General features: G+C 41.0%; 1 protein-coding gene, 1 long non-coding RNA gene and 1 pseudogene across 3 annotated transcripts; 2 read left to right on the forward strand and 1 right to left on the reverse strand.

The window, feature by feature from the left end:
- Nucleotides 1-14,169: 14,169 nt before the first annotated feature.
- zgc:136971 (S9 family peptidase) lies at nucleotides 14,170-60,597 on the forward strand. Of its 2 annotated transcripts, XM_034171767.1 has the most exons (21): nucleotides 14,170-14,462; nucleotides 29,012-29,147; nucleotides 29,421-29,496; nucleotides 29,563-29,638; nucleotides 30,121-30,236; nucleotides 30,523-30,657; nucleotides 37,739-37,830; nucleotides 39,038-39,075; nucleotides 39,163-39,284; nucleotides 39,348-39,408; nucleotides 42,823-42,917; nucleotides 43,160-43,211; nucleotides 43,573-43,611; nucleotides 44,719-44,813; nucleotides 44,941-45,073; nucleotides 46,083-46,166; nucleotides 48,026-48,106; nucleotides 48,632-48,720; nucleotides 48,823-49,016; nucleotides 59,920-60,022; nucleotides 60,406-60,597. In XM_034171767.1, exons 1-21 carry the CDS (start codon nucleotides 14,345-14,347, stop codon nucleotides 60,580-60,582), a joined length of 2,112 nt encoding a protein of 703 aa, XP_034027658.1. In that variant the 5' UTR covers nucleotides 14,170-14,344; the 3' UTR covers nucleotides 60,583-60,597. The 2 variants fall into 2 exon arrangements, with proteins under 2 accessions (XP_034027658.1, XP_034027659.1); XM_034171768.1 differs by lacking the exon at nucleotides 43,573-43,611.
- On the reverse strand, nucleotides 49,023-65,395 carry LOC117511862. The gene is made up of 4 exons (XR_004561104.1): nucleotides 65,385-65,395; nucleotides 62,204-62,207; nucleotides 54,495-54,504; nucleotides 49,023-49,211 (listed from the first exon to the last, which is right to left on the reverse strand). It is a non-coding gene; the product is annotated as an uncharacterized LOC117511862 (long non-coding RNA).
- On the forward strand, nucleotides 64,587-92,645 carry LOC117511861 (annotated as a pseudogene).
- The last annotated feature ends 51,534 nt before the right edge of the window (nucleotides 92,646-144,179 follow it).

Genomic DNA, 144,179 nt, shown 5'->3' on the forward strand with positions numbered 1-144,179 from the left:
AGGTGGAGGCAGCTGCAGAGGTGGGCACTGGAGGAGCAGGTGGTGGAGCAGACACAGTGGCAGTGGGCACTGAAGCAGCAGCAGTGGGTGAAGTGGTGGTGTGCACGTGGGCTGCAGCTGATGCCGTCCTCTTCAGTACATAGGCCTTGAAGACGGCCATGTTGGTGTTGGGCCGGGCCTTTGCCTTCCTCAGGTAGGTGATGAGGGCCTGGGCCTCCTTGCTTGGGTCCTCAAACACCTCCTTCATAGACTTGCCCTTGAAGTCACCAAACTCCACCATGAGACATCCGCTGTCGCCGGTCCTCTGCGCCTCCTGCAGCATGGCCTGTAATATTAAACACTCAAATTTATGATAACTCTAATATTAAACACTCATATTTATAATAACTGTAATATTAGACACTCACATATATGTATAACTATAATATTAGACACTCATATTTATGATAACTAATATTAAACACTCATATTTATAATAACTGTAATATTAGACACTCATATATATTTATAATAACTGTAATACTCATATGTAATACTCAACTGTAACACTCATATTTATAACTGTAATATAAAACACTCATATTTATAACTGTAATATTAGACACTCATTTATAATAACTGTAATACTCATATGTAATACTCAACTGTAACACTCATATTTATAATTGTAATATAAAACACTCATATTTACAATAACTGTAATATTAGACACTCATATTTATAATAACTGTAATATTAAACGCTCATAGTTATGATAACTGTAATAATAAACACTCATATTTATAATAACTGTAATATTACACACTCACATATATTTATAACTGTAATATTAGACACTCATATTTATGATAACTAATATTAAACAGACATAATAACTGTAATATTAGACACATATATATTTATAAAAACTGTAATAGTCATATGTAATACTCAACTGTAACACATATTTATAATTGTAATATAAAACACTCATATTTATAATAACTGTAATATTAGACGCTCATATATTAAGTAAAATCTGTAATATCAAATACTCAGATGTTAAGTAATAACTGTAATATTAGACACTCATTTATAATAACTGTAATACTCATATGTAATACTCAACTGTAACACTCATATTTATGATAATTGTAATATAAAACACTCATATTTACAATAACTAATATTAGACACTCATATTTATAATAACTGTAATATTAAACACTCATAGTTATGATAACTGTAATAATAACGTTTAGACGTAGACTGTGGGGGGGTTCCCATGATGCACTGTTTCTTTCTCTTTTTGCTCCGTATGCATCACTCTGCATTTAATCATTAGTGATCGATCTCTGCCCCCCTTCTCGGCATGTCTTTTTCCTGGTTCTTTCCCTCAGCCCCAACCAGTCTCAGCAGAAGACTGCCCCTCCCTGAGCCTGGTTCTGCTGGAGGTTTCTTCCTGTTAAAAGGGAGTTTTTCCTTCCCACTGTGGCCAAGTGCTTGCTCATAGGGGGTCGTTTTGACCGTTGGGGTTTTTCATAATTATTGTATGGCCTTGCCTTGCAATATGGAGCGCCTTGGGGCAACTGTTTGTTGTGATTTGGCGCTATATAAGAAAAAAGTTGATTGATTGATTGATTGATATTTATAATAACTGTAATATTACACACTCACATATATTTATAACTGTAATATTAGACACTCATATTTATGATAACTAATATTAAACAGACATATTTATAATAACTGTAATATTAGACACTCATATATATTTATAATAACTGTAATACTCATATGTAATAATCAACTGTAACACTCATATTTATAATTGTAATATAAAACACTCATATTTATAATAACTGTAATATTAGACGCTCATATATTAAGTAAAATCTGTAATATCAGATCTTCAGATGTTAAGTAATAACTGTAATATGAGATACTCATATTTTAGAAAACTTGACAACTGAACAATCTTATTTTATTCTGTGTTTTACGTCAGGAATAAAGCGGGATTTAGCGCTGTCTTTGTTGTGGATCCGGTATTTATAATAGCAGCACAATAAAATAGACCAGGGCACATTAACGCGGGTAAAACACCCGTGATACAGGACGTGCTCGTTGTGTAACACACATCTATCTGTTAAAATATCAAGAGCTGGACACTCACCGCTCTCTAAAATCCTCCAGACTGGTGTTAACGAGACGACGACGGCTCCGCACTTTCCTCCCGGACTTTTACAAACTGGAGACGCAGAGTGATTGGTCAAAAGTAAGCCCACCGGCTCTGGGCTCTGGTTGGTCGGCTGGGCTTACTTTGGCTCTACCATCAGGATGCATTAGGCAACTATGATTTAGATCAGTTTAAGCTGAAGTTGATGTCTTCAAGTGTTTTTTCATTCGTTGTGGACCGACTGTGACATCCAGGACTGAGTCCAACAGTAAAGAAGAACTGATGTCTCTCTCACACAGCATCACTCCAGAATCTGCAGTGTGTTTGGACAGAGGAGGAGGAGGACAGAGAATTTGACAAAATGACTACATGTCCTTGCAAATTAGAGCGTGGATACCTGATCCGGGCCCGAAGGGTTGGGTCGGGTTCAGATAAATATTTTGAAATCATAGTCAGGTTGGGTCGGGTTCAGTCACGTTGGCACAAAGACACTGAATATGTTGTGTGTTGGGGGGGTGTGGCTGGACATTTTGGTGTTCTTTTCTTTTCTTTGCTCTCCAGGTGGCATGAAAACTGATTTGTCTGTGGAGAAGGTGCTGGCTGAAGAGTCCTTCACCCTCATCAACATTATGTGTAGCACCTGTGGATGGTGCTCACATGCAACCTTAAAGACTTTCAGCTGAAGCAGATAATTAGATGGCGTTCTGCATTTAAGCCATGTGTGATTCAAGCAGAATTGCCGGGAACTCGACCTTGTGATGTTCGTTTGTGAGACGCTGAGGACCGCGCCTGGGTTTGACACATTGAGCCTGTGAAGCAGGAAGGGTGAGGGACACATGCTGTCAGCACACATCAGAGGTGATTAATTGTTTGACTACTTGTTGATAGTAACTTGGTATTTCGTTACGCAGTATATTTGAATTGTGATGAGAATTGTGCAGCTTGCTTCTCACTGCTGTGGCGTGCGGACAAGTGATCCTCCACCTGTTGTGAGAAGCTGCTCATTTGCATAAAGCTTAAAATACAGACCTGAATGTGTTGCTGATGGTGTGTGTCTTTTGAAGGATATTAGTTGTAACTGCTGACTTACCTCACCTCTTCTATCCTTCGCAGAGAGTCGGTTTGTCGTGTCCACCTGGGGGGTGTTTGGCGGTAACAGTGAGTCCAGAAGCGCCGGGCTTCGATCCTTTTGGGCGCTGTTGGTAAATGATATAATAATTGATCAAGGTATTGATTTATTCTGTCTAACAGAAACCTGGTTACAGCAGGATGAATATGTTAGTTTAAATGAGTCAACACCCCCGAGTCACACTAACTGTCAGAATGCTCGTAGCACGGGCCGGGGTGGAGGATTAGCAGCAATCTTCCATTCCAGCTTATTAATTAATCAAAAACCCAGACAGAGCTTTAATTCATTTGAAAGCTTGTCTCTTAGTCTTGTCCATCCAAATTGGAAGTCCCAAAAACCAGTTTTATTTGTTATTATCTATCGTCCACCTGGTCGTTACTGTGAGTTTCTCTGTGAATTTTCAGACCTTTTGTCTGACTTAGTGCTTAGCTCAGATAAGATAATTATAGTGGGCGATTTTAACATCCACACAGATGCTGAGAATGACAGCCTCAACACTGCATTTAATCTATTATTAGACTCTATTGGCTTTGCTCAAAAAGTAAATGAGTCCACCCACCACTTTAATCATATCTTAGATCTTGTTCTGACTTATGGTATGGAAATAGAAGACTTAACAGTATTCCCTGAAAACTCCCTTCTGTCTGATCATTTTTTAATAACATTTACATTTACCCTGATGGACTACCCTGCAGTGGGGAATAAGTTTCATTACACTAGAAGTCTTTCAGAAAGCGCTGTAACTAGGTTTAAGGAAATGATTCCTTCTTTATGTTCTCTAATGTCATATACCAACACAGAGCAGAGTAGCTACCTAAACTCTGTAAGGGAGTTAGAGTATCTCGTCAATAGTTTTACATCCTCATTGAAGACAACTTTGGATGCTGTAGCTCCTCTGAAAAAGAGAGCTTTAAATCAGAAGTGTCTGACTCCGTGGTATAACTCACAAACTCGTAGCTTAAAGCAGATAACCCGTAAGTTGGAGAGGAAATGGCGTCTCACTAATTTAGAAGATCTTCACTTAGCCTGGAAAAAGAGTTTGTTGCTCTATAAAAAAGCCCTCCGTAAAGCTAGGACATCTTTCTACTCATCACTAATTGAAGAAAATAAGAACAACCAGGTTTCTTTTCAGCACTGTAGCCAGGCTGACAAAGAGTCAGAGCTCTATTGAGCTGAGTATTCCATTAACTTTAACTAGTAATGACTTCATGACTTTCTTTGCTAACAAAATTTTGACTATTAGAGAAAAAATTACTCATAACCATCCCAAAGATGTATCGTTATCTTTGGCTGCTTTCAGTGATGCCGGTATTTGGTTAGACTCTTTCTCTCCGATTGTTCTGTCTGAGTTATTTTCATTAGTTACTTCATCCAAACCATCAACATGTTTATTAGACCCCATTCCTACCAGGCTGCTCAAGGAAGCCCTACCATTATTTAATGCTTCGATCTTAAATATGATCAATCTATCTTTGTTAGTTGGCTATGTACCACAGGCTTTTAAGGTGGCAGTAATTAAACCATTACTTAAAAAGCCATTACTTGACCCAGCTATCTTAGCTAATTATAGGCCAATCTCCAACCTTCCTTTTCTCTCAAAGATTCTTGAGAGGGTAGTTGTAAAACAGCTAACTGATCACCTGCAGAGGAATGGTCTATTTGAAGAGTTTCAGTCAGGTTTTAGAATTCATCATAGTACAGAAACAGCATTAGTGAAGGTTACAAATGATCTTCTTTTGGCTTCGGACAGTGGACTTATCTCTGTGCTTGTTCTGTTGGACCTCAGTGCTGCTTTTGATACTGTTGACCATAAAATTTTATTACAGAGATTAGAGCATGTCATAGGTATTAAAGGCACTGCGCTGCGGTGGTTTGAATCATATTTGTCTAATAGATTACAGTTTGTTCATGTAAATGGGGAATCTTCTTCACAGACTAAAGTTAATTATGGAGTTCCACAAGGTTCTGTGCTAGGACCAATTTTATTCACTTTATACATGCTTCCCTTAGGCAGTATTATTAGACGGTATTGCTTAAATTTTCATTGTTACGCAGATGATACCCAGCTTTATCTATCCATGAAGCCAGAGGACACACACCAATTAGCTAAACTGCAGGATTGTCTTACAGACATAAAGACATGGATGACCTCTAATTTCCTGCTTTTAAACTCAGATAAAACTGAAGTTATTGTACTTGGCCCCACAAATCTTAGAAGCATGGTGGTCTAACCAGATCTTTACTCTGGATGGCATTTCCCTGACCTCTAGTAATACTGTGAGAAATCTTGGAGTCATTTTTGATCAGGATATGTCATTCAAAGCGCATATTAAACAAATATGTAGGACTGCCTTTTTGCATTTACGCAATATCTCTAAAATCAGAAAGGTCTTGTCTCAGAGTGATGCTGAAAAACTAATTCATGCATTTATTTCCTCTAGGCTGGACTATTGTAATTCATTATTATCAGGTTGTCCTAAAAGTTCCCTAAAAAGCCTTCAGTTAATTCAAAATGCTGCAGCTAGAGTACTGACGGGGACTAGCAGGAGAGAGCATATCTCACCCGTGTTGGCCTCTCTTCATTGGCTTCCTGTTAATTCTAGAATAGAATTTAAAATTCTTCTTCTTACTTATAAGGTTTTGAATAATCAGGTCCCATCTTATCTTAGGGACCTCGTAGTACCATATTACCCCATTAGAGCGCTTCGCTCTCAGACTGCAGGCTTACTTGTAGTTCCTAGGGTTTGTAAGAGTAGAATGGGAGGCAGAGCCTTCAGTTTTCAGGCTCCTCTCCTGTGGAACCAGCTCCCAATTCAGATCAGGGAGACAGATACCCTCTCTACTTTTAAGATTAGGCTTAAAACTTTCCTTTTCGCTAAGGCTTATAGTTAGGGCTGGATCAGGTGACCCTGGACTATCCCTTGGTTATGCTGCTTTAGACGTAGACTGTGGGGGGGTTCCCATGATGCACTGTTTCTTTCTCTTTTTGCTCTGTATGCATCACTCTGCATTTAATCATTAGTGATCGATCTCTGCCCCCCTCCACAGCATGTCTTTTTCCTGGTTCTCTCCCTCAGCCCCAACCAGTCCCAGCAGAAGACTGCCCCTCCCTGAGCCTGGTTCTGCTGGAGGTTTCTTCCTGTTAAAAGGGAGTTTTTCCTTCCCACTGTAGCCAAGTGCTTGCTCACAGGGGGTCGTTTTGACCGTTGGGGTTTTTCATAATTATTGTATGGCCTTGCCTTACAATATAAAGCGCCTTGGGGCAACTGTTTGTTGTGATTTGGCGCTATATAAAAAAAAAGTTGATTGATTGATTGGAGAGCGTGCCAGCCTTCGCTCCACCAGAATGATGCTGTTTTAGTTTCTACACTTTATTATGCACCAGAGGGTGAAAAAATAAATTGTTTTTGTTATTGGAACTGCTTTCTGGTTATTTTAGCGCTGGGTTCCGTCAGACGCAGGTCCGCTCCTCAACCCGCGTCGACACATAACAGAATATACAGAATGTTTGTGAAACAGTGTCACAGCCCTGCCTCTGGAACCTCAGCTGCTCACAATTAATGACATGTTATTGTTGTTAATAGTATAATTGAACATACTTTTTTGTCTTGGTGGATCACTAATGGGATTTATTTTTGTCTTGTGCAGAATCCTGAAGGGACGACAGATGGCACCATGTTTGCATCATGTGAAGCCGACCTGTTGACCCCAGCATCAATAAAAACTTTTAATATGACCTGTTGTGTATTTTCATCTGGATTCGTCACAGCCGACAGAAACTGTTTTGGAAGACAACGTGTGGAAATACTTTAAGTTCGCCTACAGGCCCAACATCGGGGTAGATGACACTGTCATCTACATACTGCAGTGAGTGCTCACCCACCTGGAGACTGGCGGGAGCGCTGTGAGAGTCATGTTCTTTGATTTCTCCAGCGCTTTTAACACTATCAGACCGGCACAGCTGAGGGGGAAACTGGAGGACGCAGGTGTGGATGGACACCTCGCCGCCTGGACCATCGACTACCTCACTGACCGTCCGCAGAACGTGCGGCTGCGCGGCTCTCAGTCTGAGGTGGTAAGGTGAAGCACTGGGGGCCCCCAGGGCACTGTCCTCTCGCCTTTCCTCTTCACCCTCTACACCTCGGACTTCACCTACAACACGGACAGCTGCCACCTCCAGAAGTTCTCTGATGACTCCGTCATTGTGGGTCCTGTGTCTGAGGGGAACGAGCTGGAGTACCGATCGGTCATCATGGACTTTGTGGACTGGTGTGAGCACAATCACTTGTGTCTCAACACCAGTAAGATGAAGGAGATGGTGATCGACTTCAGGAGGAAACCACCACCTCACTCACCAGTGAACATCCAGGGGGAGGACATAGAGACTGGGTATTCACCTCAACAACAAACTGGACTGGACTCACAACACTGACGCCCTGTACAAAAGAGGCCAGAGTCGCCTCCACCTCCTGAGGAGACTGAGAGCCTTTGGAGTGAGCAGGCCTCTGCTTATGACTCTGTTGTAGCTTCTGCTCTCCTCTCTGCTGTTGTCTGTTGGGCCCTGGGTAGCACAGAGCGGGACAGGAAGAGACTGAACAAGCTGGTCAGGAAGTCCAGCTCTGTCCTGGGCTGTCCTCTGGAGTCTCTGGAGGAGGTGGCTGAGAGGAGGGTGTTAACCAAGCTCAAATGTTATGTGTCGGACGCAGCTCGGAGAACCGACCAGCGTTTGAAGGACCCAGTATGAAATAAGCAGAGCACGGTACAAAGGCTAACTGAATTTAATACATAACAGTGATAATATAATAACAAAAAGGTGCGGTCTGGCGTGGTGCGCTCCCAGCAGCGCTAACGGTCCGGAGCCAGAAGCTGTTTCGGACCCAAGGACCCCGCCGACACCCCCCAGGTGGCCGCAACAACCGAGTCTGTGAAAGAAGGAACCATTATGTGAGTCCACACTCTACACACAGAACACTTAAAGGTGTACAAACAGCAAACACTTCCTGGCTTGATTACTGATCAGCTTCCCAACCTGCAGGCATGGAACATCCAGTTCACAAAACTCCACTGCAGTGGAAGCTGATACATGACTAACAAACAGCTCAATACAATAAGGTGTGAGGGACACCACATTTACTGACTGTATAACTGTTAGTCACAAAATCTAACGTACCTCAGGAAGTGTGCTGACGAGCGTGAAACCTCACCCCCTCCTCTTTCACAGACTGTGCATCAAACCTGGACGTTCTCAGCATCCGCTGCCGATGAGATGGCTCCCGAGACGACGATCTCACCCGTCTGGTCACAAGGTCGAGTCTCTGGCAAATACACACTGTGCACTCCAGTCTTAAATGCCAACATGTTCCAATCCATCCAGATGCACCACAGCTGTGAGTCCTGATGAGTCGCAGGTGATCAGGGTGAGGTCCTGACAGCCTCAGCAACACAGCCACTCAGTCCCAAACGCACGCCACCTGGGAGGAAAACCAAAAGACAGAAACAAACCGGCAGCCAGGCCCCCCCAGCCATATAACATCAAATCCATCATGAACAACTCCTTTCACCCTTTGCACTGGACTGTAGTGGAGCTGAACAGCTCGTTCAGTGACAGACTGAGGCACCCTAAGTGCAAGAAGGAACGATACCACAGGTCGTTCCTCCCTGCTCCTGTCAGACTGTACAATAACACTGTGAAATAACCACATGCAATAATATCATATATATATATATATATAGGTATGTACGTGGGTGTGTACTGTTACAAGTATTATTATTGCTTATCCTTGCACATGCTGTTCGATGAACATTTTCCTCTAACACCCACCTTGTGTGTTTTCTTAAGAGCTGACATAACGTGAATTTCTCCTCTGTGAGATCAATAAAGTATCTATCTGTCTAAATTGTTATTGTGCAAATTGTTTGTGAATAAACAAAGAAAGGTGTTAAAAGCTTGAGAATGTTCCCAATTTATTATTTTTAATATTATTCTTAATTTTTTTCCATGGACTAAATCTGATTGGTTGTTATGGGACACTGCTTTGAATAACTGAAATGTCATATAGATAGAATGACTCTGTGGTCCCAGCAGACACAGGGTGAGAGACAGGGTCCACCCTGGACAGGACACCAATCTGTCACAGGGTGTAAAGTAAAGTAAAGTAAAGAAAAGTCAGCTTTACTGTCCTTCTGCTCTATACAGGGCGTGTAGATGAAGGAAATGTGATTTTATACGTTGCCCAAGTGGAAAAAACACAACGTCCCAACTTCATTGGAATTGGGGTTGTAAAATAAAGTCCTTTCTCAGTAGACATGATCTTCAGATGGTCATTCATGCTTTCATGCTGGTTGTTAGTCTTCTCTTGCACACCTCCAACTTGTGCAAAATGCTGCTGCTCATTTTTTGCAAACACTTCCACAAGTGAGCACATTATGCCAGTACTTTACTCACTCCACTGGCTTACAGTTCATTTTAGAATTGATTTTAAGATTTTAATGTTTCTTTTTAAAGCTATTAATGGTCTTGCACTGTTATGCCATTTATACATTTTACACTGTATCCATCTGAACTTAGTGTTCTCACGTGACAAATTTTCTGTTGTGTCAGAACTCCTCTGGTTTAACAAAACAGCTCTTATTCCACAGCTGACACTTTCTATAACTGTTATACCAACATCTTACTTCCTAAAATGCATTGTTACTGTGTAAGTCGTCTCTCTGTCTGGGCTTCAAGGCCCTCGGTTCCTCCCAACTGCCTTGCTGTTATAACGATGTGCTGCTCAGTCACTTTTCAGCTCCTTTTTTGCCTTTGCACACCTTTTCCTCCAGATCTGCTGAACTCTGTTTTGGAACCTTCAAAATAAAGACAAAACAAACTTCTTTATTATATTTTTACTATTATTATTACTATTATTATTATTTTTCTCTGTGTTTAGATACTGTAATTTTTTTCCACACCACCACCATTCTTCTTGTCTGAAATTTTAACTCTCTGCATTTACAGTACAGGACACTACAGGCGTCAACTTTACTTAGATGTTCTGAGGTCAAAATACAAACACTGGGGTGATCGTGTTTTTGTCATAGCTGAATCCAGACTGTGGAACACGTTGCCTCCTGATTTACACACTTTTTCTGACCTGTCACTTTTTTATGCTCAAGACTTATTTATTTTAAATGGCTTTTATCACCTGGTGGCGCTGTGACATGTTTTGTTTTCAAGTGCCTCTTTAATTTTATTGTGTGTTTGCTTTTATTTTTGTGAATTCTTGTTCCTTGACTTTACTGTAAAAACACTTTGGACACTGTCTGGCTGCTGTAAAGGGCAACAGAAATAAAAGTTGATTGATTTGATAGTAATCTTATCAAACAAACATGTAGGTTGTGATATCAATTTGGGGTAAAGGTGAAGAAAAGGTGAAAATGTGCACAAAAAAAAAAAACAAAAAAAAACAAATACCACACATATTAAGCAGTACAATTAAATTGGGGGGGGGCGGGGGGGTATAGTCATCAAAAACCTTCCGGAATACATCCTTGGACATCAACATCCCAAAATTTATTGGAGGCCTTGAGTGGCCCTCAGACCCCCGACAGACAAAGGTCCACTTTCACCAAAATGGAACCCCACCCCTCCTTTATTGTGTCACTCAAGTTTTCTAATTACGTTATTACTATTATTATTAATAATAATACGTAATAATAATAATAATAATAATAATAATTAAAGTGATGTCGCACTGCCACACATACAGATTTTCCGTAAATTATACAGATTTTTCCAAGTTTCAGAATCATACGGACGTACAAATAAAGTCTTACAGATATTCAGGGTTTGGTCTGCAGCGGGTCTGTAATCAACCGTTTCTGCAGCGCGACTCCACTTTGATGCGTGAGCCATTGAAGCAATGCTTCGATCCACTAGTTCGTTGGTTCTTTGATTCGCTGATCTTCAGAAACGGCAGGTCCGCTTCTTAACCCCTCTCAAAGCCATTAAAATATTGTGAGTCACTTTGTGTGGATTAAAGTCACTAACTGGGACTCTTGTCTTATTGTAGTCAAGAAACGAGAATCGTCCTCCGTTCCGTTGGCACAGCTTCAAACGCTGCGCGGCTCTCTGCCGAGACATAGTCTGGTCAGAATTAATAACTTCAAAACAAATTGCCGCTTTAAATAAAAAGAAATGTCTTTAAAACATTGTAATACAGACAAGAAACTACAATCGACTAAAACGTTTTTTTCCTCCCAAAATGAGACGTGCTGTATTCTTTACAAATTACATCCTGACGTACAGCACAGCTGCAAGAGTTCAGCTCAGATATATGGAAAGACATTCATGCCAATAATGTCTGAAAGGAAATGCTTTTGACAAAAACTACAGATTTTGTTAATTTCTATTTATGTCCAGAGATCAAGGATCCACCATGTAGAGTTTATTATGTCCAGAGTTTAAGGATCCAGTGACCAATTTCATATTTATTTACTTTAAAACTCAAAATGTTGTTCAATTTCAATTCAGTTTCAATTTAACCGGCTTATAAAGCGCCAAATCACAACAAAAGCCGTCTCATGGCACCTCACATAGAAGAGTTCAACATAAAAATGAAAATAAATAAATAAAAATAAAAAATTCAAATACATAATTAAAAACAGAAGTAAAAGAATAAAACAGATAAAAAATAAAAAACTATTCATAAGAAAGAGAATAAAAATAGGCTTTAAGTCTTGACTTAAAAATGTCCACAGACTCTGACTGTCTCACGGTCGCAGGGCACCCGTTCCACAGAGCAGGTGCACAATAAGAAAAAGCTCTCTGACCCGCTGACATAGAAAATCTGTAAAGCCTATTTTTAGTACACAAAAAATTCACAAGGGGTTTCGATAAGGGAATCGATAAGGAATCGGATCGATAAGCGGAATCGATAATGGTATCGATATCAATAAAATCTTATCGATACCCATCCCTAAAAAACACAGGGGCAAAGTCAAGGATCATCGACATGCCAGTCTGCAACATCAGCACTGGCGAGGCGATTTTCGATACACTTGATGAAGTTCTGAGGTATGTTTTATTTTGTTCATTATATTCAATTTATTTTGCATGATTTTATTAATGTACGAGGTCTATTAAACAATAAACCGACCCTTTTATTTTTTTTTTAAACTATATGGATTTGAATGACGTGCGATTCCACCAATCATGCTTGATCCCTCGTGCGCATGCGTGAGTTTTTTCATGCGTGTCGGTGACGTCATTTCCCTGTGGGCAGGCCTTGAGTGAGATGTGGTCCCGCCCTCTCGGCTGAATTCCTTTGTTTCACACGCTGCTCGAGACGGCGCGCGTTTCTTTATCAAATTTTTTTCTGGACCTGTGAGGAATATCCGAGTGGACACTATTCGAGAAATTAAGCTGATTTTTGGTGAAAAGTTTAACGGCTGATGAGAGATTATTGGGTGTTTCTGTCGCTGTAAGGACTTCCCACAGAGCGGGACGTCCTGCAGCGCTTCCAGGCGCCGTCGTCGGCCTGTTTCGACCTGAAAACATCCTAATTTAAGGCTTAATTCACCCAGGACGTCGTGAGAGAACAGAGAAGATTCAGAAGAGGCCGGCATGAGGACTTTATGCGGACATTCCACTGTTTAAGGATATTTTTTAATGAAAGACGAGCGCGCAAATTCGCCGAGTCGTTTCCGTGACGACTCGGCGAATCTGTGTGCGCCGCGACAGGAAAAACACCTCCGTGTTGAAAACCATTTGTAAAATTCAGGCGGCTTTTGATGGCTTTCAACAAGTGAGTAACTGAGAAATTGTTTAACAGCTTGGTCATGTTCCAACTTGCCCGTTAAGGTTTCCAACACGGAGGTGTTTTTCCTGTCGCGACCCCCCGCGGTCGGGTCCGGCCCAACATGCGACTCTGCTCGCACGTTCTTTCATTACAAAATGTCCGAATAAACTTCTCATGCCGACTTCTTCTGAAAGTTCTCTGTTCTCTGACGACTTCCTGGGTCAACAGAGCCTGAAATGTGGAAGTTTTCAACTTGAAACGGCGAGACGTTGCCGCCTCGAAGCGCAGATCGCCGTCAGGCGCCGTGAGCCGTCCTTACGGCGACACTACCAGACCAAAATCTCTCATCAGCCGTTAAAATTTTTACCGAAAACCAGCTGAATTTATCGAATGGTGTCCACTCAGTTGTGCCTTACAGTTTTGAAAAAAATTCGATCAAACAAAGCAGCAGTCTCTGAGCCATTCCTAAACAATGAAAAAACGACGAGAGGGTGGATGACTCCTCACTCAAAGACTGCTCACAGGCGAATGACAGGCGTGAAAAAACTCTTGCATGCACACGAGGTTTCAAGCATGTCTGATATAATCACACGTGATTCAAATCCATATGGTTTTTGAAAAAAATAATAAGGTCGGATACTTTTCTAATAGACCTCGTATTTCCATTAGTGACACACAGTTCTTGTTTCTGTAAAAAAATAACTAAATTTGACACATTCAGTTCTATAAAATTCAGCTTGACGCATGAATACTAGATCTCTATTGTTTGAAATTCAACTGTGGAGGAAATACTAATGATCCTGACTTTAATGCCATTGTGGCAACTCATAATATGTGGACAAAAACCCACTTATTTGATACCGCAATGCGGTTGTGTGTACTGTAATAAAACTGATTTTGGTGCGATTTGGAGGTTATAAGGATTTTGTGTTGATTTTATGTATTTTCTCACTTGGTTATACAGGTGGACCCTCAAAGGGGTTGACATGTATGGACTGCATCCTGAGCAGAACTTTAGTTACATGTAGATTTTTTTTGTTGTTGTTATTATTTACAAAAATCATAATCTTGTGGTCCTCTGCTGACCTCTAGCGGTGATAGCGCTCCACTACACTCCTGCTCTCCGAGCTCAGGTGGTTCGGTCCAATAGATCGGAATGAACTGGGACCAGTGGTTCGGTCCGATCGTGGACACAGCTCGTCGGCCCAGGAGCCGCACACGGTTTGTGTGAGTCGCTGCGGTCAGTCGGTTGTTGGCGGAACTCTGTGTGTCTGCGCGCGGATGGAGGCCGCAGGAATCAGCGGGCTGTTCGTGGAGCTCAGCCGACTGCCGGCGCCTCTGAGTGCGGCTGTGAGCGAGCAGCAGCTCCCGGAGCTCCGGATCTACACCGTCAGAACAGGTTCTGATGATCCCGATGTAACAGTCTAACATCTGCAGCTTGGTTTGGTTTATTTTTCATTAATTAATAATCAAACATCTGTTTAAAAAAACAACAACAAAAAAACAGGTTTAAAGTTAATGTATAAAGTAGAGGAGCACTCAGTGAACACACCTCTGCCAAAGACAAAACAGCGCCCTCTGCAGCTGGATCAGCAACATTATTTGCGGTTAAAAAATAATAAAAATAATAATTTTTGATAATATAATCCACAGAAAATAATTGTTATAGAGCCAGATCCTCTTACAGATCTGCAACAAATCAAAGAGAATAATGGAGCGCCAAGCGACAACACTCTGATGCACTTTAGTCAGTGGCCACTGGAGGCGCTGTGGAGGCTACCATTGGGGTTTATTTTTGTTGATGTGATGGATCATGGAAATATAGACCTGGAATGGATGTCACGTGACAAGCAGCGTGCGCACGCGGCCATTACTAATGGTGGAGAGAGCGCCTTGAGCCAGTTATGGGACCTGTTAAACAGAAGCGAAATGAGAGGAAAAAAGGCAGCCAGTGCTTCGCCATCAACTACACTAAAATGAACTGTACAGTAGTCTTAATGTAGAGTAATTATGTAAAACAAATGTCTATTTTAAAGTCGTTGTGTCGCAATTTAATATCGATATACTGAGACTATAACTCAACGCCATAAGTTCTTTTCTTTAAGCTGCATTCACATGCATACAAATACGGAAACAAAAATGTAAAAAATAAATATATAAATAAATAATAATAATTTTATATATATATATATAAATTTTCCACACTTTACATAAAACATCTTTTTTCTACCCAGGCATGTATGGGTTCATTGGAAAGGGCAATTAAAGGGCTTTAAAACAAGCCTACTTTTATTAAAATTTGTTAACAAATAGCAACAATAGACTGAGAAAAGCAGCACAGTTTGTCATAATTTCCCAAATTTCTGCATATTACACAAAAGGTTTTTTTTTTCACCCACACATGCATGGGTTCGTTGGAAAGAGCTTTTAAAGGGCTTTAAAACAAGCCTCCATTTATTACAATCTGTTAAGAAATAGTGACGCTAGTGTGAAAAAAGCGGTCAGTTTATTATTTATGATCTGCACATTTCCACCCTTAGTAATGGCGGCGCCCTGTGTTTAACGACGCTAATAGATTGAGGCGCGCACGTCCATTCCAGGTCTATATTTCCATGCAATGGATGGCCGTGGTGAATGCTGGGACCTGTGTGACTAATATAATTAAATAATTAAATAAACACTTTCAGCTCTTAAAATAAGTGATTTGGTGTCTGAAAACGGCACCCGGAACAAACACAGAGGGACTTCTTTAAAAACTGTGGTTATTCACATGCAATTAATTCCCCATAAGGAATTAAAGTACTACCAGATGTCTTATGTGGATAAGTTTTTGTCAAATTGTGATGTTTAACTTTGAAATAAACAACGCCAACAGGTCAGATTAAAGAACTTAATTTACTCTGTGTGCTACCAACATGCCTCCTTCAAATGATGTAAACTTCATTTTTGTTCATTTAAAAAAATTTAAATACAGGATCTAACAGCAACTCTTCCGGTTTGCTGTCCGTGGATTTGTTTAGAATGGAAATAGAGACGTTAACAGCGTCTGGTTCAGACAGAAATGTGAACCTCAGTTCAGAAAACTCACACTCTAATGACCAACACGAAGCAACACACATGCAAAGTAAAGAGGAATATTCCAACGACAGCTTTGAGTTCCGAAGAAGCGTCACAGTGCCGTCAATCATCAGATCATCATTTTATGGATGTGGACAGTTTGCACAAACAGTTTGGTTTGTCTGTGGCATTGGGGGCTCATTACATGTTATGATCGTGTTAAGACCGGCCATGTATTAATGTACTTAATTTACTTATCCAAAGTATGAAAGCAGGAAAAGACAAAAAGTTCACTTCTGCAACAGCTGGGGTGATCTTGGCTTCTTTCGTCAACCACATCATGTGGTCTGACCACAGACTGTGTGGGTCTGACCACAGACTGTGTGGGTCTGATCACAGACTGTGTGATTCTGACCACAGACTCTGTGATTCTGACCACAGACTGTGTGGGTCTGACCACAGACTGTGTGGGTCTGACCACAGACTGTATGGGTCTGATCACAGACTGTGTGGGTCTGATCACAGACTGTGTGATTCTGACCACAGACTCTGTGATTCTGACCACAGACTGTGTGGGTCTGACCACAGACTGTGTGGGTCTGACCACAGACTGTGTAATTCTGATCACAGACTGTGTGATTCTGACCACAGACTCTGTGATTCTGACCACAGACTGTGTGGGTCTGACCACAGACTGTGTGGGTCTGACCACAGACTGTGTGGGTCTGATCACAGACTGTGTGATTCTGACCACAGACTGTGTGGGTCTGACCACAGACTGTGTGGGTCTGACCTCAGACTGTGTGGGTCTGACCACAGACTGTGTAATTCTGATCACAGACTGTGTGATTCTGACCACAGACTGTGTGACTCTGACCACAGACTGTGTGGGTCTGACCACAGACTGTGTGATTCTGACCACAGACTGTGTGGTTCTGATTACAGACTGTGTGGGTCTGACCACAGACTGTGTGGTTCTGATCACAGACTGTGTGACTCTGACCACAGACTGTGTGGGTCTGACCACATACTGTGTGATTCTGACCACAGACTGTGTGACTCTGATCACAGACTGTGTGGGTCTGACCACAGACTGTGTGATTCTGACCACAGACTGTGTGATTCTGATCACAGACCGTGTGACTCTGACCACAGACCGTGTGATTCTGACCACAGACCGTGTGACTCTGACCACAAACTGTGATTCTGACCACAGACTGTGTGACTCTGACCACAGACTGTGTGACTCTGACCACAGACTGTGTGATTCTGACCACAGACTGTGTGGGTCTGACCACAGACTGTGTGACTTTGACCACAGACTGTGTGGGTCTGACCACAGACTGTGTGACTCTCATCACAGACTATGTGACTCTGACCACAGACTGTGTGGGTCTGACCACAGACTGTGTGATTCTGATCACAGACTGTGTGACTCTGACCACAGACTGTGTGGGTCTGACCACAGACCGTGTGACTCTGACCACAAACTGTGTGATTCTGACCACAGACCGTGTGACTCTGACCACAGACTGTGTGATTCTGACCACAGACTGTGTGACTCTGATCACAGACTGTGTGGGTCTGATCACAGAATGTGTGGTTCTGATCACAGACTGTGTGACTCTGATCACAGATAGTGTGACTCTGATCACACACTGTGTGATTCTGATCACAGACTGTGTGACTCTGACCACACACTGTGTGATTCTGACCACACACTGTGTGACCCTGACCACACACTGTGTGATTCTGATCACAGACGGTGTGATTCTGACCACACACTGTGTGACTCTGACCACACACTGTGTGACTCTGACCACAAACTGTGTGATTCTGACCACAGACCGTGTGACTCTGACCACAGACGGTGTGATTCTGACCACAGACTGTGTGACTCTGATCACAGACTGTGTGGGTCTGATCACAGACTGTGTGGTTCTGATCACAGACTGTGTGACTCTGATCACACACTGTGTGATTCTGATCACAGACTGTGTGACTCTGACCACACACTGTGATTCTGACCACACACTGTGTGACTCTGACCACACACTGTGTGACTCTGACCACAAACTGTGTGATTCTGACCACAGACGGTGTGACTCTGACCACAGACGGTGTGATTCTGACCACAGACTGTGTGACTCTGATCACACACTGTGTGGGTCTGATCACAGACTGTGTGGTTCTGATCACAGACTGTGTGACTCTGATCACACACTGTGTGACTCTGATCACACACTGTGTGACTCTGACCACACACTGTGTGACTCTGATCACACACTGTGTGATTCTGATCACAGACTGTGTGACTCTGATCACAGACTGTGTGATTCTGACCACACACTGTGTGATTCTGATCACAGACTGTGTGACTCTGATCACAGACTGTGATTCTGAGCACACACTGTGTGATTCTGAGCACACACTGTGTGACTCTGACCACACACTGTGTGATTCTGATCACAGACTGTGTGATTCTGATCACACAGTGTGTGACTCTGACCACACACTGTGTGATTCTGATCACAGACTGTGTGATTCTGATCACACACTGTGTGACTCTGACCACAGACTGTGTGACTCTGACCACACACTGTGTGACTCTGACCACACACTGTGTGACTCTGATCACACACTGTGTGATTCTGATCACACACTGTGTGACTCTGACCACAGACTGTGTGACTCTGATCACAGACTGTGTGACTCTGACCACACACTGTGTGACTCTGATCACACACTGTGTGACTCTGACCACAGACTGTGTGACTCTGACCACAGACTGTGTGACTCTGATCACACACTGTGTGACTCTGATCACACACTGTGTGATTCTGATCACACACTGTGTGACTCTGACCACAGACTGTGTGACTCTGATCACAGACTGTGTGACTCTGATCACAGACTGTGTGACTCTGACCACAGACTGTGTGACTCTGATCACAGACTGTGTGATTCTGATCACACACTGTGTGACTCTGACCACAGACTGTGTGACTCTGATCACACACACTGTGTGACTCTGACCACACACTGTGTGATTCTGATCACAGACTGTGTGATTCTGATCACACACTGTGTGACTCTGACCACAGACTGTGTGATTCTGACCACACACTGTGTGACTCTGACCACACACTGTGTGATTCTGATCACAGACTGTGTGACTCTGACCACAGACTGTGTGACTCTGACCACACACTGTGTGATTCTGATCACAGACTGTGTGACTCTGACCACAGACTGTGTGACTCTGATCACACACTGTGTGATTCTGACCACACACTGTGTGACTCTGATCACAGACTGTGTGACTCTGACCACACACTGTGTGATTCTGACCACAGACTGTGTGACTCTGACCACAGACTGTGTGATTCTGATCACAGACTGTGTGACTCTGACCACACACTGTGTGACTCTGACCACACACTGTGTGATTCTGATCACAGACTGTGTGACTGTGATCACACACTGTGTGATTCTGATCACAGACTGTGTGACTCTGACGGGTTTAAAACAGTCCAATATGGCGGGAGTAAAACGAAGCCTTGGGGGGATTCCGTTGCTATGGGCGTTCTATTGTGTGTCGCCTCTTGGTACTTTATTCTCTTTGACCAAATTTCACTTTTTTCGTGATGCTGCAGGTCCTGAACTACAAACTGCATCAATTTGTGACAGTTTACCTAAAAATTTCCAGATATCAATCAATCAATTTTTTTATATAGCGCCAAATCACAACAAACAGTTGCCCCAAGGCCCTTTATATTGTAAGGCAAGGCCATACAATAATTATGTAAAACCCCAACGGTCAAAACGACCCCCTGTGAGCAAGCACTTGGCTACAGTGGGAAGGAAAAACTCCCTTTTAACAGGACCTCCAGCAGAACCAGGCTCAGGGAGGGGCAGTCCTCTGCTGGGACTGGTTGGGGCTGAGGGAGAGAACCAGGAAAAAGACATGCTGTGGAGGGGAGCAGAGATCGATCACTAATGATTAAATGCAGAGTGGTGCATACAGAGCAAAAAGAGAAAGAAACAGTGCATCATGGGAACCCCCCAGCAGTCTACGTCTATAGCAGCATAACTAAGGGATGGTTCAGGGTCACCTGATCCAGCCCTAACTATAAGCTTTAGCAAAAAGGAAAGTTTTAAGCCTAATCTTAAAAGTAGAGAGGGTGTCTGTCTCCCTGATCTGAATTGGGAGCTGGTTCCACAGGAGAAGAGCCTGAAAGCTGAAGGCTCTGCCTCCCATTCTACTCTTACAAACCCTAGGAACTACAAGTAAGCCTGCAGTCTGAGAGCGAAGCGCTCTATTGGGGTGATATGGTACTACGAGGTCCCTAAGATAAGATGGGACCTGATTATTCAAAACCTTATAAGTAAGAAGAAGAATTTTAAATTCTATTCTAGAATTAACAGGAAGCCAATGAAGAGAGGCCAATATGGGTGAGATATGCTCTCTCCTTCTAGTCCCCGTTAGTACTCTAGCTGCAGCATTTTGAATTAACTGAAGGCTTTTTAGGGAACTTTTAGGACAACCTGATAATAATGAATTACAATAGTCCAGCCTAGAGGAAATAAATGCATGAATTAGTTTTTCAGCATCACTCTGAGACAAGACCTTTCGGATTTTAGAGATATTGCGTAAATGCAAAAAAGCAGTCCTACATATTTGTTTAATATGCGCTTTGAATGACATATCCTGATCAAAAATGACTCCAAGATTTCTCACAGTATTACTAGAGGTCAGGGTAATGCCATCCACAGTAAGGATCTGGTTAGACACCATGTTTCTAAGATTTGTGGGGCCAAGTATAATAACTTCAGTTTTATCTGAGTTTAAAAGCAGGAAATTAGAGGTCATCCATGTCTTTATGTCTGTAAGACAATCCTGCAGTTTAGCTAATTGGTGTGTGTCCTCTGGCTTCATGGATAGATAAAGCTGGGTATCATCTGCGTAACAATGAAAATTTAAGCAATACCGTCTAATAATACTGCCTAAGGGAAGCATGTATAAAGTGAATAAAATTGGTCCTAGCACAGAACCTTGTGGAACTCCATAATTAACTTTAGTCTGTGAAGAAGATTCCCCATTTACATGAACATAAGTAATTGTGATGTTTAACTTTGAAATAAACAACGCCAACAGGTCAGATTAAAGAACTTAATTTACTCTGTGTGCTACCAACATGCCTCCTTCAAATGATGTAAACTTCATTTTTGTTCATTTAAAAAAATTTAAATACAGGATCTAACAGCAACTCTTCCGGTTTGCTGTCCGTGGATTTGTTTAGAATGGAAATAGAGACGTTAACAGCGTCTGGTTCAGACAGAAATGTGAACCTCAGTTCAGAAAACTCACACTCTAATGACCAACACGAAGCAACACACATGCAAAGTAAAGAGGAATATTCCAACGACAGCTTTGAGTTCCGAAGAAGCGTCACAGTGCCGTCAATCATCAGATCATCATTTTATGGATGTGGACAGTTTGCACAAACAGTTTGGTTTGTCTGTGGCATTGGGGGCTCATTACATGTTATGATCGTGTTAAGACCGGCCATGTATTAATGTACTTAATTTACTTATCCAAAGTATGAAAGCAGGAAAAGACAAAAAGTTCACTTCTGCAACAGCTGGGGTGATCTTGGCTTCTTTCGTCAACCACATCATGTGGTCTGACCACAGACTGTGTGGGTCTGACCACAGACTGTGTGGGTCTGATCACAGACTGTGTGATTCTGACCACAGACTCTGTGATTCTGACCACAGACTGTGTGGGTCTGACCACAGACTGTGTGGGTCTGACCACAGACTGTATGGGTCTGATCACAGACTGTGTGGGTCTGATCACAGACTGTGTGATTCTGACCACAGACTCTGTGATTCTGACCACAGACTGTGTGGGTCTGACCACAGACTGTGTGGGTCTGACCACAGACTGTGTAATTCTGATCACAGACTGTGTGATTCTGACCACAGACTCTGTGATTCTGACCACAGACTGTGTGGGTCTGACCACAGACTGTGTGGGTCTGACCACAGACTGTGTGGGTCTGATCACAGACTGTGTGATTCTGACCACAGACTGTGTGGGTCTGACCACAGACTGTGTGGGTCTGACCTCAGACTGTGTGGGTCTGACCACAGACTGTGTAATTCTGATCACAGACTGTGTGATTCTGACCACAGACTGTGTGACTCTGACCACAGACTGTGTGACTCTGACCACAGACTGTGTGGGTCTGACCACAGACTGTGTGATTCTGACCACAGACTGTGTGGTTCTGATTACAGACTGTGTGGGTCTGACCACAGACTGTGTGGTTCTGATCACAGACTGTGTGACTCTGACCACAGACTGTGTGGGTCTGACCACATACTGTGTGATTCTGACCACAGACTGTGTGACTCTGATCACAGACTATGTGACTCTGATCACAGACTGTGTGGGTCTGACCACAGACTGTGTGATTCTGACCACAGACTGTGTGATTCTGATCACAGACCGTGTGATTCTGACCACAGACCGTGTGATTCTGACCACAGACCGTGTGACTCTGACCACAAACTGTGTTTCTGACCACAGACTGTGTGACTCTGACCACAGACTGTGTGACTCTGACCACAGACTGTGTGGGTCTGACCACAGACTGTGTGACTTTGACCACAGACTGTGTGGGTCTGACCACAGACTGTGTGACTCTCATCACAGACTATGTGACTCTGACCACAGACTGTGTGGGTCTGACCACAGACTGTGTGATTCTGATCACAGACTGTGTGACTCTGACCACAGACTGTGTGGGTCTGACCACAGACCGTGTGACTCTGACCACAAACTGTGTGATTCTGACCACAGACCGTGTGACTCTGACCACAGACTGTGTGATTCTGACCACAGACTGTGTGACTCTGATCACAGACTGTGTGGGTCTGATCACAGAATGTGTGGTTCTGATCACAGACTGTGTGACTCTGATCACAGATAGTGTGACTCTGATCACACACTGTGTGATTCTGATCACAGACTGTGTGACTCTGACCACACACTGTGTGATTCTGACCACACACTGTGTGACCCTGACCACACACTGTGTGATTCTGATCACAGACGGTGTGATTCTGACCACACACTGTGTGACTCTGACCACACACTGTGTGACTCTGACCACAAACTGTGTGATTCTGACCACAGACCGTGTGACTCTGACCACAGACGGTGTGATTCTGACCACAGACTGTGTGACTCTGATCACAGACTGTGTGGGTCTGATCACAGACTGTGTGGTTCTGATCACAGACTGTGTGACTCTGATCACACACTGTGTGATTCTGATCACAGACTGTGTGACTCTGACCACACACTGTGATTCTGACCACACACTGTGTGACTCTGACCACACACTGTCAGACAACATGAACACAGAAAAGAAATTATACTATAGATGACTGGAAATTACGTGGAGACGTGGGGAGGTGATGGTCTCGTGATTAAAGTGTTCGGATTGAGACCAGAGGATTCTTGGTTCAAATCCCAGCCTGACTGGAAAATCGCTAAGGGCCCTTGGCCAAGGTCCTTAATCCCCTAGTTGCTTCCGGTGTGTAGTGAGAACCTTGTATGGCAGCACCCTGACATTGGGGTGAATGTGAGGCATTATTGTAAAGCGCTTTGAGCATCTGATGCAGGTGGAAAAGCGCTATATAAATGCAGTCCATTTACCATTTAGACATGCAGGGACAGTTTATTCATTACGCTGTTAAATGGATTAATCATGAAACTGGAAAAATGTTTGTGTGTATGTGTGTGTGTGTGTGTGTGTGTGTGAGGCCGACAGCTGTCACTTTAAAAAGGTGAGGCGCGTCTCCGCTGACAGTGTGACATTCACAACTTACACACTCGTTTATTGAAAAATACTGAACGCAGGAAGCCTGTTAAGGAGCTCTGCAGCTCACCATAAAGCAAAAAAGAGAAGATAATAATAATAATAATAGTAATAATAATAATAATAAAAACATATTTGAATGTGCACATGCCCAAAAGTGGCCACGCTGGTTTACGTTTAGATCAATTACACAAACACACTATTTACACAGCAAGCAGCAGTTATCGTGCACCGTGTAAGCCTGATGCGCATTTGCGCATCACATATGATTTGAATATATGTGCGGTCAATAGCTTTGATTACATTGAAACCGGCTTTTGAAACCTGCGTTTGACACAGCTGGTGGCTCGGATCAAGGTTGACTGGCACACTCCTGACCAATCGGCCAGCTCACGCTGGAATGCCCCTGTTGCCGGGAACCCCAGCGTGGTCAGTAGAGCCCGATTGATATGGATTTTTTGAGGCCGATGCCGATAACGATACTTGGATGAAGAAAATGCCGATAATCGATAAATCGGCTGATTTGCCGATAGCCGATAAATCAGCCGAGTCAGTTAGGGGGCTATTCAATGGGCCAACTAGTAAGATATCACTCCTGAAAATGATCTTTACCATATCACGTGAGGTAAATCTGCCCTACGATTGGCTTTTGCAAAACCATGTGATGGAGAACCAATTCTGATTGGACACTCACATTGCGCACGTCATCACACAGCTTCTTTGAGAAGTACCAAGATGGCCGACGGTGGATCGAAAGTCCGTGGAGTTAACTTTTGAGCAAAAAAAAAAAAAAAAGTAAGTTTCTATCTCATATCATTGAAAAGCTATTTACAATTTAGTAAAGCTTGGTCCCAGCCGTCGTATACGACGGCGTCGGCCCCAGAGGGTTAATGGCAAATGGCAGTAATTCCCAGAACCCTTCCGGACGATCAGTGAATCTGAATATTTCAACCTCTTAGCAGTAAACAAAAGTTTTTCATGCTAGAAATAAGGTCTACACAACGTGGGCTTAATAAAAAGCGTGACCGACGCAATGAAGCACACTTGACACATTACTACATAAACTGAGTTAATCAAACTGAGTTGAACTGAAACAGGAGAAATGTGGGGTGAATGTAATCGCAAAGTTATTATAAACAACATCCTTATAAACTTACTTGTATGCTTTTGTCAGCCGATCAGTGCAGTGTGACAGCGAACTACGGGGGCCGGTGATGAACACATTTAAGCAGGGGTGTAAGCAGCTCTCAGTTGAATGGAGTCAGAGCTCCATCTACTGGACAAATGGTGCAAGGACATTTTACATTGCCCACACAAACATTATTTCAGTAACTGTTCTGTTTATGAGAAATTATCAGTGTTCTATCTGCAAAATTTCAGCCGATAGTGAGTACTTTGAAAAGGGCTTATATCGGCCGATAATATCTGCTGGCCGATATAACTGTCGGGCTCTAGTGGTCAGCACCTGTCTGGGTACAGACAATCGCCTGGCTCCTCATCGGAATTGCGCTCTGGGCCGGCCGCAGTTCTGTGCACAACTCCAGTAACTGTGGCCTTGGAAAATGAAATCAGTTTACGAGCTAATTATTGTCATTTGCAAGTAAATCCCCGTATTCCCTGAATGCACGCTCACGTCAGATTGCACCATCTGGTCATCAGGTCCTCTGATGCTAACGCAGCCACTGTTTGCACTTTGCGCATGCTTTTATAATTATATATATATATATATATATATATATATATATATATATATATATATATATATATATATATGTATATACGAGGTCTGTGAGAAAAGTATTGTACCTTTTTATTTTTTTCAAAAAATATATGGATTCATGTATTTTTACGTCAGCCAAGCTTGAACCTTCGTGTGCATGCGTGAGTTTTTCCATGCCTGTCCGTTCGTCCGTCATTCGCCTGTGGGCAGGCTTTGAGTGAGCACTGCTCCACCCCTCTCGTCGTTTCATTGCGAGGAAATGGCGGAATGATTTGGGCTTTTTTTCCATCAGAATTTTTTTAGAAACTGTTAGAGACAAGCAGCTGGAAACCATTCGAAAAATTTATCTGGCTTTCAGTGAAAATTTTACGGGCTTCATAGAGAATAAGGACTGTTACTACAGCTTTAAGGATGCCCCACAATGGCGCACGGCGCGCCGCGCTCCGAGCCGCCATTGAGAGGCAGAAAACACCACATCATTTCTAAATGGATCGCTGTGTGGAGCCGGGACCGTTGTGAGCAATTTCTCTGGTTATCACAAGAGCTGGACATCAGCCATTTTCTGGCAGATTTCACTTTTAATAAGAGATTTTGTCATGGAAAGCCGCGCTGAGGCTTCGCGCGTCAGGACCGATTCGCTGATCGAGCGAGACAAAGGAACACCTCCGTTTCGGAGTGCCAGGGGACAAGTTGGTACATGCCTATCTCGGCTTTCAATGCTTACCAGCCCAGTGAGTATAAAGCCTCGGTCCCACCGAATAATGAAGGCTGAAGAAGGAGCCACGCATGGGTGTGGGGTGATTATTTGAAGAATGACCCACGTTTTCATCTTAACACGTATCCACTATGAAGGTGCCACTATGTGCCTCTCTGTACCCCGCATGTGCCGCGTAGCAGCCTCTAGTGAGCCACGACCACCTGTCATTATAGCCTCGAATGGCTCGCATCAGCCACACTAAGCCACGTAGTGCCATGATAGCGCCATGATAACGCCATGTTGGCGCACGTCTAGGCATGAGTTTGGTCCAAACCTCCAGCTCTCCCACACCTGGTCCCTTTAAAGTGTGGGTTTTCAATTCACAGATTCACAGCAGCATTTAAAGATGTCCCTTCTTTTTTTTTTCTTTTTTTTTACACAGTCCAAAAATAGACACTCCATCACAGTTCCGCAGTTGTGCGCTGTGCACCATGCTGCAGTCCACCTGTAATGCACCAGACTAGCTAGACCCGAACCACGGGTTCCTGGAGAGCCGCCTCTGTGCGCCTTGCTGGCTCCGCGGCTCTCTGTTTTTTTTTTTTTTTTTGCGGCTTTAAACACACAAAACTTTATGTTTGTCCATTTATTTCTGCAAAATCACTCTTTTGCGCGCGCGCTGCTCCTGTCCTTTCATGGACAGCCGCCTCTCTGCTTCCGTTCCATCCGTGGCTTGCTGGCTTTATTTTTTCCCTGGCTTTAAGCACAATCATTTTTACAATGTGAATCCACTTTAACTTTGTGTTCGTCTGTTTATTTCTGCAAAAGCGCTCTTTTGCGCGCGGTGCCGTTCTGCATATAGAATGAGGTGGCCGTTTTATTATATACACCTGTGGATCATTTTCAACATATATATTTCTTTATTTCTTCTGCAGCTTACAAGTCACCATGATACAACTTTTAACTTTCTGTTGTGTCTTCAAAATCGCTCTTTTGCGCGTTCTCCACCTGTGTTGCTGCACAGCTCCTGCTCTTAGCTGCTCCACTGGAGTTATTATCTTCCACGGCTTTAAACACACATCCACTTTCACACAGTCACCCAAATTTTAACTTTGTGTTCGTCCAATATTGACTGAAATATCACTCTTTTGTGAGCTGGCATTCTGCCTAAATGCTCGTTTGAAGCGTGATGAGGAGTCACTACTGCCTCAGTGCCTCAGTGCGCACACACAGCGGAGCTCATGTGATACATTAATTCCAGAAGTGATTACAGGTATTTTCGGCATCCAAGATTTGACAGAAAATGATTAATCCGCTACAAAATAATTATTTTATATAGAGTCCAGCGCACAGAGCAGGTGGAATTTGGTGCGCAAAGAGGAGACCCGCTCCAAAAATAGCCTCTCGGGTCCTGCCTCAGTGCGCACACACAGTGATCCATTAACAAGATATTAAATCAGCATACTTTTACATACAACAGACATCAACATACAGACATACTTTATAGCAAGGAACTGTTTTATCAAGCTATAAAAAACATTAAAAATAATTACCTTAAGCTGTTCAAAATGCATCCCACATGGAGCAGGAAAGAGAGGAAAAAAGTGTCCAGATGAAACAGTCCTCTGTGATGCCAGAAGTGATTAGAAGTGTTTTCAACATCCAAGGTTTGGCAGAAAATGATTAATCCACTACAAAATATATAGAGTCCAGCGCACAGAGCAGGTGCAATTGTGTGCGTAAGAGGAGGAGCCGCTCCAAAAATAGCCTCTCAGGTCCTGCGAAGGTGCCAGGCGCACGGATAGTGGACTTTTAGCAGACTCGTAAGCACCACGCAAATGCCTCTAAGCCGTCGCAGTAACTTGTACACAAACTGCGCCACGCTGTTGTTGCTAAATTTTGAACATCTTGAAATTAGAGCCACGCTCAGAGAGGAGCCTCGTTAACTGAAGATAATGCCTCTAAGAGCCACTCTGAGCCACTATAATGCCACGATAGCTCACGAAACAAAAAAACAGGGTGCGTGGCTCCTTCGTCACTCCTTCTTCACTCGGTGGGACCGAGGCTTAAGAGAAATTGTGGAGAGCTGGGCATGTCCCAACTTGTCCTGACTGGTAGAGGTCCTGACCCCGACCTGTCAGTCACTGTGTGGACTTGGAATGAAAGCGTTTCTTCCTGTGCACTGTAACCTTGGTCACTGTTGGCCTATGGGCTGCATGTGCAAATCTGAAATATTCCAGAATTTAATGCAGACCATATCAGAATTCTAGTACTGTGCAAGACTTCTGGAAGTGTGCGATGCTGCTGTGTCAAAGCAGAAGGATTGTTTCAATTTCCAAACTTTTTTTTTTTTTTTTTTGCACTTTTCAGAAAAATTGAATCCCACGCCCTTCAAAATAAAATAATTTGCGAGGCTGCTCAGCAGCAGAGTCAGCAGGTCTAGAGCCTCAGTCCAGCACCAGGAGCATGTGGTGCCCTTCCAGAACTGATGGCCAGTTTTGGGAGTGCAAAAATTCTGATCCGAGTGTGTCACGGTTCGGATATTACACTGAACAGTGACATTTTTGGACGTTGACTTTCAGAGTGGAGTCAGACGGACGCGGTTCGAGCTTCTAGGATTCGCTACTCACAGCAGTGGACTTTGATGGCGGACAGCAACGACCACCAGAACATCAAGACGGTCCTTGGACCAGAACCCTGCGTGCCGGTGTGTGGAGAGTGAGTACGCACACACACACATGATGCACGTGTGGAAAGTTTAGTGCATCATGTTGGACAAGAGACTAAATATCAGTGTGCTGTTCATTATATGATGCACAAAGAACAACTGAATTCTGTTCTGAAATACTGAATTAACATATTTGATATTAATCATATTTGAAAATAACTGCACAGGAAATATTATTCATCGGCCAAGCAGCAGATGCTAAAAGCCACTTTTCTCTTTAGAGTTTGACTGAAACCGAAGTTAAATTTCATGCTTCTCGTTAGGTTGCTGAGCCGATTCTCCCCCGTCCGAGGCCTGAGGGCCGTCGTCAGGGAAACTGGAGGTCATCAGCTGCTTGAGGTGAGGAAGAGAGACTGCAACATCCTGTGTTCAGCTGTTGTGACTGTGTCATTTTTTTGGTTTTAGGTCTGGGATCAACACGGCCTCAGCAAATGTCTGAACCTGACGATTGTCAACAAACACGGCGGCGTGTATGATGACGGTGAGAGGCCTGCTTCCTGATTTCTTTTTTTTTGTTGGTTTGTACAAATGTGACACAAGTGATCGTTCTGAGTGTTTTTGTTTGCATCCCTGAAAACTTTAGCTTGTTTTAATGATGTCTGGCCAGATGAAGAACACCCTACAGGCACACGCGCGTGGGACAAACAGTCTGCAGACTTACCACATTTTGTAAACCATGTTTATGTCATTGGTTGTTTGTGTGCAGGCACAGTGCTGTTCTGTATGTGTATGTTGTGTATGGGGTTGCATGTGTGCAAACGCACAGATGCAACCCCATACAGTTGCGTATTTACACACATGCTTTTCTTGTGTTTACACACAGCGACGTGTGCAAATGCTCAACTGCGTGCAAACACATGCCTTTGTGCATTTGTAACCGCATGTGCAAATGCACAACCACGTGTGCAAACACATGCCGTTGTGCACTTGCATGCATGCACATGTTGTTGTCTGTGTTTGTAGCACACTTTGGCTGTCTGTCGTGGTCGGACTGTGAGACCAAACTACTGTATGTCGCTGAGAAGACCAGAAGCAAATCAGTGGCAGAAATGCATGATGGGAATGCCACCTGTCGAAAGGTTTTACACACACACACACACACACACACACACACACACACACACACACACACACACACACACACACACACACACACACACACACACACACACACACACACACACACACACACACACACACACACACACACCTGTGTTCTCCTTTTAGTGGCTCTGACCTGTAATATAAACATAGTCAGTCCGCTCATGACTATTAGTATGTGTTTGTACTTCAGACTGACCACTGAGGATCCATCATTTGTTTATTTTTGTTTTTATTTTTACTTATGTGCCTTTCCTTGTTCAGGACAGAAGTGCATACTGGGAGGACTGGGGCGAAGCTTTTACCAGTAAGAGCCATCCGGTACTTTGTGCTGTGAATCTGCAAAGTGGCAGCGTGGACGTGCTGCAGGGCGTCCCAGCAGACGTTTCACCTGGACAGGTGAGGATTCAGTGTTCATAAAAAAAAAAAAAAAAAAATCTAATTTCAAAAGTTTATATGAGCGAAGCGTCGTGAAGCTCACTCATGGTACGGGGCGTCCTAAACAGGAAGTGCCAAAATTCAAATCCACAGTAAAACAGGAAATGTTCAAATGTCAAACACTTCTTGGATTGACAGACGAGATCCCATGGAATCTCGCGGGAACTCAGTGGCAAGTTCACAGTCAAACAGGAAGTGCCAATTTATCAGTCACAGTGAAACAGGAAATGTTGAACACTTCCTGGCATGGGTGGAGCTAAAGCAGAGACTGGGGTTTCACTGGAAATCAGATTGGACACAGATAATTGACATGTCACGGCACCACATGTCTGGTTGAAATCAAATCAAATCAAATCAATTTTATTTATATAGCGCCAAATCACAACAAACAGTTGCCCCAAGGCGCTTTATATTGTAAGGCAAGGCCATACAATAATTACGTAAAAACCCCAACTGTCAAAACGACCCCCTGTGAGCAAGCACTTGGCGACAGTGGGAAGGAAAAACTCCCTTTTAACAGGAAGAAACCTCCAGCAGAACCAGGCTCAGGGAGGGGCAGTCCTCTGCTGGGACTGGTTGGGGCTGAAGGAGAGAAGCAGGAAAAAGACATGCTGTGGAGGGGAGCAGAGATCAATCACTAATGATTAAATGCAGAGTGGTGCATACAGAGCAAAAAGAGAAAGAAACACTCAGTGCATCATGGGAACCCCCCAGCAGTCTACGTCTATAGCAGCATAACTAAGGGATGGTTCAGGGTCACCTGATCCAGCCCTAACTATAAGCTTTAGCAAAAAGGAAAGTTTTAAGCCTAATCTTAAAAGTAGAGAGGGTGTCTGTCTCCCTGATCTGAATTGGGAGCTGGTTCCACAGGAGAGGAGCCTGAAAGCTGAAGGCTCTGCCTCCCATTCTACTCTTACAAACCCTAGGAACTACAAGTAAGCCTGCAGTCTGAGAGCGAAGTGCTCTATTGGGGTGATATGGTACTATGAGGTCCCTAAGATAAGATGGGACCTGATTATTCAAAACCTTATAAGTAAGAAGAATTTTAAATTCTATTCTAGAATTAACAGGAAGCCAATGAAGAGAGGCCAATATGGGTGAGATATGCTCTCTCCTTCTAGTCCCTGTTAGTACTCTAGCTGCAGCATTTTGAATTAACTGAAGGCTTTTCAGGGAACTTTTAGGACAACCTGATAATAATGAATTACAATAGTCCAGCCTAGAGGAAATAAATGCATGAATTAGTTTTTCAGCATCACTCTGAGACAAGACCTTTCTAATTTTAGAGATATTGCGTAAATGCTAAAAAGCAGTCCTACATATTTGTTTAATATGCGCATTGAATGACATATCCTGATCAAAAATGACTCCAAGATTTCTCACAGTATTACTAGAGGTCAGGGTAATGCCATCCAGAGTAAGGATCTGGTTAGACACCATGTTTCTAAGATTTGTGGGGCCAAGTACAATAACTTCAGTTTTATCTGAGTTTAAAAGCAGGAAATTAGAGGTCATCCATGTCTTTATGTCTGTAAGACAATCCTGCAGTTTAGCTAATTGGTGTGTGTCCTCTGGCTTCATGGATAGATAAAGCTGGGTATCATCTGCGTAACAATGAAAATTTAAGCAATGCCGTCTAATAATACTGCCTAAGGGAAGCATGTATAAAGTGAATAAAATTGGTCCTAGCACAGAACCTTGTGGAACTCCATAATTAACCTTAGTCTGTGAAGAAGATTCCCCATTTACATGAACACATTGTAATCTATTAGATAAATATGATTCAAACCACCGCAGCGCAGTGCCTTTAATACCTATGGCATGCTCTAATCTCTGTAATAAAATTTTATGGTCAACAGTATCAAAAGCAGCACTGAGGTCTAACAGAACAAGCACAGAGATGAGTCCACTGTCTGAGGCCATAAGAAGATCATTTGTAACCTTCACTAATGCTGTTTCTGTACTATGATGAATTCTAAAACCTGACTGAAACTCTTCAAATAGACCATTCCTCTGCAGATGATCAGTTAGCTGTTTTACACCCTTTCAAGAATTTTTGAGAGAAAAGGAAGGTTGGAGATTGGCCTATAATTAGCTAAGATAGCTGGGTCAAGTGATGGCTTTTTAAGTAATGGTTTAATTACTGCCACCTTAAAAGCCTGTGGTACATAGCCAACTAATAAAGATAGATTGATCATATTTAAGATTGAAGCATTAATTAATGGTAGGGCTTCCTTGAGCAGCCTGGTAGGAATGGGGTCTAATAGACATGTTGATGGTTTGGAGGAAGTAACTAATGAAAATAACTCAGACAGAACAATCGGAGAGAAAGAGTCTAACCAAATACCGGCATCACTGAAAGCAGCCAAAGATAACGATACGTCTTTGGGATGGTTATGAGTAATTTTTTCTCTAATAGTTAAAATTTTATTAGCAAAGAAAGTCATGAAGTCATTACTAGTTAAAGTTAAAGGAATACTCGGCTCAATAGAGCTCTGACTCTTTGTCAGCCTGGCTACAGTGCTGAAAAGAAACCTGGGGTTGTTCTTATTTTCTTCAATTAGTGATGAGTTGTAAGATGTCCTAGCTTTACGGAGGGCTTTTTTATAGAGCAACAGACTCTTTTTCCAGGCTAAGTGAAGATCTAAATTAGTGAGACGCCATTTCCTCTCCAACTTACGGGTTATCTGCTTTAAGCTGCGAGTTTGTGAGTTATACCACGGAGTCAGGCACTTCTGATTTAAAGCTCTCTTTTTCAGAGGAGCTACAGCATCCAAAGTTGTCTTCAATGAGGATGTAAAACTATTGGAATGGAAGATTGCTGCTAATCCTCCGCCCCGGCCCGTGCTACGAGCGTTCTGGCAGTTAGTGTGACTCGGGGGTGTTGACTCATTTAAACTAACATATTCATCCTGCTGTAACCAGGTTTCTGTAAGGTAGAATAAATCAATATGTTGATCAATTATTTTTTCATTTACTAACAGGGACTTAGAAGAGAGAGACCTAATGTTTAATAGACCACATTTAACTGTTTTAGTCTGTGGTGCAGTTGAAGGTGCTATATTATTTTTTCTTTTTGAATTTTTATGCTTAAATAGATTTTTGCTGGTTATTGGTGGTCTGGGAGCAGGCACCGTCTCTACGGGGATGGGGTAATGAGGGGATGGCAGGGGGAGAGAAGCTGCAGAGAGGTGTGTAAGACTACAACTCTGCTTCCTGGTCCCAACCCTGAATAGTCATGGTTTGGAGGATTTAAGAAAATTGGCCAGATTTCTAGAAATGAGAGCTGCTCCATCCAAAGTGGGATGGATGCCGTCTCTCCTAACAAGACCAGGTTTTCCTCAGAAGCTTTGCCAATTATCTATGAAGCCCACCTCATTTTTTGGACACCACTCAGACAGCCAGCAATTCAAGGAGAACATGCGGCTAAACATGTCACTGAAAGAGCTGCATTTTCAAATCAGTGAGTCACATTGATGGCTTGGTGGCTCCTGTCCAGTAGTGTGTGCTGTGTACCAGAAATGGTTATAATCCACTTTGGTTGAAGAAGAAAAATGTTTGCTTCAGATTTGAACTGAACACTTCATTTGAACTATGGAATTCTAATCACACCAAACTTATACTGGTGAGTAAACGACCGTATTTTATGCCAGAAATGAGGCCCAGGTTGTTAAAAGCAGCATTTCTCCTTTAATTTGGGTGGCCTTATATACACAAGTTTAAACTAAGAGACAGCAGCTGGTTCATGCTCTCTTGGCTTATTAGTGCAGCAGATAATTGAAACAATCCTTCAAATGGTGATACAAGCATCAAATTCAGCACAAATACAGCTGGAGCTAAATTAATGGAGCAACCTTAACTTTTGACCCCTGTACAAACTGAAACTGACATTGTCACCATTCTTGCTGCTTTTACCTAATAACTCCATAACATTCAGTCACAGATAGTCCAAGCTATACCTTTTTTGGAATCTTTATGATCCTGCAACTAATGTGGTGTAGTGTTCTATATGATTGGAGCATCTTTTAATTTTGATCCCTGTGTAATTCTTCAGTTGACCTGACTGCCTCTTGAAAACTCAAGTGACCAATCAGTTTTTTCAAAACAATTCATGTCTATGGATTATTTGTGTCTAATTTGATGTTTGTATCACCATTGGCAGGATTCCACTCTAAATATTCTCTTATCTGCTGCACTGTATATGAGATATACGAGGGCTGTCAGTAAAGTATAGGTCCTTTTTATTTTTTTCAAAAACTATATGGATTTCATTCATATGTTTTTACGTCAGACATGCTTGAACCCTCGTGCGCATGCGTGAGTTTTTCCACACCTGTCGTTGACGTCATTCGCCTGTGAGCACTCCTTGTGGGAGGAGTCGTCCAGCCCCTCGTCGGAATTCCTTTGTCTGAGAAGTTGCTGAAAATTAAGCTGGTTTTCATTAAAAAAATCTCCTTTAACAGTGGAATATCCAGATAAAATGCTGAAACCGACTTCTTCTGAAATTTCTCTGTTCTCTCACGACATCCTGGATCAATAGAGCCTGAAATGTGGAGGTTTTCAGCTTGAAACAGGCTGACGACGGCGCCTGAGAGCGCTGCGCGACGTCTTACTCCGTGAGAAGTCCTTAAAGTGACAGTATCACCTCAAAATCTCTCATCAGCCGTTAAAATTTTCACCGAAAACCAGCTTAATTTTTCAAACCGTGTCCACTTCGATGTGCCTCACAGGTTTAGAAAAAATTTTGATCAAACAAAGCGCCAGTCTCTCAGCAACTTCTCATACAAAGGAATTCCGATGAGGGGCTGGACGACTCCTCCCACAAGGAGTGCTCACAGGCGAATGACGTCACCGACAGGTGTGGAAAAACTCATGCATGCACACGAGGGTTCAAGCATGTCTGACGTAAAAAACATATGAATGAAATCCATATAGTTTTTGAAAAAAATAAAAAGGACCTATACTTTATGGACAGACCTCGTAAGATGCTGCTCCTCAGTGTTTCTCAGTTGCCCTCAAAAGTATTGGCACACTTGGTATTTCACACATTTTAATTTGTTTATTCCATTTCAAATATATATTTTTTTCTAAAATTATCTTCATTAACTCAAACTGAAAGCAAATCTCTACAACTTGACATAAATAAATATATATATATATAAGTATAAAATCCAGCTTCCTGATGAAGTGGTGTTGAGGAGGATTTTCTTAAAAAGAAGACATGAAAGTTCAGCTACAATTTGACAGAAAGTACATTTGAGATGAAAGCCTAGATTTGATGTTTTGGTGAAAGAAACTTTGACATTTCTTCATAATTGATGTAAATAAAGTCCAAGACATAGTCAGTGACTTGGAAATGTTCATGTTTCCATCCCCTGACTTGTCTAAAGAAAACTGGCAATAAAACTGATTATTATTTACAGGTTTTATCAAGTTTTAGAGATTTTCTTTCAGTTTGAGTTTGAGGAAGATAATTTTAGAAATTTTTCTTCTTGTTTTTTTTTGTATTTCTTGAATTTAAAATGGCATAAACAAATTAAAATGTGTGAAATTCCAAGTGTTCCAATACTTCTGGAGGGCACAGTATCCTGACCTTATGATGAGTGCAAAATGAGTGTGGTATTATTACTGTTTTAAGAATGTTTACTTTTCACTGTTGCTGCAGTTTGTGTCACATCATAGTCATATCCTATATCATATTGATATGACAATTCAGTAAGGTATATCTTCTATTATACATTCCAAATCTAAGGTGGAACTCTACTAGTGTTTAATAAGGTACACCTAAATATCTTTGAGAGAGAGAGAGAGAGAGAGAGAGAGAAGAGCCACTTAGGTGTCTGGTCTTGAGAACCAAGGATGGTCAGTTTTATCTCATGGGAACTCTCCCTACCCACCCAAGCGGCTCAAGAATATGGACAACATGTATATAACTGACATTTATGTCAGTTATATACATGTTGGGGGGGTCGTTATACATTACATTATATACATGCACAGGGGGTCGTTATATACAACGACCCCCTGTGCTTGCTCACAGGGTGTCGTTTTGACCGTTGGGGTTTTACATAGTTATTGTATGGCCTTGCCTTACAATATAAGGCGCCTTGGGGCAACTGTTTGTTGTGATTTGGCGCTATATAAAAAAAAAATAGATTGATTGATTGATTGATTTACATGACAATTTATATGACAATATTGAGATACGAAAATGTGGCCATATTGTACTGACCTACTGTCAGCTAGCTAAAAACTTTGAGGGAAAGCCCCCACAGAAGCTGAAAGGTTTTTGCCATGCTAATGCTCCCCTGAAGCATTTACTCAAAATAAAGTCTGAAGAACCTAAATGACATGGTGACATGCTGACAAGCTTCGCTCGTTCATGTCTGTGACATATGCATATTAAAATTGAATAATTATAGTTTCAAATAAAAAAATAATGTGCGCTGTACGCTAAGAGGCTGTTCCATATTTACAAGGGCATCATTTTAGAAAATGCAACATAAAGAAGCCTGAATTATTCTTTTTTTAAAAATTTGATGTCAGATGTGTAAAAGCTGAATGGTGCACAGACTTTCTGGCAGCTCTGTAATTCAGTTTGGACCCCTTGTGGATCAAAGATGGTGGCACAGTTGTGCTTCATTTCAGTGTTTCACTTTTGGACACAATTATTGAAATGTCAAAGCCACACAGAATCAAATATCACAGGAGCTGATAACTCCTGCAGAGCTGTCACAGGTGTCTTGGTGGCTTCCCTCACATCATGGTCGAATGCTAAAATGCTGCACTGCATTAAAATCTCTGTATAGAGGGAAAAAATCAATCTTTTTTTCCAAAAAGATATGAATGTTTGCTGGTCCTTATTGTTTTTCTGAAGGATTGTTGCACTCGCTCCCGTCCGTACCGGCTCCAGACTTGGGTCGGCGGTTGTGCCTCCTTCTGTTTCTGACAGTCCACTGTGGAACTTCTTCTCTGTTATCAAACAGCCACAGCAGCAGAAGATGTGAATTTAAAAGAGGAACATATTGTGGTTTTCCTTCAGGCTCTCTGGGCTCCTGGTGCTCGCTCGGTGCTGTTCGTCGGTTGGTACCATGAACCGTTCAGACTGGGACTCAAGTTTTGCTCCAATCGCAGGTTAGAAAAATGATTTGCTTTGTGGAAATATGAAAAGAATTTTTGACAACCCTGGAGCAGCAGCAGTCATCTTACCTTTTCAGGAGAAGGCCCTCGGTTTGAGTCTCCATGTGGACCTGGAGTCATGTCAAGATCCACTGTGGTGACCCCAAGTTAAAAAAAAAAAAAACAGGAGCTGCCGAAAGAATTGTGCATAATTGTGTGTTTACACATTTAATCCACTCAAGTGAGATTTTATGCTACTACTTAGCTCCGCCCATTATATAGAATCCTCACCCATCGTTGTTAGCCCGTGAGTCACAGCAGTCACATGATTGTTTCCAAAACATACAAACATAATGACAGCCAATCACATACTTCTGTCATCCCACTAACATTCCAGGTGATGATGTGTCCAAAAACAATCCGACTTAATAACATTCTGCTGTACGGAATAAACACTATTCCAAAAATATCACAATTAGTTTGTAGTTGGCTGTGGGAGAAGATGTGGGTAGTGCTGGAGTTGCAAAACTCTGAGAATTTTCAAAGTTGGAAACTTTCCATGGGGAGTAATGGGAATAAACTGGAAATTTGTAAAATTGCAGGTTAGCCGACAGGGAACTTCTGTGTAGTTGAAAGAAAGAAAAAAAAATAGCACATTTTGCAGCATAATCTTGGTTAAAACATCTAGATTTCATGCAAGTTAATCTGAATTGGTAGCCTGCTTTGGGAATTCCTCCGTCACCTGCACAGATCATTTCCAGAATCCTGGATTACTGCATCTGAGCCCCAGGATGACATCCAGTCTTATCAGTTCTGATGATATTACTGAGGTTAATATATCTGATCAAAGATAATCAGGTTTAATGAGCAAAGTCTGAATCAAAGGTATTTGTTTAGTACCAAGTTAGCCGGTAAACTAGATAAACAATCTATTAAATTTGTACTCATAAATAAATAGTAATTGTGATTATTATTTTTTTTAGATGATTGAATGTCTACTCTTACAAGCACCTTCCTTGGCACAGAGAGCAGCGTGACACCCCGATAGCTGTTACGATAATGACCCTGACTTTGCAGATGATGTTGTGATCTTTGTGGAATCAGTGGATACTCTGATTGCAGCATTTGAGAAGCTGAGTGAGGAATCAGAGTGTCTGGGTTGAAGCTTGTCCTGGTTGCTCTTTGCTCTTATGCTAAATGTCCACGTTAAACTGTGTCTTAGGTCGACGTTGTTCAAGCTTGGCCTTGACGGACGCTGTGGTGAGTGCATCGCCTTCATCTGTGTTATGAACTGAATGTTCTGCTGCACTCCTCTGATGGGGTTTTATCCTCGTCGCTCCAAATCAGAGCGTCTGTCAGAGGAAAATGTGTCGGTATGCTGTCCCAGGATCAGTCCGGACGGGGCTACACTGGTCTATCTGCAGGGTGGCGTGTTTGGGCCGCACAGCCAATGCCTCAGCCTGCAGCAGGTACATGCTTGTGGAATTCTTCACACCTGTTTGTCTTATTACTGACTCTTTGTTCCTCCACAGATGGATCTAAGGAGCGGAAAGACATCCACGCTGCTGGACGTTGTCCACAGACCGTGCACCGGTACGTCCGTTACGCAGGCAGCCATAAATGTGAAAATGAACTTCAAACTAGTTTATCAATAGGATGTCAAAAATTGTCTACAATTTAGACAAAAAATGAAAAATAAATCAGGGCCTGAAATCGGGTGTAATTGGTGTTAACAAGTAGAGTTGATCATTGTGAGCAGTCGGAACCATTTTAAATAAGTTTTTTAAAATATGACATCAGGATAAATCATCATCCTAAACAAGTGAATAATCTGATTGAATTGGTGCAGATTGTGCATTCATCTTTCCCTCAATCCTGACTAGTCTCCCAGTTCTTGCTGCTGAAAAACATCCCCACAGCATGCTGCTGCCACCACCATGCTTCACTATAGGGATGATGCCTGGTTTCCTCCAAACATGACGCCTAGCATTCATGCCAAAGAGTTCAATTTTTGTCTCATCAAACCAGAGAATTTTGTTTCTCATGGTCTGAGAGTCCTTCAGGTGCCTTTTGGCAAACTCCAGGTGGGCTGACATGTGCCTTTTACTAAAGAGTGGCTTCTGTCTGGCCACTCTACCATACAGGCCTGATTGGTGGATTGCTGTAGAGATGGTTGTCCTTTTGGAAGGTTCTCCTCTCTCCACAGAGGAATTCTGGAGCTCTGACAGACTGACATCAGGTTCTTGGTCACCTCCCTGACTAAGGCCCTTCTCCCTGATCGCTCAGTTTAGACGGGCGGCCAGCTCTACGAAGAGTCCTGGTGGAGCTGAACTTCTTCCATTTACAGATGATGGAGGTCACTGTGCTCATTGGGACCTTCAAAGCAGCAGAAATATTTTTGTACTCTTCCCCAGAATTATGCCTCAAGACAATCCTGTCTTAGAGGTCTACAGACAATTCCTTTGTGGGATCTGTGAGCCCTTATATGTAGACAGGTGTGTGTCTTTCCAAATCAAGTCCAATCAACTGAATTTACTCCAGTTGGACTCCAGTTAAGCTGTAGAAGCATCTCACAGATGATCAGTGGAAACAGGATGCACTTGAGCTCAATTTTGATCTTCATGGCAAAAGCCGTGAATACTATATGTACATGTGATTTCTTAGGTTTTTTTTATATTTTAAAAGAATTTGCAAAAACCTAAAAAAACTAAACTTTTTTTCACGTTGCCATTGTGGGGTATTGGGTGAAGAATTTTGAGGAAAGAAATTAATTTCATCCATCTTTTAATAAGGCTGTAACATTAAAAAATGTAGAAAAAGTGCAGCACTGTGAATACTTTCTGGATGTACTGTATAAGAGGAAAGTTGCCAAAATGTCATTATAATTTAAAAAGAAATATCTGAACATGATGGTATAATTTACAGTCTGTTTAATATTTCACTTTTTTTAACAGTACACAGCCCACAGTTCTGTAACTGTAAAGTATTGCAGTTTTTGCATTTCATGGGCTTCTGTTGTACCACTACCACCTGTCATCGCCATGCGTGTGTGCCGCTGTCACACTCAGCCGTGGCAGGGTTTTCTGTCATCCTTTTGTTAAAACATATTGAACATCTAGTTTAAGAGACAGCAAGAGTCGATAAACTATTAAACTACGGGACTCAAAAAAGAAAGTAAAAGTATAAACCATAATACACAGAAAGAGTGAGAAATGCAAAAGTTATTTGGCAAATCAATCATTAGATTAAAAAGACAAATGGGCCAAAGATAGAACCTTGGGGTACGCCTCAGTGAACTGTGGTTGTGCTTGACTGATGCTGAATTATTGTTTTGTGCTGTAAACAGTCAATGAGGTATTTCTTAACAGTACCACTTTTTCTGTATCTAGAAAAGGTGGCTGGTAAAATATTTACAGTATCAAAGTATTTTGAAATATCAAGAAATACGAGGTCTATTAGATAAGAAACCGACACTTATTTTTTTTTTAACTATATGGATTTGAATGACGTGCGATTACACCAATCATGCTTGAACCCTCGTGCTCATGCGTGAGTTTTGTCACGCATGTCGGTGACGTCATTTCCCTGTGGGCAGGCCTTGAGTGAGATGTGGTTCAGCCCTCTCGGCTGAATTCCTTTGTTTCACACGCTGCTCGAGACGGCGCGCGTTGCTTTATCAAAATTTTTTCTGGACCTGTGAGGAATATCCGAGTGGACACTATTCGAGAAATTTAGCTGGTTTTCGGTGAAACGTTTAACGGCTGATGAGAGATTATGGGGTGTTTCTGTTGCTGTAAGGACTTCCCACGGAGCGGGACGTCGCGCAGCGCTTCCAGGCGCCGTCGTCGGCCTGTTTCGACCTGAAAACATCCTAATTTAAGGCTCTGTTCACCCAGGATGACGTGAGAGAACAGAGAAGATACAGAAGAGGCCAGCATGAGGACTTTATGCGGACATTTCACTGTTTAAGGACATTTTGTAATGAAAGACGTGCGCGCAAATTTGCCGGGTTGTTTCCGTGACGACTCGGCAAATCTGTGTGCGCCGCGACAGGAAAAACACCTCCGTGTTGAAAACCATTTGTAAAATTCAGGCGGCTTTTGATGGCTTTCAACAAGTGAGTAACTGAGAAATTGTTTAACAGCTTGGGCATGTTCCAACTTACCCGTTAAGGTTTCCAACGGAGGTGTTTTTCCTGTCGCGACCCCCTGCAGTCGGGTCCGGCCCGACATGCGACTCTGCCCGCACGTTCTTTCATTACAAAATGTCCATTAACAATGGAATGTCCGAATAAACTCCTCATGTCGACTTCTTCTGAAAGTTCTCTGTTCTCTGACGACTTACTGGGTCAACAGAGCCTGAAATGTGGAACTTTTCAACTTGAAACGGCGAGACGACGCTGCCTCGAAGCGCAGATCGCCGTCAGGCGCCGTGGGCTGTCCTTAAAGTGACACTACCAGACCAAAATCTCTCATCAGCCGTTAAAATTTTTACCGAAAACCAGCTGAATTTATCAAATGGTGTCCACTCAGTTGTGCCTTACATTTTTTGAAAATTTTTTTATCAAACAAAGCAGCAGTCTCTGAGCCATTCCTAAACAATGAAAAAATGACGAGAGGGTGGGCGACTCCTCACTCAAAGACTGCCCACAGGCGAATGACGTAACTGACAGGCGTGAAAAAACTCTCGCATGCCCACGAAGGTTCAAGCATGTCTGATGTAATCACACATGATTCAAATCCATATGGTTTTTGAAAAAAATAATAAGGTCGGATACTTTTCTAACAGACCTCGTATTTTGTTGCTGAATTCCTTTTAATGCATGTTATTGATACATGTTGTCTTCTTGAACTTGCAAAGTTGAATTTTGTTTTTGAAAAACTTGTTTATTCCATGAAAGAAAGAACTCGATAAAGTTACAACAAAACACAAGAAGTCATTAACAAACAAAGACAATAAAATATTAAACATTTGAAGGTTAAAATGTAATCCGTGTTTGTGATTCAGGTGAGTTTGTCGGTGTGTATGAAGCACTGGCGTCCTGCTGCTGGTCGACAGACGCTCAGCAGCTCGTGTTCAGCAGTGCTTGCAGGAACCGGAAGGTAATGACAGTTATTACCTCATTAGGTGTTTGTGCTTTTTATTTATTGCCCGTGGAGTCGCGACCCTACGTGGGTCACCTGATACGCAAACCAGTTTGTGAGAAAATTACTAGAACTATATATGTATGTAAATACAAATGTGACAGAAGTGTTGAATGAACTTTTTAGGCTTGTTTTTAATTGTTAGATTAGAAAATTAATTTATTGTCTCCCCCCCCCCCCCCCCCCCCCCCCCCCACCAGGATCTGTTTGTGGTTGACAGGCAAACAAAGAAAGTCACCTCCCTCTCTAATAGTAAGAATCCGTTCGCTCCTCCTCATGCACCTCCTCGTTTGTCTCATCTCTCCTCATTGGGGCAACTGTTTGTTGTGATTTGGCGCTATATAAAAAAATTGATTGATTGATTGATTGCCCTGTATTCCTTTTCCTCCTCCGCCTTCTCCTCTCTCTTATCCGCTCCTCTCTCCTCTGCTCCCTCCTCCTTCTCCCTGCTGGTTTCCTCATCCATTGGCTTCCCCTCCCTCTCCTTCTCCTCTCCCACTTCCCCCACTCTCACCATTTCTTCCACTGCCTCTTTTTCCTGTTCCTCCCACTTCTCCGGATCCCCTCACTGATCCCTCTACCCTTCCTCCCCTTTCTCCTCCTCCTCTACCAGCAGCGCCTCCTCTCCATCATCAGGAGCACATGTGTGAAGGTACAATAAATCTTTCATTGTTAAACTTTTTAATTAACATGCATTTATTAAAATTAAATAAACTTTGTCATTGTTTGGTAACTTTACAACAGTGTTGCATTAATTAACATTAGTTAATGTAGTAATAAGCTTGAACTAATACTAAATTAATGTGGTTTGTAAACATTTATTAATGTGTTCATGACAACTAAGGTAATATTTTGTACACTATTTAGTCATTTATAACAATACAGAACACAAACAATTACTACACACATTAATTATCATTAGTTACTGTAGTAATAAGCATTAACTAACACTGAATTAATGTGTTTAATAATAATTTATTAATGGTGTTCATCTTAACTAAGGTAATAATTTATGACATTAATATTTTATAACACTACAGAACACAATTACTACACACATTAATTAATGTTGGTTAATGTAGTAATGAGCATTAACCAACATTAATTAATGTGTTTAGTAATAATTTTTTAATGGTGTTCATCTTAAGTAAGGTAATAATTTATACATTATTTAATAATTAGTAACAATACTAATGATACTGTTTGTGTTCTACTGAACACAGACAATTACTACACACATTAATGTGTTTAATGATCATGTATTAATGATGTTCATGTTAACTAAGGTAATAATTTATAACATTAATATTTTATAACGATATCGAACACAGTTACTACACACATTAATTGTTAGTTAATGTAGTAATAACCATTAACACTGAATTAATGTATTTAGTAATCATTTATTAATGGTATTCATTATTATTCAACTGAGGTAGTAATTTATATATTTAATAACTTGTAATGATACAGAACAGAAATAATTCACACAATAATTAACTATTAGTTAATGTTTGTTATTAAGTCATGTCAGTTATTCCATCTTTTTAAAAAAACTGTTAAAAAATGATGTAAATTTAGTTTGTGAATGTTGTTTGTGTTTTAATATGTACGAGGACGTCACAATAACATGGATATTGTTGCACAGGTGCTAAAACCCGGAAATTAAGTTAAACTTTGTGTAATGTCTGTTTTGCTAGTTAAAGTCATGTGTGTAGCCGTGCCAAAAAGGTTGAACATATTTTCTGTTGTTCTGCAGACGTTTGTGTTCTTTATGGAAGCTGGAAACTGCTGACTGTTCAGAACGACCTGATGGTCGTCTGCTGCTCCAGCCCCAAAGCCCCGCCCACTTTGGTCAGACACATGGCAGGAAATTGCACACAGACAGTTAGCAGCAGCATTTATGAAGAAATAAAATAAGCAGAAGTCATTTTTCTCATTAACTCCTGACTTCTGTCTGTGGTCTTGTGTTTGCGTGCAGCTGGTTGGTTTCCTCCCACCACCAGGTGGAGCTGTAGCCTGGCGAACTCTGCAACCGCCCGCCGTGACCTTTGACTTCCAGTGGACCGTTCTCGATGTTACGCCTCCGCCAGAGGAGGACAACGTGCACTACCGTGAGTGTCGCACACTCAGAGTAATAAATATGGAGTTAATTTCACCACAAAACTTTACAAACAAACAAACAAACACATTGTGGTTCCCAAAAACAAAGTGTACAAATTTTCTGAGTTTTTCTTTATAAATGTGTGGTACTTTGTAACAGGCTCTTGCTTTGTCAAGGCTCAGAATAATTTTCTCCTGTATAGCGATGATGATGTAGATGGTGTGAGCCAATCAGTGCACAACGTTCATATAATCATTTCAGCGTCTCAGTGCTTCATAGATGGTCTTTTTTGAGGGTGGAGTTAGTAAAGGGACGCTGGATGATTGAGACTAATTGTAATTCACCGTTGTCAACAGCAGGTGGTGCTAACACGTTAATTCACCACCTGCATTGTATGAAAATATTCAATCTGCCTATAGTTTTGTGTTGCCTGGTATTTGCCGTAAGTTGTGAACAGAAACACTGCTGATGAACAGCGAGAAAATATATCAATCAATCAATCAATCAATTTTTTTATATAGCACCAAATCACAACAATAGTTGCCCCAAGGCGCTTTATATTGTAAGGCAAGGCCATACAATAATTATGTAAAACCCCAACGGTCAAAACGACCCCCTGTGAGCAAGCACTTGGCTACAGTGGGAAGGAAAAGGACATATGACACCAAATTGCTGACAGCAAATGTTCTTGACAGTTAACTGCAAACATTAGCCACTCACATGGTAAATTGGTAGTTGTGTTGTTGTGTTTTAGCAGTGATATGTTTACTAAATGTTTCTTCTGACACAAGTTTATACGGGACATTTTTGTTATGACAAATTCTAGTTTTTCCGCCTTGGCACTGTTTTGAAACAGTTCGTTATGGACGTACACACAGTTAGCATTAGAGTGTGTGAGCGCCGCACATGGACCTTGTCCAAATCAGATCCATTTCGAACTTTCAAAGAATTGCAAATTCAAAGTCTAAATCTTGACTCGGCTCTAACGTTTTGTGATGCTGTTTTTTGTTGTTTATCAGCTGGCTTGGATTTTGGGGCAGTCCTGGTGAAACCTTCCCATCCCCTCAGCGAAGAAAAGACGCCTCTTGTTGTATTCATTCACGGTCAGTCTTCAGGGTCAGCTTTTTCTCTTATTTTTTATTGAGATTTTTATTATTATAAAGGTACTGCTGTCTGCTTATAAACAGAGGGGAGCGGCAACGGTTTCACAAGGCAGGATTTGCATGCACTAAATGTGCATGCACAGTCAGACCGAGAATGTAAATGGGCCAGAAAAGCTCCGAGCACAGAGGGAGTGTTGCTTCATTCTCTGCACAGGATGCCATTAAAACACAATCTTTCCACAGGAAATAGTCGTTGGATGCTACATTAATGTGTAACATATTATTCATAACACCTTTAAGGTGGGAGAAAATCTTTATTCTTCCTCTAGTCTTTCTTATGCTTTTCTCCCTTTATATAGTGCCCCTTGGGCACATATTGCGGCATTTTGGGAGTACCTTTCACTGCTATGCTGATAATACTCAGTTATACATGCCGATAACTGCTGGTAATCTCGTTCACATAAAATCCTTAGAAGATTGCCTTGCATCAGTGAGAAGTTGGATGTCTGGAAACTTCCTACTTTTAATCTCTGATAAGGCTGAAATGATGGTTCTTGGTCCAGCAAGACATCAGCATCAATTTGACCAGCTAACCTAGGCTCGTGTGTCATACATTACACTGACAAAGTGAGGATCCTTGGGGTAATTTTTGATCCTACATTGTCCTTTGACCTCCACGTTAGAAATATTACGAGGACTGCTTTTTTCCACCTGCGAAATATAGCGAAGATTCCATCCTGTCTGGGTGATACTGAGACCCTGATCCATGCGTTTATCTCTTCTAGATTGGGCTACTGCAATGTTCTATTTTCTGATTTACCACAGTCCAGCATTAGGGCTCTCCAATTGGTTCAAAATGCTGCAGCCAGACTTTTGACATGAAGCAGAAAGTTCAGCCACATTACACCTATTTTCGCATTTTCCTTCACTGGCTTTCTGTCCCAGTGAGATCAGATTTAAGGTTCTGCTACTAGTCTATAAAATTGTTCACGGACTGGCACCTCCCTACCTAGCTGACCTAATTAAACCTTACGTACCGGCCCGGGCTTTGCGTTCTCAGGGTGCAGGACTACTTTCTGTCCCTAAGGTGAATAAGAAGTCTGCGGGTCACAGAGCTTTCTCTTATCGTGCCCCTGTTCTGTGGAATGATCTCCCTGCATCAATAAAACAGTCAGATTCTGTGGAGACTTTCAAGTCCAGACTTAAGACGCACTTATTTTCCCTTTCGTATGACTAGCATACTGGTACAGTTTTGTTTTACGCTTTTTACTCTTTTAATTCATGTTATTAGTAATTGGAGTGGGCCGCAGCCTCAATGTTACCTAAATACTGTGTCTTTTAGTGAAGTTTAGGGCTAGTGGCCGTAGATCACCTTAGTATTTCTTGATTTTTTCTTGTTGTTTAATGCTGACAAATTATACTGTATTTCTTGTCTTTGTGACGCCTGATTCTGTTTTTTCTCTGTTTAAGGTGCAGCTCCATCCAGAGATGGGAGTTGTATTTGTGCTGGCGACCCTCCTGTCCCGTGCACCAACAGCATTTCCTGTATATTCATTTTGTGAATTGTTCTGTGAATTGTTCTGTAATTTATGTTTGTAGCATGGCCCAAGCAGAGGGTCACCCCTTTGAGTCTGGTCTGCTTGAGGTTTCTTCCTCAGAGGGACTTTTTCCTTACCGATGTTGCTCTGGGGGTTGGTAAGGTTAGACCTTACTTGTTTGAAGTGCAGCTCTGTTGTGATTTGACACTATAAATGAAAATAAATTGAAAAAAAATGAAATTGAAATTTGTGTGTTTGCTTTTAATGTTGTTGCATTTTCAAGATGTATTTTTTTTTTGTTTTATTTGTCTGCTGGTTCAGGTGGCCCCCACTCCCATTTTCCTGCAGAGTGGAACACCACAACAGCTGGACTGGCTAAACTCGGCTTTGCCGTCCTCATGGGTGAGTTTTACAGGATCAGAGATCTTGCACCAGACTAATCGGAGCAACGTGTCCCATCGTTGCCGTAATGACACTTTTAATAAATGCTGTAAAACACTTTTGAGTCAGTTGGATCTACAGTGGTTCAGATTAGTCCTGACTCTGAATCCAGCACTTAGTCCAGAGATTTAACTCGTGTCTGACATGTAACAGCGCTTGTTTATACCCTCACATCCACTTCTTTAGGTACACCTCACTAGGACCAGCTTAGACCCACTTTTGCATTCAGACTGTCTTTATTGTTGTTGACATGGATTCAGGCCTCAGACATTTTGCTCCACGCTGATGTTGCAATGTTGTCGTACCGTTACACCACTAGCAGCCTGCTCTACATGTTTAAATTCTGACTTTTTGAACATGGCGAGAGAAAGCCAGATGAATCAGACCAGACAGCAGTCTGTACAAATATTGACGAACTCATAAGTTCATGCTATCAAGTTTTGGGATTTACACATTTAATTATTTACTGGTAATCTGTTTGTCCAGTGAACTACCGTGGATCCACTGGTTTCGGTCAGGACAGTATTTTGTCACTGCTTGGTCACATCGGAAGCCAAGACGTAAAAGACGTGCAGGTATTAAACCACAAATCACCGCAGGATTTTATTTTATTTTTACTAAACTTCTCGTTAATCAGTTTGTAGACTGCTTTAACAGACTGGATTGTTTTTACCCAGAGGGCCGTGCTCACTGTGCTGCAGAGTGATATGACCCTTGACCCCAAATGCTTGGCTGTAATTGGAGGTTCTCACGGTGGTTTCTTGGCCTGCCATCTGGTTGGTCAGTACCCAGACTTCTACAGAGCGTGTGCAGCCCGGAACCCCGTCATCAACGCTGCCACGTTACTGGGAACCAGTGACATCGTGGACTGGTGAGACGCTGCAGTTCCATCCTGATCCGTACACCAATCGGCCAGCTGTCCTGAGACGGGGGACAGTACTGTAGAAACAACATCCAACTCCACCTGTTTCATGTCAGCACTATGACCAGGGCCTGTATCCACGAAGCAGCCTAAGACTAAACATAGCTCCTAGTGATGTTATTCCAAGAAAAATCTTAGATATTTCTTAGAATTTTCCCTTGGTAAGGTGAAAGTTGTCCACAAAGCACCTTAGGTCTTACGAGGGCTCCTAAGGTGCCAAATTGGTAAGAGGAGGGAGGAGGACTTTTAAGAAACCTAAGAGTGTCTTAAGCAGAGAAGACGGCAGAAAAGACAGAGAGGAAGCAGAAATATTCTCCGTATGCCGGATGACAGTGAGTCAGTAACACACTACCGGCTTGATCTATGTAACTGTTTTCTGTTAATTTACTGTCTTAATGTATTTATAAATTGTTTAGGTTGTTGCTTTCATATACACACTGTTATCATCATCATCATTATTATTATTATTGTAATTATTAATATTATTTTCTTTTATTATTACATCTATTTTGTCATTTGATTTTAAATGGACCACAATAGAAATAAGTGTTTTCTTGTGTCATGCATGTATTTTTAACATATTTACAATTATGTAGTCAAAATGAACGTACAAAATAAACTCACACACAAACACACGCTTTTAATATATAGATATTTGGCAAATGATTGATGTTCATTCATACATTTTCAAGATGTGTAACAATTCATTTAATTTTGCTGAGTTTCATCATCATAACAAAGTTATCCTCATGATTACACGTCTTAATGCAGTTCAGGTTGTATGATCGGTTGATTTTACTGTCCATTCATGACTGGAAGGGTGGAGCGCATTTGTTTTTTTTAATTTGTCCTCCCCTTTCTGTGACAACCAATAACAGCTCTTAGAGGACTGCGTCATACCTAGCAAAGGGGTCAACCCTGCCTCCTCACAAAGGTAGGCGTTTCTGTCTACTCCTTACTCAGACTTGCTCTCAGACACCTGCTGGCTCACTCTTTGGCAAAGATTCCTTGCCAGGATATTTTAGGCTAAGTTAGGAGCTCTTTGAGAGGACTTGAGTTACTTCATGGATACGGGCCCTGATGGTTAAATGTGGGACACTTAGTGGGGACAGTCCTGTCACTCTTTGCACCACGTTTTGTGTCTGCACCTCCAGCACTCTTAGCACCACCAATGGGTCAGATATTTAGAGGTTTGTGTGTGCAGCTTGTGAACTCTATGCCTGATTTAAAATATACATCAGGAACTGCACTTCATGACACTAATTTCAGCCACATTCCAGATTTTCTGTCCTGGTGAGTTTCAAATCAAATCAAATCAATTTTCAGGGTCACCTGATCCAGCCCTAACTATAAGCTTTAGCAAAAAGGAAAGTTTTAAGCCTAATCTTAAAAGTAGAGAGGGTGTCTGTCTCCCTGATCTGAATTGGGAGCTGGTTCCAGAGGAGAGGAGCCTGAAAGCTGAAGGCTCTGCCTCCCATTCTACTCTTACAAACCCTAGGAACTACAAGTAAGCCTGCAGTCTGAGAGCGAAGCACTCTGTTGGGGTGATATGGTACTATGAGGTCCCTAAGATAAGATGGGACCTGATTATTCAAAACCTTATAAGTAAGAAGAAGAATTTTAAATTCTATTCTAGAATTAACAGGAAGCCAATGAAGAGAGGCCAGTATGGGTGAGATATGCTCTCTCCTTCTAGTCCCTGTCAGTACTCTAGCTGCAGCATTTTGAATTAACTGAAGGCTTTTCAGGGAACTTTTAGGACAACCTGATAATAATGAATTACAATAGTCCAGCCTAGAGGAAATAAATGCATGAATTAGTTTTTCAGCATCACTCTGAGACAAGACCTTTCTAATTTTAGAGATATTGCGCAAATGCAAAAAAACAGTCCTACATATTTGTTTAATATGCGCATTGAATGACATATCCTGATCAAAAATGACTCAAAGATTTCTCACAGTATTACTAGAGGTCAGGGTAATGCCATCCAGAGTAAGGATCTGGTTAGACACCATGTTTCTCCATTTTGATATAATAATTGATCAACATATTGATTTATTCTGCCTTACAGAAACCTGGTTACAGCAGGATGAATATGTTAGTTTAAATGAGTCAACACCCCCGAGTCACACTAACTGCCAGAATGCTCGTAGCACGGGCCGAGGCGGAGGATTAGCAACAATCTTCCATTCCAGCTTATTAATTAATCAAAAACCCAGACAGAGCTTTAATTCATTTGAAAGCTTGACTCTTAGTCTTGTCCATCCAAATTGGAAGTCCCAAAAACCAGTTTTATTTGTTATTATCTATCATCCACCTGGTCGTTACTGTGAGTTTCTCTGTGAATTTTCAGACCTTTTGTCTGACTTAGTGCTTAGCTCAGATAAGATAATTATAGTGGGCGATTTTAACATTCACACAGATGCTGAGAATGACAGCCTCAACACTGCATTTAATCTATTATTAGACTCAATTGGCTTTGCTCAAAATGTAAATGAGTCCACCCACCACTTTAATCATATCTTAGATCTTGTTCTGACTTATGGTATGGAAATTGAAGACTTAACAGTATTCCCTGAAAACTCCCTTCTGTCTGATCATTTCTTAATAACATTTACATTTACTCTGATGGACTACCCAGCAGTGGGGAATAAGTTTCATTACACTAGAAGTCCTTCAGAAAGCGCTGTACGAGGGCTGTCAATAAAGTAACGGTCCTTTTTATTTTTTTCAAAAACTATATGGATTTCATTCATATGTTTTTACGTCAGACATGCTTGAACCCTCGTGCGCATGCGTGAGTTTTTCCATGCCTGTCGGTGACGTCATTCGCCTGTGAGCACTCCTTGTGGGAGGAGTCGTCCAGCCCCTCGTCGGAATTCCTTTGTCTGAGAAGTTGCTGAGAGACTGGAGCGTTGTTTGATCAAAATTTTTTCTAAACCTGTGAGACACATCGAAGTGGACACGGTTCAAAAAATTAAGCTGGTTTTCAGTGAAAATTTTAACAGCTGATGAGAGATTTTGAGGTGATACTGTCGCTTTAAGGACTTTTCACGGTGCGAGACGTCGTGCAGCGCTCTCAGGCGGCGTCATCAGCCTGTTCAAGCTGAAAACCTCCACATTTCAGGCTCTTGATCCAGGACGTCGTGAGAGAACAGAGAAGTTTCAGAAGAAGTCGGTTTCAGCATTTATCCGGATATTCCACTGTAAAGGAGATTTTTTTAATGAAAGACGTGCGGACGGATCCGCGCGTCGGGACGCAGCCGACGCGGTGCGGCGGCACAGGAAAAAACACCTCCGTGTTGATACCATTTGTAAAATCCAGGCGGCTTTTGATGGCTTTCAGTGGAGTGAGTATATGAGAAATTGTTTAACAGGCAGGACATGTTCCAACTTGTCCTTAAGGCTTTCAACAGAGGTGTTTTTCCTGTGACGGAGCGTCGCGGCGGCTGCGTCCCGACGCGCGGACCCGTCCGCACGTCTCTCATTAAAAAAATCTCCTTTAACAGTGGAATATCCGGATAAAATGCTGAAACCAACTTCTTCTGAAACTTCTTTGTTCTCTCACGACGTCCTGGATCATAGAGCCTGAAATGTGGAGGTTTTCAGCTTGAACAGGCTGATGACGCCGCCTGAGAGCGCTGAGCGACGTCTCGCACCGTGAAAAGTCCTTAAGCGACAGAATCACCTCAAAATCTCTCATCAGCTGTTAAAATTTTCACTGAAAACCAGCTTAATTTTTCGAACCGTGTCCACTTCGATGTGTCTCACAGGTTTAGAAAAAATTTTGATCAAACAACGCGCCACTCTCTCAGCAACTTCTCAGACAAAGGAATTCCGACGAGGGCTGGACGACTCCTCCCACAAGGAGTGCTCACAGGCGAATGACGTCACCGACAGGCGTGGAAAAACTCACGCATGCGCACGAGGGTTCAAGCGTGTCTGACGTAAAAACATATGAATGAAATCCGTATAGTTTTTGAAAAAAATAAAAAGGACCGTAACTTTATTGACAGCCCTCGTAACTAGGTTTAAGGATATGATTCCTTCTTTATGTTCTCTAATGCCATATACCAACACAGTGCAGAGTAGCTACCTAAACTCTGTAAGTGAGATAGAGTATCTCGTCAATAGTTTTACATCCTCATTGAAGACAACTTTGGATGCTGTAGCTCCTCTGAAAAAGAGAGCTTTAAATCAGAAGTGCCTGACTCCGTGTATAACTCACAAACTCGCAGCTTAAAGCAGATAACCCGTAAGTTGGAGAGGAAATGGCGTCTCACTAATTTAGAAGATCTTCACTTAGCCTGGAAAAAGAGTCTGTTGCTCTATAAAAAAGCCCTCCGTAAAGCTAGGACATCTTACTACTCATCACTAATTGAAGAAAATAAGAACAACCCCAGGTTTCTTTTCAGCACTGTAGCCAGGCTGACAAAGAGTCAGAGCTCTATTGAGCCGAGTATTCCTTAACTTTAACTAGTAATGACTTCATGACTTTCTTTGCTAATAAAATTTTAACTATTAGAGAAAAAATTACTCATAACCAACCCAAAGACGTATCGTTATCTTGGCTGCTTTCAGTGATGCCGGTATTTGGTTAGACTCTTTCTCTCCGATGTTCTGTCTGAGTTATTTTCAGTAGTTACTTCCTCCAAACCATCAACATGTCTATTAGACCCCATTCCTACCCAGGCTGCTCAAGGAAGCCCTACCATTAATTAATGCTTCGATCTTAAATATGATCAATCTATCTTATTAGTTGGCTATGTACCACAGGCTTTTAAGGTGGCAGGAATTAAACCATTACTTAAAAAGCCATCACTTGACCCAGCTATCTTAGCTAATTATAGGCCAATCTCCAACCTTCCTTTTCTCTCAAAAATTCTTGAAAGCGTAGTTGTAAAACAGCTAACTGATCATCTGCAGAGGAATGTCTATTTGAAGAGTTTCAGTCTGGTTTTAGAATTCATCATAGTACAGAAACAGCATTAGTGAAGGTTACAAATGATCTTCTTATGGGCCTCAGACAGTGGACTCATCTCTGTGCTTGTTCTGTTAGACCTCAGTGCTGCTTTTGATACTGTTGACCATAAAATTTTATTACAGAGATTAGAGCATGCCATAGGTATTAAAGGCACTGCGCTGCAGTGTTTTGAATCATATTTATCTAATAGATTACAATTTGTTCATGTAAATGGGAAATCTTCTTCACAGACTAAGGTTAATTATGGAGTTCCACAAGGTTCTGTGCTAGGACCAATTTTATTCACTTTATACGTTTCCCTTAGGCAGTATTATTAGACGGCATTGCTTAAATTTTCATTGTTACGCAGATGATACCCAGCTTTATCTATCCATGAAGCCAGAGGACACACACCAATTAGCTAAACTGCAGGATTGTCTTACAGACATAAAGACATGGATGACCTCTAATTTCCTGCTTTTAAACTCAGATAAAACTGAAGTTATTGTACTTGGCCCCACAAATCTTAGAAACATGGGTGTCTAACCAGATCCTTACTCTGGATGGCATTACCTTGACCTCTAGTAATACTGTGAGAAATCTTGGAGTCATTTTTGATCAGGATATGTCAAGGGAGTTTTTCCTTCCCACTGTTGCCAAGTGCTTGCTCACAGGGGGTCGTTTTGACCGTTGGGGTTTTTCCGTAATTATTGTATGGTTTTGCCTTACAATATAAGGCACCTTGGGGCAACTGTTTGTTGTGATTTGGTGCTGTATAAATAAAATTGATTTGATTGATGTTTCTAAGATTTGTGGGGCCAAGTACCAATAACTTCAGTTTTATCTGAGTTTAAAAGCAGGAAATTAGAGGTCATCCATGTCTTTATGTCCTGTAAGACAATCCTGCAGTTTAGCTAATTGGTGTGTGTCCTCTGGCTTCATGGATAGATAAAGCTGGGTATCATCTGCGTAACAATGAAAATTTAAGCAATGCTGTCTAATAATACTGCCTTAGGGAAACATGTATAAAGTGAATAAAATTGGTCCTAGCACAGAACCTTGTGGAACTCATAATTAACTTAGTCTGTGAAGAAGATTCCCATTACATGAACAAATTGTAATCTATTAATAAATATGATTCCAAACCCCACCGCAGCGCTAGTGCCTTTAATACCTATGGCATGTTCTATCTCTGTAATAAAATTTTATGGTCAACAGTATCAAAAGCAGCACTGAGGTCTAACAGAACAAGCACAGAGATGAGTCCACTGTTGAGGCCCTAGAAGATCATTTGTAACCTTAACTATGCTGTTTCTGTACTATGATGAATTCTAAAACCTGACTGAACTCTTCAAATAGACCATTCCTCTGCAGATGATCAGTTAGCTGTTTTACAACTACCCTTTCAAGAATTTTGAGAGAAAAGGAAGGTTGGAGATTGGCCTATAATTAGCTAAGATAGCTGGGTCAAGTGATGGCTTTTTAAGTAATGGTTTAATTACTGCCACCTTCAAAGCCTGTGGTACATAGCCAAACTAATAAAGATAGGTTGATCATATTTAAGATCGAAGCATTAATTAATGGTAGGGCTTCCTTGAGCAGCCTGGTAGGAATGGGGTCTAATAGACATGTTGATGGTTTGGAGGAAGTAACTAATGAAAATAACTCAGACAGAACAATCGGAGAGAAAGAGTCTAACCAAATACCGGCATCACTGAAAGCAGCCAAAGATAACGATATGTGTTTGGGATGGTTATGAGTAATTTTTTCTCTAATAGTTAGAATTTATTAGCAAAGAAAGTCATGAAGTCATTACTAGTTAAAATTAAAGGAATACTCGGCTCAATAGAGCTCTGACTCTTTGTCAGCCTGGCTACAGTGCTGAAAAGAAACCTGGGGTTGTTCTTATTTTCTTCAATTAGTGATGAGTAGTAAGATGTCCTAGCTTTTTTTTATAGAGCAACAGACTCTTTTTCCAGGCTAAGTGAAGATCTTCTAAATTAGTGAGACGCCATTTCCTCTCCAGCTTACGGGTTATCTGCTTTAAGCTGCGAGTTTGTGAGTTTATGCCACGGAGTCAGGCACTTCTGATTTAGGGTTCTCTTTTTCAGAGGAGCTACAGCATCCAAAGTTGTCTTCAATGAGGATGTAAAACTATTGACGAGATACTCTATCTCACTCACAGAGTTTAGGTAACTACTCTGCACTGTGTTGGTATATGGCATTAGAGAACATAAAGAAGGAATCATATCTTAAACCTAGTTACAGCACTTTCTGAAAGACTTCTAGTGTAATGAAACTTATTCCCCACGCTGGGTAGTCCATCAGAGTAAATGTAAATGTTATTAAGAAATGATCAGACAGAAGGGAGTTTTCAGGGAATACTATTAAGTCTTCAATTTCCATACCATAAGTCAGAACAAGATCTAAGATATGATTAAAGTGGTGGGTGTTGGACTCATTTACATTTTGAGCAAAGCCAATGAGTCTAATAATAGATTAAATGCAGTGTTGAGGCTGTCATTCTCAGGCATCTGTGGTGAATGTTAAAATCGCCCACTGTAATTATCTTATCTGAGCTAAGCACTAAGTCAGACAAAAGGTCTGAAAATTCACAGAGAAACTCACAGTACCGACCAGGTGGACGATAGATAATCAAAATATAAACTGGTTTTTGGGACTTCCAATTTGGATGGACAAGACTAAGAGTCAAGCTTTCAAATGAATTAAAGCTCTGTCTGGGTTTGGATTAATTAATAAGCTGGAATGGAAGATTGCTGCTAATCCTCCGCCTCGGCCCGTGTCACGAGCGTTCCTGGCAGTTAGTGTGGACTCGGGGGTGTTGACTCATTTAAACTAACATATTCATCCTGCTGTAACCAGGTTGTCTGTAAGGCAGAATAAATCAATATGTTGATCAATTATTAATCATTTACTAACAGGGACCTTAGAAGAGAGAGACCTAATGTTTAATAGACCACATTTACTGTTTAGTCTGTGGTGCAGTGAAGGTGCTATATTATTTTTTCTTTTTGAATTTTTATGCTTAAATAGATTTTTTGCTGTTATTGGTGGTCTGGGAGCAGGCACCGTCTCTGCGGGGATGGGGTAATGAGGGATGGCAGGGGGAGAAGAACTGCAGAGAGGGTGTGTAAGACTACAACTCTGCTTCTGGTCCCAACCTGGATAGTCACGGTTTGGAGGATTTAAGAAATTGGGACCAGATTTCTAGAAATGAGAGCTGCTCCATCCAAAGTGGGTGGATGCCGTCTCTCCTAACAAGACCAGGTTTTCCCCAGAAGCTTTGCCCATTATCTATGAAGCCCACCCCATTTTTGGACACCACTCAGACAGACAGCAAGTCAGGGAGAACATGCGGCTAAACATGTCACTCCCGGTCCGATTGGGGAGGGGCCCAGAGAAAACTACAGAGTCCGACATTGTTTTTGCAAAGTTACACACCGATTCATTGTTAATTTTAGTGACCTCCGATTGGCGTAATCGGGTGTCATTACTGCTGACGTGAATTACAATCTTACCGAATTTACGCTTAGCCTTAGCCAGCAGTTTCAAATTTCCTTCAATGTCGCCTGCTCTGGCCCCCGGAAGACAGTTGACTATGGTTGCTGGTGTTGCTAACTTCATATTTCCCAAAACAGAGTCGCCAATAACCAGAGTTTGATCCTCGGTGGGTGTGTCGCCGAGTGGGGAAAAACGGTTAGAAATGTGAACGGGTTGGCGGTGTACACGGGGCTTCTGTTTAGGGCTACGCTTCCTCCTCACAGTCACCCAGTCGGCCTGCTTTCCCGGCTGCTCGGGATCTGCTGGAAGGGAACTAACGGCGGCTAAGCTACCTTGGTCCGCACCGACTACAGGGGCCTGGCTAGCTGTAGCTGTAGCTTTTCCACGGTGCAGAGCCGAGTCTCCAATTCGCCGAGCCTGGCCTCCAAAGCTACGAATAAGCTACACTTATTACAAGTACCATTACTGCTAAAGGAGGCCAAGGAATAACTAAACATTTCACACCCAGAGCAGAAAAGTGTGGGAGAGACAGGAGAAGCCGCCATGCTAAACCGGCTAAGGGCTAGTAGCTGCGCTAAGCTAGCGGATTCCTAAAAACACACAAAGTGAATAATGTGTAAATAATTTAGAGGTGATTCAGCAGACGGAGTGCTTTAGTTAAGGCACGTGAAGGTTACACTGTGAAACAAATCGTTAACTAGATCAATCTTAACTATGCAGATTAAACAGCTAACATACAGCAAAACGCCGCTGTGCAGGAAGTGATACAATACCGCAGTGAGAGCCAACCACCAGTAGAGGCAAGCAAGAGCCGAAATGATGGTTCAAAGCTGTGTTTGATGGAAAAGTCTAAATGTTTTTCACAGGGAAGCAGTTTTGTGTAATCTTCCTAAAAGCAGGAAGACTAGAGTCAATCTCCAGTCTGAGCTTCACAATTCTGTCTTTGTGTATGTTTGATGTTCTTCAAAGCGCTTATCAGTCACAGCCAGTTTAAATCTGTGGCGAGGTCACCGGATAGGAAGCGAGGTCACGTGTCAGTAACGCTTTGATGTATGACCCTATTTTGGGGAGCACAAGAAATGTTGGTGTCATTCAAGCTCTAGGGGGCGCTGGTTGGTTGTTCCCTCCACCAGCTGTTGGAAGACAAAGGTTTGGAGATTGTCTGTGTCGGTGTAAACATAACACAAAACAAAAATGACAGATTTCAGTAAAATGTTGCAGACTGTGGTTGTTGGAGTTGATTAAAATGTGGGGATCCAGATTTGGCTTAAAAATGAATTTCATCACTTCAAGGATACAAATTCTTTCTTGAACCTTTGGTGGGTGACAGCAGTAGGATGAGCTGATGAGCAGTTTGTGTTGTTTTTGAACTCGAGGTGGTTTCCAGACATTTTGTGTTGATGATCTCTGGCCCAAAGAAGACTTTAGTGTGTTTTGTGTTGATGTGAATCCACCAAATTTTTACTTTCATCTCTTTTAGTTTTCTCACCTTATGATGTCATAAAGATGTTTAAAGTCAGAGTTCCACCCCCTGCCAGTTGGTGGAGTTAATCACCATTGTGGAGTTTTTCATTTTGGCAGTTTGGGTACCAACAGTGGCGCCCCCATGTGGTGGCTGGGAATAGCTACAGCCACCACCAGATTACTCTGAGCCACCCCTCAGCCACCACATGAGGGCGCATTGTATTTGTGTGGATTTAGGGAATATATTTAAAATCACAACAGTTAATAATGTGAAAACGGTGTTAAAACAAGAGCAACAGCAACATCATCATCATCATCAACAACAACAATAATATATAATAAGAATAAGAAACAGTGGGACAATAACAGTACAGTCTTGTCAAATTTGTCTCAGTCGTATTCTGTCATGAATAGTTGAATAACCCAAATATATTAAGTTAATGTAATTAAAGTGTGATTGCAATAATAAAAAATCAGTGTTTAAATATATGAATATACTGTAAATTCAGTATATCAAATAGTTTTATTTTTTGGTCGGGTATGCCACCCCAAGATTTTGCCTAGCCCCCACTAGCCACCCTTAGAATTTTTTTTTGCTGGCGCCACTGGGTAGTGGTAGTTCACAAATGTTAAACGATGTTGTGTGAATGAGTTAATTAGTGGTTCATTAAGATTTTTACCATATATGCAGATCAAAGCTGTTTCTGAGATGATGAACCAAATGTTGGTGTATAGAAAGAGGAACTCCCATACAGTGAAAGGACTCATGTGGGCGTGGCCTGCAGATTCAGTTCTGTTACTCATATTTTGGTTCAGTTAATGGATTACAATCTGTAACATTTGACCACTCGTTACGGTGAGTGTGAGAATTGTAACTTTTTGTCTGTGTGTGTGCGTCTCCAGGCGTTACAGCAGCGTGGGGTTACAGTTCTCATACGACCAGATTCCCACTGCTGAAGTTTTGGCTGCCATGTTGGAGAAGTCGCCCATTATTCATGCTGCTCAGGTCTCACTCACTCACTCACTCACTCACACTAGATCACCACAGTGTCCCAGGCAAACGATAAGTTTACCGTTGACAAGTGACACTTTTCTATAGAAGGCCTTTACAAAGTACAGTTTAGTGAGGATGACCTTGACCTTTTCACCCCATAGCCAGTAGGCTTCTTGGGGTCATTATACCTAAAGGTCGCACCACGTTTGGTGACAATCAGACAGCCACAAAAGACGTTCTTGTGCTTACACGAGTGATGGAAAACAACACAAATAATATTTTAAAGAACATAAAGAGGCGTAGCTGAGGAATGATGGATGCTCTTGGAGGAGGAGCCTGGTAATGTGACATTACAACCTTTGACCCTGAGACATTGTCACTGTGACTGTGTGCAGATCAGAGCTCCGGTGCTGCTGATGCTCGGAGGCCGAGACAGACGGGTTTCTCCTTATCAGGGTCTGGAGCTCCACAGAGCGCTCAAGAGCAGAGCGTCACCCGTCAGGTGGGCGGGGCATTACATACTCAATCAAATTACAGCTGAACCTATTAGTCCACAGACAAGAAAAAACTAAGAAAATCAATTAGTCATCAAGCAGAACAAAACATTTTTTTAAGGAGAAATAGTCATTTTAACCTGTGCAACAATAAGGAAGATTTTAAACAGGTTTATTATTTGTAGCTTTCACAAAGTGCTAAAAAAAAAACACAACAAAACCCCCCCCCAGCAACAAATCAACACAAAACTAGAGCACCGCGCTCATACGGTGCAAACGTCCAACAACATGAGTTTCCAATTCCACAAATTTTTACCTTGGAAAAAACTTTCAAGGTCAAAGTCCTGTTAGAAGTGGCTTTTCATAAGCTAAAATATAATAAAAAATATAGATCCAAAGGGCTTTTCAATGTTAAACTCAAATATCTGCTAAATCCACAATACGGATCAGATGCAGATCAAACTTAGTCTATTAATTGAGAGTGCAAGTTTGCACCTCACTGTTACAAATGAGAGTGATTGAGGGACTTTTGATTGAAATATGGTGCAAAATGTCAAATGGACTTTTCAATATTAAATTAAAATGTCCACAAAATCCACAATCCAGATCAGGTCTGGATCAAACTTTGTCAGGTGATAGTGAGTGTCAGTCTGCACCTCACTTTCAAATATGAGAGTGATTGGGGCATGTTTAAGATATAATGTAAAATATACATTAAATGGGGTTTTCAGTGTTAAATTTAAATGGCCACAAAATCTGTAATCTGGATCAGATCCGGATCAAACTTTGTCAGTTGATAAAGGACACCATCCTACATAACACTCACAAATATGAAAGAAATTTGATCTTTTTTTGGCAGGGGCAGTGGTGGGCACAGTTCCGCTAATGTTTTCATTATCAGATTAGTTTTTCAGATAACTTTGAAAACCATCATTGGATCAATTATCTTTCAATTAGTTTTGGTCCAGTCATTTTTAGACTGCTAACATATTTTTGCAGACGTGGAAAACAAAGCTTAACAGTTAAAAACGTTTACGAAGTCCATAATCAGTTAAGTTCCTACCTGTTAAATGTTTTGTAGTAGATGCACAGTTCTATTCTCTGCAAACAGAGGAGAGCTGGTTCTAGAAGAAACTGCTCTATCCTCTGCAGGCAAAGGAGAACTGGCCACAGAAAAGAAAAAAAGTAATTTCTTTGACCCCATACCGATACGCTGGCAGTATCACCCAAGTCATCCAGAGGCATATTGTTTTAACTTATGGTTAAATTTTTAACCAAACTAATTTCAGACAAGTTATTTAAATATAAATAAAATATAATAAGTTTTATAAAGTTAAAATATCAGATATATGTTTTAGTTTTAAAGTAATGCACTAATTTTGAAGGTTTTAGTGTGGACATGCTGTGTCGAGAGGTGCATTATGGGTATCCACACGGACAACAGCATTAAACTCTTTGTATATTGTGCCTAAAACTCTTGTGAATATATTCTCTTGGTTTATAGACGTTGTTATTGTGTTTGTATGCATCTTAAATGCAGCAGACACGGATTATCTGGAATTTTGTTTTGGCAAGTTTTCACGGTTTCTACTGCCATCTACTGGCCAGTAGTATTCATGGCAGAATGAGCGTCTGGACGCCAGGAGATGGAAGTGTTTATTTTGGCACCAGTTATATCAGACAGTTATTTAATTAAAACTTGACTTTTTTTTTTTTGTTTTTTTTTTTTTGCAAATGTACGGAGCCCCCCTGGGGGCATGGTGGTTAAATTTTTTTTGGCCCAGATTATTGTGTTCCCTCGCAATACCTTTTGTGTTCCCTTGCAATATTTTTGCGTTCCCACACAATAGTTTTGTGTTCCCTCGGAATAACCTAATATCATATTAAAGCTCATGCCTATCAGAGCACACAGTGAGTGAAGGTGGGGGGGGGATTGAACACATATGCGCGTGCGCACACACAGCAGTCAGCAACAGGATTCATAAGAGGACAGTAAAAATAGAAAAGTAAACATAAATGTTCATAAGGCACACTAACAGGTGTTGCTACTTACTACCACAGTGTATAAATAACTATATTTCATACGGAGTCTTACAGCTGTGCAAGGTGTAGCAACTTACTCCCCATCTGTCGTGAATCCTGTTGCTGTGTGTGTGTGTGTGTGTGCCTTTTGTTTTTCATTTGCCTTGAATTTCTTCTAATAGAGTGCAGTGCGCCCCAGACTCACCTGTGTGCTCTGATAGGCATGAGCTTTAATAGATATTCGGTTATTGCGAGGGAACGCAAAAACTATTGCGAGGGAATGCAATAATCTGGGCCCCAAAAAAATTAACCACCATGTCCCCAGGCGGGCTCCGTACAAATGCCTCTTTTTTTTTTTGCACAAATAAAAAATGGCATATTTTACCAAAGCAAAAGCACATTTTTATATGTAAACACCCAACACACACCTCACTTTAACGTGGTGGTTTTTTACATAGAATGAATGAGTCAACCATCAGTGTTTAGGGGAGGCTCATTTACCCATAATCCCTTTTGTATCCCCTTTTTGAATTAGTGGCATTATTAACATTAAAAGATATATGTTATATTTTAACTTTGTACTAAATGACTAGAATAGACATTAATAGAGTGTATTCTATCGGTATTAATTTTATTTTTAAATCCAAACCATAAGTCAGCACTGCTTGATTTTCCAAGACCTCCGCCTTACAGCAAGGCTGTTACTGAGTAGAGAGTTTGAGCTTTTCTGCAGGAACTTCCAGCAGTGGGCAGGGCACACATAGACAGAAGTGCTGACTCATTGTTTGGGCTGCAGTACCTTTGATGCTACCACTCACCACTTTTAACACCACTTTGATGCAATCGTGGGTTAAAACTCAAAATCAGCTGTTAGTAGTTGCAAGTGTACTGGAGACAATACTAATACAAAACATGCAGTTGTCATGCGGTATGCATTTTCAGAGGCCCTCCGTCCATGCCCAGTCGCCCAAAATGAACGATATTCGCACGGCATTTTGGGCGACTGGGCATGGACGGAGGGACTCAATCAATCAATCAATCAATCAATTTTTTTATATAGCGCCAAATCACAACAAACAGTTGCCCCAAGGCGCTTTTATTGTAAGGCAAGGCCATACAATAATTATGTAAAACCCCAACGGTCAAAACGACCCCCTGTGAGCAAGCACTTGGCTACAGTGGGAAGGAAAAACTCCCTTTTAACAGGAAGAAACCTCCAGCAGAACCAGGCTCAGGGAGGGGCAGTCTTCTGCTGGGACTGGTTGGGGCTGAGGGAGAGAACCAGGAAAAAGACATGCTGTGGAGGGGAGCAGAGATCGATCACTAATGATTAAATGCAGAGTGGTGCATACAGAGCAAAAAGAGAAAGAAACAGTGCATCATGGGAACCCCCCAGCAGTCTACGTCTATAGCAGCATAACTAAGGGATGGTTCAGGGTCACCTGATCCAGCCCTAACTATAAGCTTTAGCAAAAGGAAAGTTTTAAGCCTAATCTTAAAAGTAGAGAGGGTGTCTGTCTCCCTGATCTGAATTGGGAGCTGGTTCCACAGGAGAGGAGCCTGAAAGCTGAAGGCTCTGCCTTCCATTCTACTCTTACAAACCCTAGGAACTACAAGTAAGCCTGCAGTCTGAGAGCGAAGCGCTCTATTGGGGTGATATGGTACTACGAGGTCCCTAAGATAAGATGGGACCTGATTATTCAAAACCTTATAAGTAAGAAGAAGAATTTTAAATTCTATTCTAGAATTAACAGGAAGCCAATGAAGAGAGGCCAATATGGGTGAGATATGCTCTCTCCTTCTAGTCCCCGTCAGTACTCTAGCTGCAGCATTTTGAATTAACTGAAGGCTTTTAGGGAATTTAGGACAACCATGATAATAATGAATTACATAGTCCAGCCTAGAGGAAATAAATGTGTCTGATGTAATCACACATGATTCAAATCCATATGGTTTTTGAAAAAAATAATAAGGTCGGATACTTTTCTAACAGACCTCGTATTTGTTGCTGAATTCCTTTTAATACATGTTATTGATACATGTTGTCTTCTTGAACTTGCAAAGTTGAATTTTGTTTTTGAAAAACTTGTTTATTCCATGAAAGAAAGAACTCGATAAAGTTACAACAAAACACAAGAAGTCATTAACAAACAAAGACAATAAAATATTAAACATTTGAAGGTTAAAATGTAATCCGTGTTTGTGATTCAGGTGAGTTTGTCGGTGTGTATGAAGCACTGGCGTCCTGCTGCTGGTCGACAGACGCTCAGCAGCTCGTGTTCAGCAGTGCTTGCAGGAACCGGAAGGTAATGACAGTTATTACCTCATTAGGTGTTTGTGCTTTTTATTTATTGCCCATGGAGTCGCGACCCTACGTGGGTCACCTGATACGCAAACCAGTTTGTGAGAAAATTACTAGAACTATATATGTATGTAAATACAAATGTGACAGAAGTGTTGAATGAAGTTTTTAGGCTTGTTTTTAATTGTTAGATTAGAAAATTAATTTATTGTCTCCCCCCCCCCCCCCCCCCCCCCCACCAGGATCTGTTTGTGGTTGACAGGCAAACAAAGAAAGTCACCTCCCTCTCTAATAGTAAGAATCCGTTCGCTCCTCCTCATGCACCTCCTCGTTTGTCTCATCTCTCCTCATTGGGGCAACTGTTTGTTGTGATTTGGCGCTATATAAAAAAATTGATTGATTGATTGATTGCCCTGTATTCCTTTTCCTCCTCCGCCTTCTCCTCTCTCTTATCCGCTCCTCTCTCCTCTGCTCCCTCCTCCTTCTCCCTGCTGGTTTCCTCATCCATTGGCTTCCCCTCCCTCTCCTTCTCCTCTCCCACTTCCCCCACTCTCACCATTTCTTCCACTGCCTCTTTTTCCTGTTCCTCCCACTTCTCCGGATCCCCTCACTGATCCCTCTACCCTTCCTCCCCTTTCTCCTCCTCCTCTACCAGCAGCGCCTCCTCTCCATCATCAGGAGCACATGTGTGAAGGTACAATAAATCTTTCATTGTTAAACTTTTTAATTAACATGCATTTATTAAAATTAAATAAACTTTGTCATTGTTTGGTAACTTTACAACAGTGTTGCATTAATTAACATTAGTTAATGTAGTAATAAGCTTGAACTAATACTAAATTAATGTGGTTTGTAAACATTTATTAATGTGTTCATGACAACTAAGGTAATATTTTGTACACTATTTAGTCATTTATAACAATACAGAACACAAACAATTACTACACACATTAATTATCATTAGTTACTGTAGTATAAGCATTAACTAACACTGAATTAATGTGTTTAATAATAATTTATTAATGGTGTTCATCTTAACTAAGGTAATAATTTATGACATTAATATTTTATAACACTACAGAACACAATTACTACACACATTAATTAATGTTGGTTAATGCTCATTACTACATTAACCAACATTAATTAATGTGTTTAGTAATAATTTTTTAATGGTGTTCATCTTAAGTAAGGTAATAATTTATACATTATTTAATAATTAGTAACAATACTAATGATACTGTTTGTGTTCTACTGAACACAGACAATTACTACACACATTAATGTGTTTAATGATCATGTATTAATGATGTTCATGTTAACTAAGGTAATAATTTATAACATTAATATTTTATAACGATATCGAACACAGTTACTACACACATTAATTGTTAGTTAATGTAGTAATAACCATTAACACTGAATTAATGTATTTAGTAATCATTTATTAATGGTATTCATTATATTCAACTGAGGTAGTAATTTATATATTTAATAACTTGTAATGATACAGAACAGAAATAATTCACACAATAATTAACTATTAGTTAATGTTTGTTATTAAGTCATGTCAGTTATTCCATCTTTTTAAAAAAACTGTTAAAAAATGATGTAAATTTAGTTTGTGAATGTTGTTTGTGTTTTAATATGTACGAGGACGTCACAATAACATGGATATTGTTGCACAGGTGCTAAAACCCGGAAAATTTAAACTTTGTGTAATGTCTGTTTTGCTAGTTAAAGTCATGTGTGTAGCCGTGCCAAAAAGGTTGAACATATTTTCTGTTGTTCTGCAGACGTTTGTGTTCTTTATGGAAGCTGGAAACTGCTGACTGTTCAGAACGACCTGATGGTCGTCTGCTGCTCCAGCCCCAAAGCCCCGCCCACTTTGGTCAGACACATGGCAGGAAATTGCACACAGACAGTTAGCAGCAGCATTTATGAAGAAAAAAATAAGCAGAAGTCATTTTTCTCATTAACTCCTGACTTCTGTCTGTGGTCTTGTGTTTGCGTGCAGCTGGTTGGTTTCCTCCCACCACCAGGTGGAGCTGTAGCCTGGCGAACTCTGCAACCGCCCGCCGTGACCTTTGACTTCCAGTGGACCGTTCTCGATGTTACGCTCCGCCAGAGGAGGACAACGTGCACTACCGTGAGTGTCGCACACTCAGAGTATAAATATGGAGTTAATTTCACCACAAAACTTTACAAACAAACAAACAAACACATTGTGGTTCCCAAAAACAAAGTGTACAAATTTTCTGAGTTTTCTTTATAAATGTGTGGTACTTTGTAACAGGCTCTTGCTTTGTCAAGGCTCAGAATAATTTTCTCCTGTATAGCGATGATGATGTAGATGGTGTGAGCCAATCAGTGCACAACGTTCATATAATCATTTCAGCGTCTCAGTGCTTCATAGATGGTCTTTTTTGAGGGTGGAGTTAGTAAAGGGACGCTGGATGATTGAGACTAATTGTAATTCACCGTTGTCAACAGCAGGTGGTGCTAACACGTTAATTCACCACCTGCATTGTATGAAAATATTCAATCTGCCTATAGTTTTGTGTTTGCCTGGTATTTGCCGTAAGTTGTGAACAGAAACACTGCTGATGAACAGCGAGAAAATATATCAATCAATCAATCAATCAATTTTTTTATATAGCACCAAATCACAACAATAGTTGCCCCAAGGCGCTTTATATGTAAGGCAAGGCCATACAATAATTATGTAAAACCCCAACGGTCAAAACGACCCCCTGTGAGCAAGCACTTGGCTACAGTGGGAAGGAAAAGGACATATGACACCAAATTGCTGACAGCAAATGTTCTTGACAGTTAACTGCAAACATTAGCCACTCACATGGTAAATTGGTAGTTGTGTTGTTGTGTTTTAGCAGTGATATGTTTACTAAATGTTTCTTCTGACACAAGTTTATACGGGACATTTTTGTTATGACAAATTCTAGTTTTTCCGCCTTGGCACTGTTTTGAAACAGTTCGTTATGGACGTACACACAGTTAGCATTAGAGTGTGTGAGCGCCGCACATGGACCTTGTCCAAATCAGATCCATTTCGAACTTTCAAAGAATTGCAAATTCAAAGTCTAAATCTTGACTCGGCTCTAACGTTTTGTGATGCTGTTTTTTGTTGTTTATCAGCTGGCTTGGATTTTGGGGCAGTCCTGGTGAAACCTTCCCATCCCCTCAGCGAAGAAAAGACGCCTCTTGTTGTATTCATTCACGGTCAGTCTTCAGGGTCAGCTTTTTCTCTTATTTTTTATTGAGATTTTTATTATTATAAAGGTACTGCTGTCTGCTTATAAACAGAGGGAGCGGCAACGGTTTCACAAGGCAGGATTTGCATGCACTAAATGTGCATGCACAGTCAGACCGAGAATGTAAATGGGCCAGAAAAGCTCCGAGCACAGAGGGAGTGTTGCTTCATTCTCTGCACAGGATGCCATTAAAACACAATCTTTCCACAGGAAATAGTCGTTGGATGCTACATTAATGTGTAACATATTATTCATAACACCTTTAAGGTGGGAGAAAATCTTTATTCTTCCTCTAGTCTTTCTTATGCTTTTCTCCCTTTATATAGTGCCCCTTGGGCACATATTGCGGCATTTTGGGAGTACCTTTCACTGCTATGCTGATAATACTCAGTTATACATGCCGATAACTGCTGGTAATCTCGTTCACATAAAATCCTTAGAAGATTGCCTTGCATCAGTGAGAAGTTGGATGTCTGGAAACTTCCTACTTTTAATCTCTGATAAGGCTGAAATGATGGTTCTTGGTCCAGCAAGACATCAGCATCAATTTGACCAGCTAACCTAGGCTCGTGTGTCATACATTACACTGACAAAGTGAGGATCCTTGGGGTAATTTTTGATCCTACATTGTCCTTTGACCTCCACGTTAGAAATATTACGAGGACTGCTTTTTTCCACCTGCGAAATATAGCGAAGATTCATCCTGTCTGGGTGATACTGAGACCCTGATCCATGCGTTTATCTCTTCTAGATTGGGCTACTGCAATGTTCTATTTTCTGATTTACCACAGTCCAGCATTAGGGCTCTCCAATTGGTTCAAAATGCTGCAGCCAGACTTTTGACATGAAGCAGAAAGTTCAGCCACATTACACCTATTTTCGCATTTTCCTTCACTGGCTTTCTGTCCCAGTGAGATCAGATTTAAGGTTCTGCTACTAGTCTATAAAATTGTTCACGGACTGGCACCTCCCTACCTAGCTGACCTAATTAAACCTTACGTACCGGCCCGGGCTTTGCGTTCTCAGGGTGCAGGACTACTTTCTGTCCCTAAGGTGAATAAGAAGTCTGCGGGTCACAGAGCTTTCTCTTATCGTGCCCCTGTTCTGTGGAATGATCTCCCTGCATCAATAAAACAGTCAGATTCTGTGGAGACTTTCAAGTCCAGACTTAAGACGCACTTATTTTCCCTTTCGTATGACTAGCATACTGGTACAGTTTTGTTTTACGCTTTTTACTCTTTTAATTCATGTTATTAGTAATTGGAGTGGGCCGCAGCCTCAATGTTACCTAAATACTGTGTCTTTTAGTGAAGTTTAGGGCTAGTGGCCGTAGATCACCTTAGTATTTCTTGATTTTTTCTTGTTGTTTAATGCTGACAATTATACTGTATTTCTTGTCTTTGTGACGCCTGATTCTGTTTTTTCTCTGTTTAAGGTGCAGCTCCATCCAGAGATGGAGTTGTATTTGTGCTGGCGACCCTCCTGTCCCGTGCACCAACAGCATTTCCTGTATATTCATTTTGTGAATTGTTCTGTGAATTGTTCTGTAATTTATGTTTGTAGCATGGCCCAAGCAGAGGGTCACCCCTTTGAGTCTGGTCTGCTTGAGGTTTCTTCCTCAGAGGGACTTTTTCCTTACCGATGTTGCTCTGGGGGTTGGTAAGGTTAGACCTTACTTGTTTGAAGTGCAGCTCTGTTGTGATTTGACACTATAAATGAAAATAAATTGAAAAAAAATGAAATTGAAATTTGTGTGTTTGCTTTTAATGTTGTTTGCATTTCAAGATGTATTTTTTTTTGTTTTATTTGTCTGCTGGTTCAGGTGGCCCCCACTCCCATTTTCCTGCAGAGTGGAACACCACAACAGCTGGACTGGCTAAACTCGGCTTTGCCGTCCTCATGGGTGAGTTTTACAGGATCAGAGATCTTGCACCAGACTAATCGGAGCAACGTGTCCCATCGTTGCCGTAATGACACTTTTAATAAATGCTGTAAAACACTTTTGAGTCAGTTGGATCTACAGTGGTTCAGATTAGTCCTGACTCTGAATCCAGCACTTAGTCCAGAGATTTAACTCGTGTCTGACATGTAACAGCGCTTGTTTATACCCTCACATCCACTTCTTTAGGTACACCTCACTAGGACCAGCTTAGACCCACTTTTGCATTCAGACTGTCTTTATTGTTGTTGACATGGATTCAGGCCTCAGACATTTTGCTCCACGCTGATGTTGCAATGTTGTCGTACCGTTACACCACTAGCAGCCTGCTCTACATGTTTAAATTCTGACTTTTTGAACATGGCGAGAGAAAGCCAGATGAATCAGACCAGACAGCAGTCTGTACAAATATTGACGAACTCATAAGTTCATGCTATCAAAGTTTTGGGATTTACACATTTAATTATTTACTGGTAATCTGTTTGTCCAGTGAACTACCGTGGATCCACTGGTTTCGGTCAGGACAGTATTTTGTCACTGCTTGGTCACATCGGAAGCCAAGACGTAAAAGACGTGCAGGTATTAAACCACAAATCACCGCAGGATTTTATTTTATTTTTACTAAACTTCTCGTTAATCAGTTTGTAGACTGCTTTAACAGACTGGATTGTTTTTACCCAGAGGGCCGTGCTCACTGTGCTGCAGAGTGATATGACCCTTGACCCCAAATGCTTGGCTGTAATTGGAGGTTCTCACGGTGGTTTCTTGGCCTGCCATCTGGTTGGTCAGTACCCAGACTTCTACAGAGCGTGTGCAGCCCGGAACCCCGTCATCAACGCTGCCACGTTACTGGGAACCAGTGACATCGTTGGACTGGTGAGACGCTGCAGTTCATCCTGATCCGTACACCAATCGGCCAGCTGTCCTGAGCGGGGGACAGTACTGTAGAAACAACATCCAACTCCACCTGTTTTCATGTCAGCACTATGACCCAGGGCCTGTATCCACGAAGCAGCCTAAGACTAAACATAGCTCCTAGTGATGTTATTCCAAGAAAAATCTTAGATATTTCTTAGAATTTTCCTTGGTAGGTGAAGTTGTTCCACAAAGCCACCTTAGGTCTTACGAGGGCTCTAAGGTGCCAAATTGGTAAGAGGAGGGAGGAGGACTTTTACGAAACCTAAGAGTGTCTTAAGCAGAGAAGACGGCAGAAAAGGACAGGAGAGGAAGCAGCAATATTCTCCGTATGCCGGATGCAGTGAGGCAGTAACACACTACCGGCTTTGCTCTATGTAACTGTTTTCTGTTAATTTACTGTCTTAATGTATGTATAAATTGTTTAGGTTGTTGCTTTCCTATACACACTGTTATCATCATCATCATTATTATTATTGTAATTATTAATATTATTTTCTTTATTATTACATCTATTTTGTCATTTGATTTAAATGGACCACAATAGAAATAAGTGTTTTCTTGTGTCATGCATGTATTTTTAACATATTTACAATTATGTAGTCAAAATGAACGTACAAAATAAACTCACACACAAACACACGCTTTTAATATAGATATTGGCAAATGATTGATGTTCATTCATACATTTTCCAAGATGTGTAACAATTCATTTAATTTTGCTGAGTTTCATCATCATAACAAAGTTATCCTCATGATTACACGTCTTAATGCAGTTCAGGTTGTATGATCGGTTGATTTTACTGTCCATTCATGACTGGAAGGGTGGAGCGCATTTGTTTTTTTTAATTTGTCCTCCCCTTTCTGTGACAACCAATAACAGCTCTTAGAGGACTGCGTCATACCTAGCAAAGGGGTCAACCCTGCCTCCTCACAAAGGTAGGCGTTTCTGTCTACTCCTTACTCAGACTTGCTCTCAGACACCTGCTGGCTCACTCTCTTGGCAAGATTCCTTGCCAGGATATTTTAGGCTAAGTTAGGAGCTCTTTGAGAGGACTTGAGTTACTTCATGGATACGGGCCCTGATGGTTAATGTGGGACACTTAGTGGTGGACAGTCCTGTCCCTCTTTGCACCACGTTTTGTGTCTGCACCTCCAGCACTCTTAGCACCACCAATGGGTCAGATATTTAGAGGTTTGTGTGTGCAGCTTTGTGAACTCTATGCCTGATTTAAAATATACCTCATGAACTGCACTTCATGACACTAATTCAGCCACATTCCAGATTTTCTGTCCTGGTGAGTTTCAAATCAAATCAAATCAATTTCAGGGTCACCTGATCCAGCCCTAACTATAAGCTTTAGCAAAAAGGAAAGTTTAAGCCTAATCTTAAAGTAGAGAGGGTGTCTGTCTCCCTGATCTGAATTGGGAGCTGGTTCCAGAGGAGAGGAGCCTGAAAGCTGAAGGCTCTGCCTCCCATTCTACTCTTACAAACCCTAGGAACTACAAGTAAGCCTGCAGTCTGAGAGCGAAGCACTCTGTTGGGGTGATATGGTACTATGAGGTCCCTAAGATAAGATGGGACCTGATTATTCAAAACCTTATAAGTAAGAAGAAGAATTTTAAATTCTATTCTAGAATTAACAGGAAGCCAATGAAGAGAGGCCAGTATGGGTGAGATATGCTCTCTCCTTCTAGTCCCTGTCAGTACTCTAGCTGCAGCATTTTGAATTAACTGAAGGCTTTTCAGGGAACTTTTAGGACAACCTGATAATAATGAATTACAATAGTCCAGCCTAGAGGAAATAAATGCATGAATTAGTTTTTCAGCATCACTCTGAGACAAGACCTTTCTAATTTTAGAGATATTGCGCAAATGCAAAAAACAGTCCTACATATTTGTTTAATATGCGCATTGAATGACATATCCTGATCAAAAATGACTCAAAGATTTCTCACAGTATTACTAGAGGTCAGGGTAATGCCATCCAGAGTAAGGATCTGGTTAGACACCATGTTTCTCCATTTTGATATAATAATTGATCAACATATTGATTTATTCTGCCTTACAGAAACCTGGTTACAGCAGGATGAATATGTTAGTTTAAATGAGTCAACACCCCCGAGTCACACTAACTGCCAGAATGGCTCGTAGCACGGGCCGAGGCGGAGGATTAGCAACAATCTTCCATTCCCAGCTTATTAATTAATCAAAAACCCAGACAGAGCTTTAATTTCATTTGAAAGCTTGACTCTTAGTCTTGTCCATCCAAATTGAAGTCCCAAAAACCAGTTTTATTTGTTATTATCTATCATCCACCTGGTCGTTACTGTGAGTTTCTCTGTGAATTTTCAGACCTTTTGCTGACTTAGTGCTTTAGCTCAGATAAGATAATTATAGTGGGCGATTTTAACATTCACACAGATGCTGAGAATGACAGCCTCAACACTGCATTTAATCTATTATTAGACTCAATTGGCTTTGCTCAACATGTAAATGAGTCCAACCCACCACTTTAATCATATCTTAGATCTTGTTTCTGACTTATGGTATGGAAATTGAAGACTTAACAGTATTCCCTGAAAACTCCCTTCTGTCTGATCATTTCTTAATAACATTTACATTTACTCTGATGGACTACCCAGCAGTGGGGAATAAGTTTCATTACACTAGAAGTCCTTCAGAAAGCGCTGTACGAGGGCTGTCAATAAAGTAACGGTCCTTTTTATTTTTTTCAAAAACTATATGGATTTCATTCATATGTTTTTACGTCAGACATGCTTGAACCCTCGTGCGCATGCGTGAGTTTTTCCATGCCTGTCGGTGACGTCATTCGCCTGTGAGCACTCCTTGTGGGAGGAGTCGTCCAGCCCCTCGTCGGAATTCCTTTGTCTGAGAAGTTGCTGAGAGACTGGAGCGTTGTTTGATCAAAATTTTTTCTAAACCTGTGAGACACATCGAAGTGGACACGGTTCAAAAAATTAAGCTGGTTTTCAGTGAAAATTTTAACAGCTGATGAGAGATTTTGAGGTGATACTGTCGCTTTAAGGACTTTCACGGTGCGAGACGTCGTGCAGCGCTCTCAGGCGGCGTCATCAGCCTGTTCAAGCTGAAAACCTCCACATTTCAGGCTCTTGATCCAGGACGTCGTGAGAGAACAGAGAAGTTTCAGAAGAAGTCGGTTTCAGCATTTTATCCGGATATTCCACTGTTAAAGGAGATTTTTTTAATGAAAGACGTGCGGACGGATCCGCGCGTCGGGACGCAGCCGACGCGGTGCGGCGGCACAGGAAAAACACCTCCGTGTTGATAACCATTTGTAAAATCCAGGCGGCTTTTGATGGCTTTCAGTGGAGTGAGTATATGAGAAATTGTTTAACAGGCAGGACATGTTCCAACTTGTCCTTAAGGCTTTCAACAGAGGTGTTTTTCCTGTGACGGAGCGTCGCGGCGGCTGCGTCCCGACGCGCGGACCCGTCCGCACGTCTCTCATTAAAAAAATCTCCTTTAACAGTGGAATATCCGGATAAAATGCTGAAACCAACTTCTTCTGAAACTTCTTTGTTCTCTCACGACGTCCTGGATCAATAGAGCCTGAAATGTGGAGGTTTTCAGCTTGAACAGGCTGATGACGCCGCCTGAGAGCGCTGAGCGACGTCTCGCACCGTGAAAAGTCCTTAAAGCGACAGAATCACCTCAAAATCTCTCATCAGCTGTTAAAATTTTCACTGAAAACCAGCTTAATTTTTCGAACCGTGTCCACCTTCGATGTGTCTCACAGGTTTAGAAAAAATTTTGATCAAACAACGCGCCACTCTCTCAGCAACTTCTCAGACAAAGGAATTCCGACGAGGGGCTGGACGACTCCTCCCACAAGGAGTGCTCACAGGCGAATGACGTCACCGACAGGCGTGGAAAAACTCACGCATGCGCACGAGGGTTCAAGCGTGTCTGACGTAAAAAACATATGAATGAATCCGTATAGTTTTTGAAAAAAATAAAAAGGACCGTAACTTTATTGACAGCCCTCGTAACTAGGTTTAAGGATATGATTCCTTCTTTATGTTCTCTAATGCCATATACCAACACAGTGCAGAGTAGCTACCTAAACTCTGTAAGTGAGATAGAGTATCTCGTCAATAGTTTTACATCCTCATTGAAGACAACTTTGGATGCTGTAGCTCCTCTGAAAAAGAGAGCTTTAAATCAGAAGTGCCTGACTCCGTGGTATAACTCACAAACTCGCAGCTTAAAGCAGATAACCCGTAAGTTGGAGAGGAAATGGCGTCTCACTAATTTAGAAGATCTTCACTTAGCCTGGAAAAAGAGTCTGTTGCTCTATAAAAAGCCCTCCGTAAAGCTAGGACATCTTACTACTCATCACTAATTGAAGAAAATAAGAACAACCCCAGGTTTCTTTTCAGCACTGTAGCCAGGCTGACAAAGAGTCAGAGCTCTATTGAGCCGAGTATTCCTTTAACTTTAACTAGTAATGACTTCATGACTTTCTTTGCTAATAAAATTTTAACTATTAGAGAAAAAATTACTCATAACCAACCCAAAGACGTATCGTTATCTTTGGCTGCTTTCAGTGATGCCGGTATTTGGTTAGACTCTTTCTCTCCGATTGTTCTGTCTGAGTTATTTTCATTAGTTACTTCCTCCAAACCATCAACATGTCTATTAGACCCCATTCCTACCAGGCTGCTCAAGGAAGCCCTACCATTAATTAATGCTTCGATCTTAAATATGATCAATCTATCTTTATTAGTTGGCTATGTACCACAGGCTTTTAAGGTGGCAGGAATTAAACCATTACTTAAAAAGCCATCACTTGACCCAGCTATCTTAGCTAATTATAGGCCAATCTCCAACCTTCCTTTTCTCTCAAAAATTCTTGAAAGCGTAGTTGTAAAACAGCTAACTGATCATCTGCAGAGGAATGGTCTATTTGAAGAGTTTCAGTCTGGTTTTAGAATTCATCATAGTACAGAAACAGCATTAGTGAAGGTTACAAATGATCTTCTTATGGCCTCAGACAGTGGACTCATCTCTGTGCTTGTTCTGTTAGACCTCAGTGCTGCTTTTGATACTGTTGACCATAAAATTTTATTACAGAGATTAGAGCATGCCATAGGTATTAAAGGCACTGCGCTGCAGTGTTTTGAATCATATTTATCTAATAGATTACAATTTGTTCATGTAAATGGGAAATCTTCTTCACAGACTAAGGTTAATTATGGAGTTCCACAAGGTTCTGTGCTAGGACCAATTTTATTCACTTTATACGTTTCCCTTAGGCAGTATTATTAGACGGCATTGCTTAAATTTTCATTGTTACGCAGATGATACCAGCTTTATCTATCCATGAAGCCAGAGGACACACACCAATTAGCTAAACTGCAGGATTGTCTTACAGACATAAAGACATGGATGACCTCTAATTTCCTGCTTTTAAACTCAGATAAAACTGAAGTTATTGTACTTGGCCCCACAAATCTTAGAAACATGGTGTCTAACCAGATCCTTACTCTGGATGGCATTACCTTGACCTCTAGTAATACTGTGAGAAATCTTGGAGTCATTTTTGATCAGGATATGTCAAGGGAGTTTTTCCTTCCCACTGTTGCCAAGTGCTTGCTCACAGGGGGTCGTTTTGACCGTTGGGGTTTTTCCGTAATTATTGTATGGTTTTGCCTTACAATATAAGGCACCTTGGGGCAACTGTTTGTTGTGATTTGGTGCTGTATAAATAAAATTGATTTGATTTGATGTTTCTAAGATTTGTGGGGCCAAGTACAATAACTTCAGTTTTATCTGAGTTTAAAAGCAGGAAATTAGAGGTCATCCATGTCTTTATGTCTGTAAGACAATCCTGCAGTTTAGCTAATTGGTGTGTGTCCTCTGGCTTCATGGATAGATAAAGCTGGGTATCATCTGCGTAACAATGAAAATTTAAGCAATGCTGTCTAATAATACTGCCTAAGGGAAACATGTATAAAGTGAATAAAATTGGTCCTAGCACAGAACCTTGTGGAACTCCATAATTAACCTTAGTCTGTGAAGAAGATTCCCCATTTACATGAACAAATTGTAATCTATTAGATAAATATGATTCAAACCACCGCAGCGCAGTGCCTTTAATACCTATGGCATGTTCTAATCTCTGTAATAAAATTTTATGGTCAACAGTATCAAAAGCAGCACTGAGGTCTAACAGAACAAGCACAGAGATGAGTCCACTGTCTGAGGCCATAAGAAGATCATTTGTAACCTTCACTAATGCTGTTTCTGTACTATGATGAATTCTAAAACCTGACTGAAACTCTTCAAATAGACCATTCCTCTGCAGATGATCAGTTAGCTGTTTTACAACTACCCTTTCAAGAATTTTTGAGAGAAAAGGAAGGTTGGAGATTGGCCTATAATTAGCTAAGATAGCTGGGTCAAGTGATGGCTTTTTAAGTAATGGTTTAATTACTGCCACCTTCAAAGCCTGTGGTACATAGCCAACTAATAAAGATAGGTTGATCATATTTAAGATCGAAGCATTAATTAATGGTAGGGCTTCCTTGAGCAGCCTGGTAGGAATGGGGTCTAATAGACATGTTGATGGTTTGGAGGAAGTAACTAATGAAAATAACTCAGACAGAACAATCGGAGAGAAAGAGTCTAACCAAATACCGGCATCACTGAAAGCAGCCAAAGATAACGATATGTGTTTGGGATGGTTATGAGTAATTTTTTCTCTAATAGTTAGAATTTTATTAGCAAAGAAAGTCATGAAGTCATTACTAGTTAAAATTAAAGGAATACTCGGCTCAATAGAGCTCTGACTCTTTGTCAGCCTGGCTACAGTGCTGAAAAGAAACCTGGGGTTGTTCTTATTTTCTTCAATTAGTGATGAGTAGTAAGATGTCCTAGCTTTTTTTTTATAGAGCAACAGACTCTTTTTCCAGGCTAAGTGAAGATCTTCTAAATTAGTGAGACGCCATTTCCTCTCCAGCTTACGGGTTATCTGCTTTAAGCTGCGAGTTTGTGAGTTATGCCACGGAGTCAGGCACTTCTGATTTAGGGTTCTCTTTTTCAGAGGAGCTACAGCATCCAAAGTTGTCTTCAATGAGGATGTAAAACTATTGACGAGATACTCTATCTCACTCACAGAGTTTAGGTAACTACTCTGCACTGTGTTGGTATATGGCATTAGAGAACATAAAGAAGGAATCATATCCTTAAACCTAGTTACAGCACTTTCTGAAAGACTTCTAGTGTAATGAAACTTATTCCCCACTGCTGGGTAGTCCATCAGAGTAAATGTAAATGTTATTAAGAAATGATCAGACAGAAGGGAGTTTTCAGGGAATACTATTAAGTCTTCAATTTCCATACCATAAGTCAGAACAAGATCTAAGATATGATTAAAGTGGTGGGTGGACTCATTTACATTTTGAGCAAAGCCAATTGAGTCTAATAATAGATTAAATGCAGTGTTGAGGCTGTCATTCTCAGCATCTGTGTGAATGTTAAAATCGCCCACTGTAATTATCTTATCTGAGCTAAGCACTAAGTCAGACAAAAGGTCTGAAAATTCACAGAGAAACTCACAGTAACGACCAGGTGGACGATAGATAATAACAAATAAAACTGGTTTTTGGGACTTCCAATTTGGATGGACAAGACTAAGAGTCAAGCTTTCAAATGAATTAAAGCTCTGTCTGGGTTTTGGATTAATTAATAAGCTGGAATGGAAGATTGCTGCTAATCCTCCGCCTCGGCCCGTGCTACGAGCGTTCTGGCAGTTAGTGTGACTCGGGGGTGTTGACTCATTTAAACTAACATATTCATCCTGCTGTAACCAGGTTTCTGTAAGGCAGAATAAATCAATATGTTGATCAATTATTATATCATTTACTAACAGGGACTTAGAAGAGAGAGACCTAATGTTTAATAGACCACATTTAACTGTTTTAGTCTGTGGTGCAGTTGAAGGTGCTATATTATTTTTCTTTTTGAATTTTTATGCTTAAATAGATTTTTGCTGGTTATTGGTGGTCTGGGAGCAGGCACCGTCTCTGCGGGGATGGGGTAATGAGGGGATGGCAGGGGGAGAGAAGCTGCAGAGAGGTGTGTAAGACTACAACTCTGCTTCCTGGTCCCAACCCTGGATAGTCACGGTTTGGAGGATTTAAGAAAATTGGCCAGATTTCTAGAAATGAGAGCTGCTCCATCCAAAGTGGGTGGATGCCGTCTCTCCTAACAAGACCAGGTTTTCCCCAGAAGCTTTGCCAATTATCTATGAAGCCCACCCCATTTTTTTGGACACCACTCAGACAGACAGCAATTCAGGGAGAACATGCGGCTAAACATGTCACTCCCGGTCCGATTGGGGAGGGGCCCAGAGAAAACTACAGAGTCCGACATTGTTTTTGCAAAGTTACACACCGATTCATTGTTAATTTTAGTGACCTCCGATTGGCGTAATCGGGTGTCATTACTGCTGACGTGAATTACAATCTTACCGAATTTACGCTTAGCCTTAGCCAGCAGTTTCAAATTTCCTTCAATGTCGCCTGCTCTGGCCCCCGGAAGACAGTTGACTATGGTTGCTGGTGTCGCTAACTTCATATTTCCCAAAACAGAGTCGCCAATAACCAGAGTTTGATCCTCGGTGGGTGTGTCGCCGAGTGGGGAAAAACGGTTAGAAATGTGAACGGGTTGGCGGTGTACACGGGGCTTCTGTTTAGGGCTACGCTTCCTCCTCACAGTCACCCAGTCGGCCTGCTTTCCCGGCTGCTCGGGATCTGCTGGAAGGGAACTAACGGCGGCTAAGCTACCTTGGTCCGCACCGACTACAGGGGCCTGGCTAGCTGTAGCTGTAGCTTTTCCACGGTGCAGAGCCGAGTCTCCAATTCGCCGAGCCTGGCCTCCAAAGCTACGAATAAGCTACACTTATTACAAGTACCATTACTGCTAAAGGAGGCCAAGGAATAACTAAACATTTCACACCCAGAGCAGAAAAGTGTGGGAGAGACAGGAGAAGCCGCCATGCTAACCGGCTAAGGGCTAGTAGCTGCGCTAAGCTAGCGGATTCCTAAAAACACACAAAGTGAATAATGTGTAAATAATTTAGAGGTGATTCAGCAGACGGAGTGCTTTAGTTAAGGCACGTGAAGGTTACACTGTGAAACAAATCGTTAACTAGATCAATCTTAACTATGCAGATTAAACAGCTAACATACAGCAAAACGCCGCTGTGCAGGAAGTGATACAATACCGCAGTGAGAGCCAACCACCAGTAGAGGCAAGCAAGAGCCGAAATGATGGTTCAAAGCTGTGTTTGATGGAAAAGTCTAAATGTTTTTCACAGGGAAGCAGTTTTGTGTAATCTTCCTAAAAGCAGGAAGACTAGAGTCAATCTCCAGTCTGAGCTTCACAATTCTGTCTTTGTGTATGTTTGATGTTCTTCAAAGCGCTTATCAGTCACAGCCAGTTTAAATCTGTGGCGAGGTCACCGGATAGGAAGCGAGGTCACGTGTCAGTAACGCTTTGATGTATGACCCTATTTTGGGGAGCACAAGAAATGTTGGTGTCATTCAAGCTCTAGGGGGCGCTGGTTGGTTGTTCCCTCCACCAGCTGTTGGAAGACAAAGGTTTGGAGATTGTCTGTGTCGGTGTAAACATAACACAAAACAAAAATGACAGATTTCAGTAAAATGTTGCAGACTGTGGTTGTTGGAGTTGATTAAAATGTGGGGATCCAGATTTGGCTTAAAAAAATGAATTTCATCACTTCAAGGATACAAATTCTTTCTTGAACCTTTGGTGGGTGACAGCAGTAGGATGAGCTGATGAGCAGTTTGTGTTGTTTTTGAACTCGAGGTGGTTTCCAGACATTTTGTGTTGATGATCTCTGGCCCAAAGAAGACTTTAGTGTGTTTTGTGTTGATGTGAATCCACCAAATTTTTACTTTCATCTCTTTTAGTTTTCTCACCTTATGATGTCATAAAGATGTTTAAAGTCAGAGTTCCACCCCCTGCCAGTTGGTGGAGTTAATCACCATTGTGGAGTTTTTCATTTTGGCAGTTTGGGTACCAACAGTGGCGCCCCCATGTGGTGGCTGGGAATAGCTACAGCCACCACCAGATTACTCTGAGCCACCCCTCAGCCACCACATGAGGGCGCATTGTATTTGTGTGGATTTAGGGAATATATTTAAAATCACAACAGTTAATAATGTGAAAACGGTGTTAAAACAAGAGCAACAGCAACATCATCATCATCATCAACAACAACAATAATATATAATAAGAATAAGAAACAGTGGGACAATAACAGTACAGTCTTGTCAAATTTGTCTCAGTCGTATTCTGTCATGAATAGTTGAATAACCCAAATATATTAAGTTAATGTAATTAAAGTGTGATTGCAATAATAAAAAATCAGTGTTTAAATATATGAATATACTGTAAATTCAGTATATCAAATAGTTTTATTTTTTGGTCGGGTATGCCACCCCAAGATTTTGCCTAGCCCCCACTAGCCACCCTTAGAATTTTTTTTTGCTGGCGCCACTGGGTAGTGGTAGTTCACAAATGTTAAACGATGTTGTGTGAATGAGTTAATTAGTGGTTCATTAAGATTTTTACCATATATGCAGATCAAAGCTGTTTCTGAGATGATGAACCAAATGTTGGTGTATAGAAAGAGGAACTCCCATACAGTGAAAGGACTCATGTGGGCGTGGCCTGCAGATTCAGTTCTGTTACTCATATTTTGGTTCAGTTAATGGATTACAATCTGTAACATTTGACCACTCGTTACGGTGAGTGTGAGAATTGTAACTTTTGTCTGTGTGTGTGCGTCTCCAGGCGTTACAGCAGCGTGGGGTTACAGTTCTCATACGACCAGATTCCCACTGCTGAAGTTTTGGCTGCCATGTTGGAGAAGTCGCCCATTATTCATGCTGCTCAGGTCTCACTCACTCACTCACTCACTCACACTAGATCACCACAGTGTCCCAGGCAAACGATAAGTTTACCGTTGACAAGTGACACTTTTCTATAGAAGGCCTTTACAAAGTACAGTTTAGTGAGGATGACCTTGACCTTTTCACCCCATAGCCAGTAGGCTTCTTGGGGTCATTATACCTAAAGGTCGCACCACGTTTGGTGACAATCAGACAGCCACAAAAGACGTCTTGTGCTTACACGAGTGATGGAAAACAACACAAATAATATTTTAAAGAACATAAAGAGGCGTAGCTGAGGAATGATGGATGCTCTTGGAGGAGGAGCCTGGTAATGTGACATTACAACCTTTGACCCTGAGACATTGTCACTGTGACTGTGTGCAGATCAGAGCTCCGGTGCTGCTGATGCTCGGAGGCCGAGACAGACGGGTTTCTCCTTATCAGGGTCTGGAGCTCCACAGAGCGCTCAAGAGCAGAGCGTCACCCGTCAGGTGGGCGGGGCATTACATACTCAATCAAATTACAGCTGAACCTATTAGTCCACAGACAAGAAAAAACTAAGAAAATCAATTAGTCATCAAGCAGAACAAAACATTTTTTTAAGGAGAAATAGTCATTTTAACCTGTGCAACAATAAGGAAGATTTTAAACAGGTTTATTATTTGTAGCTTTCACAAAGTGCTAAAAAAAAAACACAACAAAACCCCCCCCAGCAACAAATCAACACAAAACTAGAGCACCGCGCTCATACGGTGCAAACGTCCAACAACATGAGTTTCCAATTCCACAAATTTTTACCTTGGAAAAAACTTTCAAGGTCAAAGTCCTGTTAGAAGTGGCTTTTCATAAGCTAAAATATAATAAAAAATATAGATCCAAAGGGCTTTTCAATGTTAAACTCAAATATCTGCTAAATCCACAATACGGATCAGATGCAGATCAAACTTAGTCTATTAATTGAGAGTGCAAGTTTGCACCTCACTGTTACAAATGAGAGTGATTGAGGGACTTTTGATTGAAATATGGTGCAAAATGTCAAATGGACTTTTCAATATTAAATTAAAATGTCCACAAAATCCACAATCCAGATCAGGTCTGGATCAAACTTTGTCAGGTGATAGTGAGTGTCAGTCTGCACCTCACTTTCAAATATGAGAGTGATTGGGGCATGTTTAAGATATAATGTAAAATATACATTAAATGGGGTTTTCAGTGTTAAATTTAAATGGCCACAAAATCTGTAATCTGGATCAGATCCGGATCAAACTTTGTCAGTTGATAAAGGACACCATCCTACATAACACTCACAAATATGAAAGAAATTTGATCTTTTTTTGGCAGGGGCAGTGGTGGGCACAGTTCCGCTAATGTTTTCATTATCAGATTAGTTTTTCAGATAACTTTGAAAACCATCATTGGATCAATTATCTTTCAATTAGTTTTGGTCCAGTCATTTTTAGACTGCTAACATATTTTTGCAGACGTGGAAAACAAAGCTTAACAGTTAAAAACGTTTACGAAGTCCATAATCAGTTAAGTTCCTACCTGTTAAATGTTTTGTAGTAGATGCACAGTTCTATTCTCTGCAAACAGAGGAGAGCTGGTTCTAGAAGAAACTGCTCTATCCTCTGCAGGCAAAGGAGAACTGGCCACAGAAAAGAAAAAAGTAATTTCTTTTGACCCCATACCGATACGCTGGCAGTATCACCCAAGTCATCCAGAGGCATATTGTTTTAACTTATGGTTAAATTTTTAACCAAACTAATTTCAGACAAGTTATTTAAATATAAATAAAATATAAATAAGTTTTATAAAGTTAAAATATCAGATATATGTTTTAGTTTTAAAGTAATGCACTAATTTTGAAGGTTTTAGTGTGGACATGCTGTGTCGAGAGGTGCATTATGGGTATCCACACGGACAACAGCATTAAACTCTTTGTATATTGTGCCTAAAACTCTTGTGAATATATTCTCTTGGTTTATAGACGTTGTTATTGTGTTTGTATGCATCTTAAATGCAGCAGACACGGATTATCTGGAATTTTGTTTTGGCAAGTTTTCACGGTTTCTACTGCCATCTACTGGCCAGTAGTATTCATGGCAGAATGAGCGTCTGGACGCCAGGAGATGGAAGTGTTTATTTTGGCACCAGTTATATCAGACAGTTATTTAATTAAAACTTGACTTTTTTTTTTGTTTTTTTTTTTTTGCAAATGTACGAGCCCCCTGGGGGCATGGTGGTTAAATTTTTTTTGGCCCAGATTATTGTGTTCCCTCGCATACCTTTTGTGTTCCCTTGCAATATTTTTGCGTTCCCACACAATAGTTTTGTGTTCCCTCGGAATAACCTAATATCATATTAAAGCTCATGCCTATCAGAGCACACAGTGAGTGAAGGTGGGGGGGGATTGAACACATATGCGCGTGCGCACACACAGCAGTCAGCAACAGGATTCATAAGAGGACAGTAAAAATAGAAAAGTAAACATAAATGTTCATAAGGCACACTAACAGGTGTTGCTACTTACTACCACAGTTGTATAAATAAACTATATTTCATACGGAGTCTTACAGCTGTGCAAGGTGTAGCAACTTACTCCCTCATCTGTCGTGAATCCTGTTGCTGTGTGTGTGTGTGTGTGTGCCTTTTTGTTTTTCATTTGCCTTGAATTTCCTTCTAATAGAGTGCAGTGCGCCCCAGACTCACTGTGTGCTCTGATAGGCATGAGCTTTAATATGATATTCGGTTATTGCGAGGGAACGCAAAAACTATTGCGAGGGAATGCAATAATCTGGGCCCAAAAAAATTAACCACCATGTCCCCAGGCGGGCTCCGTACAAATGCCTCTTTTTTTTTTTTTCACAAATAAAAAATGGCATATTTTACAAAGCAAAAGCACATTTTTATATGTAAACACCCAACACACACCTCACTTTAACGTGTTGGTTTTTTACATAGAATGAATGAGTCAACCAATCAGTGTTTAGGGGAGGCTCATTTACCCATAATCCCTTTTGTATCCCCTTTTTTGAATTAGTGCATTATTTAACATTAAAAGATATATGTTATATTTTAACTTTGTACAAATGACAGAATAGACATTAATAGAGTTATTCTATCGGTATTAATTTTATTTTTAAATCCAAACCATAAGTCAGCACTGCTTGATTTTCCAAGACCTCCGCCTTACAGCAAGGCTGTTACTGAGTAGAGAGTTGAGCTTTTCTGCAGGAACTTCCAGCAGTGGGCAGGGCACACATAGACAGAAGTGCTGACTCATTGTTTGGGTCTGCAGTCACCTTTGATGCTACCACTCACCACTTTTAACACCACTTTGATGCAATCGTGGTGTTAAAACTCAAAATCAGCTTGTTAGTAGTTGCAAGTGTACTGGAGACAATACTAATACAATAACATGCAGTTGTCATGCGGTATGCATTTTCAGAGGCCCTCCGTCCATGCCCAGTCGCCCAAAATGACCGATATTCGCACGTCATTTTGGGCGACTGGGCATGGACGGAGGGACTCAATCAATCAATCAATCAATCAATTTTTTTTATATAGCGCCAAATCACAACAAACAGTTGCCCCAAGGCGCTTTATATTGTAAGGCAAGGCCATACAATAATTATGTAAAACCCCAACGGTCAAAACGACCCCCTGTGAGCAAGCACTTGGCTACAGTGGGAAGGAAAAACTCCCTTTTAACAGGAAGAAACCTCCAGCAGAACCAGGCTCAGGGAGGGGCAGTCTTCTGCTGGGACTGGTTGGGGCTGAGGGAGAGAACCAGGAAAAAAGACATGCTGTGGAGGGGAGCAGAGATCGATCACTAATGATTAAATGCAGAGTGGTGCATACAGAGCAAAAAGAGAAAGAAACAGTGCATCATGGGAACCCCCCAGCAGTCTACGTCTATAGCAGCATAACTAAGGGATGGTTCAGGGTCACCTGATCCAGCCCTAACTATAAGCTTTAGCAAAAAGGAAAGTTTTAAGCCTAATCTTAAAAGTAGAGAGGGTGTCTGTCTCCCTGATCTGAATTGGGAGCTGGTTCCACAGGAGAGGAGCCTGAAAGCTGAAGGCTTCTGCCTTCCATTCTACTCTTACAAACCCTAGGAACTACAGTAAGCCTGCAGTCTGAGAGCGAAGCGCTCTAGTGGGGTGATATGGTACTACGAGGTCCCTAAGATAAGATGGGACCTGATTATTCAAAACCTTATAAGTAAGAAGAAGAATTTTAAAATTCTATTCTAGAATTAACAGGAAGCCAATGAAGAGAGGCCAATATGGGTGAGATATGCTCTCTCCTTCTAGTCCCCGTCAGTACTCTAGCTGCAGCATTTTGAATTAACTGAAGGCTTTTTAGGGAACTTTTAGGACAACCTGATAATAATGAATTACAATAGTCCAGCCTAGAGGAAATAAATGCATGAATTAGTTTTTCAGCATCACTCTGAGACAAGACCTTTCTGATTTTAGAGATATTACGTAAATGCAAAAAAGCAGTCCTACATATTTGTTTAATATGCGCTTTGAATGACATATCCTGATCAAAAATGACTCCAAGATTTCTCACAGTATTACTAGAGGTCAGGGTAATGCCATCCAGAGTAAGGATCTGGTTAGACACCATGTTTCTAAGATTTGTGGGGCCAAGTACAATAACTTCAGTTTTATCTGAGTTTAAAAGCAGGAATTAGAGTCATCCATGTCTTTATGTCTGTAAGACAATCCTGCAGTTTAGCTAATTGGTGTGTGTCCTCTGGCTTCATGGATAGATAAAGCTGGGTATCATCTGCGTAACAATGAAAATTTAAGCGATACCGTCTAATAATACTGCCTAAGGTAAGCATGTATAAAGTGAATAAAATTGGTCCTAGCACAGAACCTTGTGGAACTCCATAATTAACTTTAGTCTGTGAAGAAGATTCCCCATTTACATGAACAAATTGTAATCTATTAGACAAATATGATTCAAACCACCGCAGCGCAGTGCCTTTAATACCTATGGCATGCTCTAATCTCTGTAATAAAATTTTATGGTCAACAGTATCAAAAGCAGCACTGAGGTCTAACAGAACAAGCACAGAGATGAGTCCACTGTCCAAGGCCATAAGAAGATCATTTGTAACCTTCACTAATGCTGTTTCTGTACTATGATGAATTCTAAACCTGACTGAAACTCTTCAAATAGACCATTCCTCTGCAGATGATCAGTTAGCTGTTTTACAACTACCCTTTCAAGAATTTTTGAGAGAAAAGGAAGGGTTGGAGATTGGCCTATAATTAGCTAAGATAGCTGGGTCAAGTGATGGCTTTTTAAGTAATGGTTTAATTACTGCCACCTTAAAAAGCCTGTGGTACATAGCCAACTAACAAAGATAGATTGATCATATTTAAGATCGAAGCATTAATAATGGTAGGGCTTCCTTGAGCAGCCTGGTAGGAATGGGGTCTAATAAACATGTTGATGGTTTGGATGAAGTAACTAATGAAAATAACTCAGACAGAACAATCGGAGAGAAAGAGTCTAACCAAATACCGGCATCACTGAAAGCAGCCAAAGATAACGATACGTCTTTGGGATGGTTATGAGTAATTTTTTCTCTAATAGTTAAAATTTTGTTAGCAGAGAAAGTCATGAAGTCATTACTAGTTAAAGTTAATGGAATACGCAGCTCAATAGAGCTCTGACTCTTTGTCAGCCTGGCTACAGTGCTGAAAAGAAACCTGGGGTTGTTCTTATTTTCTTCAATTAGTATGAGTAGAAAGATGTCCTAGCTTTACGGAGGGCTTTTTTATAGAGCAACAGACTCTTTTTCCAGGCTAAGTGAAGATCTTCTAAATTAGTGAGACGCCATTTCCTCTCCAACTTACGGGTTATCTGCTTTAAGCTACGAGTTTGTGAGTTATACCACGGAGTCAGACACTTCTGATTTAAAGCTCTCTTTTTCAGAGGAGCTACAGCATCCAAAGTTGTCTTCAATGAGGATGTAAAACTATTAACGAGATACTCTATCTCCCTTACAGAGTTTAGGTAGCTACTCTGCACTGTGTTGGTATATGGCATTAGAGAACATAAAGAAGGAATCATATCCTTAAACCTAGTTACAGCGCTTTCCGAAAGACTTCTACTGTAATGAAACTTATTCCCCACTGCTGGGTAGTCCATCAGAGTAAATGTAAATGTTATTAAGAAATGATCAGACAGAAGGGAGTTTTCAGGGAATACTGTTAAGTCTTCTATTTCCATACCATAAGTCAGAACAAGATCTAAGATATGATTAAAGTGGTGGGTGGACTCATTTACTTTTTGAGCAAAGCCAATAGAGTCTAATAATAGATTAAATGCAGTGTTGAGGCTGTCATTCTCAGCATCTGTGTGGATGTTAAAATCGCCCACTATAATTATCTTATCTGAGCTAAGCACTAAGTCAGACAAAAGGTCTGAAAATTCACAGAGAAACTCACAGTAACGACCAGGTGGACGATAGATAATAACAAATAAAACTGGTTTTTGGGACTTCCAATTTGGATGGACAAGACTAAGAGACAAGCTTTCAAATGAATTAAAGCTCTGTCTGGGTTTTGATTAATTATAAGCTGGAATGGAAGATTGCTGCTAATCCTCCGCCCCGGCCCGTGCTACGAGCATTCTGACAGTTAGTGTGACTCGGGGGTGTTGACTCATTTAAACTAACATATTCATCCTGCTGTAACCAGGTTTCTGTAAGGCAGAATAAATCAATATGTTGATCAATTATTATATCATTTACCAACAGGGACTTAGAAGAGAGAGACCTAATGTTTAATAGACCACATTTAACTGTTTTAGTCTGTGGTGCAGTTGAAGGTGCTATATTATTTTTTCTTTTTGAATTTTATGCTTAAATATATTTTTGCTGGTTATTGGCAGTCTGGGAGCAGGCACCGTCTCTACGGGGATGGGGTAATGAGGGGATGGCAGGGGGAGAGAAGCTGCAGAGGTGTGTAAGACTACAACTCTGCTTCCTGGTCCCAACCCTGGATAGTCACGGTTTGGAGGATTTAAGAAAACTGGCCAGATTTCTAGAAATGAGAGCTGCTCCATCCAAAGTGGGATGGATGCCGTCTCTCCTAACAAGACCAGGTTTTCCCCAGAAGCTTTGCCAATTATCTATGAAGCCCACCTCATTTTTTGGACACCACTCAGACAGCCAGCAATTCAAGGAGAACATGCGGCTAAAACATGTCACTCCCGGTCCGATTGGGGAGGGGCCCAGAGAAAACTACAGAGTCCGGACATTGTTTTTGCAAAGTTACACACCGATTTAATGTTAATTTCAGTGACCTCCGATTGGCGTAACCGGGTGTCATTACTGCCGACGTGAATTACAATCTTACCAAATTTACGCTTAGCCTTAGCCAGCAGTTTCAAATTTCCTTCAATGTCGCCTGCTCTGGCCCCGGAAGACAATTGACTATGGTTGCTGGTGTCGCTAACTTCACATTTCTCAAAACAGAGTCGCCAATAACCAGAGTTTGATCCTCGGCGGGTGTGTCGTCGAGTGGGGAAAAACGGTTAGAGATGTGAACGGGTTGGTAATGTACACGGGGCTTCTGTTTAGGGCTACGCTTCCTCCTCACAGTCACCCAGTCGGCCTGCTTTCCCGGCTGCTCGGGATCTGCCAGGGGGGAACTAACGGCAGCTAAGCTACCTTGGTCCGCACCGACTACAGGGGCCTGGCTAGCTGTAGAATTTTCCACGGTGCGGAGCCGAGTCTCCAATTCGCCCAGCCTGGCCTCCAAAGCTACGAATAAGCTACACTTATTACAAGTACCATTACTGCTAAAGGAGGCCGAGGAATAACTAAACATTTCACACCCAGAGCAGAAAAGTGCGGGAGAGACAGGAGAAGCCGCCATGCTAAATCGGCTAAGAGCTAGTAGCTACGCTAAGCTAGCGGATTCCTAAAAACACGCAAAGTGAATAATGTGTAAATAATTTAGAGGTGATTCAGCAGAAGGAGTGCTTTAGTTAAGGCACGTAAAGATTACACTGGGAAACAAATCGTAATCTAGATAACTAGATCAATCTAACTGCGCAGATTAAACAGCTAACAGATACAGAAAAACACCGCTGTGCTCCGGAACAGGAAGTGATACAATACCGCAGTGAGAGCCAACCACCAGTAGAGGCAAGCAAGAGTACTCAGAGATGAGTACTCTGATCTCAGAAAATGCATACCGCATAACAACTGCATGTTATTTGCACTATTATCACTTACTGAGATACACAACACGTGGAATCACATTAACAATATTTAATGTCATTTCAAAACACACAACACCCAGCAAATGCGTACATAAAAAGTTGGCTCACTTTAATTTTTGTTGTGTTGGCTGGTACCGCGCTGCTCTCCAAATTCACCAGTGTGTCCTTTATCAAGCCTGGCTGCTTTGGCTGCTGTTCATTGTCCTACTGTCCATGAGAAAATCATCTGTAATATCCATATTGGGACCACACACACTTCTTTTCTTTTCATCTTTTCTCTGCGGACAGTTCTTGGGCTGCGCGCTATGATGTCATTGTTTAACGCACAGTGGGCGGGTATGCCGATACTTGTTCGCTACTGTGGGTGGTTATAGCCAGGTAGTGTTGATGTAAATCTACGCTACCGGCCTAGCAACGCCTCAGTAAAGTGATAATAATGGAAGTTATCGGTTAGCTGTAGCTTCCGATACATTTTTGGGTGGTTTATTGGTTTAGCTTTATAAAAGATAACTTTTCAGTTAGCTGATTATCTGTTATCTAAGCTAATTTTTGGTTAGCTGTGCCCAACACTGGACAGAGGTATGAATTTTAGAAAATTTGTTCAATGTTAAAGATAGGGATTTTTCCTGACTTGGACCTATGACTTATGACCATGAAAATTGAATCAGTTCTTGCCTGTCAGGATTTGAATCTTTAGAAAAAACTTCACTATGATAGTATATGAAAAATTGTGGGCTCCAGGTTGTTCACAGACAAACAAACAGACAGACAGGTGAAAACATTACTTCCTCCAACTTTGTAGGCGGCGGTAATAATTTCTGACACTTTATCAGAAAGACACAAAAATGTAGTGCAAGCTCAAAATGAATTGAAATGAATAAACATGACATAACCTTGTAATATCAACAAAAATTAAGTGATCATAGAGGGATAAATAAAAAATATCTGCTTTGTAAATCATTGTCACATTCCTCTTTATTACCCATTTAAATGAGTAAATTAAACAATTTCCGTGAAAAATTTACCAGTTAGTTGCACCCTACCTGACTTACTGCGCTAAAGTTTGGGGCAATAATTATAAAACTACAGTGCAGCATTATTCATTCTTCAAAAAAGAGCAATTCATAATGCAGGTTATCGAGACCACCACCAACCCATTGTTCATTAAATCTCAAATATTAAAACTACACGACATGATTTTGTTCAAGACTGTTCAATAAATGAACAAAGTGAAAAATAAACAAGTGCCATTTAGAATTCAAGAATTTTTTACTGAGAGAGGGGGAAGATATAATTTACAGGGCTTGTATCATTTTAAAATTGCTGGCGCTCAGACGACCAGAAAAGGATTCCGTGTCTCCATGTGTGACCCTAGAATATGGAATAACCTGATGGATGAACTCAAACGATGTCCAAATATCAATCAGTTTAAAAATCAATTAAAGACATGATGTTTTCAAGACATGTATGTGCTGAAGAAGGATGAGTTTTGTGTGTAGCCAAACTGTAATTGTAAATTTTGGCTTGTGCCATTTAAGTTGAAGAGATTGAAATGGTTGAAAATGGGAGTGGGAATAGTTGGGTTTTTATTTATTTATTTATTTCACTCCTTTCTGACAACTAGATAATTTTACTTTTGGTTAAAGGGGTAGGCGTTAAAAAGCTTTGCTTCTGCCTATATACCCTTTCAGGCACACAGATGCATTGTCAATCCTTTTTTTTTTTGTCATTCCATTTTCTTTTTCGTTGTAAGTTTTGTTTGTTGTTGTTTTGGGCTGTGTGTGTGTGTGTGTGCTATTGCTGAATAAATAAATTAATGAATTCATTCATTCATTCAGTCATAAAATTATTACCCATTAAAATACCCATTAAAACTCCTTTCTGAATTAATTTATTAATTTTAAACAAATGTATTCATTTTATTTGATCTCATCTAATAACATTTAGATAATTTAATTTTAAAACCAGTTCATTCAGAATGTCTTTAAAAAAAATATGGAGGTGGTGGATGAGCTGTTTAGTTTTCAGTACATGTACCTCAGACTGACACTATTCACCCTCTTTTTTTTGTTTTTGCAGTAAATAATTGTGATGTCCTCACAGGTTGCTATGGTTTCCAGAGGACGGACATTCCCTGTCCCAGAGTGGACACCCAGGCTGACTGTTTCCTGAACACGGCACTTTGGCTCAAGCAGCATCTCTGCAATACAAATACAAAATCTGGGATGCAGCGCCACCTAACTGACCTTTAAAAAAAATAACCTGTTTAAATTTTGTAAACACTTACAAAGTTCAAAGCAGGAAATAAAGAAGCTGTGATCATAATCTTTGTCACTTTTATTCAGCCGTGATGTTTTTACAACTGATCCAATTTGGAGAAAAATATTCTGCAAAATATCTACAGTACATGGAGTTTGCCGACAGAGGGCGATGTTGGCTTGTAAAGTCCACAGCCGTCTGACTACAAATATAACAGCTGGATACTCTGCAGCTTAAGTCTACAGTTTTTTTGTATCTGTTGTGAAAGTGTAGGAACACGGACCCACAACAGGGGGCGCAAATGAACGGACAATGGAGGAAGTCAAATAATAACACTTTACTGTTGTGAATGAGCACAACAAACACGGCAGATCACAATAGAATGCAATGAAGTCAATTCACAGAATGTGTCATGTGGGCAGGCTCGAAGATAAGAGACGTCTGTCCAAAGCAGAACCGGAACCACACGATTTCCTCTGCCACCGAACTCCGGGAATACTGGAGCCGCCAAGTCCCGAACTCCCAGGTGGCCACTGCCTCCGCTTGTCGGATCTGGTACTGCTGGCGAGGAGCAAAAACAGTTAGATGTGGGTGCGTTTACACCCAGCAACACTTATGGTGGGAAATCCACCTCCACCTCTCATCAGAAAACTGGTATGTGCAGGAGTATGAGTACTTATCAAAAAGGTTGGTGAAAAGTCCAACTCAGTCTCCAGTACTCACTGACTACTGTCAAAAACACAAAGCAACAATGTTTTACTGTCTGAAAGAGGCAAGCAATTTTTTTATATAGCGCCAAATCACAACCAACAGTTGCCCCAAGGCGCTTTAAGACAACACAACGGCTGAGTACGTTACTTCCTAAGAAGAGCGATATCTCGGCAAAGAGGTGGAGATGTCGTCTTGCTGATATACAAATGAAGATCAGATGATTGGTGACAGCTGTCATAGGTGATGAGTGACAGCTGTCACCCCGGCTGCTCCTGTGAGGCGGCAGCGCCCTCTTGTGCCTGGAGCCCGCACTCCAGGCAGGGTGCCCTCTGGTGGTGGTGGGCCAGCAGTACCTCCTCTTCAGCGGCCCACACAACAGTATCTTCAGGTTTAAATAATTAAAATTTTCCTCATTAAGCAAAAATGAATCTTCCATGACAATAAAGTGAAATCTGAATCATTAAAAAAGAAAGAAACTGTCACTAATTTGGAGCTCAGATCATTTGCTGTGTTTTATTTATTAAGTGTTTTATTCTCTTACTAACGTGATGAAAACATAAAAAATTACATTTTTGTAGTATAATATTCATTTACAATTGTCATCATGTGGATTCTCTATGTTGTTTTGACTGCAGCGACTCTCTGGCATGCAAGGGATTATGGGATACATCAATAGGGCGAATACAAACTGCAGTGTTATGAATTTTTTATTAAATTTTAATGGAAAGTAAAAATTTAGCTAATAAGATCTCATTCTACTAAAAATGTTTTCAGAGGTTTAGAACCAAGTTAACACAATTAAATACACCTTGTAATAAAGGTTCACTGTTGACAGTTTGTCAGCGCTAAAACCAAACTGTGAGGTCAAAGGTCAATGCACACAGAACAATGAGATGGGATCATGTCACAGCACAACAAAAATCACATTAATTGATGTTTGGAAGAAGAAGAATGTAATATTTGGAAACATTTTTCACAACATGGCAGGCTGAAATTCAGGAAAAATGGCTACAATTTGACATTTTGGGTGATAAATGAAGCTTTTGGCAACCAATGTGAAAGAAGTCCAAAAACTCCGGCTAATGATGCTGACTTGCGTTAGCTCTCTGAGCTAATGGGGCTAAATGCAGACTCCGGCTAATGACGCTGACTTACGTTAGCTCTCTGAGCTAATGGGGCTAAATGCAGACTCCGGCTAATGACGCTGACTTACGTTAGCTCTCTGAGCTAATGGGGCTAAATGCAGACTCTGGCTAATGACACTACATGACCAACATTTCTTAACTGCACTCAGTGAATCAAAACTTTACAGATTCTCAAGAAATATTGCTTTCTCAGAATGCAAAAGATGGAGGACCACCCCCTACTTTTTTTTTTGGGTCAAAATGCAGTTTCGTTTGAGGGCGGGTGCTAAAGGGGTAAAATATGACGCATGTGATGTAATTTCTCTACTTCTGGGGGACTAACCACAGCATTTTCAATGGGTTTTTGGGCAAATTACAAAGTGAAAATACAACGAAAAAGTGACGATGTGGTGGGAAAGTGGACGTGCTGCGGTTTGTTTATGACCTGGAGCACAAGTGTGTGGAGGCGGTTTTGCAGATGAGAGAATGGAGCTGCTCTGGTTAGCTGTGTAGGCTAACACCAACACGATGTCTCCCATCTGCCTCACCTTTTCTTCTCCACTGGAAACCGAAAAAACCAACAACTTTTCGCGACTCCTTCGCTGATTGCAGCCAAAAACAAAACAGAACACCATTTATCCGTGTGAAGTTATGCTGTGTTTATACTGCATAGTGGAGAGGAGGTCCCCATAAGTGGTCAAATCCCGCAATATCACACAGGGTTAAAACAAGACTGTGGTGCTCTATTGCCCCTCGTAGATACAGACTCAAATTTAACAACTTCTGGCGTCTTTCTTTTTTAATGATCCAGCATAAAAAGAGCTGTCAGGGATCAGTTTTCAGTGTTAGAGCAGCATCATCTGGAAGCTGGATGTCAGTGTAATCGACTGAAACATTTGTTAAGTTTGAGCCTCATTTATGCCTGTGTGACAGCTGTGTACATTTTGAGAGATCTCAGGAATACTGAAGACTCCAGGGACCACGATATGTCAAGCAGATTTATTCATTTCAATAATTTCAGGTAGAGATAGGTGCAGTCAGCTTTCAGTTTGAACGTTAAATCCGCTTCACCTGTGAGAACCAGTTTGATATGAGGATCAGAGACATCTTCACAGTCCAAAGTCATGAGAGGTTTGTTTCCTAGAGGTCAGCGATCCTTCAGCTGATACAGTTGAGACTCACCTGCAGCTTTTGAAGGACTAAGTGTTGACACCTTCGCTCTGACTCTTTGGTGATGGTAAGAGTCGCCTCCAGCACGGCGCTCTGCGGCCTCAATTCCAGCTGGCGACCGATGAAGTCACCGCTGTGGGAGTTGGGCGAGGCCATCAAGAAGAAGGCTGCAGACCAAGAGCAATGTGAAGACACTGAGGGGGTTTTAGGGACAATGGTCGAGGCAGGGAAGTTCACGGCGGCACTTGGTGGTATTCTGATGTGTGGGCCGTCGGACTGAGACGGAGCATTGTTGAAGACTAGGGGCAGAAAAACACTCGCACTCATGCTGGGTGAGTGTAGGAGGCAGACAGACAAAGGAAGGAAAGAGCACAAGAGCGTTTTTTAGCGTTGCACAACAAAGAGCCTTTTGGAATTTTTCCTCTTCTAGTGAGAAAAGTGGATCCTAGTGCCGCCAAGATAACGATGGATCTGTCCGATTCCTGTCCCACCGTTCTCATTAGCATCAGGGTTTTTAAACTACAGCCCAGTGTAGCCTGTGTCACATCCCTATCCGGACCAAAAACAGTTTTACAGAAAAGACCTACAACTAGTTTTACAAACTCAACCTCAGTAGCTGTGTTTTACATTTGGAAATTGGATTGGAAAGTGTAAACATTTGGAAAGTGTAAACAATCAAAAAGACACAACAGGATCGGAATCAGAATTCCCTTGGATCCGTGTATACCAGAGTCCGTGCACGACTGCCACAGTTACAGCAACTAGTACAAAGAATTATGCTGCATTTTCCAGCACGCATTAGATAGTCGGGTTCCTTGTGTAACTTCATTAAAGTTTTTTGGAGATTTGATAAATCATACATTTTTAGAAAGCTTATGAAATGAGGAATCCAACCCCCCCCCTGTGTTTTCATTTGTTCAAAGGTTTTTATGGTCACCATCTTGTATTAACTTTTGACTTTTTTTGGATTCTGGTTATTTGTGGGTCAACTTCATGATGCACAGTTGACAAATAGCAAATACCTGAATCTGATTAGTCAGGAAAACAAACCCACGTGGATCAAGTTCCTGTGTCCTGGACATCAGCTACGTGCAATAAAATTCCAAATCCCTCCAAATTTCTCATTTAGTCACTTCAGTCATGATCCTAGGTTAACCGGAAGTCCAGAAAGTCAAGTTTTCAAAAATTTCCAATATTTTTTCCTTTGGAAAAAAACAAAAAAACAGAAAAATAGTTTTTTGGATTCATTGTTTCATAAGCTTTCTAAAAATGTATAGTTGACCAAATCTCCAAAAACTTTAACAAAATTTCACAAAGAACCTGACTAATTACAAAGTTTGCCCATTTTGGTTATCCAAGATGGCAGCTACAACAACCTTTGAATTATATTTAGAAAACATTGTTTTTTGGATTACTCATTTCATAAGCTTTCTAATATGTATATGTCGCGTATATGAATGAGTGAGCAGTGTTGTATAGTAAGGAAGTAAAAATACTTCACTACTGCACTTAAGTACATTTTGGGAGACTTGTACTTTACTTGAGTTTTTAAATTCAGCTTACTTTCACTTTTACTTCACTACATTTCCGACCTTAATTGCATACTTGTACTCCGATACATTTTCTATGCGCCATGCCGTTACTCGTTACAAAAACAAAAAAACAACACACACACACACACACACACACACACACACACACACACACACACACACACACACACACACACACACACACACACACACACACACACACACACACGAAAAAAGTTGTGTTTTCACCCAGAGAAAATTAGTGACTGTAACGAAGTCAGGCCGATTTGTCATGAGGCATGTCCGGTAGGCTTTTTTGCAGTTGCGCACTTGGGGGGTGTTTTCCAGGATAATTTCTCTACATTGATTACAGACCTGCAGCGGGTCTATAATCAACTTTTCTGCAGCGCGGCTTTGCTTTGAACCTTGAACCAATCGAAGCAGTGCTTCGATCTACGATTCGTGGATTCATTGCTTAATTTCGCTTTATCCTAATTTTTCCCCGCTAAAACCCTGAAGAATATGTCTGTGAGTAATATTTAATATTTTTATGTTAAACCGACCTGTTATGGTCTTCTGAAACAGTTGATAGATGTATTTTATAGCTTAAAAATGGGACCGATGCTAACGTGTTAGCATGTCTATGGGGTTTGCAATGTTAAAGTTAGCATTAAGCTGTTCGCATCAGCACGTTTGTTGATTTGTTTTCTGTATAATTGATGGCTCAGTGTTCATTGTCGTAGAAGAGTCAAATTGTAATTTTTTTAATGTATTTTTATTCAGATATTAATAATAGCAACAACAATAATAGTCTACATAATAGACAATAATAGTTAAGAATAATAGACTAATAATGTTACAATGCAATTTTAGAGAAAGAGAAAAAAAGAACCAAATGAAACAAAACACAACAGAAAAGATAAAACCATGTAACAATGAAAATAAATAAATACATATAGAAATAAATGTTTCCTGTGAACACCTAGTGAGTAGCCTACTCTGGTTTATGTTTTGAAACCTTATTTCTGAAGTGTTTTTGTGTGATGTGCACAATTTTCAGTATTTTGACTAATACTACCAGTCTGTTGTGAAAGTGTCGTGACACGGACCCACAACAGGGGGCGTTAATGAACGGACAATGGATAAGCCAAAAGTAACAATTTAATGTTGTGAATTGCACAACGACGTACAGACAATAACAATATGGTGGAATGTCAATTATACACCAGGTGACGTGTGGGCAGGCTCGACGATAGAAGACGCCTGGCGAGAGAAGAGCCGGATCCCACACAGCTTCCACCACCAACGGAGCTGAAGAACACCGGAGCCGCCAAGCCCTGCGCCCCAGGTGGCCGCTGTCTTCAGCAGTCAGACCCGGTACTGCTGGCAGAGAACAGAGACAGTCCTGATAAGTGTGAGTTCGCACACTCAGTAATCCCACAGTCTGTATACAGTTAGGAGGGAAAACCTCCACCTCCAATCACACACTCGTACAGCTCCTGTGAAACCACTTATCTGGTTTGGGGTGTGAGGCGAAGCCGTCGCAGTCCACACCAAATGCCAATACCACAGATAAGGACACCGTCACAGGAAAACGGCTGCAAATGAGATCAGACTATTAGTCACAGTTAAGCTTAGCAGAGAAATTACCTGAATGGTAGCTGATTTCTCGGCGGGGAGGTGGAGTCGCAGTCCGGCCTTTATGGTGGTGGTGATGAGTAGTGGATGAGTGACAGCTGGTACGGATGATGAGTGACAGCTGTCACTCCCGGTCGCTCCGACGCCCTCTCGTGCTTGAAGCCCGCACTTCAAGCAGGGTGCCATCTTGTGGTGGTGGGCCAGCAGTACCTCCTCTTTCAGCTTCTGGAAAGGTTTTAGCTCCCAGCCCCTCCGGCTTTTTAAGCATTTATCATTTTTGCCTTTCAGCTTCAGAATCAACAGCTGCCTGCTCATTTAAAATCACTGGAAAAACACGTGTATATATAAGGCAACCTGAATTAAAGGAGAAATGCCTGTTGTGGTTCGGTCTATAGTCTCCTCTTTGTTAATCTGTTTCACATCTGTTACCAGCTTTTATCTGCTCTGATCTCCTGTCTTGCATCTCTTTAGGTTCTCTTTATATTTCCCAGCCTCTTATCTTGTATCACCTATTTTCTGGTCTACCATTCTTTGCATATCCCAGCTCTTGTCTGTCATTTTCTGTCTGACTCAGTAGTTTTTGTCATTTCCTTCTCAGTCATTTCCAGCTCTGATGTCACATCTTGTCAATTTCACCCTTTCTTCTTGTCTTGTATTCTCTGCATTTGCCCTTTATCACCTTTCAGTGTTTAGCACTCTCTGCTTCCCTTTGGTGACCCTTTTTGTCCTTATAGGTCTTGGTCTCTGTCTTTGAATTACCTCCATCTGGTGTTCCTAAGTTCCCATTCCTAAGTTGAACAGAAGCTGAGTTTTTCCTCATTTGAAGCAGTCTCTTCAGTTTGTGTGTCTCCTGTTGTTAAAGACTCCAGCATTAATTTCCATCTAAGGAGAAAGATTTCTGAGTTGGACTCACTCTTCTGAAAAAGCTAAATATCAATTTGATTATTTCTGTGTGACTTTCACCATCCTTGAAGAAAGGAGAGTTGCTAAGTCTGAATTCTGTCTGCCACGCCCTTTCCATGAAAGATGGTTTCTGTTTATTCTCAGTTTTCATTAAGAGTTTGTCCACTCCTTTAAGTGGAAGATTTCCTGAGTTGGTCCACACCATTATGAAGATCATTCTTCGGTTTACTCACGCCAGTCTCAAGACTGTTCTGCAATTGAACTTTGGGTTGGTGTTAGTCACCTGAGTGAATAAACTGTTACCTATCCTCACCCTTGTGTCTGAGCTGCTCTGCATCCTGGGGTTCTACACTTTTACCCTAGTCCTGGTTTCAGTTAACTGCCATAACTTCTAACCATAACAATGACGATTTTAACAATCTGGACATCATGTCTGGCATAACATACGGTCGTTTACTCACCAATAGAGGGTTTTCAATCAAGTGACCGATTTGCTGCAGGAGAGGTGCCATCTCCATTCTGGATTACAAGGAGGCTGGTGCGTGATAGAAAAGTGGAGAGAATGTATGGTTATTACAATGCTTTAAACCCTTGGGATAAAGCTGTTTATTGTGATAAATGTGTAGCAGTTGCTTCAATGGATCCATATCTTATACCGGATAGTGAATTTAGTGGTGATGTAACGAACTGGCTGACAGTGTCACACTGAGATATTTTGAACTTCTTGGTGTTTTCCCCTTCGCCATTGTACACCATGGAGGAAATGAAAGCATACAAAGGACTGGAGGCTCACAACCAATTTACCTTGGGTTGTGGTTGCTTACCGGAATGATGTAGCAATTAAACGTCTCACATTTTCATCGAAAACCTTTAATTACACAAAATATAATGTACATAGAAGCATAATGTGTAATCACCTGATGATTTCAGACTTGTGAATTGACAAGAGCAAAACGTGGAAGCAAGAACACAACAAAGTGTATCTCCATTCATGGCGAGGCTCTGACGATTAGAAATTTTCATAACCGGTTAACCATCGTGCATTAACCTGACGCTCGATTCGAATTAGTCCCAAAATTTCCAGCAAAATGAATGGTAACTCGATGGGTCTGTGACGAGTAGTACTTGCAGCAGCTGTCGGCTGACAGCTGCTGCAAGACATTCTGGTTATATCTACATCTGAATAACCTGAGCTGAACAGGCTAATAAAAGTGACAAAATATTTCTCCAAAGGTAGTAGAGCTATCATGAAAATTCAGTAAGGTATATCTTATATATTATATTCCAATTCTAAGGTGGAACTATGCCAGTATACAAAGGTATATCTAAAAAGGAAGAGTAAAATATCATGTACGGTTAACCGGTTAGCAATTGCTTAACCGGTTATCATTTATAACCGAACCGTCTAAGGTTAACTGTTTATCATCAGAGCTCTAATTCATGCTGCCCCCTACTACAGGTAGGGTTGGTGGGTAGAAAGAAATTAAGCTTAGACCACATTTAAAGAATAGATCGTCTCAGTATCAAAGACCTGGTATCGTTATTAAAAGTGAAGAGATATTGTTAAAATTATCTTCACTTTTAATAACAATCAACATCATAGTTGGATTGGATTTGGATTTATTTGGCACACAGACTCAACAATAACAAAAAACTGACACACAAGACAATTCCACAGTGACATGTGTGACCAAAAAGGGGTTGAGCAGAAGCAAAGCTTATAAACGCCCACCCCTTATATACATACTAACATACATATATACTCATTACCAACCCCCAGAGCAAGCAAGCACACAGGTGACAGTGGTAAGGAAAAACTCCCTCTGATGTATCGAGGAAGAAACCGCAAGCAGACCAGACTCTAAGGGGTGACCCTCTGCTTGGGCCATGCTACAAACACATTTAACAACACAAACTCAAGTCCCATCATCATAAACATATCTAGTGTAGATACATACATATACACATACATACATGCATATGCAATGCGTGTGATTTTATACTACATATTTACAAGATAGAAAAACAAAGTGCACACAACTAAACAATGATCAACAAAACACCCTAACCCTCAACACCCTTCCTCCCCCCTATACCTAGAAAAAACCATGTACCTATACCGCTGCTTAAACTGGTTCATGCTTGGACATTGCTTGAGCTCCACCCTCAATCTGTTCCACATCCTCACTCCACAAACAGAAATACAAAAATCTTTTAATGTTGTACGTGCCCACTGATGTTTTAAGTTAAACTCCCCCCTCAGATTATGATCCCCTACTCTATTAAATCAAATCAAATCAATTTTATTTATATAGCGCCAAATCACAGCAACAGTTGCCCCAAGGTGCTTTATATTGTAAGGCAAAAGCCATACAATAATTACAGAAAAACCCCAACGGTCAAAACGACCCCCTATGAGCAAGCACTTGGCGACAGTGGGAAGGAAAAACTCCCTTTTAACAGGAAGAAACCTCCAGCAGAACCAGGCTCAGGGAGGGGCAGTCTTCTGCTGAGACTGGTTGGGGCTGAGGGGAGAGAATCAGGAAAAAGACATACTGTGGAAGAGAGCAGAGATCAATCACCAATGATTAAAAGCAGAGTGGTGCATAAAGAGCAAAAAGAGAAAGAAACACTCAGTGCATCATGGGAATCCCCCAGCAGTCTAAGTCTATAGCAGCATAACTAAGGGATGGTTCAGGGTCACCTGATCCAGCCCTAACTATAAGCTTTAGCAAATAGGAACGTTTTAAGGCTAATCTTAAAAGTAGAGAGGGTGTCTGTCTCCCTGATCTGAATTGGGAGCTGGTTCCACAGGAGAAGAGCCTGAAAGCTGAAGGCTCTGCCTCCCATTCTACTCTTAAAAACCCTAGGAACTACAAGTAAGCCTGCAGTCTGGGAGCAAAGCGCTCTATTGGGGTGATATGGTACTGAGGTCCCTAAGATAAGATGGGACCTGATTATTCAAAACCTTATAAGTAAGAAGAAGAATTTTAAATTCTATTCTATAATTAACAGGAAGCCAATGAAGAGAGGCCAATATGGGTGAGATATGCTCTCTCCTTCTAGTCCCTGTCAGTACTCTAGCTGCAGCATTTTGAATTAACTGAAGGCTTTTCAGGGAACTTTTAGGACAACCTGATAATAATGAATTACAATAGTCCAGCCTAGAGGAAATAAATGCATGAATTAGTTTTTCAGCATCACTCTGAGACAAGACCTTTCTAATTTTAGAGATATTGCGCAAATGTAAAAAAGCAGTCCTACATATTTGCTTAATATGCGCATTGAAGGACATATCCTGAACAAAAATGACTCCAAGATTTCTCACAGTATTACTAGAGGTCAGGGTAATGCCATCCAGAGTAAGGATCTGGTTAGACACCATGTTTCTAAAATTTATGGGGCCAAGTACAATAACTTCAGTTTTATCTGAATTTAAAAGTAGGAAATTAGAGGTCATCCATGTCTTTATGTCTGTAAGACATTCCTGCAGTTTAACTAATTGGTGTGTGTCCTCTGGCTTCATGGATAGATAAAGCTGGGTATCATCTGTGTAACAATTTAAGCAATGCTTTCTAATAATACTGCCTAAGGGAAGCATGTATAAAGCTAATAAAATTGGTCCTAGCACAGAACCTTGTGGAACTCCATAATTAACCTTAGTCTGTGAAGAAGACTCCCCATTTACATGAACAAATTGTAATCTATTAGATAAATATGATTCAAACCACCGCAGCGCAGTGCCTTTAATACCTATGGCATACTCTAATCTCTGTAATAAAATTTTATGGTCAACAATATCAAAAGCAGCACTGAGGTCTAACAGGACAAGCACAGAGATGAGTCCACTGTCTGAGGCCATAAGAAGATCATTTGTAACCTTCACTAATGCTGTTTCTGTACTATGATGAATTCTGAAACCTGACTGAAACTCTTCAAATAGACCATTCCTCTGCAGATGATCAGTTAGCTGTTTTACAACTACCCTTTCAAGAATTTTTGAGAGAAAAGGAAGGTTGGAGATTGGCCTATAATTAGCTAAGATAGCTGGGTCAAGTGATGGCTTTTTAAGTAATGGTTTAATTACTGCCAGCCTAAAAGCCTGTGGTACATAGCCAACTAATAAAGATTGATTGATCATATTTAAGATCGAAACATTAATTAATGGTAGGGCTTCCTTGAGCAGCCTGGTAGGAATGGGGTCTAATAGACATGTTGATGGTTTGGAGGAAGTGACTAATGAAAATAACTCAGACAGAACAATCGGAGAGAAAGAGTCTAACCAAATACCAGCATTACTGAAAGCAGCCAAAGATAACGATATGTCTTTGGGATGGTTATGAGTAATTTTTTCTCTAATAGTTAAAATTTTATTAGCTAAGAAAGTCATGAAGTCATTACTAGTTAAAGTTAAAGGAATACTCGTCTCAATAGAGCTCTGACTCTTTGTCAGCCTGGCTACAGTGCTGAAAAGAAACTTGGGGTTGTTCTTATTTTCTTCAATTAGTGATGAGTAGTAAGATGTCCTAGCTTTACGGAGGGCTTTTTTATAGAGCAACAGACTCTTTTTCCAGGTTAAGTGAAGATCTTCTAAATTAGTGAGACGCCATTTCCTCTCCAACTTACGGGTTATCTGCTTTAAGCTGCGAGTTTGTGAGTTATACCATGGAGTCAGGCACTTCTGATTTAAGGCTCTCTTTTTCAGAGGAGCTACAGCATCCAAGGTTGTGCTCAATGAGGATGTAAAACTATTGATGAGATAATCTATCTCACTGACAGAGTTTAGGTAGCTACTCTGCACTGTGTTGGTATATGGCATTGGAGAACATAACAAAGAAGGAATCATATCCTTAAACCTAGTTACAGCGCTTTTCGAAATACTTCTACTGTAATGAAACTTATTCCCCACTGCTGGGTAGTCCAATAAAGTAAATGTAAATGTTATTAAGAAATGATCAGACAGAAGGGGGTTTTCAGGGAATACTGTTAAGTCTTCAATTTCCATACCATAAGTAAAAACAAGATCTAAAGTATGATTAAAGTGGTGGGTGGACTCATTTACATTTTGAGTAAAGCCAATTGAGTCTAATAATAGATTAAATGCAGTGTTGAGGCTGTCATTCTCAGCATCTATGCTGAGAATGACAGAACATGTTTTTAATATTTCCAGGAAGTAAATTGCTTATTGCTTTAGACACGATTTGTACTGTTTGAAAATGAACCAGATCAATGAATTTTAAAATTTTTGATTTTAAGAATAGTGAATTTGTTGTGATCTCTATAACCAGAATTATGAATTATTCTTATAACTCTTTTCTGCAGTATGAATAATGGTTGTGTGGTACATTTATAATTCTTGCCCCAGACCTCTGCACAATAGTGTAAATATGGTAAGATCAGTGAGCAATAGAGAATAGTTTCATCAATGTATGAAAGATAAAGTTCAGTTATATGACTATGGCCCCAAATGGGGTGTTAATGTTGTAAATTTCTTTTTTCTCTTTAGCTAGGTTGACTCCTCCCCTCCCCCTGTCGTTATTTTTATAGCTGCTGCTTTTTTTTTTACCTGTTTAATACTTCTGTTAGTTTTTCAGTGTAACTGCTGTGAATTTTAATTCATTTATTTGCATCTGTGTGAGCCTTAGGAGTGGTTAACTTATCCATTATTGGTTAGCTCGTGTTTGCTTGGTTACATTCTTGAATTTCTTAGCATACAAAGTACACTACTAATCCTACTTTACACCCTCCGTAAATCCTGCGTGATGTTGGAAGATAGGGTGGCTCTCTTAGAGAGCCGTGTCCGTAAGTTAGAGCAGCTTCTTAGCTCAGTGGAGTTAGATGTTACGGGCACTCCAGATGAGGTTAGTGTTGGGCTGGATAGCGAACGCATTAGCATCAGCTTAGAAACGCTGGCTGTGGAGGACGGCTTTCGGACTGTGGCTAGGCGGAGGAAGCCCCGTAGGGCTTGGTGCCCGGTTGTGGCACCCGATCACACTCGCCAGTGCGAACTGTGAATCGGTTCTCCCCCTTGGATTTGCCTGATGTGAATTCTCTGAGCCCACAAGTGACTTCCACTCCTGTCTCCAGGCCGAAACCGGACTTTAATGATAGGGGATTCTTTCACCCGCAAAGTCAGGTTACAGACGCCGGCTGACGTATTCCTGGGGCCAGAGCTCCCGACATTGCATCTCATCTTAGGGGGTTGACGCTGCAGAAGGGAAGACAGACGAAGGAACATGACATGAGATATAGTCACATAGTTATTCACGTTGGCACCAATGATATCAGGACGAAGCACTCAGAGGTCACAAAAATTGACATAGAGAGGACTTGTGACCTTGCCAGAAAGATGTGTCGGCATCGATTCATAGTCTTTGGTCCCCTCCCGGGGTACTGATGAGGCGTTTAGCAGGCTGACATCATTAAATAGGTGGCTGGCGCAGTTTTGTAGACAGCAAGGCTTTAGCTTTATTGATAACTGGCCTTCGTTCTGGGTCCACCGTGGCTTGCTGATGCCGGACGGCCTCCACCCTACTGGGGAAGGTGCCGCCATCTTGTCTGCGAACATAGATAGAACTCTACAGGGAGGGTAACATTAGGAATCTACAGCAGGCCACGGAGCAGGTGATGAGAGACCCTGCAAGGCTTATGACAAATGTGGGTGTGGAATCCATTAGCTTAGTGGGGACATTAGTGCAGAAAATCCACTATGGTGATAGTGCAGTTTATTTGCGAGGGAGGGACTTTCAACAAGTTGAGACTGTGGCCTGCTGCCATAGTCGTGTCCATAAAAATCATAGAGGGATATGCTTTCCAAACTTAATACCCATTACTATATTGGCTGATGTTGAAATTGAGGATGGCTCAGTGGTTTTTCCAGCAATAGCAAAGATTTTGTGTCTGCTACCTACAACCTGCGTGGAATGTCTCAAACCTAAACCTACTTCTAGGCATCTTATATACAACCCCTGGCAAAAATTATGGAATCACCGGCCTCGGAGGATGTTCATTCAGTTGTTTAATTTTGTAGAAAAAAAGCAGATCACAGACATGACACAAAACTAAAGTCATTTCAAATGGCAACTTTCTGGCTTTAAGAAACACTATAAGAAATCAGGAAAAAAAAATTGTGGCAGTCAGTAACGGTTACTTTTTTAGACCAAGCAGAGGGAAAAAAAAAATGGAATCACTCAATTCTGAGGAAAAAAATTATGGAATCATGAAAAACAAAAGAACGCTCCAACACATCACTAGTATTTTGTTGCACCACCTCTGGCTTTTATAACAGCTTGCAGTCTCTGAGGCATGGACTTAATGAGTGACAAACAGTACTCTTCATCAATCTGGCTCCAACTTTCTCTGATTGTTGTTGCCAGATCAGCTTTGCAGGTTGGAGCCTTGTTATGGACCATTTTCTTCAACTTCCACCAAAGATTTTCAATTGGATTGAGATCCGGACTATTTGCAGGCCATGACATTGACCCTATGTGTCTTTTTGCAAGGAATGTTTTCACAGTTTTTGCTCTATGGCAAGATGGATTATCATCTTGAAAAATGATTTCATCATCCCCAAACATCCTTTCAATTGATGGGATAAGAAAAGTGTCCAAAATATCAACGTAAACTTGTGCATTTATTGATGATGTAATGACAGCCATCTCCCCAGTGCCTTTACCTGACATGCAGCTCCATATCATCAATGACTGTGGAAATTTACATGTTCTCTTCAGGCAGTCATCTTTATAAATCTCATTGGAACAGCACCAAACAAAAGTTCCAGCATCATCACCTTGTCCAATGCAGATTCGAGATTCATCACTGAATATGACTTTCATCCACTACTCATCTACTTTTAAGATTAGGCTTAAAACTTTCCTTTTCGCTAAGGCTTATAGTTAGGGCTGGATCAGGTGACCCTGGACTATCCCTTGGTTATGCTGCTTTAGACGTAGACTGTGGGGGGTTCCCATGGTGCACTGTTTCTTTCTCTTTTTGCTCTTTATGCATCACTCCGCATTTAATCATTAGTGATCGATCTCTGCCCCCCTCCACAGCATGTCTTTTTCCTGGTTCTTTCCCTCAGCCCCAGCCAGTCTCAGCAGGGGACTGCCCCTCCCTGAGCCTGGTTCTGCTGGAGGTTTCTTCCTGTTAAAAGGGAGTTTTTCCTTCCCACTGTAGCCAAGTGCTTGCTCACAGGGGGTCGTTTTGACCGTTGGGGTTTTTCATAATTATTGTATGGCCTTGCCTTACAATATAAAGCGCCTTGGGGCAACTGTTTGTTGTGATTTGGCGCTATATAAAAAAAAAGTTGATTGATTGATCCAGTCATCCACAGTCCACGATTGCTTTTCCTTAGCCCATTGTAACCTTGTTTTTTTTCGATTTTTGAGACATATTGCTTTAAGTTTTCTGTTTTGACGCTTTGATGTCTTCCTTTGTCTACCAGTATGTTCGCCTTTAACAACCTTCCCATGTTGTTTGTATTTGGTCCAGAGTTTAGACACAGCTGACTGTGAACAACCAACATCTTTTGCAACATTGCATGATGATTTACCCTCTTTTAAGAGTTTGATAATCCTCTCCTTTGTTTCAATTGACATCTCTCGTGTTGGAGCATGATTCATGTCAGTCCACTTGGTGCAACAGCTCTCCAAGGTGTGATCACTCCTTTTTAGATGCAGACTAAACAACAGATTAAACAACTGAATGAACATCCTCCGAGGCCGGTGATTCCATAATTTTTACAACTCCTGGCAATAATTATTCGTAAAAATGCTAAGCTTTCCAGAATCTCCCCCCAATTTTTTTTAATGAACATATGAATCATTACATAAGCAAGAGTCATCAAGAGATGACATGCTCCCCCGTCCCCTACAAATCAGTAATACAAAGTGTCGGGGATCACCCAAGTACACACTTATGCTAAATATGAATGAAATTGGTCAACTGGTTCTTGAGATATCATCATGCTAACATGGAAAAATGGACAGACTGATGGACATGCTGATCACTATACCCCCCTCCCCGGTATGAAATATGGGGGGGGTTAAAAAGAAAAGCAAAAGAAGTCCATTTTCCCAGAAATGTTAAAAATTTGCAAGGGATTACTGTGAACAGTGTTTACCCTGCAGTCAGTCACATTAACTACAAGCGACAGACATAAAATGACAATCTGCTGTTCATTTTCAACCAGAGTGGGAATTTTGCAGTCAAGATAAAACAATCACTATTCCACCAGAAGTCATATTTTATGCAAAGGTGCCAATCAAAATAAAAAAGTTGCGTGATGTCAGCTGGCTGCTCACTCAAAAAAAAAAAAAAAAAAAAAAAAAAAAAATCAAGGTGGCGGAAAATGCTCCAAAACAGCTGTATTTCTGTATAAATCCAAAATGTTTGGCATTTTTCTCAGATGTTTCTTTGTAGGCTCTCAGTTGTCCTGGTGGTTTCCATTGTAGAGAAGCTTGAATCTTCGACTGGACTGGGTTGCTTGACGCGAGGACGTTTCGCTTCAAATCGCAGAAGCTTCCTCAGCTAAAATTCTTGCTCTGGAAGTCTGACTTCTGTCTGACTCTTGTAGAGACGAATGAACAGAAGTCAACAAAATCTGGAGTTTTAAACCTAACCAGACCCCTCCTACTGAGAGGCAGACTGCTATAGGCTAGTGACTAAACAATAGCTCTAATTAGCAACTATTGTGCTCTATTAGCACTCTCCTAATGACAGGGCAGCTGTCCCTCCTAATGATGGGATGGATGCCTTTCTTGATGGCTCCCTTGATGACTCTCCTGATGATGTGAATGACTCATTACCATGAACAAAAGACTGAAACTCCTTTGACCTGAGTACCCCATTGCAAACAGGGGATAAAGCGTGTCTCAGACCCCCTCCCCGGTTAAGGCTGGGTTTCAAACGTTTCACAAAGAATGCCTCCTTGACCCCTCTCTCAAACCATTTCTTCTCTTTGGCTAATATTTTAACTTCCTTGTCCTCAAACGTGTGGTTAGTGTCTTTAAGGTGGAGATGAACTGCAGACTGAGGTCCACTGGCGCCCTCTCTGTGGTGCTGGTATAGCCTTTTGTGTAAAGGTTGCTTAGTCTCACCTATGTAGTGTTCCTTACAGTTTTCCTGACATCTGATAGAATACACTACATTGCTCTGTTTGTAACTAGGGATCATGTCCTTAGGGTGAACTAATTTCTGTCTCAAGGTGTTAATCGGTTTAAAGTAAACTGGGATTTTGTGCTGTCTGAAGATCCTCTGTAGTTTTTCCCCTACTCCTGCTAAATAAGGGAGAGACACTCCTCTTCTTCTTGTCTCCGTCTCCTGTCTATCTGGTCTCTTTGTTCTCTGGGACTCTGGGAACAAAGAAAATTTAGAAATTTAGAAAATTAAAAAAAATAAAAAATAATTGTCTGGTGTATCGGGTACTGAATGGGCTCGCCCCACCACCACTTAATGAATTTATATATATAAAAAAAAGGAATAGTGAGACTAGTACTCGGTCCACAGTGCGGGGGGACTGTATGGTACAGTTCCGAAAGTCCACATTTGCACAAAATGTGCTTTCTATCAAGGGCTGTTCCAGTTGCAACGCTCTACCATCTGCAGTTAGAGAAAGAAATACATATGTTTTATTTAAAAGGGGGCTAAAAGGTGAGCAAAATTATGAACATTAGTTGAGATTTTAGATGATGGAGAGGATATAGAGGTGTGTGTAAAATGTTTTTTTTTTGTACATGATCAGCACCTTTAATATATAGGCACTTTAGTAAATAAATTAATAAATGAAATGAAAGTGTGAATGTCACGCCAGATGCGTGAGAGTTGGCAACCCTAAGTCGTGACCATGTTGGGTTTTTCCCTCTTTGATAATCTACCATTAAACAGTGTGAATAGTAATGGCAAGTAACCACTACCCATCAAGCAACAAACGCCAGCTGCTTGTTGTCCTCATATGTAGCTCATGTGAGCCTAGATTTAGATGGAGCAAACAAACCCACTGGAATCAAAATTCATCAAGAAGGAAAAGAATAATAATTCTGGTTGAAGTTCACAGTTTTTTTTTTTACTCCCAAAACTTCATATTTTACTTAAAGTGTTGATCTACAACCCCTGGCAAAAATTATGGAATCACCGGCCTCAGAGGATGTTCATTCAGTTGTTTAATTTTGTAGAAAAAAAGCAGATCACAGACATTGACACAAAACTAAAGTCATTTCAAATGGCAACTTTCTGGCTTTAAGAAACACTATAAGAAATCAAGAAAAAAGATTGTGGCAGTCAGTAACGGTTACTTTTTAGACCAAGCAGAGGAAAAAAATATGGAATCACTCAATTCTGAGGAAAAAATTATGGAATCACCCTGTAAATTTTCATCCCCCAAATTAACACCTGCATCAAATCAGATCTGCTCATTGACATTGACCCTATGCCATGACATTGACCCTATGTGTCTTTTTGCAAGGAATGTTTTTGCAGTTTTTGCTCTATGGCAAGGTGCATTATCATCTTGAAAAATGATTTCATCATCCCCAAAGATCCTTTCAATTGTCCAAAATATCAACATAAACTTGTGCATTTATTGATGATGTAATGACAGCCATCTCCCCAGTGCCTTTACCTGACATGCAGCCCCATATCATCAATGACTGTGGAAATATACATGTTCTCTTCAGGCAGTCATCTTTATAAATCTCATTGGAAAGGCACCAAACAAAAGTTCCAGCATCATCACCTTGCCTAGTGCAGATTCGAGATTCATCACTGAATATGACTTTCATCCAGTCATCCACAGTCCACAATTGCTTTTCCTTAGCCCATTGTAACCTTGTTTTTTTCTGTTTAGGTGTTAATGATGCCTTTCGTTTAGCTTTTCTGTATGTAAATCCCATTTCCTTTAGGCGGTTTCTTACAGTTCGGTCACAGACGTTGACTCAAGTTTCCTCCCATTCGTTTCTCATTTGTTTTGTTGTACATTTTTCGATTTTTGAGAGATATTGCTTTAAGTTTTCTGTCTTGACGCTTTGATGTCTTCCTTGGTCTACCAGTATGTTTGCCTTTAACAACCTTCCCATGTTGTTTGTATTTGGTCCAGAGTTTAGACACAGCTGACTGTGAACAACCAACATCTTTTGCAACATTGTGTGATGATTTACTCTCTTTTAAGAGTTTGATAATCCTCTCCTTTTTTCAATTGACATCTCTCGTGTTGGAGCCATGATTCATGTCAGTCCACTTGGTGCAACAGCTCTCCAAGGTGTGTTCACTCCTTTTTAGATGCAGACTAACGAGCAGATCTGATATGATGCAGGTGTTAGTTTTGGGGATGAAAATTTACAGGGTGATTCCATAATTTTTTCCTCAGAATTGAGTGATTCCATATTTTTTTCCTCTGCTTGGTCTAAAAAAGTAACCATTACTGACTGCCACAATCTTTTTTTCTTGATTTCTTATAGTGTTTCTTAAAGCCAGAAAGTTGCCATTTGAAATGACTTTAGTTTTGTGTCATGTCTGTGATCTGCTTTTTTTCTACAAAATTAAACAACTGAATGAACATCCTCCGAGGCCGGTGATTCCATAATTTTTGCCAGGGGTTGTAAAATGTCCATTAGAATTGGGTTGGTGTCATTTTTAAAATGTTAATTTTAATGAGCTCAGCGGAGTTTCAATGTTGCATTGTATCACTTTCATGTGTCTGGATACGTGTGGATGGTTTATAAGGCAGAGATGCACTCTCCTCGTGTGTACGGTTGACCAGTAGTTTTGGTGACTATGGAAATGGCTTTTCATGCTGGACGAACATTTGGCCCGGTGCTGGTGAGTCTGGCAGCCTGGCTTTTGGATGAACAGTCAGGATTATGAGACACTTTGTCCTCCTTCCACCCCTCTCGTTATTTTCTTTGCAAGTTAGCACAAAACGTTTGCGCGGTCACAGTCTGTGAATAGAGGGGCCTTAACAAGCGGAAGCAGCGTTTTACTGTTGGCCTTTGACTGAAGAGCGAGGCTCCTGCTCAGGAAAGGACAGCGCGCTCTGTTGTGTCAGCACAGCGTGTGATCTTTCACTTTTTTCGTTCTTTTTTTTGGATCCAGCCTTGCTTCATCCTCACCATCTTTTCGAGGGAGGACGTCCACAGCCTGGAGCTGTGTTACTGCTGATGGTTGGAAACCGAGCTCCGCAGATGTCTTGTGGTTTTTCACAGGTTTAGAAATCAGCTGCTTGTTGTCGGATGGTTTTATGTTGCGTCAGGCTGTTAGCTGCATGCGATGGTTATCAGGAACTCTCTGGAGATGTGTGACTGTGAGATCTTTGAGTTCGTAGAACTGTTTATTTCATAATGTGGAAGTTTCATGTGACTACCCACAAGTGTATTTTAGGAAGTTATACGTCAGTACTTTATCAGGCATGAGTACCTCCACTTACCCCTAAAGCAGAATGTTGTTATGATAAGCCCCTCCCCTGGCAGCTGGAGCACATTCACTGTACAGATATTTATGTCTGTCCTTTCACGTGTGAACAAATGAACTCAGCAGGTTTTGATACGATTTGGACCAGAGTTGGTGGAATGACTGCGGGTCAGCTGAGGACAAAATGATCACATTTTGAAAAAAAATTGGCTGCAAGTCAAGGACATAGGCCAAGGTCAAAATGTCCACCCAATGCTCACATACAAGCTGACTCAAGGAACTGGTTCAAGACACCCCTGTGGTCCTTGTTAAACATCACTATGAAGTCATATATCTCCTTTCTATTGGTTACATGGCCTTTGACAGCAGGAAGCTGACAAAGGTCAAACTGAAGGTCACAGCTGATTAACTTACTTTGGGGGCCACATGGATTAAACATTGTGGGCGGGTTGCGTGTCAGTTGACAATAAAGTTTTGAAATTAGCAAACGTAACAGTCATGCAAAAGGAAGAATTAACTTGTACTAGTGCAGTGCCCATAGGAAGTTTGTATTCCTATAGAAAATTGAGATCTTAAGTAGATGGATGGTTATATGAGGCTGTGTTTGAAGGTGTGATGTAGAAAGAGGTGTATTTATGTTTTATTACGAGCGAAGCTCCGCACAACTGCGCAAAGCTCGCTTATGGTACACTCAGATCCAAAAGCGACAAATTTTGAGTCCACAGTGAAACAGGAAATGTCACATGTTGAACACTTCCCGGCATGGGTATAGCTGGGTTGCACCGGACTCCCCTGAAATCTGATTGGACACCCCAGGTGCCACCCAGATGATTGACATGTCACGTCATGGCATGCCTGGTTGAAAAGAGCCATTTTGAAATTGGTGACACATATTGACTGCTGTACAGTAGTTGACGCTGTGTTCCACAAAAAAGCTCTAATCCACCTTAGTAGAAGAAGAAAAATCTTTGAGCCTGATTTGAACCTGAAGACCTAAACACCAAAGTTGTATTGGTGAGTAAATGGCCGTATTTTATGCCAGAAATGAGGTCCAGGTTGTTAAAACTGCATTTCTCCTTTAATTTGGGTTGCCTTCTATATATGTGTTTCTCCGGTGATTTTAGATTAATAAAGTAAGCAGGCGGCAGCTGATTCATGGTCTGTTTGCTTATGTGAGATGTAAGATGCTGCCCGAGTGTTTCTCAACTGCCCTCAAAATTAATGGAACACTTGGTACTTCACACATTTTAATTTGTTGAAACTGATAGCAAATGTCTACAACTTGGTATAAATTTAATTAAAAATATAAAATACAGCTTCCTGATGGAGTGGCGTAGAGGTGGATTTTTTTTAAAAAAGAAGACCTAATCAGCTAATTTGGCCATATTTTGGAGCCCTACTGTCAACTAGCTGAAACATTTGAATATGAATTTACATCTACATTTTAAAAATAATTAAAGTGGAAGGGGGTTAAGAGGGCTGAAGTTAGGGGGGCCGGGCGGGGGGGGGGGGGGGGGGGGGAAGACATGGTAATACTCACAGAGGCATTTACTGGAAAAAAAGTCTGAAGGACATAAATGAGATGGTGAGGACTTTTTCCAGACATGTAAGATGCAAATAAAGAAAATGCTTAACATGGCGGGGGTAAAGAGGGACATAGTTGGGGGGCCTCAGAAGCTGAAATTTTTTTTTAGCCATGCTTATACTTCCCAGAAGCATTTACTGAAAATAAAGTGTAAAGAAACTAAATGAGATAGTGAGGACTCTTTTTGTTAGGGTTTTGACCCGAAAACCAGGATTGGACCCCAAAGCAGGGAGACAGAATGGAAAGACAATCAGATTTATTGTACAAGAATGGTGTCACAGGACAAATGCTGCATCAATAGTGAGTACTGATTGGGACGTTGGCAGAGTGGGGACCTGGCCAGCATTGTGGGTCGCAGCCCAAGTAGTGGTGTGCAGGTGGCATCAAGACCCCAATGTTCCTTCACTTGCATTTGATACAGTAGAGCCTATATTTGTTGATAACATTGAAATCTGGTTGGGGTCTTGATGGCGCAGAGGGTTATGGGCCTTTAAATACAGCCAATTTTGCAAAATGACCAGACTTTGAACGCCCCCTATATTCAGTGCCATCGATCCTCCAACTAATATGTATGTAAGATGAAAGAGTTTGCCTCCATAAGTCATTTGATAGTTAAACTGGCTTGGGGACTTGATGGCGCTGAATGGTACACCACTTGAAAGATGGGAATTTAATGAAATATCAGTTTTTGCGTATTTTTCCCTTGAACATTGATGACCCCTGGCAAGGTCACGTTTGGTTTTCGGTCGAACAATTTTGGGAAAGCTTGTTTCTTGGTAGGTTCCATCTCTGAGCCATGTTTCGTTGAAATCCGAGTCGGCTTGAATCACAGCCCGCCTGATAGTCATTTTGGGCGACTGGGTGTGAACGTCGGGCCTCTGAAAATGCATACCGCCCTAAAAAAGCATGTTATTGTATTACTATTATCACTTTACCGGGGTTTTGCTAGGCCGGTATCGTAGATTTACGTCGACGCTATCTGGCTATACCCGCCCGTGCGCAGCCCAAGAACTGTACGCAGAGGAAAAGATGAAAAAGCGAGAAGTGTGTTTTGGTCCCAATATGGATATTCCAGATGATTTTCTCATGGATAGTATGACAATGAACAGCAGCCAGCCAGCTTGATGAGGACGCACTGCAGAATTGGGACAGCAGTGCGCGTGCCATCCGACACGACAAAGTTAAGTGAGCCAACTTTTTATGTGTGCGTTACATGTTGTGTATTTCAGTAAAAAGTGATAATAATGCAAATAACATGTTTTTGGAGGGTGGTATGCATTTTCAGAGGCCCTCCGTTCACGCCAAGTCACCCGCAATGACAGATATTCGCCCAAGTTAGACGAGGGCGAATATCTGTCATTGCGGGTGACTTGGCGTGAACGGAGGGCCTCTGAAAATGCATACCACCCTCCAAAAGCATGTTATTGTATTATTATTATCACTTTACTGGGGCGTTGCTGGGTCGGTATCGTAGATTTATGGCGATGCTATCTGGCTATATCCTCCCGCTGTGCGTAAACAAATGACGTCATAGCACGCGTGCAGCCCAAGAACTGTCCGCAGAGGGGGAAAAAAGAACTGTCTGCAGAGGAAAAGATGAAAAGGCGAGAAGTGTGTGTTGGTCCCAATATGGCTATTCCGGATGATTTTCTCATGGATAGTAGCAGCTAAAGCAGCCAGCTTGATGAGGGCGCAGTGCCGAATTTGGAGAGCAGTGCGCATGCCAGGTGACACGACAAAAGTTAAGTGAGCCAACTTTTTATGTACGGGTTACGTGTTGTGTATCTCAGTAAAAAGTGATAATAATGCAAATAACATGCTGTTGTCGTGCAGTATGCATTTCTCTGAGTCCCTCTGTCCATCCCGTCACCCGCAATGACAGATATTTGCCCTCGTCTAACTCGGGCGAATAGCTGTCATTTTGGGCGACTGGGCATGGACGTCAGGCCTCTGAAAATGCATACCACCCTCCAAAAGCATGTTATTGTATTATTACACAAATACTGAATGTTTATGAGTTCAATGATATGAATATTTCATGAGGTGAAATTAAATATTCACAATGAAATATTCGTTCCGTTGATAGAATGTAAAAACATTCATTATTTGTTTTATATAACAGCTATGAATGATCCTTGTCATTTGATAATTTATTAATTTATAAACAACACAAAAGGGACTTACATTTTGGTATTCGTCACTGGTGCTTAACAGTCCAACACAAACTTTAAGCAGAAGTCCAAAATAATTTTCAGTCAACTTGGAAAAACAGTTAGATAGTTCAAAAATATATTAGATTAGATGATTAGATGAGATTTATTGTCATTGTCATTACACGAGTGCAACAACGAAATTATGTTTACACTCCAATTACCTCAGACAAGATACAGCAATTAATCCACAATTATTACTTGTTTGCCATAATAATGGCACACATCAGAATTAAAGACAACACATATACATTTGACATTGTTTATGTGCACTAAACTAGAAGTAGTCCGTCATCTGAATTGAGGCAAAGTGGGTGAAGGCTGCAGCAGGAGGGGCCTGCGCCGCCCAGCTTAGGGAGTTGAAGGCTGCAGCAGTAAAAACTGCACTGCTTCCAGGCTGGGAGGGAGGAAGCCAGGGTGAGGGGAGTGGAGAGACCTGGGGAGGGGGGGTAATAGGGATGGAGAGAGGGAGACATGCGTCGTGTGCAGATGAGTTAAGTTTCTGTCAGTTTCTGTCCGTCTGTGTGTGTGTAAAGTCTGACATTGCTAGGCAACAGCAGGCTTGGAGGGGGGTAGATAGATGAGAAGGGGGAGCCGAATTCCTTCACCAAGGCTGTAGATCCTTCTGGGGGAAGAGCAGGGTATTTGGCCTTCAGAAGCCGATAAGGCTGCCTTGTTAATGTTAGGCAGTGAGATACAGAATTCCACTTACTGCACCTTTGACTACATTCTGATGATGTAGTCCGTGATACTTACAAAAAAGACTTTGTGTACTTCCTCAGTCCAGTGAAAAATCGCATCAGAAATGTGTCCAGGTTTTCATCCTAACAACTCTTCATGCGTCCAGATGGCTTGTGGCGTAGTGGATTTGTTTTGTGTGTGTGTTAGAAAAATTAGCACCGTCAGTTAGCTCATTCAAATTGTCATCCGTCAGCAAAATAAACTCCACCATGTTTAGCTAAATGTCACCCCCACTAGTGTGTGTATGGGCGGGGTACACAATGTGCAATGGTACAAAACATATCGAACCAAATTTGCACGACAGATGGACCCATATTTGCACGCTAAATGCAACACAACATACATGGGATCAATAATCCATGTCACGTGACATACAAAGCACCAATCAAATGACAAGGATCCACTCAGCTGTTATATGAACACAAATATAAGTGGCATTCAAAGCTCTAACAGCAGTTTGGGTAGAAACTGTTTTTGAGTGCATTTGTTGTTGCTTTAATGGTCCTGTAATGTCTGCCTGATGGTAGCAGCTCAAACAGAGAGTGTCCAGGAAGAGATGAGTCCTTAAGATGGTGTTGGTTCTCCTGAGACAGTAAGAGCCATGAAGATCCTCCAGTGTGGGTAGAGGGCACCCAGTGATCTTCACTGCCATTTTAGTAACTCTCTGGAGTTGTTTCCTGTTTGCCCCCTCTGCAGCTGGTAAACCACGTACAGAGGCAGTATGTGAGGAGGATGCTCTCCATAGTAGAGCAGAAAAAACACACCAGCAATCTCTGGTTTATGTTGTTTTTCCTGAGGATTCTCAGAAAGTGGATTCTTTGCTGTGCCTTCTTTAAGTGCATGGTGTTTCTGTCCCAGGTCAGTTTCTCCTCTGCATGGTGTTTCTGTCCCAGGTCAGTTTCTCCTCTATGTGGACTCCCAGGAAACGGAAGTCCCTGACCCTTTCCAAACAGATCCCCCCAATGATAATGGACTGAATGTCTGTTTTTTTCCCCTGAAGTCAATGATTAGCTGGCAGGTTATTTTCTCTACACCACACCGTCAGCTGTTCCACCTCATCCCGGTAGGTGGACTCATCTCCTCCAGTGATACAGCCTACTACTGTGGTGTCATCTGCATACTTAATGAAGGTGTTGCTGGTGTGGATCGGGGTGCAGTCAGAGGTGTAGAGTGTGAAGAGCAGCAAGCTCAGTACGCAGCCTTGAGGAGAACCAGTGCTGAGTGTGAGAGCTGTGGATGTGTGGGGGCTAATCTTGACTCTCTGTGAGCGATCTGACAGAAAGTTCTTAATCCAAAAACGTGAAATGTCGTTGTTCCAGGTTCAGCAGTTTCCTCACTAGGCCGTGGGGCAGGACGGTGTTGAATGCTAAACTACAATCCACGAAGAGAAGATGGGCGTAGTTACCCTGTTGCTCCAGGTGGGTCAGTGTGGTGTGGAGGGCAGCGGTCATGGCATCCTCTGTTGACCTGTTGGCCTTGTAAACAAATTTATATGGTTCTGAAGTGGGGGTTAGGAATGACATGATGTGACTTCTAACCAGTTTTTCAAAACACTTCATCACCATCAGTGTGAGTGACACAGGCTGGTAATCATTGAGGCTGGTTGTGGTCGATTTCTTGGGTAGGGGGACTATGGTGGAGGTCTTCAGGCATGACAGGACAGCAGACTGTGTCAGGGACCGGTTAAAGATTTTGGTGAAAATCCCGGCAGGCTGGTCTGCACGGTCTTTCAACACCTGCCCGGAGACGCTGTCGGGGCCCGTTGCTTTGTGTAGGTTGACACCCCTCAGCATGCGCCTCACCCCGTGCTCCCCCACCATGAAGTTACTCCCAGCCGCTGGCGGTGACGTGGCTGCTCCAGGTGACAGTCTCAAATCGCATAAAGAAGATGATTTTATTTCCACATGATTAAAATCGCCCTTGATAATGTGCACTGCGTCTGGGTGTGGGTTCAGCTGTAGGCTGATGTTGCTGTGTAAAAGCCGAAAGGCTGAGCTGGAGTCACTGGTCCTGTTGAGGTGCTGTATTGAATAGCATGCTAACTCAATAGCTGAGTCTGGGATGGATGAGTGTAGCCAGATGCATGCACGCACACACACAGCTCTTTTTTTGGCTACTCCTGCTAGGGGTCAGCACATCTCTAAACCTCCTCTTTGACCTTTTGTGTGTCAAAGAGGAGGCAACAATAATATGTAGTGAATGGAATTATTAAAATCCTAAATTGAATTAAATTGGACTGGAGCTCATTCAATGAGTCACCAAAATAATTAACAATTTTAAGATTTTGTAATTATTTGAATCAAATGGGCAGACCAGAAATGTAAGGAATTTGAATATTATCAGTTATCAAGTTGTTCATCAATGAATATGGCTTTATACACCCTTCAGAAAACCATACACCCTGAGGCTGAAGTCCAAAACTGCGAGGCCATGAAAGGGAGTTACGTTCTAAAAATAACCTGCGATAGTCAGTAGTTCGTGCCTCCGTCCCGACGCGCGAATTCCTTCGCACATCTTTTCATGCCGAAAAAGTGCTGATGTCAAACTCTTCTGCCATTTCTGTGGTAGTCAGACGACGTCCCAGATCAACAAAGCATTTACTTTGGAAATGAACAGCACATTCCACTGTTACAGGAGTTTTTTGTCATGAAAAGACGTGCGGAGGAATTCGCGCGTCGGGACGGAGGCGCAGGGCACAGAACAAAAAGCAACACCATGATGAAGCCTCACAGGACATGTTGTAGCATGTCCAACTTGTCCACAATTTCTCGGATAGTCACACGACTGAAAAGCCACCGAAAGCCGTCTGAATTTTCTGAATGGTACAAGAGCTGGGCATGTTAGGGCTTGTCCTGTGAGACCAACATGGAGGTGCTTTCGTCCCACGCCATGAGCGGCTCCGTGGCGAATTTCTCCGCTCCTCTTTCCATGACAAAAACTCCTGTAACAGTTGAATGTGCCGAAAAAGTGCTATGTCCAGCTGTCTTGCCATTTCTCTGGTAGTCAGACGACGTCCCGGATCAACAAAGCGTTCACTTTGGAAATGATCTGGTCGTTTGAGCCTGTCGATTGCCACGCCATCCACCGCTGTGGGCCGTCTTTAATCCAGTTGTAATTGTCCTTAATCTGTGTGATCCCCATAAGATCTTCACCGAAAGCCATCTGAATTTTCCAAATGGTTTCCACTTGGCTGTCTCTCACACTTTCTGAAAAAATTTTGATGAAGCAAAGCGGCAGTCAATCAGCCAATTTCCTGACAATGAAAATCCGACGAGGGGGCTGGACCACTCCTCCCACAAGGCGTGCTCACAGGCGAATGATGCAACCGACAAGCGTGAAAAAACTCATGCATGCGCACGAAGGTTCAAGCTTGGCTGATGCTCGTAATTCTGACGTGAAGCAATTATAAATGTCTTATGGTTCACACTGACTGGAATCTCAGTGATGCAGATTTCAAGGACTCCTTTGAAGAACTCTGAATTACAGTTCTGTTGTGATGTGAGCTGAGGGTAGGGGCCCAGGGAGTGTTTTCAAGCTATCTCCAGACAGAATCAGCAATTCCCCAGTCAGAAGTAAACAACAGTCTACTCTCAGTTCAAACATTAGGCTTTTCCTTGAGAAAACAATGCATTTATTTAATTTCGATGAAGCGAGGCCATGCTGGCTATACATCCCTTTAACATCAATGACAGCTTGGAGTCTTTTGTGGTAGTTGTGGTAGTTGTGGGTGAGGCTTTCTGATGGTAAAGCTGCCACTGAATATGTCTTGGACTTTATTTACATCAGTTATGAAGATTTACAAATAGTATGGCACTCTATGGTAAATCTGCATGGAAAAGACAGTTCTTAAAAACTGAGTGACTCTGCAAGAAGGAGAAGAATGAGGAAAGCCACCAAGACACCCAGACAACCCAGAAGAAGTTACATGCTTATGTGGATGTGATTGCAGAAATTGTGCACAGTGCGTGTTTTGTATTTTGTATCACTAGTTATACAGCTTCATGATGAAGTGGTACAGAGGAGGATTTTCTTAAAATGAAGACCTGAAAGTTTAGTTATACAAACTGCCAGGAGGTACATCTGATTTGATCTGTTTTGGTGAAAGAATATCCTTCTCTGCTCTACTCCACTATGAAGCTAAGCTTGGATATTTGAATTTTAATATTGAAAACTCCATTTGGTTACATTTGCATTATATCTCATTCAATATTGCCTCAATCACTTTTATTTGTGACAATAAGGTGCAAACTGGCACTCTCAATGAATAGACTAAGTTTGATCCGTATCTGATCCATACTGCACATTTAGCGGATATTTGATTCTCTTTAATATTGAAAAGCCCTTTTGATCTATATTTTTTGTATTATATTTTAGCTTATGAAAAGCCACTTCTAACAGGACTTTGACCTTGAAAATTTTTTCCAAGGTAAAAATTTGTGGAATTGGAAACTAGTGTTGGCAGAGGCTTGCACTCTATGAGCGCGGTGCTCTAGTTCGTTTTGCACCCTTTAATTTGTAACATTTTGAGTATTGTTTATATTTTATTTCACAAAGAAAGAGGTACCAAATTTTATTTCATTTTGTAAATAAATACAAGGATTGCATTTAAAGTACAGTTGTGTGGTGTCCTTATTCATTTTGTTGAAGAAATTCAGAAATCAAAAATTGTGGTAAAACTCAAAAGAGGTAATTTAAGGATAATATCAATTATCAAGTTGTTCACCAATGAATATGGCTTTATACACCCTGAAGAAAACCATACAGGAAGGGTGTAAAAAGCCATGTTCATTGGTAAAACAACTTGATAATGATTTTATCATATACCTATAAATGATAAATGTTGTATGGTTTTCTGAAAGGTGTAAAAAGCCATATTCATTGCTGAACAACTTGATAATGATTTTATCATATACAGTGGTCCCTCGTTTATCGCGGGAGTTACGTTCTAAAAACAACCTGCGATAGGCGAAATCCGCGAAGTAGTCAGCGTTATTTTTTACAATTATTATAGATATTTAAGGCTGTAAAACCCCTCACTACACACTTTATACACTTTTCTCAAACAGGCATTAACATTTTCTTACTTTTCTCTCCTGTGTAAACACTCAAAGTTCAAACCTTAGTAGAAAAAAATAGAACGTTTTCCTATAAATAATTATGATGGCTTTTAGAACTAACAAATTTAATTTTAACGATCAACCTATGAGGTTGGACACGTAAGAAATTATTAATAGTGATTCACCAGTATTTCACAGTTCCTCTGACTGCGCCTCTTCGTCGTGGCGCTGCTCCGCTGTCCGGATTGGCTGATTACTCGGGTGGTATGAAAAATATTACCCGTCCGTGAAAAGGGTGTATTTCTATTTATTCTTTAGTGTTTTATCCAATCATATTGGCGTATCATTTATAGGTATATGATAATATTACATATAACAGTTTAAAAAGCAACTCGGGCTCCCACTGTACTACACACTTAAGGAAAATATTACATACTGTAGCTACATGGGACCGGGGTTAGTCACCTGGAGTCCTGCATGCACTTACACACACCCGTGATTATAATAAAGTCTACTGTTTCCAGATTAACCAGCTGAAGTCTGTAAGCGTTTATCCCTGAGAGAGTTTGCCAAAGGATTGTGTGTGTGTGTGTGTGTGTGTGTGATGGAGTTGCTGCTGGTGGTGTTGGGGGGGGGGGGGGGGTCCCCTGTATATTGGTTTTTCAAATGGTGTGTGTCTTTCATAAATACAGGACTACTGTGTCTTGCTGCTCAAGCAGGAGCCGAGTCCAGTTTAATAAAAAGTGCTTTGTGTGAGCAACTTTTAGTATTGGGCTTTACAACCTGAGGCTCCACACACCCAACGTATTTGTAAAATACAGCGCAGAAGGATGTGACGTCACTATGGAGAAGGATAACGGTACAACTTTACTGTGACTTATCTTAGGGTTGAAAGGAAGTCCTCCCATGACTATAGACCCCCAAACATGATGAGTCAAAGGACCCCGAATGTCCAGAGTTTGACTGTTCTGTTGGTCTTGTCCAGTCCTGGCCTCTGAAGGTCTACCACTGGATTCATCTTGAGTTTTCACCTTCAAGGAGAAAAACAGAGGAAACAGTTTTGTGTATCTGCTCAGTGCTCACAGAACTCAAAGATTGTGACTCTGATTATGATGAACCTGGCAGGATCCACTGGATCTGAGCCAACAGAACAGCCTAACATTAGCATTACACACACAGACAGAACAGCCTAACATTAGCATTACACACACAGACAGAACAGCCTAACATTAGCATCACACGTGCCAATAGAACAGCCTAACATTAGCATCACATACGCCGACGGAACAGCCTAGGGTTGCCAACTCTCTGAAAAATAAATAAGGGACACCTCACTGGCAGGGCTGACCGGCCCATGGAAATATAGACTGGAATGGACGTGCGCGCCTCTATCTATTAGCGTCACTCAGGACAGGAAGGCGCCATTACTAAGGGTGGAAATGTGCAGCTCATCAATAATAAACTGACTGCTTTTTTTGCACTAGCGTCACTATTTCTTAATGGATTTTAATAAATGTAGGCTTGTTTCAAAGCCCTTTGAAAGCTCTTTCCAATGCACCTATGCATGTGTGGGTGAAAAAAAAACTTTTATGTAAAATGCAGAAATCTGGGGAAATTACAACAAACTGTGCTGGTTTTCTCACTTTATTGTCGCTATTTGTTAACAGATTTTAATAAAAGTAGGCTTGTTTTAAAGCCTTTTAATTGCTCTTTCTAATGAACCCATACATGTCTGGGTAGAAAAAAATGTTTTATGTAAAGTGTGGAAATTTGTGGAAAATATTCCATTCTGTTCATTTACTATGATTTTTTTTCCCTGTCATCATAATTCTCGATGGATTTTTATAAATGACGCTTGTAAGTTGTATTCATGCTAATTAAAAGGTCTAACGAACCCATACATGTCTGGATAAAAAATCCTTATGTATTAAAATATTAATCTGAAGTATGCCTTGCCATTGTGCTCATTTACCTTGCTGCTTCTTCCACTGTAATATTACTGCTAGACTTTTAATGACAACAACATATATATGATTTTTACTAACATTTTATTACAAGTAGATATAAAGCCATTCAGAATTTATGACTTTTGACCCTCAGTCAGGGTAAAAAGTACCTCCTCCATCCCCTCCAACCACACTGTTAAAATTTAAATGCCTCCTGTGACCACCATGTACATATCATATTAAACAACAGCTGCAAGTATATATATAGACATAAATATATTTAAACATTTTTGTTTCCGCATGTGAACGCAGCTTAATGAAAAGAACTTATGGCGTTGAGTTATAGTCTCAGTATACTGACATTAAATTGCGGCATAACGACTTTAAAATAGACATTTGTTTTACATAATTACATTAAGGCTCTTTTACAGTTCATTTTAGTATTGGAGAATTTGTTTTTGTGGTTCGTGCAGTTGATGGTGGAGCACTGGCTGCCTTTTTTCTCCTCATATCGCTTCTGTTTAACAGGATCAAGGTCTCTCTCCACCCTCAGTAATGGGCGCCGTGCAGCACGCCGCTAGTCACGTGACGTCCATTCCAGGTCTCTATTTCCATGGACCGGCCAACTGACCATTGCCTTCACCCTTCCCAGCGTGTGTGTGAAACGATTTTTAACCATTTGACTATTGACTTGACCCTGAATTTAAGTAGATGCACACATGCATTTGTTATGATATGAACATGCGGAAAACAAATTATTATTTAGCAATTTATTTTTAGTGCAAAATAAATTTTCACTCACAAACGGTCGTCGGCTCATGATTCTCGTCCGGGATCTTCTTGCGAGCAGATGTCCCTCAACCAATGAGATAAGAGTGATTCTGTATCGTCAACTCGTGTCTGTCAGCTCATTGGTGAAGAGCAGGAGAGAGGCTGGGATCAAATTTACCGTAAGTTTCCAAATAAAGCAAAAGTCAATTCCACTGACATTTTACAAACTTTGATTCTCACAGAAATACGGGACAAACTGCGTCCCGTTTCAGGTCAATACGGAACGCACACTTTTATTTCCAAATAAGGGACGATTCCGTTTTTCAAGGGACGGTTGGCAACCCTAGAACAGCCTAACATTAGCATCACATACATAGACAGAACAGCCGAACATTAACATCACACACACCGGCAGAACAGTCTAACATTAGCATCACACATGCAGACAGAATAGTCTAAACATTAACATCACACACATGCCAACAGAATAGCCTAACATAAGCATCACACACGGGGACAGAACAGCCGAACATTAACATCACATGTGCCAACATAACAGCCTAACATTAGCATCACATACGCCAACAGAACAGCCTAACATTAGCATCACATACGTAGACAGAACAGCTGAACATTAACATCACATGTGCCAACATAACAGCCTAACATTAGCATCACATACGCCAACAGAACAGCCTAACATTAGCATCACATACATAGACAGAACAGCCGAACATTAACATCACACACACCGGCAGAACAGTCTAACATTAGCATCACACATGCAGACAGAATAGTCTAAACATTAACATCACACACATGCCAACAGAATAGCCTAACATAAGCATCACACACGGGGACATAACAGCCGAACATTAACATCACATGTGCCAACATAACAGCCTAACATTAGCATCACATACGCCAACAGAACAGCCTAACATTAGCATCACATACGTAGACAGAACAGCTAAACATTAACATCACACACACCGGCAGAACAGTCTAACATTAGTATAACACATGCAGACAGAAAAGTCTAACATTAGCATCACACATGCAGACAGAACAGCCTAACATTAGCATCACACACACAGATAGAACAACCTAACATTAGTATAACACACACCGGCAGAACAGTCTAACATTAGCATCACACATGCAGACAGAATAGTCTAAACATTAACATCACACACATGCCAACAGAACAGCCTAACATAAGCATCACACACGGGGACAGAACAGCCTAACATTAGCGTCACACATGCAGACAGAATAGCCTAACATTAGCATCACACACAGAAAGAACAGCCTAACATTGGCATCACACACTGCGGCAGAACAGTCTAACATTAGCATCTCACATGGCGAAAGAACAGTCTAACATTAGCATCACACACAGTGACAGAACAGCCTAACATTAGCATCTCACATGGTGAAAGAGCTAGCCTAACATTAGCATCTCACATGGCGAAAGAACAGTCTAACATTAGCATCACACACAGCGACAGAACAGCCTAACATTAGCATCTCACATGGCGAAAGAGCTAGCCTAACATTAGCATCTCACATGGCGAAAGAACAGTCTAACATTAGCATCATACACAGGGACAGAACAGCTTAACATTAGCATCTCACATGGCAAAAGAACAGTCTAACATTAGCATCATACACAGGGACAGAACAGCTTAACATTAGCATCACACACACAGAGACAGAACAGTCTAACATTAGTATAACACATGCAGACAGAATAGCCTAAACATTAATGTCACACACGCAGACAGAATAGCCTAAATATTAACATCACACACAGACAAAACAGTCTAACATTAGCATCTCACATGGCGAAAGACCAGCCTAACATTAGCATCACACACCAACAAATCTGTAATTCAAAAGCAAATACCACTCCCAGATACACAATGTATCTCTATGGTAAAACATGTCGACAGCCATGCATTTTCACACCAGCGACTGATTTGAAGCAGAAATAAACTGGCAGTGACGGGGCTGCGACCAAGTCAAAATACAGTGGGGCCAAGAAGTATTTAGTCAGCCCCTGACTGTGGAAGATCTCCTATTTAGAAAGATGAGAGAGGTCTGTAAGTTTCATCATAGGTACACTTCAACTATAAGAGACAAAATGAGAGAAAAAAAAAATCCAGGAAATCACAATGTAGGATTTTTAAAGAATTTATTTGTAAATTATGGTGGAAAATAAGTATTTGGTCAACCACAAACAAGCAACATTTCTGGCTCTCACAGACCTGTAACTTCTTTAAGAAGCTCTTCTGTCCTCCACCTGTTACCTGTATTAATGGCAGCTGTTTGAACTTATCTGTATAAAAGACACCTGTCCACAGCCTCAAACAGTCAGACTCCAAACTCAACCATGGCCAAGACCAAAGAGCTGTTGAAGGACACCAGGAAGAAAATTGTAGACCTGCACCAGGCTGGGAAGAGTGAATCTACAATAGTCAAGCAGATTGGTTTGAATAAATCAACTGTGGGAGCAATTGTAAGAAAATGTAAGACATACAAGACCATTGATAATCTCCCTCGATCTGGGGCTCCATGCGAGATCTCATACCGTGGGGTCAAAATGATCATGAGAACGATGAACAGAAATCCCAGAACTACAAGGAGGGACCTGATGAATGACCTGCAGAGAGCTGGGACCAAAGTAACAAAGTCTCCACACTACGCAGAAAGGGACTCAAATCCTGCAGTGCCAAGCGTGTCCCCCTGCTTAAGCCAGTACGTGTCCAGGCCCGTCTGAAGTTTGCCAGAGAGCATATGGATGATCCAGAAGAGAATTCGTCGTGTTTGGAGGAAGAAGAATGCAGAGTTGCATTCCAATAACACCATATCTACTGTGAAGCATGTAGGAGGAAACATCATGCTTTGGGGCTGTTCTTCTGCAAAGGGGACAGGATGACTGATCCGTGTTAAGGGCAGAATGAACGTGGCCATGTATCATGAGATTTTAAGACAAAACCTCCTTCCATCAGTGAGAGCATTGAAGTTGCAATGTGGCTGGGTGTTCCAGCACGACAGTGATCCCAAACACACCGCTCGGGCAATGAAGAAGTGGCTCAGTAAAAAGCATTTCAAGGTCCTGGAGTGGCCTAGCCAGACTCTAGACCTCAACCCCATAGAAAATTTGTGGAGGGAGTTGAAAGTCCATGTTGCTCAGTGACAGCCCCAAAACATCACTACTCTAGAGGAGATCTGCATGGAGGAATGGGCCAAAATACCAGCTACAGTGTGTGCAAACCTGGTGAAGACTTACAGGAAATGTTTGACCTCTGTCATCGCCAACAAAGATTATGTTACAAAGTATTGAGTTGAACTTTTGTTATTGACCAAATACTTATTTTCCACCAATTTACAAATAAATTCTTTAACAATCCTACAGTGTGATTTCCTGGATTTTTTTCCTCATTTTGTCTCTCATAATTGAAGTGTACCCATGATGAAAATTACAGACCTCTCTCATCTTTCTAAGTAGGAGAACTTGCACAGTCAGGGACTGACTAAATACTTTTTTATCCCACTGTACATGTTTCTCATATATCATGTAAAAGCTATCGAGAAATAAACACTTCTGAAACTGAAAACGCTGTTTTTGTAACCTGATAACACCTCTGGAATCATTTACAAGCCATTTTGCTTACATGCTAACTTTCGCTAACTCAAGGCTAACTTCATATGGAGCTAAATTTGTCTCTTTAATAACTGGAAATGCACAGAGGTTGATCTACAAATATTCCCTGATTTGCACAACATGAAGAAATGATGATTTGATTAAACATACATCAAACCGTATGTAAGACAACAGGATCTTAATAATTAATTAAACAACTGCAAATTATAACAAACACAATGCTGATATGGCTGAGGATGTTTTAGAATTGCATTATGTTTTTATTCATATATGCAAATAAACATAAATGTGGATTTCCTCTTTAAATTTGTATGTATCCAGTGAATGCTGGCGTGTTGTAAATTATCATGCTGTTCTGCATCAGCAGGCGCCGGTCGCTGAACTTTAAAGCGTGTTCGTGTGTTATGTCTCATGTTTATTCATCAGCCGGGAAAACTTTGCTGCAGTTTTGAACTTTCCACACTTTGATCTCTGGGAGATTTAAAAAGCTGAATCAGGGAAAAATACCTGCAAACACACTGCTGACTATGAACACTGAAGCCGGACACGCTCTGTGCACATTCATTTACAGAGTTAAATTCATTGTGTGTGTGTGTGTGCATGCTCAGCGCTCCTTAAAGTTCAAGCAGGGATTATTTTTTTCCTGACACACTTTTGCATTCCTTCACTATGTGTACATTTATATTCAAGCAGGTATAGTCCTTTCTTAGCTGGTGGCCAATTTAATTGCATTTAAGCACACACACACACACACACACATGCACACACTTTTACCTGTGTGAATGAATGAATGAATGAATGAATGAATGAATGAATGAATTTATTCGGCACACACAGACCCAAAATAACAAAATAATCTCACAAAGTAAACAATCCAGCAACACACCCATGGGCCCGAAAGGGTGTAGGCAGAAGCAAAAGCTTAGAAACGCCTCCCCACCCCACTTTAACCAAAAAATTAAAAATGTATACATATGTATATAAAAACTATACATATACTCATGGTAACTAATACAAAATATAAACTAGAAGCACTCGGAGAGCGAAAACCTCCGCCAAGGCTGTAGGGTCACTGACATCACATGGAATACCTTTTGGTAAAGAGACTTATTCCACGTTGTTTCACGCATCTACCGTCATGTTTCAGATTCAGTGGTTAAACCCTTAGATCTTCAGCAAATGTATTTATTATAAAGAGAAACTGCATGAACTACACAAGTTTTTAAAATTACTGGATCCGGATCGTGTTCCACATCATTACCAACATTTAATGACTTCTAAGTTAGGCCAAGATACACCCCTGGTAAAAATTTCACTGAAATCTGTTGAGGATTTTTTGAGTAATCCTGCTAACAAACCAACCAACCAACCAACCAGCCAAGAAACAAACGGACGCGACCGAAAACATAACCTCCTTGGCAGAGGTAATTAATCACTGAGCTAAAATTTCAAAACACAAAAATGCAAACAGCAGTGCGCCCAAACAAAACCAAATCAATAAACCTAGTTCATCACACCATAACAAGTAATTAAATGATTTTTGTAGAGCCTTCTAAAGCCACCCAAGTGATTTTATTTTATTTTAAAAGAAACACAATGACTTTTTACAGCAGTCTTTGATTTTTGAAATAATACCGTTTTTGCCAATTGCTTACACACATTTTTCAAAGTACAAAAATCCAGTGCAACCAAGTAGGACTGACTTTTAGAAAAGGAAAACAGCTGGTGTAACACAGAAGTAGGTGCTGAAAAGTTTATTAAGGTGTTAAAGACATAGAAAAAGACTAACGTTTCGATGTGCAAATCACATCTTCATTAGAGTCCTGAAAAGACCTGGATGGTGCAGCCTGAATACTAACAGGAGCCAGGTGTCATGATGCGTAAAGGGGGCGTGACCATCCGTCAATCTAGGCACTCACTCAATTTATAATTAGTTCATAATTAGAGATACACCATCCCAATTAGAAAAGAACAAACATAAAATGACAGTAACCCAGATGAAAAAAAAGCATTAATGTTAAAGAAAACAAGTTAAGTTCAATTCTTCATTCAAACCAAATAGTTCCAAAGTGCTCAAAGTATAAATCCAAAGATAGTTGCTATACATCCAACCGTTGTGTCAATAAAATAAATACGCAAGCATATAAGCCCAACCACAACCGACCAATGAGCGCGCTTGTAAGCTCACTTCCGGTTTCAACGCAGGAGGAAAAAAAGGCAGATATTTTCTCACCGGCTGCGGGAGGGTTCACAGTCCGTGGAGGAGCTGTGATCTAAAGCGGTTCTGTTTGGCTCATCACACCCAGGGAACAGTGTCAAACTAACACCATCTTACAGCCAACAAGCAGCATTTTGTTCAAAAACTGTTTTGTCGTTAACAGGCTTCCGTTCAAAATGCTTGTGAAGTTTGTCTGTTTTCATCCATTGCAGTGTTTTTGCAGTAATTAAAGACGGCGCCATTAAATGTGTCAAACATATGCTGCAATAGAGCCTTAAAAAGTGGTGTAAAAAATGTAGTTTAGATGCACAAAACGTGTCAAATACACAATCACAGTTGGGCGAATAAGATAAGACATTATATTTTTCTGCCCAGTGGTTGTGCATGTAACGTTCAATGTATGACTTATCTGCCCAATGGTTGGAGAATAAGGTAAGACATTATATTTATCTGCCTAACGGTTGGGCGTATAGCCTTTGCCAAATCCAAAATGCTTCTCTACATAAAAGTTTTTTTTAATGATGTCACCTCCTCTGGGTGGGACTGTAATTTTCTCAGTCCTTCAGAATTTTAAAGATGCTGGAGAGCCATGACCGGCCGGTTTATAATGCCTCACCATGGCATAAGTGAGATTCTGGGTACGGATTGCTGTTTTATGTTCAGCTATCTGTAATTTGAGTTGATGTTTGGTTTGGCCTATATATGCCAATCCACAAGGACATTTTAGAAGGTATACTACGTGTGTAGTGTTACAGTTGATAAAAGAAGGAATAGACTGGATGAGAGAAGCATTTGACATTGGTGGATTTAGAACATTGTGCACAATTACTGCATCTAAAGAAACCTTTAGGTGGGCTGGAAAGCCAAGTAGTCGAGACAGGAGTGGTCATATCTGAATGAACCAGTCGATCACAAATACTATGGGCACGTCTGAATATAAGAATATCTTAAGAATGTGCCAATAAATATACCCCCCTTGTCGCCCTGCTGACGGGGGGGGCTGTTGTAGACATGGGGTTAGAGAACTATGAACGTGGTACAACCCCAATTCCAATGAAGATGGGATGTTATGTGAAATGTAAATAAAAACAGAATACAATGATCTGCAAATCCTCTTCAACCTATATTCAACTGAATACACCACAAAGACAAGATATTTAATGTTCAAATTGATAGACTTTTTGGTTTTTGTGCAAATATTTGCTCATTTTGAAATGGATGCCTGCAACACATTTCAAAAAAGTTGGGACAGTGGTATGTTTACCACTTTGTTACATCACCTTTCCTGCTAACAACACTCAATAAGTGTTTGGGAACTGAGGACACTAATTGTTGAAGCTTTGTAGGTGGAATTCTTTCCCATTCTTTCTTGATGTATGACTTCTGTTTGGAATTGTGCAAATGATGATATCCTTGTGTCGTTGGATGTACAAAGTCTGTATACGTACATGCATACCTCACCACGTAGGCTTAGAAGCCATTTCCTTCTATCTTGATAAACGTCCTACTGATGTGTTGCGCCTTCAGAATATCTTATTAATTTGTTTGAGATCACTTTATCTAATAACTTTTTCAAATATTCTGGTAACTAGTATTTACAATTACAAGGAATTGCTATGGGGAATGTTTTTGCTCCATTGTACGCCTGTTTGGTGAAGGGTTTTTGGGAAGAGAAACACATCTTCAGTATTGAAAACAACCCTTTCCACTCAAAAATATCATTATGGCGTAGGTATATTGATGGTGTCCTCTTAATTTGGAGGGGCACACTTGATGAGTTACATCAATTTTTGAATTCTGTTAATTCCACCACAGATTTTCTTTCTTTCACTATGAATTATAATTTTCACTCCATGACTTCTTAGATCTCACTATTTATAAGTATGGTAATAATTCTTTGCAATCTACTATTTACTGTAAACCCCTTAGTAGAAACATTTTACTCATATTGAGAGCAGACAGTAATCATCTGCTTCATTTAGTTTGCAACATACCACTGGAAGAAACTGTAGTACTATTACTGATTTTATGTCAAAAACAGCTCTTTTAGCACATTGGTTTGAACAACGTGGTTATGATAAAACTGATATCATCAAAGCTTGGGACAGAGCTGTAAATACTGATTGTGCCTCTTTACTTAAGAGGAAATCTAAATCTTCTTCAACATCTAAATTGTTTTTTCTACCTGTTATACTCCACTAGCAGGAAGAATAAAAAAAAACATAATTTATAAATATTGTCATATTCTTAAGGGTGATCCGACACTTAAAGACATCTGTGCTGAGGTGCCCAAATTTCAGGCGTGTCCATAATATTCGTGATCGACTTGTTCATTCAGATATGACTATTCCCGTCTCGACTACTTGGCTTTCCAGCCCGCCAAAAGGTTTCTTTAGATGCAGTAATTGTGCACAATGTTCTAATTCCACCAATGCGAAATGCTTCTCTCATCCCCGTACTGGTAAGCAATATTCCATTTCTTCTTTTATCAACTGTAACATAGGCCAAACCAGAGCAGGGGTGGTGGCCAAGTGGTTAATGCGCTTGGTTTCAGTTCAGAAGGTTCTGGGTTCAAGTCCCATCCCTGCCACATTTCTCCATGTAATGTGGAGTTGCGTCAGGAAGGGCATCCGGCGTAAAACTTGTGCCAATTCAACATGCAGATCCACCTTGGATTTGCTGTGGCGACCCCAAGTGCAAACAAGGGAGCAGCCGAAGGGACTTACTAACATAGGCCAAACCAAACGTCAACTCAAATTACGAATAGCTGAACATAAAACAGCAATCCGTACCCAGAATCTAACTTATGCCATGACAAGGCATTATAAAAAGGCCGGTCATGGCTCTCCAGCATCTTTAAAATTCTGGGGGATTGAGAAAATTACAGTTCCACCCAGAGGAGGTTACATAATTAATAAACTTTTATGTAGAGAAGCATTTTGAATTATATACTTTTGGCACTTTGGAACCGTTTGGTTTGAATGAAGAGTTGAACTTAATTTGCTTTCTTTAACATTAAATATTAAAAAAAAAGCAAATTAAGCAAATTAAGTTCAACTTAATGTTTTCTTAAATGCTTTTTTTCTATGGGTTGCTGTCATTTTATGTTTGTTCTTTTCTAATTGGGATGGTGTGTCTCTAATTATGAACTAATTATAAATTGAGTGAGTGCCTTGATTGATGGATGGTCACGCCCCCTTTACGCATCATGACACCTGGCTCCTGTTAGTATTTAGGGTGCACCATCCAGGTCTTTTCAGGACTCTGATGAACGTGATTTGCACATCGATGTCTATGTCTTTAACACATTTTTCAAAATTTGGCTCGCCGTGTCAAAACTCTACACACAAGCAAGATAAGACAGAACACTTGTTGTAAAACACCTCACAACTCTGTCAAAAATGAAACCCAACAGTCAAAACCTAACAATCTCTTCTAAAAATGTAATTCTAGCAATAAAATGATACACACATGCACCATTTTGAAACACTTTCAAATCAACAAGAACACACTGACGTGTTTAGCAACAAAAGTGTTATTTCCCTGTTTTTATTTTAGTTTTACAAAGAAATAGAAATTTCTTACCAATACCTAAAGAATTCAAAACACAAATCAAAACAATGAAAACAAGTGTTTACAGTACTGTAGTTTACATACATGGTACAGTAACATCAGAATGATATTACTTGACAGTACTATCCACTGTGTGGTAGCTGAGGTTTGAGTTGACCCTTTATCCACACTATAAAAAATGAACTGCTGTCTCAGTGAGAATAAGTGATGTAACAATTTGCATAGATTTTCTTAAGTTATTTTCCTGTAACTTCACTACTTAAAGTTATTTCATGTCTTGTGGCATTATGAAATAACTAAATTGAAATAAAAAATGCAAATTGTTACATCAATTTTTCTCATTTAGAGTGCAGCTTCCCTCAGTGTGAGCCCGTGGCTGATCACATGGTCCACCAAAGTTGCTTGAATTTCATCTGAAACATTTCTCCTTCTTGCTCTTCTTTGTCTTTGTCCTTGTCCATGTAGCTCTGTCTTCCTTGTCCTCTTCATCTTTCTCTGGGTGTTACCGCCTTCATGATTGCAGATTTGATAAAATGTCTTACCTGAGCTCTATTTGTAGTGACAAATGTCAGACTGATTGGTGGTGAGTTTTCCGTGTTTTTTCAGATGTGTGCATAAGTATTTCCAATTGCCAGATGTGTTTTGCATTTTTATTAAAAGTGTTTCCCCAATGATAACAAGATATTTTATCTTTGCATTCAGTGTCTAATGTAGAAAACTGTGTGTAATGTTCTGCAACAACTGTGTTGAAGAATTGCAAACAAAGTGCAAAACTTGACTCATGTCAAAACTCTACACACAAGCAAATAAGACAAAACACTGGCAACTAAACCGTTCACATTTATGTCAAATTGAAACTCTGCTATTAAAAACTAAATCTTTACAGTATAGTAAACTCAGTTAAAGCAAAAATAAAACAAACAGTACACTACTGTAAGCACAGAAAAACACAATGGTGTGTAAGTGGGCTTATGGGTCCTGCTGTCTGTTGGGGTCCGGCCACATGATCTCATCAGCATCACAAGCTATGTCTTCTCTCGCTAAGCATTGACAAAAGTATCCCCTTGTGTGCTGAATCCATCCATGGACTGACCTCACCTCAATGTCTCTGCAGGCCTGTTCCATTGCCTGCAGAAGAGGCATGCGGGCATGTGGTTGGCGCTCATAAACGTGCCATCTCCAAGAGGAAAAACAAAATCCTACATAGGGTTTAGAAATGGTGAGTAAGGGGGCAAGTACACAACTTCAAATTGATTATGGTTGGTGAACCAGAGCAACCTCATGGAAACTAACATTATCCCAGACAACAACAAACCTGGGCTGCTCTGCTCTGTTCTGGACAACTGCATCATGAAAGATATCTAGAAATGTGATTATGTGTTGTGCATTATAGGGACCCAGTTTGGCAGGATGGTACCGTTGCCCTCGAAGGCTTATGGCGGTACATAATGCGGTATTTATCCCGCGCTGCCCCGGGAAGTGCACAATTGCCCTTTGGACAATTATATTACGTCCTCTGTTTTTGCTCAGTTTGAATCCAGCCTCGTAAATCAATTCATGAGGCTGTGTGGCTCCATCCATGTTCAAGATTCTCTGAAACAAAACATATACAGTAGTGTTCAGAATAATAGTAGTGCTATTTGGCTCTGGATGACACGCCCCCACATCCTCTGTGGGAGAGCAAGTTTATGCATTGCCTTGTTTCTGTTTTTACTACCCATAGGGGAAGAGGGTGTGGCTACAACACCTCATTTGTATTTAAAGCAACAGACACAAATTATTTCTTTCTGAGGATGCATCACCTCAGTGAATAAATAAAAGAAATAAATTAATAAAATAATAAAAGCATACATTATATACAGTAGTGTTCAGAATAATAGTGGTGCTATGTGACTAAAAAATTTAATCCAGGTTTTGAATATATTTCTTATTGTTACATTGGAAACAAGGTACCAGTAGTTTCAGTAGATTCTCACAAATCCAACAAGACAAAGCATTCATGATATGCACACTCTTAAGGCTATGAAATTGGGCTATTAGTAAAAAAGTAGAAAAGGGGGTGTTCACAATAATAGTAGCATCTGCTGTTGACGCTACAAACTCAAAACTATTATGTTCAAACTGCTTTTTAGCAATCCTGTGAATCACTAAACTAGTATTTAGTTGTATAACCACAGATTTTCATGATTTCTTCACATCTGCGAGGCATTAATTTTGTTGGTTTGGAACCAAGATTTTGCTTGTTTACTAGTGTGCTTGGGGTCATTGTGTTGTTGAAACACCCATTTCAAGGGCATGTCCTCTTCAGCATAAGGCAACATGACCTCTTCAAGTATTTTGACATATCCAAACTGATCCATGATACCTGGTATGCGATATATAGGCCCAACACCATAGTAGGAGAAACATGCCCATATCATGATGCTTGCACCACCATGCTTCACTGTCTTCACTGTGAACTGTGGCTTGAATTCAGAGTTTGGAGGTTGTTTCACAAACTGTCTGCAGCCCTTGGACACAAAAAGAACAATTTTACTCTCATCAGTCCACAAAATATTCCTCCATTTCTCTTTAGGCCAGTTGATGTGTTCTTTGGCAAATTGTAACCTCTTCTGCACATGTCTTTTATTTAACAGGGCATTTGTGGGGATTCTTGCAAATAAATTAGCTTCACACAGGCGTCTTCTAACTGTCACAACACTTACAGGTAACTCCAGACTGTCTTTGATCATCCTGGAGCTGATCATTGGGTGAGCCTTTGCCATTCTGGTTATTCTTCTATCCATTTTGATGGTTGTTTTCCATTTTCTTCCACACGTCTCTGTTTTTTTTTTTGTCCATTTTAAAGCATTGGAGATCATTGTAGATGAACAGTCTATAATTTTTTGCACCTGTGTATAAGTTTTCCCCTCTCCAATCAACTTTTTAATCAAACTACGCTGTTCTTCTGAACAATGTCTTGAACGTCCCATTTTCCTCAGGCTTTCAAAGACAAAAGCATGTTCAACAAGTGCTGGCTTCATCCTTAAATAGGGGACACCTGATTCACACCTGTTTGTTCCACAAAATTGACAAACTCACTGACTGAATGCCACACTACTGTTATTGTGAACACCCCCTTTTCTACTTTTTTTTTTTTACTAATAGCCCAATTTCATAGCCTTAAGAGTGTGCATATCATGAATGCTTGGTCTTGTTGGATTTGTGAGAATCTACTGAATCTATTGGTACCTTCTTTCCCATGTAACAATAAGAAATATACTCAAAACCTGGATTAATCTTTTTACTCACATAGCACTACTATTATTCTGAACACTACTGTATAATGTGGACGGTTTTACTCAAAGCACACAACTACAGTTCTACACATACAGAACCGCTCCACCCCACCACACAGGTACCTGTGTAACTTTCTGAATGTGGTACTGATCCAGTGGTACATATTCAGCTGTTACTGGACTGCAACCATTCTGTATCGTAAATGGAAAGGACTGTAACACCTACCTGTACATATTCATGTCAAACGTCTTTGATCCTGACACTGTGCCTCTCAAATGGGACCTTGTACAATTGCTTTATGGTCATGTTGTGCTTTACCAAGCTGTGCCTGATAGTGGTAATGCTTACTCATTTTATGTTGTTGAAAACTTGCCTATCTGCAAGTATTTGTTGTGACTGCATTGTTTGCTCTGACTTCATTCACTATAGTTCCTGCTGTTGGGTGAACAGGCATTGGCATCCACCTCCAGTAATTCTTGTAGCCATTCTTTAGAAAAACGCAACCACAAATTGTTATTGGTTTGCTTCTTTTTTACAGTACTGTATATACTGTACTTTATTATATATACCATACATAGTACTGAAACATCTCAACATGTTATCACAGTATGTTTCACAAAACTACCACTTTTTCCAGAAAGGGAACACTAGCCACTCTGTAATACACTACATGTGATACAGTAACACTACTGTAAATACTCTAGATACAGTCTGAGTAGAGTAGAGAGTTGAAGACATACCTGTTTTCCAGTCGGAATGTCCTTATTATGGAGGAAACTGTGAAATGGCTTAGATTAGGGTGGAGTCTACTCAGCTTCCCTCATAGCCAGGCCATGGCTTATGACATGGGTCATCAAAGTTGCTCTAATGTCATCCAAAATATTGGTCCTTGCGTGGCCTCTTTGACCTCTCTCTGTCTGTCTTCCTCTGCCTCTAGCCCTCCCTGACTCCATGCTTGCAAAGTTCTCAAAATGGCTTAACTGAGGCCTTTTTGTAGCTGTATTTTTAGGTGTGTGTCTAAGTATTTTCAGCTACCCAATGTGTTTTTTTAAAATTCTGAATAGATGTGTTTTCCCAGTGGTACCCCAAGATTTCATTCTTGGACGAAGTGGGCCCCTCCCCAATCGGACCGGGAGTGACATGTTTAGCCGCATGTTCTCCTTGAATTGCTGACTGTCTGAGTGGTGTCCAAAAAATGAGGTGGGCTTCATAGATAATTGGCAAAGCTTCTGGGGAAAACCTGGTCTTGTTAGGAGAGACGGCATCCATCCCACTTTGGATGGAGCAGCTCTCATTTCTAGAAATCTGGCCAATTTTCTTAAATCCTCCAAACTGTGACTATCCAGGGTTGGGACCAGGAAGCAGAGTTGTAGTCTTACACACCTCTCTGCAGCTTCTCTCCCCCTGCCATCCCCTCATTACCCCATCCCCATAGAGACGGTGCCTGCTCCCAGACCACCAATAACCAGTAAAAATCTATTTAAGCATAAAAATTCAAAAAGAAAAAATAATATAGCACCTTCAACTGCACCACAGACTAAAACAGTTAAATGTGGTCTATTAAACATTAGGTCTCTCTCTTCTAAGTCCCTGTTAGTAAATGATATAATAATTGATCAACATATTGATTTACTCTGCCTTACAGAAACCTGGTTACAGTAGGATGAATATGTTAGTTTAAACGAGTCAACATCCCCGAGTCACACTAACTGCCAGAATGCTCGTAGCACGGGCCGAGGCAGAGGATTAGCAGCAATCTTCCATTCCAGCTTATTAATTAATCAAAAACTCAGACAGAGCTTTAATTCATTTGAAAGCCTGACTCTTAGTCTTGTCCATCCAAATTGGAAGTCCCAAAAAACAGTTTTATTTGTTATTATCTATCGTCCACCTGGTCGTTACTGTGAGTTTCTCTGTGAATTTCTCTGACTTAGTGCTTAGCTCAGATAAGATAATTATAGTGGGCGATTTTAACATCCACACAGATGCTGAGAATGACAGCCTCAACACTGCATTTAATCTATTATTAGACTCAATTGGCTTTGCTCAAAATGTAAATGAGTCCACCCACCACTTTAATCATATCATAGATCTTGTTCTGACTTATGGTATTGAAATTGAAGACTTAACAGTATTCCCTGAAAACTCCCTTCTGTCTGATCATTTCTTAATAACATTTACATTTACTCTGATGGACTACCCAGCAGTGGGGAATAAGTTTCATTACACTAGAAGTCTTTCAGAAAGCGCTGTAACTAGGTTTAAGGATATGATTCCTTCTTTATGTTCTCTAATGCCATATACCAACACAGTGCAGAGTAGCTACCTAAACTCTGTGAGTGAGATAGAGTATCTCGTCAATAGTTTTACATCCTCATTGAAGACAACTTTGGATGCTGTAGCTCCTCTGAAAAAGAGAGCTTTAAATAAGAAGTGCCTGACTCCGTGGTATAACTCACAAACTCGCAGCTTAAAGCAGATAACCAGTAAGTTGGAGAGGAAATGGCATCTCACTAATTTAGAAGATCTTCACTTAGCCTGGAAAAAGTGTCTGTTGCTCTATAAAAAAGCCCTCCGTAAAGCTAGGACATCTTTCTACTCATCACTAATTGAAGAAAATAAGAACAACCCCAGGTTTCTTTTCAGCACTGTAGCCAGGCTGACAAAGAGTCAGAGCTCTATTGAGCCGAGTATTCCTTTAACCTTAACTAGTAATGACTTCATGACTTTCTTTGCTAATAAAATTTTGACTATTAGAGAAAAAATTACTCATAACCATCCCAAAGACGTATCGTTATCTTTGGCTGCTTTCACTGATGCCGGTATTTGGTTAGACTCTTTCTCTCCGATTGTTCTGTCTGAGTTATTTTCATTAGTTACTTCCTCCAAACCATCAACATGTCTATTAGACCCCATTCCTACCAGGCTGCTCAAGGAAGCCCTACCATTAATTAATGCTTCGATCTTAAATATGATCAATCTATCTTTATTAGTTGGCTATGTACCACAGGCTTTTAAGGTGGCAGTAATTAAACCATTACTTAAAAAGCCATCACTTGACCCAGCTATCTTAGCTAATTATAGGCCAATCTCCAACCTTCCTTTTCTCTCAAAAATTCTTGAAAGGGTAGTTGTAAAACAGCTAACTGATCATCTGCAGAGGAATGGTCTATTTGAAGAGTTTCAGTCAGGTTTTAGAATTCATCATAGTACAGAAACAGCATTAGTGAAGGTTACAAATGATCTTCTTATGGCCTCAGACAGTGGACTCATCTCTGTGCTTGTTCTGTTAGACCTCAGTGCTGCTTTTGATACTGTTGACCATAGAATTTTATTACAGAGATTAGAGCATGCCATAGGTATTAAAGGCACTGTGCTGCGGTGGTTTGAATCATATTTATCTAATAGATTACAATTTGTTCATGTAAATGGGGAATCTTCTTCACAGACTAAGGTTAATTATGGAGTTCCACAAGGTTCTGTGCTAGGACCAATTTTATTCACTTTATACGTTTCCCTTAGGCAGTATTATTAGACGGCATTGCTTAAATTTTCATTGTTACGCAGATGATACCCAGCTTTATCTATCCATAAAGCCAGAGGACACACACCAATTAGCTAAACTGCAGGATTGTCTTACAGACATAAAGACATGGATGACCTCTAATTTCCTGCTTTTAAATTCAGATAAAACTGAAGTTATTGTACTTGGCCCCACAAATCTTAGAAACATGGTGTCTAACCAGATCCTTACTCTGGATGGCATTACCCTGACCTCTAGTAATACTGTGAGAAATCTTGGAGTCATTTTTGATCAGGATATGTCATTCAATGCGCATGTTAAACAAATATGTAGGACTGCTTTTTTGCATTTGCGCAATATCTCTAAAATTAGAAAGGTCTTGTCTCAGAGTGATGCTGAAAAACTAATTCATGCAGGCTGGACTATTGTAATTCATTATTATCAGGTTGTCCTAAAAGTTCCCTGAAAAGCCTTCAGTTAATTCAAAATGCTGCAGCTAGAGTGCTAACAGGGACTAGAAGGAGAGAGCATATCTCACCCATATTGGCCTCTCTTCATTGGCTTCCTGTTAATTCTAGAATAGAATTTAAAATTCTTCTTCTTACTTATAAGGTTTTGAATAATCAGGTCCCTTCTTATCTTAGGGACCTCATAGTACCATATCACCCCAATAGAGCGCTTCGCTGTCAGACTGCAGGCTTACTTGTAGTTCCTAGGGTTTGTAAGAGTAGAATGGGAGGCAGAGCCTTCAGCTTTCAGGCTCCTCTCCTGTGGAACCAGCTCCCAATTCAGATCAGGGAGACAGACACCCTCTCTACTTTTAAGATTAGGCTTAAAACTTTCCTTTTTGCTAAAGCTTATAGTTAGGGCTGGATCAGGTGACCCTGAACCATCCCTTAGTTATGCTGCTATAGACTTAGACTGCTGGGGGGTTCCCATGATGCACTGAGTGTTTCTTTCTCTTTTTGCTCTGTATGCACCACTCTGCATTTAATCATTAGTGACTGATCTCTGCTCCCCTCCACAGCATGTCTTTTTCCTGATTCTCTCCCTCAGCCCCAACCAGTCCCAGCAGAAGACTGCCCCTCCCTGAGCCTGGTTCTGCTGGAGGTTTCTTCCTGTTAAAAGGGAGTTTTTCCTTCCCACTGTTGCCAAGTGCTTGCTCACAGGGGGTCGTTTTGACCGTTGGGGTTTTTCCGTAATTATTGTATGACCTTGCCTTACAATATAAGGCGCCTTGGGGCAACTGTTTGTTGTGATTTGGCGCTATATATATAAAATTGATTTGATTTGATTTTGATTTGAAGTGTCTTCATGGCCTGGTCACACAGCACACGGCAATAAATGAATGAAGGAAGAAAAGTCACAAAGACACAAATCTTCGTGAAAAGGTGGATGAATGATCCTGCACCTTCCTCATCACAGAAAAGCCCGCAAATCAAGAGTGCAAAAAGGAACAAAACAAGAACGAAACCAGTGAAAGAAAAATGAAGTGAAAGTCGACGTTGATGCTTTAAACGAAATCAAAACGAAGCAATCACGATGACAGCGGGTATGAGACTGAGTGCAGCCAGCCCTCTGCTCATGTCCGCAGCACTTGCAGGGGCAGGATTTGGTTGTCCTGAGAACAGGTGAGAGATGTTGTTTGTCTTCACAACAACAATGTGTGTGCACACGCAGGCCAGCTACAAAGGGCTGGAACATGTGTAAACAGTTAAAGTAAATAAGCCGTTCTTACCGCTATTGTTTCCATATGATAACGTTGCTTTTTGTCCCACACATGGACGAGTCATCAGCGATACAACGGTATTACTTACGTTCATGCCAGACGTCAGACTTGGGAGGTTGGACGATGTTGGACGACAATCAAACAGAACCCTGACGTTATGGAAACTACGCAAACGATGAGGAACCATCAAGACAGAAAGCAAAACAGAATACGGACAAAATGAGGTTGTCATCGGAATTCGTTCACATTTTTCAACAGTTTGAAAATTCTGACTAAACACCAGCAACAGAAACAAAGCTGGACGACGGTTAAATGATGTCTCCGGAAGTCAATGTAAGTCCAAATTTCTTTCTGTGTAGGCTCTCAGTTGTCCAGGTTGTTTCCATAGTAGAGAAGCTTGAATCTTCGACTGGACTGGGTTGCTTGACGCGAGGACATTTCGCTTCAAATCGCAGAAGCTTCCTCAGCTAAAACTCTTGCTCTGGTAGTCTGACTTCTGTCTTGACTCTTGTCGAGAAGAATAAATAGAAGCCACAAAAGCTGGAGTTTTAAACCTAACCAGACCCCTCCTACCAAGAGGCAGACTGCTATAGGCTAGTGACTAAACAATAGCTCTAATTAGCACCTATTGTGCTCTAGTTAGCACCCTCCTAATGACAGGGCAGCAGTCCCTCATAATGATGGGACGGACGCCTCTCCTGGTGGCTCGCTAGACGACTCTCATGATGTGAATGACTCATTCTCTACTATCCAAATTTCTTGTTTTGTTTTGGCTTCGGTGTCCTTCGTTAGTGCCATGTGATCGGGGCTTTATGGATGAAATTGTGTGTTGTGTGCAGGCGCAAATGTGTTGCAAACCTGCAACTAAAGTGCAAAGCAGTGCTTGCTTTGTGTTTACAAAAACTTCATTTTTTGTTACTTTGGTTTAATCATATGTGTATCGTGTTCATGAAGA

The sequence above is a fragment of the Thalassophryne amazonica genome, chromosome 6 (genome assembly GCF_902500255.1).
Source record: "Thalassophryne amazonica chromosome 6, fThaAma1.1, whole genome shotgun sequence".
Taxonomy (NCBI): domain Eukaryota; kingdom Metazoa; phylum Chordata; class Actinopteri; order Batrachoidiformes; family Batrachoididae; genus Thalassophryne; species Thalassophryne amazonica.

What these genes read in the sequence shown, in the direction of transcription:
- zgc:136971 (XM_034171767.1), top strand. Translation starts at nt 14,345, where the DNA reads ATGGAGGCCGCAGGAATCAGCGGGCTGTTCGTGGAGCTCAGCCGACTG. An exon ending in GAGGTCATCAGCTGCTTGAG is followed by an intron (nt 29,497 to 29,562) that starts GTGAGGAAGAGA and finishes TTTTGGTTTTAG; the next exon opens with GTCTGGGATCAACACGGCCT. An exon ending in TGGCCTTGACGGACGCTGTG is followed by an intron (nt 39,076 to 39,162) that starts GTGAGTGCATCG and finishes GCTCCAAATCAG; the next exon opens with AGCGTCTGTCAGAGGAAAAT.